The sequence below is a fragment of the Nelusetta ayraudi genome, unplaced genomic scaffold (assembly GCF_046127955.1).
Source record: "Nelusetta ayraudi isolate G7.1 ecotype Tasmania unplaced genomic scaffold, CSIRO-AGI_Nayr_v1 ptg000127l, whole genome shotgun sequence".
Classification (NCBI taxonomy): domain Eukaryota; kingdom Metazoa; phylum Chordata; class Actinopteri; order Tetraodontiformes; family Monacanthidae; genus Nelusetta; species Nelusetta ayraudi.
Genome location: NW_027466177.1, coordinates 2,082,305 through 2,219,887, shown reverse-complemented (window position 1 = coordinate 2,219,887; position 137,583 = coordinate 2,082,305). Strand labels below are relative to the sequence as shown.

Here is a 137,583-nt window from a genome sequence, read left to right as displayed (position 1 = left end):
ATGTTCATGTGAAACAATACCGCGCACCAAGGAAACACAGCCGGCCCTCCGCTACAAAAATCCAAGGTGTTTTGCCAGTTGCTAAGCAGTTCCTAAAAATACACCCGGGGGTTTGAAGTCAGGCTGAGGAACGTCTGACTCAAGCGAGACGCCCACCAGGAACGGAGAAGATAAGAGCCAATTTGTGGGGTTTTATTTCTCCCTCACAGATCCTTGTTTGGCGGAGAAAAGCCCCTAAATTAGAATAAACTGGCCCGTGCAGCCGTACAGAAATATCACCTGTGACAAGACCTGTCAACAGGTCTGCCACTCGTGCGGAAAACTGCGAGAACTATGGAGTGGAAGTGGTTGAGTTGCTCAGTTTTCCCCACTGGCACAGACCTCTGGATCAGGACGCTGATCCAACTGTGCTGCTGAACATGCAAAAAAATTTAAGCACGCCTCTATTCCCCCCCTCCCCCCCGCCCCCCCTCCGACAGACTCTGCACAACACAATCTACTGCGTTGCCATATTCTCAGACGCACAATGGCTGACAGATAAACGGGCCGTTATCGCCGACCCTCCAAAAAAAACAAACTTGCCGTTTGCCGCCACGAGTTCTGTTTGACTCGGCAGGGAACGGCACATTCCGGAACGCCGCAGGAGCGTTGACAGAAGCATGGGGGAAGGAGGTGGGAGACGGGTGGTGGAGGGGGGGGTTAGGAGGAGGCGTGCGTTTGCCGACGGCTGAGTCACAGAGCGGGCGCAGCAGGACGCATCCGCAGCCGTGAGTCGGCAACGTGTCTGCGAGGCGCGGAGGCACGGATGAGTCACGGCGGAGAGACTGAAGGGAGACGGAGATGGAGGGAAGCAGAGGAGGAGGAGGAGGAGGAGGAGGAGGAGGAGTTCTGTCAGACGTGACGTCGGTTTCAGCCAGCGGCGCCACTGCAGGGGTTTCCAGGAGTCGCCGGAACACTGGATTCCCAATAAGGTCCCTGGGCTGAAGGGCTCAGCGCCAGTAGTCAGAAACACAAAGTGATTTGATTCCACCTCCACTCTGTGAGCTCTCACTCCGCTCACACGACAACAAGGTCAGCAGTCACGACAACAACGTGGAGCTTCCAAAATGGGTGAAAGTGCATCAGTTCTTTTCCACGCTCCTCTTTAAATCACAGTGGGCGATGGGAACCCGCCGAATGCGGGAATTGGCACTGACGGCTCTTCTGGGTTCCGTCCGCCCTTCGCTGTAGACGTTTATCAGCAGGAAATGATTTGGATCAAAATACGTAGAAGGTACGAGGAAGTGGAAGTTTGTTTTTGTTTTTTTGCAGGAGGCTGTAAACAGAGGGCTATATACAGTATATAGACGCTGCAGATCCGACTGATAAGATCACTTGCTCTTCTCAGATAGCACGCCGCAGCTTCTGGAATTCTGTGATCCACTCTGAATCCAGTGTCTTCTACATGAACAAGACTTTTTTTTTATTTTTTTGATGACCTCTGGCCGACCTCTGGCCGACCTCTGGCCAACCTCTGTCTGTCTTTCTCTCTGTCTTTCTCTCTGTCTTTCTTTTCTTTTCAGGTCACGAGGCGTCGTGCACAAAACCTTCAATATCTGTCAGTGCCGGGCGATAGTGTGCAACGCCCCGCTGACACAGCGGGTGGACTGGGGGTGGGGGGTGAGGGTGTGGGTGCTGCAGGTGAGGGAGAGGTCGAGGTTGCATCCATCAGCCAGGAGCAGCTGAGCCTTTTGTTCCTCTTTGTAGGTTAAAATGTTCACCTCATGGCCCCGCCTGCTGCTGCTGCTGCTGCTGCTGCTGCTGCTGCTGCTGAGAATGAAAGGGAGCAGGAGACTTTTTATTAATTTAATTTAATTATTATTGTGATGATGATGATGATGATGATGATGATGATGATGACAACCGATGAAGGTGTTTGGATCTTCTTCTCTACGCCCAGTGTTTTAAAATAGAACCCTTTTAAGAAGAACTTCCTCGCTGGATAAATGAATCTCCACAGACCCATTATTATCGTTATTAATACATTTGCACCGGCATTCTTGAAAGGAGCTCTGCAGAATGTAGGTCTGCCTTTGAAAAGAAAAACCTAAACCAAACAATCAGGTGATTTATTGCGGGACTTTATCAGGGAGTCGGACTGATGTTTTGCTTGCGCGCTGAGGTTTCCCATGCTGCCATGGCGATGAGCAGGGAGCCGAGGCAGGACGGGTGGTGGTGGTGGTGGTGGCGTGACATCAAGGGGCAACACGCTGTTTGTTCTGCAGACGCAGCCCCTCAGTTCCCCAGAAGTCCCTGGGTGGCGCCGACGGAGTGGTGTCTCCCCAGAGGAGATATCTCCTTTCAGCGCGGGGAAAAAAAACAAACCAAGCTGACCACTCTCTGGCAACCAGGACGGCACATTGCAAAAAACATTATATACATATATTTTCTTTCTCGCAAACGTGCTCCATCGCTCCGGGGCCTGTTCTTCTTTTTATTTTCCGGCGAGAGCTTTCAGTGGAAGCGGGAGAAAAGCCAAACTACACTGTGAGGAGGAGTTTCTGGGAAATATGATTCCTGCTTCTTGCTCCTGGTGTTGTGGGAACGAGAAGAGCAGGGGGAGGGGGAGGTGGAGGGCGAGGGCAGGGGGGGTGGGGATGGGGGGGGGGGGGGTTGTGGGGGGGTCAGCAGCCATCTGTTTTTTGCGTACTGGAAGCAGACAAAAAATAGAAACGGCAGCACGAACTGGAATAGAGAATTTGAGATTTTTCATTTGTTTCGGAGCTGGTTTCGCATTTTCTCCTCCGTGACGTATTTTCATGTTTGATGAATGCCAATCATCAATAGTGCGCCGGCGATGGGAGACACACTTCTATGAATAGCATCACCCAGTGCAGTGACTCTTTAAATAACAGCGGCTTGGCTTTTTCCTTCTCTTTTTTTAAACCTCTTCTTACTCATCCGTTCCTACACACGGTGCAAGTTCGCACTGTTTACGACCAGAAAAAAAAGAAAAAGGAAAAAAAACGCCCCGGCTCGGACCCTGGAATCGCAGCCAGGATGACGATGAGTAATTCCTGCTGCGGGCTGGGTGACGTCAGGGCTCGATGACTTCACCTCACCGGCAGCGTCGTCTCCCGTGGGCCTCGCTCTGCACTCGCTCGCGTCGCTTCTCCCAAAGGCCGCCCGGAGAGGCTGAACGGGACGTCGGCGGCGCGCGGCTCCCCCTGTGGCCATCGCGCAGACGAGCGGCGAGGGTCTGACAAAGGCCTCGTTCATTCATTGACCGAGGAGGGGAAAAAAAGTGTTTCCTGTTGAGTGTGACTCATGCGCTCATCCACTGTTAGAGAGAGAAGAGAGGAGTCCCTCGTCATCCATCAGCTATTGTCATGGTGATCTCATCCTGAGTCATAATATTAGCTGCCTGGACACGCCGCAGCAGCTCATCCACAGGTGATAAATCCTACGCTCTCCCGCCTCCGCGCTCAGCTCCACAGCGAGCGCTGCGGCGGCGGCCGAGCTCCAGGATCCCTCAGCGCATCATTACATCACCGGCCCTGTTAGCAGTCAAGGTACCTCGCAGGTGCGTCACGGGCTCCACGCCAGACGGATGCACGAGATGAATAAGTGCGACGGACTCGGAAACTGTCAGGAGGGTTCGGATTAAAAGCGTAAAGCCCGGCGTTGATTCGGTCAGGTCGCGACTTCAGTCAAAGCCCGCCCACGTCAGCCGTCAATCAGCTCATTCCTAGCTCATATATGGAAGTGATTGACTTGCAAATTGATCACGCAAATGCTGCTAATATTTGTTTCCTTTGACAAAGTTGACCTGACTTTGAACAAAAAAAGTCAGTACAGAAGAGCTAAGGATGAGCTGAAGTTCACTTAGTCAGTTCACTTAGACTTCAAAGTTAACATCACCAAATTCTTCTTGGTATATGGGCATGTTTTGCACTCACAAAAAAAAAAGCAGCTAAAAATAGGCATCAGATTTCCTCCAGGGTCGCTTGTGCGCTGACGAGATAAGACGGCAGATGACAGGAACCGCCGCCGACTTACGAGAAAGAGGAAGCGAAAGAGAAAAAACTCCTTGGTATTCCAGAGCCAGCCGGTCTGCTGACGGGCCGACCGTCGCGACTGCGACTCGGTCTCGTGACCTCGTGCGTGCACGCACGCCGCTCCGAGTTCCCTCGTTCGGAAGCCGTGCCCGAGCTCCATTCCGACCAAATAAAAACAACTGATCTGGAAAATTGGCGAGCTAATTGGCTTCGTGAGAAAAAAAGGAAATGGAGCAACAACTCACTGGCAAAGTAGCGGTTTCAACCTTTAGACGTGGAAGTCATTAAGTCGCGGGGAAAGGTTAGAGGAGGCTGCTGTAATTGCTTTTTGGGCTCTGTAAAATAAAAATGAGGCCGTCGTGCAATTTAATTAAACGTTGACGCGAGGCGGAGATCAATGTGGCGGCGCGAGTCTTTAGCGGCGCGAGCGTCCTGCTGGCAACACTCGGGGTCGAGCGACGAGCCGCAGGAGTCGGCGTCATCTGACATCCGTCGGCCAAATCGGCTGACGTGATAACACAGAAGCGGCCTCAGCTGACGAGCGGCTTCCCTCCGTTTGACGGGCAGATGAGATTATTACACAACAGAGGTAAATTTGATTTAAACAGATTTGTTCCGCCCGTCCTTCCCTCCTCCTCCTGCAGGGGCACCGCTGGGCTTCAGCTTTCCCACGTCCTCACAGAGACCAATGTATAGATAGGTTGTTTTTTTTCCTTGCGCACAAGGTCACAAGACCACATTAAGCTAATTAAAGAGCTTAAAAATCTAATAGTTACAATATAGTCACTGAAGAAGAGATCAGATGAGTTCAATATAAAAGAAATAGGATACAAATCAGCATACAGGTTGCAACAGGAAAACTCACTTGTTGTTTGTGATTTGAAGTCATTACAAAGCGACTTTTTGCAACTTTAAACCGCTCACAAAAGCATTTCTCCCCTGCTCACGACGCCGCAGCATCTCTACGTCAGTGTGCTTGACACAAAGGAGATTAATAGGAGCGCGCACGGCAGCGATGACAATAAATAAGACTCGTGTATCCTCCAAAGTAGGGGCTTCCCCCCGCGCGGCAACAATGCAGCAGCTCCGGTGGTAAATGGGCTTTGAATGGCGGCGGAGGATAATCCACCGCTGCAAAGGCAAATGATTAGCGCCCCGTGACATTAATCTACTGTAGACGGCCACTGCCAAAACCCTAAGAACTGTGGTAATCTCCGCTGGCCGCAGCGAACTCGGCCAAAAAAAAAAAGAAGCTGCGAGGTGGCGACGGCATTCAGATGTGGCCGGTGGTGGAGCCTGAAGGGGGCGCCGTTCGTTTGGAGCCATCAGTAGTGTGGGAAAATCTTAATCAAAAAGTCAATCTCGCGGGACGAGATTTTACAGAGAATTGCGGCTCATGCGCTTCACACCATCCAATGGAAACACCTGTACTTTGTAGAAATTTTAGAAATATCGCTTTTATTTTGCGAAGAGCTGTCATGGAAACGCAGCTTCTGTCAATTTCTTCATCAAAATAATGTAACTCTGACTTTGATAAAGTAATTAAATTGTAAATTACATTGTTTCCAGCAGCACTCAAAACAGAGAGGGACCATTCAACTGGCAGGCCAGTGGTAGGGGGCGCTGCGATTCCCAAGCTTCACAGGAGAACCGATAAGAAGAATCAGAATAGTATCAAACATTACGTCGGACGTAATTAAAATCATGAATAATTTCACAACATTTTTATTTCCAGTAATGTAACCGATTACAATTATCTCTATGTTTGTCATTGAATGACATCCAACACAACCATCAGAGAGCAGAAACCTCAGGGTCACCGGCGTGACCAACGAGGACTGACTACCTCTCGGCCGCGGGGAGGAGAGGTCACGATCGCGGGCCGTGCCTGCAGCGGTGGTGACCTCTGGGTTTCAACCCTGCCCGGGGCAGAAACAGATACTCTGAAACAGCGAGCACGTGCAAATAACTCCGGGGACAATGGCGGTGTGGTGTGTCGACTCTCGGAGACGGACGGACGGGACAAGCGGCCAATTTAAAGTGGGTCTGGGAGTCTTTTTTGCACATGTAGGCCCCCTGGTTGTCTCTCAGGACTCTCAGGAGGAATGTCAATTCCTCTCTCTCTCTCTTTCTCTCTCTCTCTCTCTCCCTCTCTTATTAACCATTCATAGTTTTGTGCCGTTCCAGCGATTTGTGTCTGACAAGCAGAAATTAGATTATCGCCGAGATACGTCTGGATTTTTTTTTTTGTCTGTGCGTGTTCGTCTCGGCAGACGAATCAGCGGCTGATCTTTTTGTCGCATGAGATAAACCCCTTTTGTCGCGGCTCCCCTCCTGTAAGAGCGTCCAAATGAGCTGATTGCCGCATTCTGCTGATAATAATCAGGGAGAGGGAGACTTTTGTTGGCAACCCTGAAGGGAGCGAAATACTGATGGAGCAGTGGAAGGGTGGGGTGGGGTGGTGTGAGGTGGGAGGGGGGGGTGCTGTTATGCGATGATCTGTCTCGATCTCTTCCCTCGACAAAGATAATCCGTCTAGTTCGCCGTGTTCCGCGCCTGTTCGCCCGCGGAGCCTCTGTCTGCAGGAAAGTAGGTGGAGGACGGCGGAGGAATTGGCGCTCGGCGCCAAGGGCGATCTGCCGACTGGGAAGCCGGCCCAGAATATGTGTACAGACGGCGGAGGGAGCCGAGCGAGGGAATCTTCCCCCCCCCCCCCCCCGCCATGAAGTGAAGCAGGAGCAGCGAGTGCAGTAAATCCAACTGGCGCAACTGTTTTATTCGGGCGACGGACGGAGGGTTTAACCCAGCGCTGGAGGTTCCTCCCGGGTGCACAGGTCACCTGAGGTCATCTGGGTGGAGGCAGCCAGCAGACTAGAGCGACCGACTGCAGAGCGGCGTGAGCTGGGATTATTTCTGACCCCAAAGACAATTAATTAATGCTGCGGCCCAGATGGTGATTTACATCCTACTAAATACACTGAGATGTGCAGTGGAAAATAGCAGATGTAGCACTTTGTTCACAAGGTAGATAAGAAAGAGAACAACATCCTGGCTGGGGGGGGGGCTTTGTGACATCACAAACTGCTGCCTTTCAGAGCCGTGACCCGTTCAGGCACTTTCGGGTCCAATGATGGAGCATGGAGATGGAGATTATCATGGAAACCGCTGCTGAATGGAGATCAGCAGAGGGTTCCACCTCCCATAGATCTCATCGCAAACTGAGCCTGAATGATATTAAACGATCCGGTCCGACTCTGCATTCTGCAAAAGCCAAACAGCCTCAGTTGCCTTTTCACAGTCGCTCATGGCAGTGGTTTAACCCCCCGCCCCCGGCTCCTCCTATTTGGAAGGCGTGCGTGAGATTGTGTGTCACGTCCTGGAGCAGGGCAGCCATCCAGGCTGCCAGTCGATGCTCGTCAGCGCTGGTCTGAGTCGCTGCTGCTGCTGTTGCTGCTGCTGCTGCTGCTGCTGCTGCTGCTGCTGCTGCTGCTGCTTACGCCAAACCCAGGCAGCAAGGGAGTCGAAATCTGTGACTCTGACGTCATGCGCGCAGTCAGCGCTTTTTCTCCCGCTCTACTCCCCCACCCCCCCACCCCCCACCACCTCCCACCCCCCATGCCTCCTCCTCCTGCTGCTGCTGCTGCTGCTGCCTTCACCCTGCAGCTGCACATCACACGCTGACCTCTGGCTCTCCTCCAGCAAAGGTGGGGGGAGGACGAGGAGGAGGAGGAGGAGGGGGGCCAGGTCAGAGGAGACAAAACCAGCACGGGGGTGGAGGTGGGGGGTGGCGGTAGGGGAGGAGTCGGGGTGGGGGTCGGTGGAAATTCTTCCCGGCTGGGTCGGCTAACCTCACGCACGTGCACGTGCACGGGCGCGTCACAGCGGAGAGCATCGGGAGCCTGGTGGTCGGCCTGGGTGTCTCGCAGCGGCATCCGGAGGGGGGGGGGGGGGGGGGGGGTGGTGGTGGTGGTGGGGGAGAGGAGGCGGTAGTGGCAACACAAGAAGGCCTGTCTCACATGCTCCCCCATGTGAGAGCGATGCGAGCAGTGGGGGGGGTGGCGGGGGGAGAGGGGGGGGGGGGCGGCGGGACGGGAGCTGCTTTATGTAAGAGTCTCCCGGCTGCCTGCAGGGCTGGCAGAGACACTCACATGTTTGTGTTGTGCTCGTCCGGCACTGCTGCACCGGAGCACAGCCACTGATTACGTCCCCGCATCCGTCCTCATGTTAGTTACTGTGTGTGTGTGTGTGTGTGTGTGTGTGTGTGTGTGTGTGTCAGTGTGCCTGTGTTCACTTGTTATTCGTTGCGCCGGTCTGTCTGTGTGTGTCCGCTGTCAGTGTTGGCGAGTAATCTATTACTAAGTAATCCACCACTGTAACTAAACTACTTCTTGAGTAATGGAGTAATGTAACTGGATCACTGTGGCAAAACTGCTAATTACATCATAATTACTTTATCAAGAAACGCTTTCGTTACTTTTCAGAAAAATCTTTATGTAGTTGATTACTTATGAAACAAAGTACTTCGTAAAGTAATTAGGTTACTTTATCACGGAGTCAGTAATCAGTAGTTGCATTACTGTTATGGAGTAATCCCAACAACGCTGTCCGCTGTCCACCCTTCCCTTTATCACACTCCTGTCTCCTTCCGCTACTCGCTGGTTCACCAGGGGCTGGGAGAGAGGGAGGGGGTGTGGGGGGGGGGGTTGGGGCAGGAAGAGACGGCGGCCCGGATCAGAAGAAAAGGTGACGCCGGTTTTCCCTGCCGACGTAGCGGCGGACGAGAACCAGGCCACGGCAGACACGAGCGCTTCCTGTTCCTGCGCTGTCACACAGACGTCCACTTCAAAGCCCCACACCACAAAAAAAAACTCCACATCCAGCGACGACTCATCAGCTCCGACTCCATAAATAAAGGTTAGCGGCGCGCAAACATACCGGGGGGGTTGGGGGGGAGGTTCAAGATCCATCTTCGTCCTCTGAGGTGGAGGAAACCACGGTGACTGTTTCAAAGTTGAAACCCAGCAGCAACCTCGCACCATGAATATCATCATGCACTACCGGTCAAAGGAGATAGACACCGAAGGCATCAAATATACAAGCAAGGTATATGGAATAATGCAGCAAAGAAAGACAAACAGAAGTTTGATCAGCACCGGAGGGCACTTGCACCTCTTCAAGTCCTGCTAAAACACTCGGCTGGTGTTGTTGCGCGGCAACACAAAATATCAGCGGTCAACTCGACTGCGATCGCACATAGTTTCGCCCGATCGCCTTCATCCCCCGTCTCCTCTCCAAACGCTTTCCACGGACGGACCAATCCAAAGGATTCTGGAAACGTTCCATCGGCCGTGCCAGCTCACAACTCCGTGAAGCGACTGAAGCTCTGGAATAATAAACCTGGCTCATTGGTGGGGGGGGGGTTGAACTGAGGGGGCGGGCAGGGGATGGGGGTGGGAGGGTGGCCTCGGTCCAGCTGTGGGGTTGTTGTGGTTTTTTCTTAGGGACACGGGGACAACGCAGGACAACGGCGCTGTCTGTTGGGCCCTCTGGGGGATGCAAATGATCAGACGGAGAAACGCTGGGACTACAAAGCATGCGTGTGTTTTAAGCTCAGATTTGCTGCCATGATACAATTTGGCCAGTCTGGTGTATCAGTGTGTGTGTGTGTGTGTGTGTGTGTGTGTGTGTGTGTGTGTGTGTGTGTGTGTAAACATTGCATCCCTTGTCTGAAAAAGCTCCATTTCTGAGTAGATAGAGCAAACACACGCCTTATTGGAAGAGCTGAATTGAAACAAATAGGTCAAAATCACAGTGTTGTAAGGAAAGGCCTTTCAGGGGGCAAAGAAGAAGAAGAAGAAGAAGAAGAAGAAGAAGAAGAAGAAGAAGAAGAAAGTTATGAAAAAAGATACATGAATACCAAAATAAAATAAATAAATACATATTGAAATAGATTTTGAACAATAAACAAAAAAACAAACCAAACACAATACCAAACACAAGCCAAAAAAAACATTCAATCTTTCAGTTTATCAGAAAAAAAGAATTCATTGTTTAAAATAGTGCACAACATGTTTTTGTGGCACCAGATTGCTGAGAAGCTCTCGAGGTCTTTCATCATCATTCTAAAAAAAAAAGTAAAATTCCAACTGGATTCTGCAACGCCACAGAAGAAGAAGAAGACGAAGAAGAAGACGAAGAAGAAGAAGACGAAGACAGAGAAGAAGAAGAAGAAGAAGAAGAAGAAGAAGAAGAAGAAGAAGAAGAAGAAGACGCCCCGGAGAGGTTCCTCAAACCTCCTCCTCTGTTCTCACAATCCGCCCCAGGAGGCTGCTGCAAAGTCTGCCGCTGTCTGGCTGTTCCCATGGCAACCACCAGGTGAGCAGACAGGCTCGGGAAGCACGGCGAGGAACATGTGACTCGCTCCACGCACACGCGCACGCACGGCAGGACACACTGGCTCCCTTTATTCAAACTTGCAGGAACGCAGTGACACACAAAAAAAAGCAACGTTTGGAGGAGAGTCTGAGAGCAGACGAGCAGATGACCAGTCTGCCAGCCCGTCTGTTTGCCACGCTGCGTCTGACACACACACACACACACACACACACACAAGCACAGTGCATGGGGAGGCGCAGAAGAAGAGGGGGAGGCAGCCGCCGGGGGGGGGGGACTGAGCATCACAGTCCAGCTCCACAGTCGCCACAACAAGGTGAAGGAGACGGTGGATCGGGCCGGCGCTGACGAGTGGCAGCGGCGGCAGAACTTTCTGGACAAGCAGGATTGTTGGTGTCAGAGCTACACAAAGACATCCTGACCTCTTTTGACAACAACAGACAAAGGCGTCTGTCTATAACGCGTTTAGTCTGTGACAGGGACACGGTACAGCAGGGAGAAATAAAAGTCTTTTTTTATGAACTCGTCTGAAGCAGCAGCTCGGACGGGGAAAAAAAAAAAAAAAAAAAGTGATGCGTCTCAGGGTTCAAGTGGACTTCCGCTATAAAAGCCTTCAGCCGTGAAGTCACAGGCCACTTTATTAGGAACACCTTGCTCGCTCACCGCGTTAAAAGTTAAAGCAAAAGCACAGGAGTTCTGCCACAAAAACACCTCAATGGTGATTTCACTGCTGGTTGGAAGGATCCTGAAACGGTGGCGAAACTACATATGCTACTGGAATATGATCAGATCTGACACTGTCAAACCGAGTCTCTGTCGCGGTTCTAGAGCGCACCTTTCAGGGGAAAGAACAAAAAAAACAAAACAAAAAAAACAAAAGCAGAAGTGAAAGGCAGCTGTTTCCGTCGAGCGCAACAGTTTTCAGGCCGCGTCTTGCGGCACATTGGAGTCGCTGCCCGAGCCGAGCCGAGGTCAAACCGCCCACCTGGTCCTCCTCCTCTCTCTCGCCAGTGCGTGTGCGTATGTGTGTGTGTGTGTGTGTGTGTGTGTGTGTGTGTGTGTGTGAATCATCTTTAATTCATGTCCGCCTCAAATCTAAATGTGGAATTGATTAAAAGCAGGAGCCCCAGTGCCGACATTCCTGAGAGGTTTCATCACTGTTGTAACATGTTGGCTATGTGTTAGAGTGTGTGTGTGTGTGTGTGTGTGTGTGTGTGTGTGTGTGTGTGTGTGTGTGTGTGAGTCAGAGAGAGAGGCAGGCTGAAAGAGAGGCAGGGAAAAGTGCACACCTGCATGAATATTACATTACTTTATTATTTTTTTTCCCTCCCAGCTCTAACAGCCACATGTGTCTTTTTCATTTGCTACTCATCTCCCTCTGCTGAGAAAACAGCCGCTCAGGCCTCCTCGGTTGAAAGCCGACTTGTGCCGCCGGCCCCTCCGGCTTCGCTGCTCCCCAACACCACCGTTGTGTGGATGGAGGAGCTGCAATCGCTGCTGCTGCTGCTGCTGCTGCTGCTGCTGCTGCCGATTCAGCCCGTCCGCCCTGCAGCGTCTATAAATAGTCCCTGTCAGATATTTTCACTGCTGCGCTGAGCGCGCTCGGTGGCGGAGCGGTGTATTAATATCCACGGCGACCAGAGTCGTGCCTCGGTAGGGAGCGTGTGGTGCACGAGGGGTGTTTACATGACTGTGTGAGCTCACGAGTGTGTGTGTGTGTGTGTGTGTGTGTGTGTGTGTGTGTGTGTGGAGCTCACCGCACAACCACCTCCTGACTGACGCTCTCTTATGACACACAAGACCTCTTTATCCCCCCCCCCCCAGTGGACGCTCTCCGTGCAGCTGACATCAGCGCCAGGATCAAGGCGCGGACGTGATGTCGCTCACGTCACATTTTCAAACCTCTTTCAAGAGATCAGACGCCGATAAACCCCCCCCCCCCTCCCCCACTGTATCACCTTCCCGGGCGAAGGGCAAAACAAAAAGGTCACGCCGCAGCAGGCGTCACGGACGGCAAGCAGCCTGGGCCAATCGGCGGCGCAATGAATCAAGCGGGCGCACAGCTATTCATTATTATCATCGTCATTATCAGCGCATGCAGCACAACACCTACGGTGGGAATAATGCCGCAGTTCATCATCTCACACCCAGCTCATCGGCCGAGCGCAGGTGCGAACCTTTCGCTGCCGACATGCACACACGCACCTGTCAGGTGGTTTTCGCGCCTTGCGTAACAGCGGAGGGGACCCCGGCGCGCTCGGTTAGGGGTGGGAAAAAAAAAAAAAACAACAGCCCAAAAGCAGACATTCAGGCGGGGAGAGAACTTGCAGGGAACCAGCACGACACGGCCAATTATTAAATGATGTTATTTAATCCAATTAACGTGCGTTTATCTCCCACTGTTGCTCTTTTGTGCCATATAACAAGCGGTGTCTGCTCGGCTCTGTCACGCCTGCGGTTACGGTGGCGCACACTGAAGAAAAAAAAGCACCACATATCCACAATTTGAAAAGAAGGGGGAAAAAAAGACCAAGTGATGCAAGAGTGCAACCGGAATTCAACAGAGTTGCATCATGTGTCTGCAGCGGCAGCGGCAGCAGCAGCGGCAGCAGCAGCAGCCTGCCCGGTGTAAACCAGGGCCTGCGCCGAGCACACGACTGCGTAACACTGCCTCCAGTGGACATGGCCAGTATAACCAAAGCAGGGCCTGACGTCAAGGTGGACCTACGTCATCGAGGGGCCAGAGCAGGATGTAACAACGTGTTACTTAAATTGTGAATGTACGTACATGATGCGGAAAGAAAAAAATGCACTCACTGCTCTGTGTGGCAATGACACAAATACATTCTGAAGGGGATTTTAAAGGAATAATCCCACAACGTATTTATACACCTATACGTTTTAAGGCAAAGGCAGCCAAGAGAACCAGATTTCTGTTAAATCCTGATAATAACAGCCGCTGAATATTTCTTTTTTTTTTTTCCTTCCTGAATGATTTGAACTTGGTACACCTGCACGTGCCTTTAAAGCCTATAAAGCCTTTCAAGATAAGGTGTGATGACTATCAGCGAGGACACCATCAAAAGTTTCCCTTTAAAGTCAGAGCAGAAATGCACTTTATTGCACTTATCACCTATAATCCGATGATTCTCGTTGTTGTTTTTGCGGCTTATTAGAATCTATCTATCTGCTGCCCACCTCACTCGAGGTTCTTGCAGTACAAAGTGTCGCTGGCGGAGATAAGAGATCGCACTGGCCTCAGTTTGAGGACATTCCAGGGGCTGCGCCGTGACGTCCAGCCGTGACGACCAGCGGGGGGGGGGAATCACATTTCAGAACGACGCGCCGTGGCCAGAAACCACCGGCCCCTCTTTTCTTTTTTTTTTTTTTTGGAAAAGTTCAGGTTGATAATTAATTCTGAGGAGAAGCAGAAGGAAACAAACACACACGCCCTCGTTTCTTTCTCCCCTCGCCGTTGATTCCAGTATTATGCCTCTGCCCCCCCTGCTCTCATAGATTTACTGATATATTCCTGCAGGCTCGGCTTTGTTCCTTTTGCTCTCCTTCCTTTTCCTCCCACTCCTCCTCCTCCTCCTCCTCCTCGTCCTCCTCCCGCACAGCGCCCTGCCTCTGCTGGCGCCACAGCAGGGTCATCTGGGGTTCCACAGCGCAGCGAGAGAGAGCACAACAGAGGCGGCCAGGACCAAACGAAAGAGAAAAAAAAAAAGAGAGAGGGAGAGAACAAGGGAGCGTCGCAGCTCCAACGCAGAGACCTGAAAATGCTTAATGGCCAATAAAAAAAAATCTATTTCAAAACACGGCGAGGATCCTTCTAAACGCCGCTCCTTTTTGTGCAAACAGCATCTCAAACGCATTAATCCCCAGGCGACCTTTAAACCACTGCACTGAACCGTCCAGCACTCAGTTTGCTGCTGGAACGGTTGATGTTTCCTTAGTGGGCTGCTGCAGCAGCAGCAGCAGCAGCAGCAGCAGCAGTGTCCTGATGCAGTGCTGGTCTGCAGCAGGCTGATAGAGGAGCAACAAAGCAAAAATAAAAGAGCTGCAAGTACAAACTCTGCACAAAGACAGGAAACCTGATATACCAGCTCTCAACATGGACTCAGTCCAGGGGGAGGGTGTGTGTGTGTGTGTGTGTGTGTGTGTGTGTGCATGAGCATGTGCGAACATCAAGTCCTGCAGGACACAGTCTGCACACACAGGTACACGGCCCCCGCATGTGTGCCTGTGTGCTCCCGTTTGTTTATTTTGTGCACCACAATTAATCACCTCCCCCCTCCCCCGACGCCAGCGAGCGTCTCATTCCAACTCGCCTGAAGGTCGAAGGCAAAATTTCCAGCAGAGGGGGAAGCTGTTGTGATTTAAGGCGTCCAGGTGTCAGGCGCTGTTTCAGTCACAAGTCGCAGCAGGCGAAAGAAATGAAGGAAGAATTGGACTTGGGTTCAGCGGCCGGACCTTTCAGCGCTTCACATGACTTGCATCAGCGTTAACAGCATAAGAAAACAAGTTGACAGATGAATTGTTGCCCTCCACCTCCACCTCCACCACCTCCTCCACCCTCTCTCCTCCTCCTTTGTGAGCATGTGCAGTGAGGAGCGCTGGCTCTCTGCGGCCCTGCACCCGGCATTGTTACGTGAAGCCCCTCTGGGCGACCTGCTCCATTGGACCCACACACACACACACACACACACACACACACACACACACACAGACGCACACAGGGCCCCGGCCGAGTGGCGGCTGCCCTCCTAAGCCTCGCAAAGCAGCTTATGAGAGCCGCGGCCGCCTCCGCCGCGGCGGTCACATGTGTGAAACGTGCACTCTGGCCGACACACAAACACATGCGAGGTAGGCAGGCAGTCGGCAGGCAGTCGGCAGGCAGGCGGGCGGGCGGGGTGGGGCCCGGCTCTGCTTCTCATGGACAAAAAGGGGACGGGTTAGGTCATAGTCACTCCCAGTCAGCTGTACCGAAGCACGTTCCCCCTCAGGCTCGGCGCGCGCTCGCAGGGAGACACACACCTGCGGAGCAACACGCACGAGCAGCGGCAGAGGACGGAGAAAGCACGCACTGCACGCACTGCTGCGCTGCTGCTGCTGCTCGTGTTCTTCCCAGGACCGAGGGAGTGTCCTGGCAAATCACAGCCATGTGTCGGGAGGGTTGGGTGGTAGAACACACTTTCCCAGTGACACACACACGCACACAGACACACACACACACACACACATTCTCCGTCTTTTTCAGCCACCGCTGAGAAGAAGAGGAGGCGAGAAACACTCGGGGGTTGAACTCAACTGCAGAAACGGCGGAGAAGCAGGCCGCCGGCCAGGCAGCCGCGCCGTCTCTGACACATATTCCAGGATACGGCAATATAATCACGGGGGTTTGCGTCGCGACTGGGTGGGAATTTTGGACGAGGAGGAGGTTCAGACATTCCTTCCCTCGCGAGGGATTTGTAGTCATTACTCAGTCAAAGGAAACGAGTAGATTTATCTGTGATTCTATCCACACCTTCCACCTCCCCTCCCCTCCTCTCTCCACCTTCTAGGTCCGGGAACAAGTAATAAAAGAGACAACAAGCAGTGGCAGGAGGGAGAAGCTGAGACTCGGAATGATAATTAATATCATTACCGCTCAGCATCGGTGACTTTACTCGATTCATCCTGCATTTAAATCATTCAATAAACAACGAACCGCAGCCAGGGTGGCGTTCAAGATCCGCCGCTGTTTTCCACGTTTTCTTCACGGGCCTCAATTATCGAACAGCCGCTTCAGATCTAAAAGAAGCGACAACTTTGTTTTTTCTCCAAGCGTCAGACGACGAAAAATCGAACAGATTAGCTAAATTACACGTTGAGCAGTATATCGCTGTGTAGATACGCACACACACACACACACACACACATGGCGACAAAGCAGTGATGAGTCACACTGTGTCTGCCCTTTGTGTCACGATGCATGGATATTATCCCCCCCGCGCGCTAACTCATGACTGCTGGCCGTGTGAGAGGCCTGGTATGTGGCCTGTGTGTGTGCGCCTGTGTGTGTGCGCGCGCGCGTGTGTGTGTGTCCCTCACATCTAGCATGCCATCCAGCTGGTATCACACGCTCTGCAGACCTCAGAGCAGCAGCGTCGTGATGCAGACAGGATGTTGCAAAAGAGAAAAGTAAGGGGGGGGGGATCAAAGCAACCAAGCAGCCAGCCGGGGTGATTCGGGGTAAAACGCATCACGATGATTGAACACTTCTCTGCTGCACACACATTGGTTCCTCCATTAATAAACCCTGCTCATCAGGGGCCGGGGAACACATCCAGAAGCTCTGACTTCATCTCCCTGTCTGTCTGTCTGTCTGTCTGTCTGTCTGGCTGGCTGGCTGGCTGGCTGGCTGGCTGCTGCACACAGTGAGATCTTCTGCTGGACTGAAATAACCCACTTCGGCCTTGAATAGCCTCGCTCCAGCGTTCCCGCATAACCCAAATCTTGAGGAAAACGTCACTTTGTTCTGTGGGAGGGGGGTGGAGTTGTCTGGTCTTTACCGCTCCCTGCTGGACTGCTCGTGCAACGCAGCCACAACGACGACGGTCCCTTTTTTTCTTCTTCTTTACAACACCTAAGGCCCCGAGCAGAGTCAGACATGTGTATCTGTCATGTTTTCCTCCCTCTGCAGGCCCCTCAGCAGACAGAGTGTAATCACTGCTATTTAAGTCTCCTTGCGAGCGGCCGCAGATCCGCCCCTCCAAAGCAGCAGGCGGCTGCAAGGCTGCTGCTCTGCCTGGTTTTTCTTTTTTCTTTTTTTTGTGAAAAACACAGACAAGGCCAGTAAACCCCCCCCCCCCCCCCCTTCCCCCACCACCTCTCCCCCACCTCCCCAACAGTACTGCACGGTTCACAGTCAGAGGCGGCGCATTGCACATTCCCTTTCATCTCTCCAGTGCCTCTGAGACAGAGACAGGAGTGGGTTTTTAAAGGAGGGATGAGGGCTGTAGTCAGAGGAGGGGGGAGGCTGTGGGGGGAGGCTGGGCTGGGTGAGCGGAGACAGCCAGGCTGAGCTGAATCTCTCATTTTTTTGCCCCCAGGGGTGTGCTGCTGCTGCTGCTCCTGCTGCTGCTGCTGCTGCTGCTGCTGCTGTTGCTCTTTGTCTGCAGACTGATTAATAGAATGCAAGACCAAAAGGGGAGAATATGAATTCTGTGCACCCACACAATCCTCTCATTGGTGAGAAGCTATGGAAGTCAAACACTAACATCTGATCGCGGAAGGAATTAAATAAAGGCGAGCGTCTGTGTTTTTTTTTTTAATCCTGTAAAATAATATTGAATCATAAGAGCAATTGACATGTCGTGTCACTTGACGTGCTGCTGTTAAGTATTTTTATGCCCTAAACTTCATTTTGAGTTTGAGAATGACATTGGTTACATGTCAGCAACAGTCATACCCCAGTGTAATACAGCACTTTAGCTTTTATAGTATGAGTATGTTCTTCAAGTAGTTTGTCATTGCAATGTTTGGTCTGCTGCCCTCAAGTGGCTAATGTGTATTAATGCAGCTCCCTTTCCGGGGCTCACTGCCGCCTGCTTCTCTGCGGAGGACAGAAATTTACTTAATTATTTACTCATGCATTTCACTTCTTAGACAAATATCTAAAAGCACACAGTTCATATTTGATGCTGTCGTGAATGAATAAAGAGTGTCAAAGTGATTCCTGTTGCTCTGGGAGTAGAACCAGGACCAATGCCAGGAGTAGAACCAAGACCAAGACTAGGGCCACAAGCGGGTGCAAAACCAAGAGCAAGATCAGGAGAAGAACCAGGACCAGCTGCAGAACAAGGACCGAGAACAGGATGCAGCAGGAGCAGAACTAAGAAACTTAACACTTTTTGTTTTTACAAGATCACAATAATCTTCAAATTTAAAATTACATTATAAAAATCAACAAACTAAAATAAAACCCTTTTTTAATTAAATGCTTCTTTTTTCTTCTTCCAAAGCCACAGGGAGCTGCTGCAGAGGGATGAAAGAGCGGCTCTGGAGCCACAGGGTTGCTGGCCTCTGCTCTACCCATGACCCCTGAGGGTCAACAGGTCGAGGGGTTCTTTTTATCTCTTTTGATTAACTTTGCTTTTTGTGACACACTTACAAAAGCATGTTTGCTGCTTTGCACAAATGATGGAATTAAAGCCCTATAAATAAATAAATAGATAACACTAATTTGTTTTTACACCACAAAGCCAATCTGTAACCTGTGTTTTTGTCAACACCAAATATCAGGAAAGCAAGTGTCTCTTTATTACCCAATTTGGCTGCGTATCCTGTTTGCAAGTGTGTTCCACCGCAGGGTCAATAAAGTCTGTGTTATCTGGACGTAGGCTGTGGTCGGTCGCTCAAAGATCACTTAATTACTGCTGTATCTGGAGCGTCCAAAGTCACCAGCCAGCTTCTTCCGTCCTCTACGTCTTTTCTCCCCATTGTATTCACAAACAGGTCACAGCGTTTCAAGAGAGAGAACTTTGCCCAACTAAGGCGTCACTCTTGTGATGGTGCGGAAGTGGCTCATTGCCGCGGCGGACGGACGCTGACGTACTTCTCTCAGGTAACGACTGCGCTCTAAATTCTCTTTATGTTGTCCGGCAACTTCTTCTTAGCTCATACACAGCTGCTATACAACTTTTGGCTATTAGTTGTTGCACTCCTTTGCTTGGCTGTTTCATTGCTGATTCTCTAAATGACTTATTGAAAGTATGCAATTCTTATTTCTGCTATGTTGCTGATTAATGACTGATTAATAACTGATTAATAACTGCTTCAAGGAAGCATTATCCCAATTTTGTTGAAAGCAGAATGTAATGCAAAAAGCAGTGCCTTGACGCAGCATTGATTTGAATGAATGAATGATATTCTCTGCGGGTGACGACACTATAGGTGAGCTGTTAGCGTGACGGGAATGGACTGGAGGAGCAACTTAAAGCGAGCCCAGTCGCTGAGCTTGTCCTCGACAGGTGACCAGGCCGCCTGGACAGAGCCCAAGCTAGAGGAGCGAGCCATATCTGTGTCGCGGCTGGTTGCCAGGTCAGGAAATGAAGGAAAATAAAACACCTCTAACCTTCTGCATACTGCACATGTAATGATTAATATGTTGGCTTGTGTGTTTAACAGGTATCAAATTGCGGAGGGCGAGCCCACACCTGTGCTAAAACCTTTGAACGAGAAGGAGCCAAAGTCAAGAAAGGTAATTAAAGGATACGTTTCTTCCATTATCCCAACTGTGGGAACAATAATGTAAAGCTCCTATTTTTTTAATCTGTCTCTGTCACCATCAGGTATCCCAATCTCGTCCTGAGATTAAACAACCTCAAAAAGAAGCTGTGGCAAGAAGAGACAATAAAGGTCATGCTACAAATAGCAGCAACCTGGTCCACAGCAAGTCAACCAGCAGCCTGCAGACCAGAAGCAAGTCAACCAGCAGCTTGCAGACCAGCGGCAAGACAGCCAGCAACCAACAGCCAAGCAGGAAGTCAACCAGCAGCCTGCAGACCAGCAGCAAGTCAGCCAGCAACCAACAGACCAGCCCGGTCACCATCAAAAGCCTCAGGTCTCTGTTCGAGCCCCAAGAGTTCTCGCAGAATGAGCCAAAGGGCAGTTCAAGGTCGGCAGTCCGCTCGTCTTCCTACAAGGAGACCAGCACCAAGAAGGTGATGAATGGAGATGTGGCGAAGACTCAGAGACCCGCAGAGAAACCGAAGGCCACAGGTCCCGCCGCTCGTCCTGCAAGCAGACTGAAAGATGGCCGCTTATCTGAGAAGGTACTTTTTGTCCTTCATGAAAGGCTAAATTTTTGTTTTGTAATTAAATATGCAAAGCTGCTATACCATAGCCCTGAAAATGGGGACACTTTGAGCCCTTTCAATTATACAAACAATGACATGATTAAAGCTGAAAATGTAAACAAAAAATTGTTGAGAGAAAACATTTGTCTCTCCAGGTGGTGGCTAAGACCAGGACGGAGAGGAGAAAAACCATTGGAGGAATTGATTTTGAGCTACTTGCAGCTTCCCAAGCTGGTGAGTACAAAGTTACCTTCTCTATGAACAAAAAAAAAGTCTAGCATGAGCTCAGGAACCCTGTCTGACAACGAAACACAGAAAAATACATCCTTCAACACAAATAGAGGTCAATTTGATCTGACAGGCCCCCAAAATAAATGTATAAAGTCAATGGAAAATGATGGAGACTGAAATCTACTTTAGTTATCACAAGGAAATTAATTACCCTTGAAATAAAATCTGATCCAAACATACTTAAAAATCCACCCCCCTTCCACACACACTCAGAGTGTGTCTGAACCCTCACGCGGGCCTAAAAGACGCAGGTGTCTGAGGGAAGTGTTTCCCAGAGAGCCTCCGCTGAGCCCCGCAGCCGCTCGGGTCAAACCGCATGAAAGGAAGAAGAGGTGAAACGGAGACGGCGGCAGCCGACCGACCGACCGACCGACCCGGCACGGTGACTGTGCAAGAATGGGGTGATTGACTCAGCCTGGTGCTCGCACAGTGGGCCACTTCTGGGAGCGCAACACAGAAATAGCCAGCGAGCTCTCCAGTAAGTGCAAGAGGGTGAAAGGTTCAGCTGTCGCCAGGGCGGGAACAAGGTAGAGAGAGAGGCACCGAGAATAGCCGAGCGACGTGACGCTGGTGGGCTCACACGCCGGACCTGAAATCAGACCAAACACGTTCACAACACAAAGGCAGGAGCAGGAGGGCATGGAGCAAGCTGAAGCCTGCCCAGTTTCTGTGAGTAGAAATGTATTCCACTGCTTGATAATGTGTTTTTAATAATACAACCCTGGAAACCTGTGGTTACACCTTTTGTTTTTTGACGAAAATGAGTTCTTCATAGTTGGATGAAGGATGAAAATGTTTTAAAGTGAGTTTTATGACAATACCCACCTTTTATATGTAGTATCTGTATTTCTATGTAATATTGAGTCCTTATGTGTTTGCATTCGCTTTTTTATGCCCGGTTGTTTCTCGCTGCTCTCACTCCCCTGCTCGTAACAGTCTCTATCTGTGTCAGTAGAGTAAAGGGTATTTATAACCTCACAACAGAGCAGCTGCTATCTAAAAGCACTAAACCCGCCTGGTTCAGTGGCGACCAAGTCAACACGGACCCACCATTTAATCAGAGTGCGCCACAGAGCTGCAAACAAGCAGTTCAATCATATGATTTTCATCTAAATCACAGGCGCATGAAAACAATCGTGTGTTGCTTCCTCAGATGAAAACCGAAGGCTGCTAGAAGATTTCAGGAGCAGTCTTCTCCTCCAGGACAAGGAGAACCTGACTGTGTCGGTTAAAGCCATATCAGCTCTTTACATGTCAAAGGTGACACCTCAGGAAGCAGCGGACACGAATACCAAAGCGGTAAACACCCGTCTCCCATCGTCTGAATGAGCAACCAGATTTGTTGAGGCCCATCAATAGTGCACGTTCACGTTTGGATGAAAATGTCGTTACAAATGTGAACATCGTGACGATCCAAGAAGGGGGAATGAAGGTATGTTTGTCTTTTCAACCAGGTGCGAGAGCCATCACCTGAACGAAGGAGATCAGTCAAAGCCGCAAAGGTAAAGAAGCACGATAAGTTCTTGACAATGAAGTGTGACACACGCTGGATTTGCACTTGCACTCCAAGTAGAAGAACAGATCACTGTCTTTGTGTGTGGATGTGTTCTTTCTGGATTTTCTTTCATTTTCTTCGATTGGAAGCCCAACTAACCCACTGACACTTAACACGCTGAAAGGAAGATAAATTAACTAAGGATGAAGGTAATGCTGCACAAATGCACTCGCTACTACTGAGCATGACTTTGATCGGCGGGAGGCCCGGACAAAAATCGTTGTCTAACCAGAAAAAACTGATTTGTTCCTCCAAGATGGCTGAGGACTCGGAGCAGGGCAGAGGTGACCTCAAGCCTCCTCCATCAGCCGAAGAGCATGAAGACACCTCTGCGGGGCTTTCCCGGGAAAAACTGTACCAGCGGAGACAAAAATGTGAGCTGAGGAGGCTCCTGAAGCACACCCACCCGGAGCTGAAGAAGTTGGACGACGTCATGAACGAAGAGCTGGCCGAGGTCTTTGGCTCTGAAACCAGAGTGCCAGCTGGTGAAAGCGGATACGAAGGGGAGGTCTTCTCCAGACGCTTGATATTCGAGAGCTGCTCCCCCAGCAACGCAGCATCCCCTTACGCTCCTAAGAGGAACGCAGGAAAGGAAAAGGCGCCGAGAGGCGACAGCACAGCTGCGGTCGAGGAGAGTGTGGAGACGCCCTGTCAGGAAAGTGTTAAACAGGTCAGGCCGGATGACAAAACAGCGGCTCCTGACACGGATTGCGAGGAGGAGGAGGAGGAGGAGAGGATCATTGTGGACGTCAAGGCCACCCGGAGGATCTTTGAGGATCAGTCCAGATTCAATTCAGACAAACTGCAGAGGAATGATAGCGAATTGGGCCACAAGCTGAATAAAAATCTACCAACTGTAAGCAAAAGCAATGCAGTCAACAAAGTGTTTGTTCAATCCAAGAAGGAAGAGCCAAATGCTCAGAACAGCGACCAGGACATTACCAGAGTGGGAGACGGTCCTACCACCGAAACAGTTCCTGAAGATGAAACATCAAGTTTCCCCGATCGAGACATCAAAACCAGCGCCGCCCTTTTCCAAAACAATCCATTTATTTCAGCCAACATGGAGCGAGAGAACTACTCATCCAAGTCCCGGGTCTTGGCGGGTGACGGCGGAGAAGCGCAGGATCATCCAGCGACCAATGTCAAGAGCAGAGCCCACCTGTTTGAATCGATGCCCTTCGACAGGATCCGCCGGCAGAACAAGGACGAGGTGGAGGCCATGGTGGAGAACATCAAGGAGACGCTGGAGTCACTCTATCGCGCCAATGTCATTCACTCCGCAGGCTCCATCGTTGAGGTGAATGAAACCATGATCGCCAAGAGGGCCAAATTCACGCTCTCGGAGCTCGGGCCCGAGCTTGATTATGACGAGGTTGCTGAGGGTGGCGCGCAAAACCTGGTACTGCAGCTGCTGCCGCGTGCGAACCTGAAGCCCGAGATCATGTACCTGAAAGAAGATGGCAGTGGCCGCACGACAGCCACCAAGATCCCAGTGCAGGTGCACCAGCGACAGGATGCAGAGTTCAAAACGGCCAACGTTATCCAGGTGGTGGAGGACATTCTCAATCAGGACAACTCTCTAAGGAAAGGGGTTGTCATCCAGAGGAAGGCAGACACGTGCTCTGAGGTCATCGTCTACTCTCTTTACAAATACTTTAACGAGGACGATGTGAAAAGTTACCGTCCACCACAAACCGTCGAGTGCAACGAGTCAGAGCTGCAGGGAGGCGAAGGGAAGGCCGACACATTGATAAAAAGATGTCCTGAGGATGTTTTGGAAGATCAGACCCGTGGGGGGGCTATGGGAGATCCAGCTAATGTAGAGGTCAAAGGTAACATTAAGCTCTGGAACTTTTGGAACTGCATTGAAAAAGGGGACATGGAGTCTTTGAGAAGTGTTCAAGCTGAGACAAAAATCCTGGAGCAGGAAGCAGGAATGAACCAGTCAGCACCGGAGTGCAGCGTAACCAAGCAGCAGCCAGAGGATCTGTTGATGGAGCGGGAGGGATCGTGCAAACATATCAAAGAGCAACCATACATGCACATGAACACACAGGACAGCGAGGTCCTCAAAGCTGAATTAGTCGAGGTTGTAGATGACGTTGATGAGATCTCCAGCCTCCAGAGTGCAATAGAGACCCTCCAAAGAGCGACGCTCGAGGCCAAAGCTTTGAGCAAAACAGCCAAACAGAGGCAGAAAGTCCATGTTGAAGGACCCGCAAAAGAACCAACTGGATTGATTGTAACAAATAGCATTCATACTCCAAAAACAGATGCAAAACAAGAAAGCGAGGATGGAAAAGCAGATCCAAACAAAACACAGAGGGAGACTGAGTTACCAGCCTCTCAAATCTCTGATCAGAAATTAGACAGACAGCTGGAGGAAACTTGTCATCACGTCAGTCATCCCGAGGAGGCACAAACCGCCGAGACAAGCAGTAAACAGACTCAAAAAGACCCAGAGGTGGCCCAGAAACCCGACACCGAGGCCGAACATAGTACAGACACAGCAGCTGCACAGCAAGAGGGCGAGGAAGTCGTTTTACGGGGGACGTTTGCAGCGGCTCTGAATTCCCTGGAGAGATCCAACATCAACGTGACCAGAGGGGATTTCAGGGCAGCTATGATATACAGAAACTCATCCTATGCGCACAAAGGAAGATCAAAGAATGCGGATGTGCCAGTTCAGGAAGCCAGTAAGAAGGAGCCATGCTCTTTTACTGAACCAGTGGAGAATGGAGAGAAACTGAGTGAGGAGGTCTCCGAAGGGAGTGCAGCTCCTCAAAGTCAAAGTATGACAGTTAAAGTAGATGCTGGCGCAGAGACAGGGAGGAGACGTGTGGGTCCCAAACCAGCAATACCTCCTAAACCCGATCACTTAAAGGCAAAGAAAAGAGATGTTCAGTCAACTGGCAAAAGTTATCCCCAGGCAGCCCAAACTAGTACCAGTAAGCTGGATGACAATAAAGAGCCTGAAACAGATGATCTTAAAACAAGAGAAACGTGTGAAAAACCTGGGCCAGTATCTCCAGAAAAGCATCAGGACCAAAGTTCTGTCGTCTCTTCAGAACGCAAAGACACAGATGAGAATATCAGTTTAGCAACAGTGGAAATAAAACTGCAGGACCTAGTAGGCAATAAACCAGTCGTGGTCTCTCGTCAGGAATGTAAGAGGATCGGAGGCGAGAAACAGTTTTTGCCAAAGACTCCGCCGGTTAAACCGAAAAGAGTCAGAATTGCCCAGACGGACAACCAAAACCCCAAACAGTCCCCAGTTATCGCAGAGGTGGTCGAAGAACCCGCTGGCCCGCCGGGAGCGAGCGAAAGCGGCGACACCAAGGGCAGGAAGGACGAGGGCAGGGTGAAGATGAGGGGGCGGAGCAGGCGGGTGGAGACGGAGGACGAGCGGAGGCAGCGTCTGTCGGTCCACATGGACGAGATCATGAAGGACAACGTGTCGACAGCCATGGAGATCTTCGACAACCTGCGCCGCCAGGAGGAGCTCAAGGGCATCCTGAGCCGCGTGGAGGAGATTGAGCAGGACACGAGCGACGTGGACGTCGGGTCCCTGAAGGGGGCGTTTGAGAACGTAGGATCCAGCGGGGGGGAGCAACGGATGGAGGCGAAGAGGAAAGAGGAGGTGAAGGAGACCGCCGTCAACAAGTCCTCCATGGCGCACGTGTTTGGAGACCTCGAGAGAGCCAGCGAGGAGATCATGAATCTGAAGGAGCAAACTCTGGCCAGACTCCTGGACATAGAGGGCGCCATAAAGAAGGCCCTGTATTCCGTCTCCACTTTGAAATCCGAGTCGGACATAGCTGGTTTGTCGTGCCTGTTCAAGGAGTCAATGGGAGCGGTGGCGACTTCGGCTAACATTAGCAAGATTAGCATCGGCTCCAGTCGATCGCGTGCGCCACAAGTCTCAGGAGCCCAGGGAGCCGCAGTTCCGGCTGCAAACCACCAGGGGATGTCGCCTGCCGCGAAGCAGCGCGGCAGTCCTCCATCCTCGCCGGCCTTCATCTCCATCCAGTCGGCCGCCAAGAAGTGCAGCGGCGCAGAGGGGCCCCCACTAGCGGCCAACTTCTGCACGACGTGCCAGCAGAGCCCCATGACGGAGAAGAAATTCCGCACGTCCAAGACGCTGGCGTGCAACAGTCCCGCGCAGGACAGAAAGAAGGACCCAGGGAAAGGAGGCCAGAAGCAGCCCGCTCACAACAACCACAACAACCCCAAGCGGGAGCTCAGCGTGCTGGAGGTGCAGACGGACGTCGACGGGAACGGCTTCACGGGCGCTAAAACTGTCAGGGAGAACTACGAGAGGACCGACAACCTCGGCAACCGCTTTTACTCCAGCAAAACGGTCATCACCACCCAGGCAGAGACGGCCACGCCCGCGGGTCAGGCGGTAATGAGCGTGGCGCCCTTCCAGGTCACCGAGTACCCGGAAGTCCGACTGCCGATTCATCGGAAGTCATAGAACAGCCAAGAAAGTTAAAGGACCCGTCGTCCACCCGTTTTCCAGTCTTGAGACTCTGGTCTATCTGGTGAAAAGAGATTGTTTTTATCTGACTGTCTTGGCTTAACCTGTAAAACCCTGTTTTTCAGAGACGATGAGTTACAAGTTACTATCCTGTTTGACTTCATATTTGTTTGATGTATTTTTTCAAGTTTTTATTCTGTGATCACTTTTATTTCTCTTTAAATTGAAATGGAAGACGAACTGCAGCCATTTCTTTCTGTCTGTATGTCTGCCAGCAATTCAAGAACAGCATTTACAGTAACCCCCCCTGTCTCATCTGTGTTTGGTTTCATCAGTTTCAACCAGTCCCACAAGAGACGTGCTCTGCATGCTTAACGCCAGTGTTTTTGATGGAAAAAATAACAACAGACGAGCACGTGTTCCACAAGACGTGCTTCTGTTGTAAAAAATGCAAGAAAAAATTAAGGTGAGACTAATATATATACATATATATATATATATATATACATAATTATGTTCAAAGCAGTGACTGAAACACTAATCACCAATTGAAAAAAAAATATTTTTTGCAAATTCTTCAATAAATAAAAATAGAAATATAGTAAAACTTGAAAATGAAATCCCTCCAGATGATTTGCTGCCACCATAAAACACCATATTAAGTTTTTAGACCACAGATCGATCCAGAATCCTGCCAATTGTCCATTCTTCAAATCACTTGAAAGGATTAATCAACACTTCACTCCACAATCAAAACTAATCAAAGCAAACATTTTTCCTCCATCATGCGATGCCCAACTAACGTGAATGTGCTCATTTGTAGCATGTCCAATTATGTACCTATGTACGGGGAGCTGTACTGCACATTCCACTACCAGCAACTGTTCAGACGAAAAGGCAACTACGACGAAGGCTTTGGGCACGTTCAGCACAAGGACCTGTGGCTTCAGAAGAACGACCCGGACACAGACTCCCAGAAGAAGGTTGAAAAACCAGCATGGAAGTGAAGAGCGGCGCTCAAATTACATTCATGCCACGACTTGTTCTGTTATAGCCGCTGACAGCTTCCAATGCTTGGCTTGTTGTTTCTGCAAGTGTGCTTTTGTGTGTGCGCTCATCTGATGGGAGACAGTGACATCATGGAAAAGGCTTTTCAACAACATGGTTGAGTCACCATCCAAGGGCCGACCCGCTGATCAGATCTCACAGTGTGACAAATTGTGATTAATGAATGAGTAACATGCAGCGTACTTTCACTGCAGTATAATCAACCACAGACGGCTTGCTGTGCAAATCTCTTTCACTGAGTCAATGAAATCAACTTGTTTTCCAGCTCCAACTGATTGTCAGAGTATCGTCAGTATCATTTAGTAAAGGCGGCGTTTCCTTATGTACACAGTGATCCGTACTGCAATGCCACCAGTGTCAAAATGTTGTCACTCAGCACATAAAATGCAGAAGCACAGAGCAGTAAGGCGCTGTTCTGAAATAATAAAACGTCGTGAGCAAGGAGCAAATAAACGCATGTAAACTGTTTAACGTGAATATTGTTGACGGCTTCAGTTTAAAAATAAACAAATCTCTTGAAATCATTCCTTGTGCACAACAAAACAAACTTGAGAAGTAAAGAAAAAAAAATACTTACTTTTTCACATTCACACAGACGTTTAATAAATGAGTGGTTCTGACTAAACCTGCTGTTTAAATGTTCTGTTTAATTGCTGGAAAAAGAGGAAAAAACTAAATGTTGTAGCGTTTATTTTGACATTACACCAGTAGAGGGCAGTCACGCAATTGTAGAAAAGGGGCATGTAACGAAACGCTTCCTCGTAGTTTTGCTTGGACATAAAAGAGCACTTTGAGACGTCTTCGGATGCGATTTAGCGCTGTACAAATAAAAGTTTTTTTTAAACATAAAACACGCATTTTGTTCAGTGCTTCATTCAGTGCATTCAATATTACAGCAGACACTCTGAACACTCAGGCTTTCAAGAACTCTTTCTCCTCCCACTCCTTCTCTGCAGGCCCCGGTTTTGGTTTCCTACAAATCAATAGAACAAAGAAGGAGTGTCACATTTTCTCAAAATTTTGGTTATTTATCCTCATGTCTACAGGTTGGGTTTTTTTTTTTTTTTTAAATCTCATCATCATATTCATAAACGTTTATCAATAATGGACTCACTTGACTTCAGCGTGGTCCTGCAGTTCAACGTTGAGCGTTTCAGGCAGCAGCAAACAGAGGCCACCAGCAACAACGGGCATGATGCCGTAGACCAGCAAGGGGATGGCGTGATGGTAGGCGGCCAGCAGTGTGACCAGAGGGGAGAGGATGGCTCCAACACGGCCGCACATGGCCGTTACACCCATTCCATTCTGCCTGCAGGAGGGACGAACGTTGTTCATTTTTATTCCTTTTTTTAAAGTCATGTTGGCAGTTGTCTTTATGTCTTAATTTAAAATGAATTAAACCATGAGTACAAACTTGACATTTACCTCAAACTGGTCGGGTACAATTCAGCAGCGTAAACGTAGATGTTGGTGAAAGAGGCGGAGATGACTAATTTCCCAACGATGGCGACTGCCGTGATGACCATAGGGAGGTCTGATGGGTGAAGCGCGTCAGGTAAACAGGGCCACGTGAAACAATAACTAACGATAAAAAAAAATTCAGGAAATGTATCTCATCAATGCAGTTCTGATCATCTAATTGACCTGGTCAATTCAGACTCATCCCTGACATTTCTGAATGAGTTTAAGCTTCTCAGGTTTGTTTGGGGGATTTTCTACACCCACAGAACTAATAGAGGTTTCGTGCTTTTATTTTGCAGAGGCCGAGGAATGCACACGCTCCATTTATGGTTAGCAGCCAATGCAACCCAATAAACGCAGCAATAAAGCAAACAGCCATTTTCTCCTTGCTGATGTCAAAACGAGACGGCTTAAAATGTCGCTCGGCAGGTCAAAAGCACGAACGCAAAACCACAAACAAGCGCCACCAGCGTACCTCTGGGGATGGCGAGGATCGAGAGGCTGGTGGCGCCGGCGAAGATCAGCGAGCCCGACTGCGTCAGCCTCCTCCCAATGCGCTCGTTGAGAGTGAAACTCAGCAGGCTGCCTGGGACTTCGGCGGCGCCGAACACCACCTGCGTGATGTAGATGTTCATGCCGAAACTGCCGACGTTCAGGCTCAGGCCGTAATAGACGAGACTGGTTGAGATCCTGGAACCAGATGTGGAGAGGCAGCCGAGTCACTTTTCCCAAAATAGTTGTTAGTGGTAGGTCGATAAAGTAAATGTGAGAAAGCGGGACACACCAAATCAGCGACATGAGGATGAGGCGTTTCCTCAAGTACGGGATCCTCAAGACGTCCAGCATGTTGCCCTTCCTGCTGGGCACGTCCATCTCTACCTGCTCACAGCACAAGAGCGCAGGCAAAGGCTCGGACGTGTGGCGCCGCAAAGCCGAGGAGCGGGGAGGTAGGAGCGTGCTCCCTCTGCGCTGACCTTATCCAAGAAGTCGTCCGCCAGCTTCCTCCCGTTCACCTTGGCCGCCCTCCGGAGCTCCTGCTCGGCCTCCTCCCTCCTGCCCTGCGCCAGCAGCCAGCGGGCCGACTCCGGGACGAACCTGCGGGCAACACGCTCCAGAGATGTAACGGCCGGCGAGGGAACGCGGTCGATATTTCCGCGGCTGCTGACCAGTAGAAGAGTCCCCAGACGACGATGAGGGGGCTGAAGAGCACCACCTGGAGCTTCCTCCAGTTGCCCACCAGGTAGGCGAGGCAGGGCAGCAGCATCAGGCCCAACTCATAGACGAGCAGGATGGAAGTGGTGCAGAAGGCCGACTTCGAGGGCGCGTTCCACTCCACCCCTGCCACCGCGACGCGCAGTCCGTCAAATGTATGCAAACACACCAACATTGCCTCATGATGTTAAAAAAAAAAATCCATCGCACAATACTTAGCCCTCTGTTTACAGCCTTCTACAAAAACGCGTTTTTAAAGCGGACAAAAACTAAGTTGTCTCATTGGCTGGAGGTGCGGGCGCCAAGTTTGGGGAAGTAGCCGTGCCCTTTGTGACATCAAAAAGGGGCAATTAACAGGACTTTTGCGTTTCTAGGGGGGGGGGGCTCTCTCTGAGAAGCGGCGCAAACAAATGACGTTCCAGACCAAAACAACCCACCTAACACTGATGTGGTCATCAGCATGGCCCCGCACAGTCCACAGAAGAACTTTACGACCATGAAAAAATAGATGTTTGGTGAGAACGCAGTCGCCCCAGCAGTGACCGGCAGGAGGAAGAGGCAGACGAGGATTGTCTTGCGCCGGCCGAACCTAAAAATAGAAGATTGTATCATCTGTTCGAAGGGAAATAAGAAATTCTAAAGATATACAGAAGTATATTTGCCAATTGATTGATTAATTCATTGAACGTTTTATCTGAGCTTGGCAGACTTCCCATATCATGACATAGCAATTCAAGACTGTCTTGGCCCTCAGCCAAGTTCCTCTTTTTATTATCATCATTATTTAATAAGTGACTCAATCACTTAGTACTCACCTGTCTGATATTGCTCCAAATACTGGAGCTCCAAACAAGAGTCCGACCATGTAAAGGGACTGAGACGCCTCAATCAGGCCACTGTTGCCACAAACCAGGTCCATCTGATGGAAAGAGAAGAAGCAAACTGAGAAATTGCTGAAACACAGAAGGGATTCAAGCCTCAGCGGAAGTTTTTGTTTGTTGTTTGTTTGTTTGGTTGTTTTCTTTGTCGTTACCTCTGTCACAATACTGGACACGCCATCAGGCTTATCGTAGTCCCATCCGTGCAGGCATTCGCTGGTGCTGTTGATCCCGCGGGCCTCGATGGTCTCCAGGTCCCAGTCCACGGGCGTGAACATCCTGCACCTCTCGTGGCCTCCGTCCTCTCCCAGCGGCAGCGTCAGGTTCCTCCGCCTCTCCTCCGTCAGGTTCCCTCGCTCCAGGATCCAGCCGGTGTTGCAGCGGTGCGGGAATCTCTGGCCCGTGAACACCTGGCCGATGGTGTTGAAGGCCGCGAAGATGCTGGGGAGGCACAGGGCGACGAGCAGCCGCTTCTGGAAGGGGCCGAACTCGCCCACCTCCGCCAGGACGTCCCCGAAGCTGCTCATGGCGTCGCGCTGCTGGGTCGGTTCAGCGTCTCGGCGCCAGATAAACAACGTTCCCCGCTTCCGAGTTCTCTGCCACGCACGAGACTCAGGTTTGATATTGCCACTTAATCATTAATGACGTTACGCCCTCGGCGCTCCTCCCCTTTTTTTCTTCTTATTTTTAAAGGTCTGACTGCAACTTTCTCTCTTGTTTTGCTCACCGAGACTCGCACACACTGACAAAAAGACCCGTCATTGTTTTTGTTTTTTATTTCGTTTTCGAACAGTAGCAAACAACGAATCGTGCGGCCTACAAAGGTCTAAATGCGAGCAGTTGTGAAGTCTCCGTCGCCCTTTTGGACTTGGTTGCGTGGGTTCTGTATCCAGGGCAACAATCTATCTGTGGATTTAGCAGCTCGTAGTTTTGGCTTTTCCCCTTTACGCGTCCTCAGCAAATCCTATGTTCAAAGGCGAGGGGGCCCATCTGGCTAGCACTGCAAGGGAAGCTCAGGTTCCCCTAAAATGTCAAAGGTCAAATATGTCGTTTTGTGTTTCCATTCCATCGTCTAGAAATGCGTTAAACTCCGAGACGAGTTGGTTCAAAATCAGAAACTTATCTCCGATCAGATTCCGTGGCGTCCCAGTCCATTGAAGTCGAGCCTCAATGGGCTACAATGGAGCCACGTGGATTTTTTTTTTTCTTTTTTTTTCTTTTTGTTGCCACTCCAGTGAAACTCGACGCTCATAGGGTCGATGCTGCATTTAATCCCGCCCCTCGGACCCTCTGTAGGAATTAATGGATGAGATGGGGGGTGAATCCAGGAGGGGGCGCTGCGATTCCTCTTGATTGACAGTTGGCTATGTCGTCAGACGTGAAAAAATGATGAAGTTGTCAATTGTGAACATTGTTCTGTGAGAAACCCTCCTACAATTAACCCACATGAATGTATATTGCTCCCAACTCCAATTACCAATGTGCAAACAGTGCGTCTTGCAGTTCCTTGTGTAACAGGTTGGGTATCAGAAGGGAACATGAACATGAATGCCGCCATCTAAAATAAAGACTTAGCTCTAGGATTTAATTTGCAACGCTCTTTTCCAACCTCTTATCCTTAAAAATCCAAATTCCATCTTTTAAAAAAATCTTCTCAAAACAAGCTTCTCCTTCTTTTTATTCATATCATTGGAGATCTGAATGCAACAAGGAGTTCTGACAGAACTTCTGAATATTTACGCAAAACTACACTAATGCATGGCTCAGCGCAGAAGATCACCTCAGCTGCGTACCTGCATCTTCAGGAGAAACTCCCCTCCGATGAGGACTCCAGTGCTCACAACCTTCATCATGGAAGAGATGAGGAGGCCAAACGCACCAGTTAGCAGCCACCTGCAAGGCCACACAGCCCAGGTGATTCTAATGAGTCACATGACAGCAGGGGAGCACACATGGGTGTCACGAAACCGCTTCTGATTGATTGATTGGCTGCGTCGACCCTCAGGACCACCTAAAGCACGTTTCTTCAGCTTTGGTTTGATATCGGGGACATCCAGAACCAAATACAGAGCAGAAGAACCAAGAAGCAAGTCCAGTTGGCTGCTAATCAACTCTTTATTAAGACCTGGATGACTGAGAACCTCCATAGAAACAGCAAAAGTACAATAAAAAATTACAAACAAGTACATCAATGCAGTTCAATAAAAAAAACTGAAATATTTGTTCACTTCGCCTCACAGCAAGAAGCTTGCGGGTTCGATCCCGAGGGCCTTTTCTGTGTGGAGATTGCATGTTCTCCCTGTGTCAGCGTGTGTTCTCTCTGGGTTCTCCGGTTTCCTCCCACAGTCCAAAAATATGCACGAGAGGTCAATTGAGAATTCTAAAATTGGAGTGTGTGTGAGTGCTGTAATAGGCTCCAGAAAAAAACCCATTGACCCTGACGGTAGGAGAAAGTGGGCGTCGAAGACGGACAGAGGTCCTGGAGCATTGTGCCTGCACAGCCCCGCAGTCAAAATAAGCTTTTTTCTTTTCTTTTTTTTTTTTAAACAAAAAAACAAAAACATACCCTGATTATAAAAAACCTGTCAACTTGAATCCTGCCAGAATCGCCCGTATCTGCATATTCATTCGGTCAGACACAAAAAATGACGCCATCCTCACTGCGCCCCCTCTATAGATCACCTTCATCATTGGTAACTCAGCACCCGCCCCACAACATTATCACATAATGATTTTGTTCTGCACAGACTTAGTCCCACGTGGGTCCAGCTTCAAGTTTTCTGTAAGCGGAAAAAAATTTGCATTTCAAAATAGCACTTTTTTTTCACTCCATGTCTCGTCCAATCACGGTTCGCAGGGTTCACGGCTGACCTGACTTCGGCGTGGTCCTGCAGTTCAACGTTGAGCGTTTCGGGCAGCAGCAAACAGAAGCCCGCCGCGATGAGGGGCATGACGCCGTAGATCAGCATGGGGATGGCGTGATGGTAGACGGCCAGCAGCGTGACCAGAGGGGAGAGGGTGCCCGCCACGCGGCCGCACACCGAGCTCAGACTCATGCCGTTCTGCCTACAGGGGGGACGGAGGTGGAGAGGTGGAGAGGTAATGACGTCTGGAGCGGCCACGTCGTCGGCATTTGTTTCGTGCCTTACCTCAGAGAGGTGGGGTACAGTTCGGCGGTGTAAACGTAGACGGTGGTCAAAGCGGCGGTGACGGAGTACTTCCCGATCATGGCGATCACTGTGGTCACCACGGGGAGGTCTGGCGAGGTCAAGCACAACGGGCGGACGTTAGCATTGCACAAACAATCACAAATTCATGACGTCTAAAGGAGGAGTTTCAGACACTGGTGCAAATGTTTTGATGTTTTCCACAGCTTGTGCGTTTCTTAACGGGCCGCATGTGCAGTTGCGTAGTTTGCCCGTGCTTGGTCCAGCCTGGCAGTGTCCATAAACCTTCAGTCGTTCCTGCACAATCAACAAATTGTACGAGACGACTCATGTCTGTGAATCAGTCACAGCCACTCCCAGGTTAGTGACTCACTTCTTCTCTCCTCAGATTGGCTGGCAGCTATCTTCATTTTTTGTTCCTTTTAACAGGTGTGGAAGGTCCAACAGAACACCAGCTTTCAGTGGGAGGCACAAACTTGGCCTCCCACTGAAGGCTAAACAATGCCCTTTTCTGGAGAACTATCGAGCTGTTGCTCTGCTCAAGTCTGGGATGATAATGTATGATAAGATTTTTTATTTTGACCTTCATTAATTCAAAGCGTGAACCCGTCAAAGTAAAGCTATAAAAGATTATAATTAAAAATAAAAACAAGCCAACAACTGATTATCTCCATTTCTTCACGCTTGGTGGTGAAAGTACCTTTTGGGACGGCGAGGACCAAAAGGCAGGCGACACCCCCGAACACCATGAATCCTACTTGACTCAGTCTCCTCCCCAGACGCTCGTTCAGCACAAAACCGCTCAAGACGGCGGGAAGTTCCGCGGCGCCAAATATGAACTGCGTGAGGTAGATGTTTAGGCCGAAGCTGCCGACGTTCAGGCTCAGGCCGTAGTACAGCAGGCTGGTGGAGAACCTGCGAGTGAGGGGGAGAGGTTAGGCCAACCGTCAGGTGAGGTGAAGACGGGAAAAGGAATGGGCCAACGGTGAGCGGATCGCACCAGACGGATCCCAAGATGAGGGTGCGCTTTCTCAGGTACGAGATCCGGAAGACGTCCAGAATGTTTTCCTTCTTGGGCGTGAGCCCTGCCTCCATCTGAGAAGGAAAGAAAAATCAGTGGATGCCAAATCAAATTTGGATTTACTGGCCTTCAAAAATGAAACTGTCTCACCTTTTCCAGAAAATTCTCAGGCAACTTCTTCCCATTGACTCTCGCTGCCCTCAACAGCTCCTTCTGAGCTTCCTCCTTCCTGCCCTGGGCCAGGAGCCAGCGAGCCGACTCCGGGAGATACCTGGTACAGACCCTCAAGTTAGTGACACCTCGCATTCACTACCGGCTACATTGACACCTGTGACCACACCTGTAGAGTATTCCCCAAATGATGGCCAGAGGACTGAAGAGCACCAGCAGCAGAATCCTCCAATTAGGGACCAAGTAGGCAACAGCGGGCAGAACCACCAGGCCGGAGGAGGACACCAGCATGATGGCCGTCGTGCACAGTGCGGCCTTGGAGGGAGACGTCCACTCCAAACCTTGAATTGAAGCGTTTTTCAACAAAAGGTCAATTTATAGACTTCGGGGAGGTTGGTCTGGTGGACGAGCTCCGTGGAGCGCCACTCACCCATCACAGTCAAGTTTCCAATGAGGACTGCGGACATCCCGCACAAAAACTTGAAGAACAAGAAGACGTAAATGTTGGGCGAGAAAGCCGTGCCCAGACTGCACACCAGCAGGAGGCCCATGGCGAGCAGCACCGACAGGCGGCGGCCGTACCTGAGGACACAGCAGAGGACGCGGCCTGTTCCAGTCATTCCCATTTGATCATCGATGGAAAGCCACAATCGCAAACATTAAGCAGTCGGTTGCAATGAATGAATGAATGAATGAATGAAAACATTTTTTACACGGGTAGTTAATCTCACTATAACAGTGTAGTGGCGGGAGATAGCAATTCACCTGTAGACACTGTGATGGTCATAACATACCTAGAACAAGTTACTTTTAAACTACTATAGAAATATGACCCATTAGAAGTCAACTTAAAGTCAGAGGATAAATATTTAGGGTGTTTTTACTGTTCTCTAATGTAAAAATGGGTCACATTGGACCCTCAACATCATTTAAGTGTTAAATAATGTGTTCCTTGCACATTTTTCATTGTGAAATTTCGGTTCTCGCCGCTTCTCCATTTAATTGTTGTCGATCGATAAGATCAATCAACTAACGATTAATAAATTAATGAATTGATCATTAGCAATCCTACTGTACACCAATCAGAGAGGATTGATGTACACTGGCACCAGGTATTGGGATGATCCTTGGCCCCTCTTGACCTAACGGTTTTCGGGATGACGTCAATCGGGCGGCAGCCCCCTGGGCAACACTGACCTGTCTGAGATCGTCCCGAAAGCCAGCGTGGAAATGAGAAAGCCCGTCATGTAGAGGGACTGAGACGCCTCAATCAGGCCGCTCTTGCCACAAACCAGATCGAACTGGAAGACAAAGCAGCCGAGGCAGGAGGATCAGATTCAAACCAGCAGCACATGTCACGGCTCATAGAAACAAACGGGCAAAAACGAACGAAGCCCCCCTCGGGCGCATCGCGCAAAGCCGCTTATTTCCCACAAGGGGTCAGAAACTTTGGTTCGCTTTACCTCCGTCATGATGCTGGAGGCGCCTTCGGGCGCGTCGTAGACCCACCCATGCAGGCACGGGCTGGTGCTGTTGATCCCAGTGGCTTGGATCGTCTCCAGGTCCCAGTCCACCGGGGTGAACATCCTGCAGCTGTCGAAGCCTCCGTCCTCCCCCAGCGGCAGCGTCAGGTTCCTCATCCTGTCCCCCGTCAGCTCGGGCTCGCGCTCCAGGATCCAGTCGGTTTTGCAGCGGTGCGGGAAGCTCAGGCCCGTGAACACCTGGCCGATGATGTCGAAGGACTCGAACATGCCCGGCGTGCACAGCGCGGCCACGAGCAGCTTCTGGAAGGGGCCGAACTCGCCGACCTCCCGCAGGACTTCACCGAAAGTCGTCATGTTGTGCGCGCGTGTGTGTGTGTGTGTGTGTGGATTCAGGCGTTTATCAAATCCAGGTGCAGCGCGGGATTCTTGAGCAGCCTCCTTAATTAGTCTTTCACCAAGCGCAACCCATCAGAGGAACACTTGACTGGGTTCATTGTCTGTTAGTGTTGGAAACAAAACAGCAAAGGATCAAAGCGCACGCGCAGAAATGTTTCCAGCCGGTGGAAGAAGTTGCAAAGGCAGCAAGGCTCAATTCCCTCACCTGTGCGGAGCTTCCAGGAGAGTCACGGATGACGTAATGACCGAGCGTTCACCTGTTCACCAGAGCCCCGACGGAGCACACTGTCATCACAAAGTCCCAAATGCTGCATTGGGACCTCTGGCAGGGTGGAGCCGGGGGGGGGGGGGGGGGGAGGGGGGCGGGCGTGTGGGCGGCGCTGAACTTCTCTGAAATCTGATTGCCCATTCCTGGTGGTTGAATTTTCGTTTTTTAATATACCGGGGTTTTTTTTTTATTTGTTGTTGGGTTTTTGGCAGCACAGTACCACCGAGAGGGCACACAGAGGCTTCTGCTTGTGAGGATGAGCCAGAGGAAAGCCGGAGCCTGCACGTCAAAATCCGAGACTTATGGTGTTATTGTTAAAAGAAAGCAATACAAATCCTAGACCAGGGGTCACCAACGTGGTGCCCGCGGACACCAGGTAGCCCCCAAGGACCCCATGAGTAGCCCGCAGACCCGTTCGAAAAATTGCACCGCTCGTTGAGCTGCGTCTAAAATTCAATTTTATCCAACCTTGTTAAGTCACTTTTGGTAATTATTGATAACTCATGAGCTCGATAAGTGTCTTCACATAGATCAAGTATCATTAATAATAATATATAACTCAGAGAGTTTGTTTTTTCAGGAGAATCTAGCAAACTGGTAGCCCTTTATACGGCTCAGGACCCACAAAGTCAAAAAAGTTGGTGACCCGTGTCCTAGACCCTGACATTGACAGCGCTTGTGTCATTAGCATGCACTAAACAATCCAGACAGAGTTCAATTTTGAAAAAGATTAACTGATTGCTTTCTTTCCACCGTGAGCTGCGGGTAAATGACACAGCGATCTGGACCGTTGCGTCACTCTTTATCAGCATTTACGTAAACAAAGGTGACAATAAATGCTCCTGCTGACTGTGAATCTATCACTGATGGGAATCACAGTGAGCGCGGGCGGTCGAGGCTGCGCACAGCAATTGGTTAAAAACAAAGAAAACACACCGACAAAACCTTGTTACCAGGCAGTTGTCAGAGTAAAAAAAATTATCTCAGAATCAAAAGTCACCGCCCTGACGTGATCTGCGAAACTGGTTTCTTCTACTTCAAAAATATAATGTCAACCAGCTGAACGCAGCTTCGCACATCACCGCCTGCTTTCACTTCTTCCAATTCCAAGTCCCACTCATTTCTTAATCCAATACTGTGTTTAGGTGTTTGTTTGTTCTAATATGCAATCACTCTCTACATCAGCCTTCTATTCAGAGCATTACCACCTGGTACAGGTAAGTTGAAGCCCCCGGGTCATATCACATGGCCGTGTCTTGTATTTGTGGGCTGCAACCACGTTGACGGATGTCCAAGGTGACCACATTAACTCCAGAGTAAGCAACTCTCACCACTTACTTAAGGTGTTGTTATTCATTTGCATGAAGCCAAGGGAGTCACGTGCCGCACTAACAAGACCTTTGACTCGGATTCAGAAGCTGCAAAGTCAGGAGAATTTCCACCGTCATTTCACTGGAGGGGACGGCGCAAGTTCACGAACAGCGCTTTACAATAACAGAGACGAGCCAGATCTTTGCCATCTGTTCGAGGAGCAGATGTTCCCTTTATACAAGCAGACAAATGAAAACCGTCTGTGCGCGCGCACACACAAAACAAAGAAAATACAAAATAATCAAGGTTTACAAAATGAGCCAGGTGAGAAATTCAGTGTGGATTATCCAGGTGAAACTGCAGTTTGTGTTCTTGTTCCACTTGCTCCCCTCTGGATGTGCTCTCTGCGGCTCTGTCCTTCGACCTTCTGATTAAAAAAGAGGGGGGGAAAAACAGGAAAGAGTGAAATTCCAAGAGAGACTTTGACACAGATGTTTTTCATTCTCTCGGTGACGCGGCGTCGATCTGCGCTTACACGACTTCGGCGGCGTCGTCCTGCAGTTCGACGTTGAGGGTCTCGGGCAGCAGCAGACACAGCAGCCCGGCGACAATGGGGAACGCGCCGTATATGGCCATCGGGATGGCGTGATGGTAGACCCCCAGCAGAGGTAGCAGAGTGGCCAGGATGCCGCCGACGCGGGCACACGTGGAGCTGAAGCCTATGCCGTTATGCCTGGAAGAACACACAAGGGAGGCGGGATCTACAAAGCTGCTCTTGGTCTTCAAACCGCTGACACAAAAACTTTAAACACAAAAGAATTAGCATTGATATGAGCCAGCAAGCATGTAGACGGAATAAAAGCCATCCAGCTGGAACCAGCTGAAACCAAGCCTTGTCTTTTTTCTTTTTCCCTTGCTAAAGGCGGCGTAGTATGTAACTAATTGTGTGAGACTGCCCCACTGGGGCTCCAGGAGGAAAAATGCAATGCTGGAAATGGGCGTGGGAAATTTAAAATCAGATTAGTAATGCAGGACAGAGAGAGGGAGAAATAGAGAGAGAGAGAGAGGGAGAGAGAGAGAGAGAGAGAGAGAGATGTATAAATGAATATAGGCCCCAATTAAAGTTCAATATTCATGAATTACAAGATTGTTCAGATTCCATATATAATCGGTGTTGAGTCAGTGCATTTAGTGGACATTAATACCTAATTAAAGAAGATGAATGTAAAAATAAATCGCTTATACCAGATTTTAATTTACCAGGTTTTTACCTTAAAGTGGTTGGAAATAGCTCTGCAGTGTAAATGTAGGCTGTGCTGAAAGAGGCAGTGGCTGCAAATTTCCCCAGGACAGCGATGGTCGTCGTTACCTCTGGGAGACCTGGCGGAAGGAAAAGACACCCGTCCTTTGGCTTTTTGTTTAGACTTTTAGGAGGAGAAACCAAGAAAAGAAACTGCCGACGGCTTTGAGCAGACCTGGAGGAACGGCGAGGGTGGCGAGGCAGGACACGCCCCCAAACAGAATGAAACTGCTCTGGCACTTCTTCCTTCCCAGGCGCTGGATCAGGACATAAGCGCCCACATTGGCGGGCACCTCGACGAAACCAAACAGCAGCTGCGTGAGGTAGATGCTCAGGCCGAACGTGCCGACGTTCAGGCTCAGTCCGTAGTATAGCAGACTTGTTGAAAACCTGTCAGGGTGGCCAATTTGGAGCAAGGTGGCACAATGGTGATAAGCATGTTTTTCCAATGAAAGTAGTAGAAAGAACAGATATTTGTGGACAAATGTAGGGAGTAAAAGCAAAAAGTGGTCAGAAATACTCCAGTAAAGTAAAGATACCTGAAAAATCAGGAACAAAGTATTTGTTCTTTGTTACTTCCCACCTATGTGTACACTGGTTTTGAGAGAGACATCATCAGGCGAACACACCAGTTTAATGCCATGACGAGCACGTTTCTTCTCAGGTAGGGTATCCGGAAGATGTCCAACAGGCTCCTCCTCTTCTCCGGGGTCATTTCTAGCTGAAGGAACGCAAATCGCAAAGGTTTAACAGGCGGTCCTACAGAGGAAGGCGTCGGAATTCTTTGCGTGACCCGCAGGAGTCACCTTGTCCAGGGCGTCCGTGGGAAGCGACCTCTTGTTGACCCTGGCCACCCTCTGCAGCTGCTCTCTGGCCTCCTCCTTCCTGCCCTGGGTCAGGAGCCAGCGGGCCGACTCGGGGACGTACCTGTAGACCCGCCGGGTTGGCAACACTTCAGTCCCGCAGTTTGAGGCGTCATTGTACCTGAAATACTCATTGGAAGGTTCTGACGTGACGGGGTTGCTGACCAGTATAGAAACGCCACCAAGAGCACCATCGGACTCATGAGCACCAGCTGCATGACCCTCCACTCGGGTATTAGATACGCGACGCCAGACAGGATCATCAGTCCGAATGAGAAGAAGATGATGATGGTTATCGTAATGAAAGCGGACCTCGACTGATCAGTCGATTCCATTCCTGTGCAAGAAGAAGAAAAGAAGGAGCATAAGCAGAGTTTACATATCACCTTGTTTTTGCCAACGACTGCAGATAAGATCACCCAGCACGGACGAGTTCATCACGGTGACGCCGCAGGCACCCCCCAGGACGAACTTCATGGCAATGAAGACGTAGATGTTTGGCGAGAAGGCAATGCCGATGCCAAACAACACCAGGAGGCTCAGCGAGAGCAGAATGACGAAGCGTCGGCCGAACCTGCGATAAAAAACAAAAAACAGAGCACAAAAAAATTGTTTTGAATTACAGCCTTGAGGCGTCCCATCCCACAATGCATCAGGTCTTTTTGAGCCCTGGGATGTTGCTGCACATGAACTCATAAAAGGAGAGTCAGCGGCGAAACCAGCCGCAGGCAACTTGTGCATAAGACAGAAATCACGGTGTGCTGGGGTCACTGGAAGGTCAAAGACCGCGAGCTGAGGACCCAGTCAGTGAGTCCCGCTCAGGGAACAGTGAACGCTGCCACAATGGAAAGCAGAGTCTTCATCACGGGCTGTCCATCTGACCCACGTGTTGCTATGAAAGAAAATTGTACGTGGGACCTGAAGGAGTGGTCTGGTTTTGCGTCGAACGTACGTACCTGTCCGAAATGCTCCCCATCGTCAGCGCCGAAATCATGTGACCTGCCATGTACAGCGACTGCGACACCGCCACCAAACCCTGCTGCTCACACACCAGGTCGAACTGGGAGAAAGGACGCAGAAAGAAGCTCTAGAGCTGGAACTCTGGGGTATCCCTGTACCGGCGCTCTTAAAGGTTGTCCGCTTTTCTTACCTCCGTCACGATAGTGGAAGCACCTTCGGGCGCATCATGGTCCCATCCGTGAAGGCACGCGCCGGTGCTGTTGAGGCCGTAAGCCTCGATGGCGTCCAGGTCCCAGTCCACGGGCGTGAACATCCGACAGCTCTCGAACTTCCCATCGGCGTTGACGGGCAGGGTGAGGTTCTTCCGATGCCCCTCGGTCAGGTTCCCTCTATCCAGGATCCAGTCGGTGTTGCAGGTGTGAGGGAAACTCATTCCCACAAACACCTGGCCGATGGTCTCGAAGGCGGCGAACAAGGAGGGCAGGCACAGGACGAACAGCAGCCGCTTTTGGAAGGGGCCGAACTCACCGATCTCCCGAATGACGTCCCCGAAAGTTCTCATGCTGACGGCCGGCAGAGGAGTCTGGTCCATGTTGTGTATACAGTTGGGAATGAACCCGTGGTGAGTGGTGCTCATTAGAGCAATAAGTCCCATATCTAGCCTTGCTGTTCAATCATTAACCAGTGATAACACAGCCATTACATCATTAACGAAAAGGAAAATTAAGACTCACACAAAAAAAATCTCGTCTTTTAAAGGAAGAGCGTGCATTGAAGGCCAACTGCATACACCATGAAAAGGTTAATATAGATATATATATATATATATCACAGTGCGCTGTGATATATATATATATATATATATATACATATGTATACATATATATATACATATCTATACATATACATATATATACATATACATATATATATACATATACATTTGTGATTTATTTAATCAATGCTTTGTTAAATGCACGGGGTGTCTTAGATGGGTGGATTGTTGTGGAAGGCATTTTTGTCCAACAGCCTGCTCAGTTATCTCTGTGAGGGTGGACTGCCAGGTGGCCTGCTTGTGGATGTCAGAGATGAAAAGACAGGAGATAAGAAGTTTATAGTAGATTAACCTTTTCATGGTGTATCATGAGGACGCTGATAATGGCTCGGGATGCAGTTCTTCTTTTTACTTTTCGGCAGGTTGGTGTTTTGTTGCAAAGACGTCTGGATTAGCTCCGAGTAAAAACTGTTTTCTTTCATTGGGACCAACAAAAAAAACAAGGGAGGCAATTTGTTTTATTTAGCTACTTAATATATATGTACAAAAAGAAACATTTTGTGCTAAATGCATTTTGATATTTTACCCAAAAAAAAAAATGTTTGACAAAACAAATTAAACAGATGGAGAGAAGCAGTTGGCAGTTTGCTGAGAGAGCACAGTCGGAGCAGCACAAACCGCTGCCATTCAAAATAAATAAGGCTCCAAAAACTCCAGGTCACACACACTGGTGGTGCTGACTGGCACGTTTGTCACAAGGCGACTACGGCATCACAGACAAAGCATTTGTGCAAATCCACAAAACTGGGGAAGAAAAAAAAAATCTCATGGGGGCTAATTGTAACACTGCTACAGTTGGTTTGTTGTTGTCTTTTTTTCAATAACATGCTTGCTGACTTGCAGCTCCTTAAACAGCGGACTATAGAAGAGGAAAGATCATAAAAAACACACACACACACACACAGTTCAACTACAACACGATGCGATTACGTCAAGAAGCTCAGCAAGGCTTTTTGTGTGCGGACGAAGTGAAATCATTGGTGGCGTGGCGCCTAAAAGTCTTCCGATTACAATTTTGTACTCTTGCTGAATTTTTGCGAGGAATCCTCTCCATGCTTCTGAGGCTCTCTGCAATTAAAATAGAAAATGATCAGGTTACGATGACAAACACAAGCACAATATAACTCAAAATAAAATAAAAAATTAACAAAATAAAAAACATATATATATATAAAACAAAATAATGAAGTTATCACAACTAAAATTAAAAAGTCATTTAGAAAGACAATAAAAGTATGAAGAAAAAGTATAGAAATAAAACTATAAAAAATGAAAACAGAAGTTCCATCAACTCACTGGACTTGTGCCACATCCTGGAGCTCCATGTTCAGCGTCTCCGGCAGCAGCACACAGAGCCCTCCGGCCGCCAAGGGGATGACGCCGTAGAGGATCATGGGGATGGAGTGATGGTAGACGGTGAGCAGCCGGATGAGAGGAGCCAGGATGCCAGCCACCCGGGAACACATGGCGTTCAAACCCACGCCATTCTGTCTGCCGACGTGACCGAGGCAGAAAAAGAAACAGCCTCCTGCCAGTCAGTTGCTGCGGTCGTGACCTTCACGTGGCGCCGCGTGACCTACGAGCGTACCTGAGGGCGGTGGGGTAGAGTTCCGCCGTGTAGACGTAGACGGTGGAGAAGCTCGCAGTGGCCGCAAACTTTCCTATCACGGCGATGACCGTGACCATGATGGGAAGATCTGACAGTGAGCAAATAGGCCAAGTTTAATTGCTCGGTTTTTAGTTTTGGCCGTTGTTGTCTGAAGAATTAACATTCTTATTGCATTTGGTCGGTATGTCTCTGTTCGGGAACCCCTTGCTTTCACGTGCAGGAAGCGGAAAATAAATGTCAAATAAAAGCATGAAACATTTGCATAGGAACAAAAAAATGTTAAGACATTTCATCATAGTACCTTCCGGAATTGCGATCAACGCAAGACAAGCGCAGCCTCCAAATATCAGCACAGCCGCTTGTACTTTTTTCCTGCCCAGGCGCTGCAGGAGGGGCAAACTCCCCAACCGCGCCGGGAGCTCGACCACGCCGAAGATGAACTGCGTGAGGTAGATGTCCAGGCCGAAGTTCCCAACGTTGAGACTCAGTCCGTAGTACATCAGGCTGGTCCCAAACCTGTGGAGGTTTGGAGGAGATCATCAGCATCATGCAGGGGCCTCAGCGCCGCTGCTGTGGCCCCGGAGGTGGTGGAACACTCACCACACGTAGCTCATGATGATGGCACGCTTCCTCAGATACGGTATCCTGAAGATGTCCAACATGGTCCCTCGTTTAGATGCAGTTTCAACTTGTATCTAAAGAAGAGTGTAAGAGATTTGGAGTCAGCGTCATTCATTCCTTTGTGTGCTTTTTGCCCAAAAAGCAGAAGCGGTTCAATCACCTTGTCGAGAAACTCCTGAGAGACCTCCCTTCTGTTGACTTTGGCCGCCTTCCGGATCTCCTTAATGGCCCTGTCCCTCCTGCCCTGGGTGATGAGCCACCGGGCTGACTCAGGGAGAAACCTGAATGAAACGCAGCGCCGCAGTCATGCAGTTGAATATGTTTAATAATTTACCCTGTAATAACTAAAAAAAAAAAAAAAAAAGAAAGAGGGCTGACCAGTAAAAGAGAGCCACGACCAGGACCAGAGGGCTGAAGAGCACCAGCTGCAGGTACCGCCAGTTGCGGACAAAGTAGGCGATGCCGGACATGATCATGAGTCCCAGAGGGAAGAAAGTGTGACAGAGGACGGTGCACAAGGCGAACTTGGAGGAGTCGCTCCACTCACCACCTGTGGACACACAACGAGCATCCTATTGGCTCGTTTAAAACAAGGCTTCCTGTTGGTCAGTTGAAAATGATGCTTTTTATCTTTTGCTCCTTTTATTCACAGTGTGTCATTTTTTGTTTTTGTCCGCAATATTGTTGGGAGTATCTCGATGTTGGACGATGCTGAGGCTCAAAGCGAGATCTGCCATACCGATGACAAACGCGTTCCCAACGATGCCGGAGATGCAGAAGCCGCTGCAAAACTTGAGGACCATGTAAACGTAGAAGTTGGGCGAGAAAGCAGCGCCGACGCCAAACAGCAGCAGGAGCAAGTGCGAGAGTAGGACCACCAAGCGGCGACCGAACCTGCGGGGGGGGGATATAAGAAACATACGATCACTTGTTTTGCTTGTTGAGCACTCGCATAATTTTGAGACGGTGAAAACATATGACGTATCCTCAGCTGACCGAGGTCAAGCTGAGCTCTGACAGTGGACAGAGTCAAGGTGGAGGCTGGGCTGAGGCCTACCTGTCAGCCATCTGGCCCCACACTAGCGCCCCCACCAGGAGGCCTGCCATGTAGATGGACTGCGACGCTTCCACCAGGCTGCTTTTGGAGCACACAAGGTTGAACTGGAGGATGGAGACAATGGTGAGGGGAGAAAAACAAAAACACAATGTGGAAAAACTGCTGTTGATGATCTGCGCTGCTGGACCCGTCTTGGCTCGCTGAAGCCAAACAATGACCAGTACTGGCAATGAATTACTCATTCTCGACGGCGCTGGACGATCCCAATTCGGGTCAGGGAGTTTGAGATGGTCGTACAGTTCAGATCAGGGAAATCCTGCTTTGCCATTCCGTCATATAAACTCACCGAGATTCATCCAGACCTGGACCTCATGTAAACATGCCGACACTCAAACCTGTGCTTGACGCTCATACTTCCATTCCATTCCACTGAAGCGGACTGCGAGTCTGTCCCTCATGCAGTTCCATTGCCCCTGTGACGTTTGTTTTGTTTGCGTTTTAAGATGAAAGCGTGTTTTTGACTCATTATCTGCACTCAACCTTTGACCCACCGGTGCAGACGGGTGAACCGTCATCTCTACCTCCATGTGACACAGTAACATGTCCCATCAGCACGCGCTGCTGCTGCTGGTATTAACAGTATATATGCCATATACTGCATGTGCTGCTAAAAGAAATCTGAGGCCGCTGTTCAGAGAATGAGCTCCCGAAACCTTTTCTGAATAAATCATTAAAAATGAGTTTATGGAAAACCTGTGATGAAAGTTGTGGACATTCAGGAATATAGCATATTTGACCTTGAATTTTGCATAGATTTTTATAACTTTAATACGTATTGCCTCACCTCAAGTAGGTGGCCCAGCCCCTCCGCGACAAAAGTTTGGACACCCCAATGGATTTAAGTGTAATTCCATGAAAAATTGCACACTTACCGCTGTCACAATGCTGGAAGCCCCCTGGGGCGCCTCGAAAACGGACCCGTTGATGCACTCAGAAGTGGCGTTGAGCCCGTAGGCCCTAATGTCCCCCAGGTTCCAAGAGACGGGCTTGAACATCAGGCAGCTCTCGTAGGTCCCGTCGTCCCTCACCGGGATGGTCAGGTTCTTCTGCGTCTCCTCCGGCAGCCCGGGATCTAACTCCAGGATCCAGTCTGTGTTGCAGTGGTGCGGGAAGCTCATGCCGGTGAACACCTGGCCGATCACATCGAAGGACACGAAGAGGCTGGGGATGCACAGGATGGCCACCAGCCGCTTCTGGAAGAGGCCGAACTCGCCGATCTCCTTCAGGACGTGGCCGAAGGTGCTCATGGTTGACGCTGCGTGGTCGCCCGGTGCAGCGGCGGCTTGACTGGGGGAGAAGATGAGCCACCGGCAGCAGGAGAAAGTCGCACACACAGGTGACGTATTGACTTTCGTCCAGCTGGTTAATGATTGAGCGGACGAGTACAGTGTTTTTATGACTGCAGGGATTTTTTTTTTTTTTTTTGTTAACCAATTACCGTGTGACTGTTAAAATGTGACATGTCAGAGTGGCGGATGCTGCCGAGATCCTTCTACTGGAATTAGTGGTTCAAATTAGGTAAAATAAAAATAAAAATGAGTGCACTGTTTGGATAAAACTAGGTGCAAAGGCCCTTTAATTCCACACTTTAGCCCTGGGCACCAGACAAGTGGACGTCAAGCAAGGATCCCGGGCACTTGAGGAAAGAGAAATCAAGTCATAAAATACCATATTGCAGGTTTATGCTTTCGCAGCACTTTGTTGTAGGAGGATAAACTGCTCACTGGAACAAGGTGTCCTCACACCGTCAGGTTTGTTTTTCAGCAAAAGACAGAAGCGCCCCACAACACAATAAATAAATAAAAATGGGGAGGTGGTTGTGTGCAGGTTTCTCACTTTGACGCACAACATCCTTTTGCGAGTCGGATCCAATTTCCACTTCTCTCCGCGCGTGTTGTCAACTGCCACACAGCGCCGACTTAAAGCGCAGCCTGGAATTCCGTTTGCTTTAATCTGCTGCGCGTCCCAGAGACGATGTGCACGGCACATCAAAGATGGCAGCGGGACGTGGGCACGTTCGAACCGTCGATCTTTAGGGAAACCCCGACGGTTGAGGTCTTCTTTTTCAGCAGTGAGCGTTGGGGTTGGAGTTGAGGGGAGGGATATACCAGTGCCACTAAGATAAGATTAGAGTGGTGAACCTTGGGGGTAAAAGAGGTGAAGCATATAGTGAGATAGGAAAAGCAGACAGACAAGGGTCACAACAGAAGTGAAGGCAATGCAAGAGATTACTGAACAAACAAAACACAGAAACAGACATTAGGTTGTTATATTATTTTCATTTGTCATCAAATAAGTCTGTAAATGCAGAATAACACACATCAAATATGCTATAAACTTTAAAAGCGAGTAAGTATCTTCCAAGAACAAAATAGCCACAATAAGTTTCAATTGACCCGATAAAAACAGCTGCACCAGAGCGGCTGGTATTTATTTATCTTTTATTTATTGATCAAAGTAATCATGAGGCACATGTCATAAACTCCAAACAAAAGAGGCAACCAGAATAGAGAGAATGAAAGGATGAGATGAGGTGAAAACCAGGTGGGAAATTCAAACGCAGCCTTCACAAGTTGCTGCTCATCTCTTTGTCTGCTTTTTTTTTTTCTCTTCTTTTTGGGGGACTGAGATGTAAACAGGACAGAGGAGACAAAACAAGACAAGGTCAGAGCGGCGTCAAGCCTGCCGGAACACACACAAGCATACACACGCGTGTCACAAGACTCATCCACGTTCGCTCTCTTGACATGAAGATAAAATCAATATCTTGCCAAAAAAAACTAAAAAACTAAAAAGGAGTTGTTCGTCTTTAAGGACCTGGAGCCAAAATACACTTCTCTTTTTTTAATCACAACAAACAGATGTATTCATTTTTCATCTAATATAGCAAGTGGAATCTTTTGGAGTCTGTTTGGTGTCCACCAAATCAAACATTATAAGGCAGAGTGCTAAAGGAATTTGCCAACACCTGCACACATCCATTAAATGTAATTATTCATAAAGAAACAACTAGACAGGAAGTGGAGCAGAGGATTTATTGAACAACATTCTGATGAATTTCTCACTTGTCTACAATCACAGCTGAGCTGCTCTTTTTTTTTTTTTGAAGCAGTTGTGTCATTCGAATGATGGGTTTAGAGAGTCGTGACAAACTTGCTCTAATCCTGCCTATATTTAGGGGAACTTAAGGTGCAGGGCAGGCATGAAATATTAAGCGTTTCTTTTTTTTTTTAAATTAAACTCAAAGGCAACTTGCGAAAGATTAAAGGTTTAATGAGCACAGGGCGTCAAAGATCACACCGAGAAAGTGACAATTGTTTTTTCAAAGCGGAAAGATTTTGACTACAGCGTCGCTGCAAACCCCCAAGTCACATGACACAGCAAGAAAAATCAAGGCCTAAGATCGAGACACCCAGTACAAAACAAACAAAAAAAAAGAATGCCAAATGTCATTATTTACATCTTAAGATAAATCAAGTCATTTGTGTTTCATCCACGACGAAAACAAGAGAGGGAAAAAAATGCACTGAAGCCTCATTTTTCTCCAAAGGGTTTGAGAGAATTGCTTCCGAACAGACGGCAGACTCGAGACGGACGCGTTTCTCACGGCAACACATGTGGTTTCAGCTGCTGGAAAACTCTTGTTTGGTCTAGAATCGCGACGCACAATCAGTCTGAAAGGAACAACTGGGCTGTCAAACGACAGGCCGCTCTCCCATAATAGTTTAAAATCTATAGAGTTCAAAAAAACAAACCCCCGTTTCCAACCTAAAGAAAGACCAATTCAATCTGAAAGATGAATTGGTCATTTAAAAATGACGTTTAATTCAAAGAAAAAGAAAATTCAGAACAATCACCATTAGTATTTCCAGGATCATATGAGAACAATACACTTTTATGCTATGCATTAAGAGGGGAAAATATATCTTTTACTGTCAAAGAACGCCTTTAAAATCCCCAAAACACTGAATTTAACCTAACAAACAGCCAGCGACTGCAACTGCTGTCGATGCAGACTGAGACACTGAACGCCACGCCATCCTAACCGGCAACATTCAGGGTAAAAAAAAAAAGTTTGACCCAAGCAACTGAAACCACATTTGTCCAGCCCCCCCATCGAGGCACATGTTCTTCAGTAGTTTCTGACGGTCAGAAGGCCTCGTTACATTTTTCCTGCCAGGATCTCGAGGGTCATTAGTTCAGATTGTGCAAATGCATCACACGTTAGAGTCGAAAAGGAGGAAAAACAACAAAAAAAAAAAAAACAGAACGAGAACCGTTGGTGTCAGGTATCAGCATCCTTCCGCGCATGCGCTGTAAACTGGTGTTGTGGACCGGCGCTTCAGCCCGCGGGCCACTTGGAAAAGCAGGCGGAGTCCTATGTGTGACATGGTATTGTATTCTTTGGCAGTAGTGGTTTCTTTACAGCCATAGAAAAAAAAATGCATTCATCTAGTTTGTGTTTTTCACATTTTCGAGGCAAGTCTCAGGAGGAGCGACAGCTTAGTTGATGCTCAGCTGAGCGAAGCCCAGCAGCTTGACGTCGTCCGGGATGTCCGAGCCCTCAACGCCAGAAGCCTTTGAAAACAAAAGAGGGGCAAATATTCACCAACATCCATAAATAGCAGGAGACCTACATTCATTTCTAGCTATCAGCCTAACGCTGGGGTGGGCAAATGTTTTGACTGGTGGGGCCACAGTGGGTTCTAAAATTTGTATAAATTGTATATGATAATATAATTTCTGCAAGTTTGGGGGACCGGATTAAAAAGATGAACGGGCCGCATATGGACCTTGGGCCGTAGATTGTCCACCCCTGCCCGAACCCAAACTATTTATGTAAAGGTACATTTGAGGGTATTAAAATTTGCGACCCATAATATCATCAAGACACTCCTGAGAAATCGAAATCCACATGCAAAAAAACCTGCTCATGACTCACCAGCTTAAAAGTGTGATTTTTATTGGCTTGAGGTTCTACTAGTATTTTCTGCAAATTTGCAGCAACTGAAAACAGAGAACAGAAAGGACATTGGTTCAACAAAACACTGCAGGATCGAGGGAAAGGTTTTTAATTGGACGCACTGACCTATTACTAAGTCCTTGCCGTCCACCAGACCTGCTGACACCAGCTCCTGGGAGACGCCCTCTGCCGTGTCTGTGGGAAGAAGAGGAAGGAGAGAAGCTGGAGAGAGGAGCATCTCACGGCGGGAGACAGAACCTGTGTTGTCTCACTGACCTCTGCCTGGCATGAACTCAAAGCGGATGTCATTTAGCTCCTTCTTTGAATTTCTAGAAAAACACAAAGCAAGAGTCGGATTAGTTCTGAGGGTTGAGGAGTCCTGCCGGATCGAAAACCTTAAAAAGCAACAGCATCTAACACGTACCTTAACCTTAATACCAAACTGATGGGAGCCTGGACGTCACCTGTGACAGCAGGAACCTGTTTGCACACATCACATTTTTAGTTGCTGTTTTTCATAGCTAAATAGAAAGATTGATAGATGTTGTGTGACCTGTGTGGGGGCAGCAGCAGGAGCGAGCGGGGTCGGAGATGTCGTTTGGGCGCTTTGGCCTTGAGTGTTGACCGGTGCCGACTGCAGCGGAGCTTGAGGTAGATCTGCCTGGCCTGCAGCCACTGGCTGCGACCGACTGACGGGCTCAGGGGTCTGGAAAACCTGCAAGACCACGGAGATTCCAGCCACTTTTTGTATAAAAAAAAAAAAAGTGCAGACAGCTGATGACTAAGAGGTGTCTTCTGACTCTCACCTCTGAGTTCTGAGACGCTTCCTTCACTCGCGGCGACTGTTCCAAAACACACAGGGAGAGGTGAGACTCAGGGTGGGGAAGATAAAAAATTGGAAGTGTGGCAGTCGAAGCAAAACACAGCTGGTATTAAGGCAGCGGGAGAAGAAACAAACAATAGTAAATTAAAATTATAAAAAACAAAAAAACAACCAGGCTGAGGCTGCTGTTATGTCGTTATCTCACACTGAGCGGGGAACGGATATGAAATGCTGGCAATAACTTGTGGTCGGAGCAACAAATCTTTCCGTTTTAAGGTGGTTGTCATGTCTTCAAATACAGAAATGAGGAGGCCAAATTTGCAGAAGTGTCAGGAAATTACTTGGTGGATGGGACACAGGAGGTGATTTCATTCAGCAAACACGTTGCTCCGTGACGCTGACCTTTACATACTTGAGTCAACATTGATTCTGCAGTGACGCTTCTAGCAATATAGAAATTGTAGGAGCCGAGCGTGAGTGCGAAAAACCGGGGAAAAGTTGAAAGCAGCCGTGAGGAAAGAAGCGGACAGGAAGGAGCGCAAGCGGGCCAAGATGCAGGCAAACTGACTGGACAGCGGGGGGCGCCGAGTGATTTCAGAAAAGCACACGAGGGTCTCACTCTGGCGGCGCTCAGTTTGGCTGCCTCACGACACGGCGAAGTAAAGCAGTGTCAAAGTGGTAAAAGAAGTCGATGGTCACTAGAACTGCAATTAAGATTATTAAAAAAAAAAAATCATCGGCAGCGTCGATCAGTGATTTATTTATTTTTTTGCCGTGTGTTGATCAATAGGGATGATTTGGTCAGTATCATTTTTAAAAACAAATTAATAAAAAAAAATGAGGTATGGAGAGAAATGGAAATACAGATGGCTTCCGGGACAGAGCTCTCTCTTCTGACACAAGCCGCACTTGAATAAGTCATAAAAACTACAAATAAATGAGTGACAAACCAAACCCTAGATTTAAATAGAGACGCAGCAACTTCTCCGCGACCTCTGACCTCATCGGCCCCAGGAAGGGGGTGGGCTCAAGAGCGTCTGGAAAGTTAAATAACCTTTGACTACAACTACGAGTTACGTCACTGCGGCGGCTATCTGGGGCTTATCTTGCTGCACGGCTGTTGCACTTGACTTGTGCAGAGAGAGCAACTTCCTTGTTAGGGGAACGCCATGTGTATCGTCGGAACGTGAGAACAACCCTGGACGAAGGCAGCTCGAGTGGGAGGGAGAAGCGCACATGTCGCCTGGTGGCGCCAGCAGGCTTCACCTGCTGCTCCTTTGTGCCGTCAGACAGAACACACACACACACACACATATATACACACACATGGGAGACTGAGTGGACAAGCATTCGACAGTGTGGACATGAGAACGACAGCTTTTAAACATGTGGAATACAGCTCGCGGCCCCAAAGCAGGGGGGGGTCGATGTCCCTCGGAGGGCCGCGACGCCCCGAGGCCCTCCGGAGTCAGGGGTCGGGGCCCTCGCCTCACCCTCAGGGCGGCTATGGCGGCCCTCCCCTCTTCGCTCTCCTCGTCCAGCCCGTCGTCGCTCCACTCCCACTCGCCGTCCTCCGTTTTGTGCAGCCGACCGCTGGAGCCGGGCACACGGCGCACCTGAACACACACACACACACACACACACACACACACACACACACACACACACAATGACAGACACACACAGGTTGAGCACTGCATGGCAATAAACGATAAGGAGCTAATTGTTTTGTTTTGTTTCGTTTTATGGGCAGCCTTACCCTCCTCGACCTCTCGGATATTGTTGGCGCCCGCAGAAGCAACTTCTCGTTCAAAAGGTCGTGGACCTGTCACAAGAGGGCAAAGTGGTCAGTCACTGCTACTTAAAATGCTTCTTTCTTTAGTTTTATCAGAAAAATGTGCACCAGGGTAAAATAAATAAATAAATACTCTCGTTCTTGTGATAAATTAAAGTGTAAAGCAGGGGTCACCAACCTTTTTGAACCTGAGAGCTACCTCATGGCTAGTGGGTCATATGAAGGGCTACCAGTTTGCTACACTCTCATTAAATAACATGTTTTCTTAGCTTTTAATTAAATATTATTATTAATGACACTCATCTATTTAAAGACACTAATTATGTTAATTTCTCACAATAATTATCTGCAAAGACTTCATATTCATGTTCAAGTTCAAGATATTCAAGTGTGATTACGAAAGATTAGGAACATAATAAAAAAAAAAAAAACATTTTAGATGCAGCTCACTTAAGGGCCATTTGCACGGAAACTTTTTTTTTTTTCCCCAAAACAGCACATTTTCGAAAACGCTCTCGAAAAATGTTTGTACGAAGCCGTCTTCAAAAAATGTCACGTTTACACGGAAATGCTTGAAACGACTGAAAACGGTGTAGTACCAATGCCAGGCCTGGAGTGGCGCCGCGAGTTTACTCCCTTGAAGGCAGAAGAAGAAGAAGAAGAAGAAGAAGAAGAACTGTAGCGCGCCGTGTTTAAGCCAGCAGTAGCTCGCTAACTGAAGTGTGCCTTCAAATCTCACCTCAGGACCGAGAAAAAAATATATTGATGTTGCGTCAAACAATGACAATCTCATTCTCGTATTCTCAAATAACACGCATTCGCTGCGCAGAATCGCCTCCATTTAAAAAAAAAAAATTAAAGTTAAAAAATAAATAAATAAATAAATAATCATAGCAAATGCTGCCCTCTGCTGCACAAGCAGAGCACTGCTGCTGTCCGGGGCCTGGCCAGGAGTCACATCCAGCAGAGTGAGCCAGGTTCAGGCAAGTGCAGCGTGCTGAACCAGCGTGTTTGTTGTGGTGGCTGATGGCGGGCCGCCCTGAGGCTGAAGCCACACTGCTTATCCCTCCCTGCCTTTTGTTCTGAGCAGGTCCGCACGCTCAATAATGAAAGGAATGCTCCACGGCCTTCTCCCGGGTTAGAAATGCTTGTGAGGTTTCGTCCAAAGTTACCTGAGTGCAGGTTAGTTTGTTTTATTTTAGCTTTGGCCTTCGGTGCAACCCATGAGATATTTTGAGCTTTTATAGTGGTTTGTTTGATCAAGGCTGTTGCATTGGCTTGATAAGAGCTTTTTAAAAAAGGGAAACAACTCAAAGGTTAAACCTGGTAAAGCAAATGAATCAGATTATGTGTGCCGGCTCAGATCTTGTTTTAATCAACGCGCTCCAACGGCTCCTTGAACACAGGTCATATTGTGTGAAGTTGTGTAACTGAGGTTTGAGGAGGTCATGACCTACCTTTGCTTTCTGAAAGAATTTATGCTTTAGCAACTCTGAGGACGTTGGCCTGGGGAAAAAATTAAAAAGAAAAAACACGATGAATGGGTTTTGTTCATTTCAGCGACTCAATAGCAGAAAAATTACAACCTGGACCAGGCATGGGCAAACTACGGCCCCGGGGTCATAAATGATATTAATAGTAAGTAAGTGATAAAATAGCTGTATTTCATCCATTTATTCAGTGTTTTAAGAGTCATTTCAATAAAGAGATGAATACAGTTGGGCCTAAAAGACACATATTTTGTCGTAACTTTGCTTTTTTTAATTTTCAATTGACATTAAAGCACATGGTTTCGACACAGCCCATGATATATTTCTCCTATGAGGTGGGTCACCAAAACACTCCATCCATCTGCTCCTGCTCCGGCCCCCCCCTGTCAAATTTTAGACATATTTAAAGTTTGCCCACCCCTGACCAAGACAGATTATTCTTCGCACCTTTTCTCTGGGTCCTTCATTAGACACAGGGAGATCATCTTCCTGAAGGATTTGCCGTATTTTTTCACCATGTCCTTGTCTGCGATGCCGGTCTCCAGGCTGGGGGGGTCATTCTGCAGCGTCAGCATCAAGACCTGGAGACGCAGGAGGAGCTCGTCAGACCGAGTGAAGCCGAGCCAGGATACGTACAGCGCGTCGCTCCGGGGCCTCACCTTCATCGGCGGGTATTTGTGATAGGGCGCGGCACCCGTGGCAAGCTCGATGGCCGTGATCCCAAAGCTCCAGATATCCGCCTTGAAATCGTAGCCTTTCTCCTGCAGCAAGCAGAATGAGGCTCAGGCTGAAAAACACACAGATATCCATCTTCCAGGAAAGATGGATTCACTCTCGGGAAGAAAAGAGAAAGAAAGAAAAAGAATAACATTTTGGGTGGAGAGGCCAATTACGAGCTTAGCATAATCTCCCACTTGAGGGATCCGTCAGCGCCTCGCGGCTCACCTGCTCCATGACCTCGGGAGCCATCCAGCACGGCGTTCCCACGAACGTCTTGCGCACTTTATTCCGGGTGATGTCGCCGCCTGTGGCGAGGAAGGCACTGACGCCAAAGTCTGGGAGAAAAGGTGGGGGGAAACGGGGGGGGGCGGAATTAGCCATAAGGCCACAAGTCATTTTATGTTGGAGCCTCGTCGACGTGAGGTGCCTCCCAGCTGCATACCTGCAATTTGCACTGATCCGTCGTCCCCCAGGAGAATGTTGCCGGCCTTCAGATCTCTGCCAAAACAGTAAAAAAAAGTTAAGTTAAGTTATTTGTTAAGTATTAAGTATTTTGCACTTCACATAAGGACTTCACACGCAGGCCTGACAAAGATGAAGCGGTTAGGTGACTTCTTGAGGAGCAAGTTTTGCGTTGATTTCAGTTGAACAAACGCACTTAAAAGCCCTGCATCGTTCCGCTTGTTTTCCAACAGGATCACCATGCCCCAGCCCTGTGTGACATCACAAAGGGCCCGCTGCCATAGCAAGATATTCACTGTGACTCATGCAAATTCGCTTCACCGGAGTCCAGAACGGAAAATAAAGAACTGGCTGTAATATAACTTTAAAAGTTGTGAATTATTATTATTAGCACATTCAGTGTGTTATCAGCGTGCTCCCCTCTGCTCAGCCTCCCCTGGTGGCGATGAAAGGATTCATCAGGGTAGTGGTGGTGGAGTGGAGAGGGACTGTCTGGCTCCCTGTCTCGTACACTCACACTCTCCTCGCCGAGTTGTCATAGCAACAGACCAGCAGAGATTAAGTGGCGGGGTCAAGAGAGAGGTGAGGAAATATTCTATTATTTATTTATTTATTTTTTACAGTGGCAGAGACACTGGGGACGTTTGAGAGCAACAGACGACCACACTCTGCCGCCGCCCACCACTTTCAACTCATTTGCCCAAATTTCACCATGAATTTGAAAGAGTTTGTTCAACGTTCAGTCCAAACTCAGCTGCAGGAAGCATCACCACCAGGCGGGGGCACTAGAGTAAAAAAGGTTGCATCGGGGTTTTTTTTTCTCTCTCTCTCTCTCTCTCTCTCTCTCTCTCTTTCTGTGCCATTGAGTGATTCGGAGACGCACAAATCGGTCTGAATGAATGTACAAAACAGGGCGACAACCGAGCGTTGACATCAGACACAAAGGGCTGCTGTGTTTGCGGGATATCATTTCATCCGGGGGAGACAGCGAGTGATGAGCGCCGGTGGTGCTGAAAAGCTTCTCGCATCCCCTCCACCGAGGCTCTTTGAAGCTCTCCAAAGGTCCGTTGGGGTCGGGCGGAAAAACAGGTGAAGAAGGTGGAGCTGGCACTCCTCCTCCTCTTCCTCTTCCTCCTCTTCCTCCGTGGTCACACTCAGAATGTGTTTTTGACTCATTGCTGAACGTTTGCGTGCCAATAGGGCCAGCTTAGTGAGGAGATACAACTCAAGAGATCACCTCGACCAATCAGGTAATACTTCCCAAAATGAGGCAGCGGGCCAGTCACGAGATGGGCGAGTTTTTAATCAAATTTATTCTCTATAGCAGCAGACGGAGGAGGTCTGAGTTGGCGGCCTGAGGAGAAAAATCTTTGATATGCGTCGTCGTCAACAAAGGCAACATCAAAATCACTCACGTTCATTCACAATGTGTCATTGTCGCCGTGCAGACACGGTCCTGGCGCACTCATTCAGAAAAACACGAGAGCTGCGATTCAAATGCTGCAGCAGGTTTCAACACACAGGCTGCAGACACAGTCATTTACATTCAGGAGGAAGAGGAGATACAGGAGGAGGGGGAGGAAGAGGCGGGGGAGGATGAGTAGGAGGAAAAGGATAAGGAGGAAGAGGCAGAGGAGGAGGTGGAGGAGGAGCAGTAGGAAGAGGTGGAGGTGGAGGAGGAGGGAGAGGAAGAGGAGGACTAGAAGAATAAGGAGGAGAAGGTGGAGAAGATGACACAAAGCTCCTCAGAAGTTCAAAGAATCACAGAGGGGAGGGGGGGGGGGGGCAGTGGGGGGTGGGAGAGAAGAGAGGAGGAGGAGGCAGCCTGCAGATCCCGCAGCTCCCCTGCGAGTATTTTCAGCTCCTCGCACCGCAGCGACGAAACGCCTCCCGACTCGCCGTCACCGGCAGGCGATCCGGTTCTGGCAGGAAGATGTAAACGCTGAAACGGGCGACGCGTCGAGCCGCCAGAGAGATTTATAGCTTTCATCTGGAGGCACCTCGCATTGACGTCACGTCCTGGCGGCCGGGGAGCAGTGTGCACGGAGCAACAGGGTTTTAAAGAAGCAGAAGAAGAAGAAGATGAGGAAAAAGAAGAAGGGAGGCGGGAGGTTATTCATGAAACGCCTCCTTCCTCCAGCTCCTCTTTAGAAGTGCCCACATTTTTTTCCTCTCAGTCCCTCAGACTCATTTTATCATTTTCACTCCCCCTCTCAGCTAATGGCTCTCGGCTCCCCGAGGCGGCGTAACAACAGCCATTACCTGATAGCAGCAGGTGGAGGAGGAGGAGGAGGAGGAGGAGGAGGAGGAGGAGGAGGAAGAGCAGGTCATTTTCCCAGATTTTTGGAGGCGGCTCTTTAAATCCAGATTTAAGAAAAAGTGCGAGTCTGGAGCACCGCCCTGCTATCTGGTCTCAGAGTTCTTCTCCTGCCGTGAAGTTCTGAGGGCAGGTGGCAGCGTCTGACTCGCCGACTTTCTCGGGGGCCTCTGACCAGCAGTTCGCCGCCCTGGTGGCAAATGTCTCGAGGGTTGAGGACGACGACCCCCCCCCCTCCCCCCGCGGGTGCCACGAGGCTCTAATTGCTTTTTCCCCCAATGCGACGCCAAAGCGAACGTGTCATGTGACGACCTGGAACCCCACCCCCTTTTCGAGCGAGTGTCACGCTTGCGGCCGCACCCACCGGCCCACCTCGGCGATGAACGGACGACCTTTGACCTCCAAACAAGCCTGATGCTGCCGTATGTAGCAAGCTTCTTCTTTACATTTCTAATGAAAATGAGCCGTCTCATTCGCCAATGCAGGCTGGGGTGTAAAAGGGAAAAATGAAAGGGGAAGAAAAGCCCATGCATTATTTAAACATGTGGCCAGCCGCTCGAACCAGCGGGAGAGAAAAGAGGAAGTGTGACAAAGCGAGCGATGAATATTAAAGACAGGCCGGCTGGTGCAGCGACTTCAGGAAGCAGCGCGTTGGGACGTTTTGCTGCACTTGCAGTGGTTTTCATTCTGATTTTTTTTTTTTTTCTCCTGCAGAGGCTTCACCAACTGTTATTTCACAGCACCGTGATGAGGCCGCCGGTATCCCAGTCAAACAGCAGCAACAGTCCAACCCAGCTAGAAAACAAACTGGTGGTGACGATGATGAGAACAATCGCTCTAACCGCCGGGAAATCCTTCATTCAGACTTTTACGATTTTCCACACCGCACCGTCCTAAGTGGGGAAAGCCCCTGCACACCGCTCGGTTTAAGGCTCTGAACACATTCCTCTGACGCACAACCACGCAAAAACTGTCGCACTTTTCTTTTTTTTCCCTTTTCTTGTCAGACCATATTTTCCTAATTTGATTATGGTCCAACATTGTACTGCCTTACGTGAAAAGAAGCCTTGATGTCCAGAAAATAAAGTTTTTTTTATAGCCACGTGTTTACGGCCACATGGTATTTTTGTACCTTCCACTGGTTTGGAATGGGACAAAAACAACGACCAAACCAATCAGCCATCCGGCTGAATATTACATAACACAGGGTGTCCCAAAAGATTTGACATCATTTCACAGGCCAATAACTTTGGAAATTCTTGTTGAAATAATCTCACATGTTTTCACTGTTTTCACAGAATGTACAGAAACAGATCAAGATTTTATCTTTAATGTTTTATTTTTGTTGTGTTTTCAGGTTGAGCCTTTCGTTTTGCATCTTCAATGCAAAGTTTGGAAAAATTTGGCAGTCCCATAATAAACTTATGGTGTTCAACACCGAGAATGTTTAATTTCATTGAGCTAGGCTTAGTAGTTTTCAGCTGCTTTAGAAATGACGTCAACTTTTTTTGGGACACCCTGTACTTCAGCATTTAAACTGCAGAATGACGGTATTCAAATTTTTTCCCCCAAGCTGCTTCTTCCAACACCGCTGCTCCAGCTTGTTTGTAACAGACTGTTGCCCATTAAAAAAAGCCAGCTTTCGCTGCCTCACCCACACTGGGCCCCGTGACGCTCCCCGACCTTTGGGAAGTGATGATGCATTTCCTGGGTACGTTCATCTGTCACTTCCCATCGAGGATACAAATTGCAAGCGCGGCGCGCTGAACTTTGGAATCAATCGCGGCGTAATTCACTTCTGCAAATTTAATCTGGAGCCGTCGTCGCCCGGCAGTCCGACCTCGTCCATCAGGTTTGATGTCAAGTGTGCAAAGTGGTGCAATTCTTTCCAGGCGCTTCCATCTGCAGCTCGGCTCCATGGAGGCGGAGCAGGTGGAGGAGGAAGCCTCCTGGGCTGCAGCTCAGTGGTGAAAGCCCCTGTGTCGGTGTCATTACACAACCTCAGTGGGGGGGCGGGGGTTCGTGTTATACCTGTGGATCTGGCCGTTCTTGTGCAGGTACTCCAGGCCCTCCAGCACGTCTTTGAGCACGGTGGCGATGGTGGCCTCGTCCAGGACGCCGGACTTGTGCTCCCCCCGCGAGATGATGTGCTTGATGACGTCCAGCACGGAGCCTGAAACACCACAGTTGACAAAGGAGACAAAAAGAAACGGTCAAGCCTCCCCTTTTTTCCCCCCTACATTTTCTCTTATTCTGTGAGAAGAGCAGGTCGCTGTCCGGTGGCTGGGGCTCTTCAGCAGCGGCCGGCAGCAAATCAATCTGGACGGCCTCGGCTGATAATCTGCTTCCCGCAACGTCGCCATGGACTGTTTCTGTTTTGTTTTAAACACAATTTCTACAAAACATGCACTTCCTGTACGTTGGCAACCAATCAGTCAGAATCTTTTCTTTTTTTTTGTCTAATATGATTTGGTCGGGATTCATCAGATTGTGGATAGAGAAAACACCCCCCACCAGGATGGATTTTATTGAAGGAAAAAACAGGATTTCTGCTGTGCAAAGAAAAAAAGTCTTTTCACCATAAACACAAAATCACAATGACCTTTCAACATGGCCATGGTAAAACAAAGCTTTACAACTGTGTATAGGTGTGTGTGTGTGTGTGTGTGTGTGTTTGTCACGTAAAGGTGCCACCACATTGAATTTATTCTCCTCCCAAGATGTTTTTTTGGACTTGGAAGGTTGAATTTAAAATAGATGCGACTTTGTTGACGTCAGCATTTTGTTTCTCAGCCGGAAAACAAAACAACGTTGCCGTTTAAAAGTCCCTGCAGAGCAGCAACAGGAGTGAATCAGCTTCTCTTCCACCTTCAAATGAACAAAAAACTGTTCCTATTTTCGGGTCCATTTGCTTTCAAACAATGCTCTCAAGATAAGCGTCTCGGTGAAGCTTTTCGGGGGGGTTAGAAGTCAAAATCTCTGCTTTTGTCTTCAGAGTGGTCGTCCTGCACCCCCCCCCCTCTCTCTCTCTCTGTCTCTCTCTCCTCCCCACCCCCCCACTCCCTCCCTCCATCCCTCCTCAGGCCGACTACACAAAAGGGGAGCGTCGGGGATAAAAGTCACACCGCTGTCAGCGTATGATCTCTTTTGTGCCGCCTTTGCGGGGTAAAAAAAAAAGAAAAAGAAAAAAAAGAAGCGGCTCCCTCTGCAACAGCAGTGGTGCATTTGCATGCGGCGTGACAGAGGAGTGCGCGAGGGACAGAGGCACGCAGGAGGATGCTGCCGCGCGCCCCTCTGTGCCATTGTGGCCGAGCGCCACACATCACTGCCAAGGCACACACCCTCCGTTGCTCTATAAACAGTAACAACTGTGACAAAAGCTGGAAATGACCCCCCACGCCCACCCCCCTCCCACCACCCTCCAGTTTGAGGTTCGCTGCAGCGCTGTCCCAGACACGAGTCCACGTCCAGGCTGTTTGTTTTCAACCTCAGCAAGGCTTCCCGGTGCAAAGATATTGATCCGCTCATCCCCCCAGGATGCCCCCCCTGCCTCGCTTGCAGGCACACGTGGGGGGGGGCACCTGAGATGTGAGGTAAGCGAGAGGTGGATGAGTTGGAGGTGTGCCGAGTTCAGTGGGTTCATCTGACTGGCCTGGAGAAAACGGGAGTCAGCAGCTGCAGCAGCAGTGAGGCGGGGAAGACTGACCAAATCATAAAAAGGGAAAGCCGCAAGGAGAAGGTCGCCGACTTGAGCGTGTGTGTGTTTGTGTGTGTGTGTGTGTGAGTAAGTTAAATAGAGCCATGTCTTTTGACAGCCCTTTGGTCGGTCGGTGCTCATCTTATCGGCTGTAGCAGCTGCAGGGGGCTACGGAAAACAGGTTGTGCTGCCTGGGCAAAGACCAGGAGGATAAGAAGATACAGTGATGGGCTGCTAATTAGCCCACAGGTGAAACAAATAAGGCTGCATTCAGACTGCAGGCGAATCTGATTCAAATCAGATTCCTTCTCAAATCCAAATTTTTAGGGCTGACTTTCCACACTGTTGTAAGCAAAGTGTCCAAATGGGATCTGGCTCTGTTCAGACTGGGCCGCATTATTGACCCATCTGACAGGCTGCTGTAGCAACGACGTCGGATTTCATGTGATTTGTGACTGTTCAGACTACAAAAGAGCTGGATGGACTGAAAATCGGATTTTGTCTGGCAGTCTGAGCAAAGCTAAAGTCACTGGGAGCAACATCTCCTGGAGTGGCTCAGCTGGACCAGGCTTTTTTAAAAAACCATCAGATCAGATCAGAAGAGGAGATGCAGCCGCAGCAGCTTCTCCATGTGAAAGGAATCAGGTCTACATTTGCATCCGAGGCGAAAGAATGTGCTTTAAGGCAATCTGCAGCTTCCAGCTTGGCCGCCGCCGTCGTCTCTTATCTCACACTCGGCTTGAAAGCAGCAGCCGCCGCAGTTCTTTCCCCCCGCTGAAATGTCAAACTTTTCCTCTCGCAGAGCGGCAGGAGGAACTATGGCAAAGGTAAGAGAGGGAAACAGCCCGAGCGCAGATTATTTTAGATCAGGCGCAGGGGCAGCAGCACAATGCGGCCTTTGTGGGCTCATTTTAACGTGATCCTCGTCAGCTTCCCTTCTAACTGGTTTATAGCTCATTAGGACCGGGTCCACGTCCTGGCCGGAGCAGCGGCTTTGAGCGCCGGGGCTTTGAGGGAGGTGTCAACTGAGGCCCGAGTCCAGCAGGGAAAAATGCTGACTAATGTTGGAGGGTCAGATGGAGGGGCGGGGCTGGTGGCGCTTGGTGAAAAGGGCAAACAGACAACTGTTGTCTCAACTTTTAGAAGAAAACTGCTCCTTCAAGACTTGAGGGGAACTGACAGGTTGACTTGTTTGTCTGAAGGTCCTTATCAGCGTCATCACTGCAGCAGCAGCAGCAGCAGCAGCAGCAGCAGCAGCAGCAGCTGACAGCCACATGACCACGGGACCAACTCCCCGTCTTTTAAAGTGATCAAGTCGTTCAGCTGTGAACTGGATTCCACGCCGAGTCGCCTCATTTAGAAACGTGTAGGTTCGTCCCAACGCTGCTCATCCAGTCTGCTGGGAGCCGCATTCCTCTGCCTGCTGTGGCATGACTCACATTTCTGCCCATGTGGTTCGCAGCCGCAGCCGCTCGCAACCCCGCCGACGGCTTAAGGTGCCGCTTCAGCGAAACAGATGTTTCACTCGGAGAACAGGAATTTCCTGAAAAGGCCCCTGCACCGGCGCGCCGCTCAGCCAGGGTTTCTGTTAGCGTGTGAGAGGCAGGCAGGCAGGCAGGCAGGCAGGCAGGCAGCCTGGGCACTGATGCTGACAGCATGGGGTCCCATCTACCCTGTGAGAGGCAGGAAGAGCGCCATCTACTGCGGCGAGTGTTACTGCAATCTATAATGTGACCACTTGATGTCGTTTTTTTTATCGTTATCGGTAGCACCAGCTGACATGATAATGATGAATAGCAAGTGAGAAGATTGATGCATTTGGTGCATTATGAATTGTTGTACAATGTCCAATGCATTCGATTGTCAACTACCACTTGACCTTCACGGTGACCCTTCAAAACAAATGACACATTTATGTAATTTATGGCTGCGAACCGGATGAACACCCCCACTCCCGACGACAACGGCTTTGAAGTTCAGCTAGTGATGGTCTCAGTCCAGTTTAACCTCTAGCCTCTCCGGATCCGACCCAAACACCCAATTAGACGGCGATGCTGCAAATAAAAGCACTCGGAAACGGATGCGGCTGCCGTCGTCGGAGACCTCCCTCCTCCCCGCTCGAACTCCTCTCACTGGTTAATTGCAGGCGCTGTCACACGGGTACAGTGAGGGGGGTGGGGGTCAGGGTGGGGGGTGGGGGTGTTATTACCTCTGCCCTGTCATTAGCTCCGGCGCTTGTGCCGAGTTAAAGACCGGAAAGAGCTGCGGCTCACGCAGGAGACAATGGGGATCAGTGCCGTCACATTCCTCGCAATTACAGTTAACATTACTGCCAGCGAGTGGCCCCGCTACCACCCCTCCTTCCCCTTTTCATACAGAGAGGTCGTGCAAAGCATGCTGGGACACCCCCCGAACCCCCCCCCCCCCCCCGCTCCCAATTATATATCTCCGACGCCAGAGAGGCATACCCCGAAATCAGAATCATCTTCCCCACACCCGTTATTAAATCAGAAATGGAAACACCAAGATTGATGTTTGGGTCTCGCCGTCGACTCACCGCCGCTGAGCAGCTTCATGACCAGCCACAGCTCGTCCTTGACCACGAAGGAGGTGAAGTAGGACACGATGTTGGGGTGGTGGCACTGGCTCAGGGCCTGGATCTCCTTCTGCAAGACACACACAGTACGTTTACATGCAGAGCTTAATCGGACTAAGCTCATAATTCGGTTTTCTAGTCGAATCCGTCTTCTCTCCTGTTCCCATTTGACGTGCTGCGGAGAAAATCGAATTATTGACGGGAACGGGTCCTCCTCCCCCACACTAGGGGGCGATATGAATCTTTTCAGCGTGTTAACCTCTTTCGTCACACAATAGCAAAACTACTGGAGCGCGACGCAACACCGGTGATATATCCGTACTGGTCTTCAATTTACAGACGACGGTAGCGGGACTCAGACCATCGTCATCGATCTTAAAAATTGGCTCAGCAGTTACGTTGTGCTCATTCGGAACCATTGAGATGATGAATCAGGTTTGCATCATGTATATGTGAACAGTAAATTGTCTCCCTCCTTGTTCTAAAAAAAAAAAAAAGAAGAAGAAGAAGAAGAAGAAGAAGAAGAAGAAGAAGAAACAAAAAACAAAACGGGATTCAGCGTCCAGCATAACAATGAACGTCATTATACGTGGAAAAAATAGGTTAGTTCCACGTAATGTTTGTCTGTGCCCGAGCCAGAAGCAGCTCTACCCTTTGATACAGTCGTAAACCTTTTCCGTGTGTGTGTGTGTGCGGGGAGAGCAATAGCGATGAGGTAATGCTGGAACACGAGCGCAATCTCTCGCTTTAGCACCTCCGATGGCTGGAGAGCCGCAGCCAGCTGCAGAACTGGGACCGCCGCTTCCACACCAGCTCTCACTTATACGCACGACAAGTGGCCGACCCAACCTGTTTCTAGGGGCGCTGTGTCGCAGGATGACATCTGTGCGTGGCTGGACACTGAAGTCACAATTATAATGACTCTAAAAAAAAAGTGCAGAACATATGCTTCACATTTAGCTAGCCATTAGCTACTAGTTAAAGCCCAACGTTTGCACTATTAAGAGTCAAAACATGGCCCAAAAGCAATCAAATGTTATTTTTTTTTAGCACTACGCACTTGACCTTGTATTTTCTAGCACTCTAGGATAGAGTAGTAGTGTATGAATGGTTGTTGTCTGTGCTTTAAATGTGATGATGTCTGTAACTTTTGTTATCTCTGAGATGACATCTTACATGTGCCCCCTGTCTGTTTGTATTTGTGTCAACGCTAACATGGTATCCCTGCGATGACATATTGCATGTCCTTGTTGTTTTGTGATGTCTAAATATGACTGAATGTTTAATTTTATCATTATTTATTGGGGACAACGGACTGAATTTAGTGGCAAGCTAACGCCTGTATATTTACATGTTTAGAGTACTCTGTATTGTCAACCTGTCCGTGAATTCACTCTGTCCCGTCTAAATAAACTGACTAAACTGAGTCGGCTAATTATACTTTTTTCTGTATAATGTATTTATTTATATGGCTATATTTTGAATAAAAATGTGATCAGAAATGCCATTGAAATCAAAAGACATCAACACACGGATGTCACACACCCGCTTCGTAGCAGGCGAACACCATTTCTAAAGCTGATTTATGTCCAAAAAGAACAAAAAAAAATGTAAGACTCAAAGTCTGACATCCAACAAGGCGCGGACGCCATGTAAATCAGTAGCACACACAAAATACACACACGCCCATCATGTTCGGAGCGTGGTGACTCATAATAAGGGCGAGGTGACGACTGGGGTTGTGACAGGTAGTGATATGTTTAGACACATACACACATGCACACACACACACACACACACACACACACACACACACACACACACACACACACACACACACACACACACACACACTGCCGGAGACCAATGAGGAGACACACGGCGCAGCAGGTGTGTCCCACTGGTCTGAAATGCGCAACAATCGCTTTATCAGTGGAGACGCTGGAGTCTGACAGAGAGAGGAGGAGAAACCAGAGCGGCTGGCTCCGCCCCTTCCTGCGCCCTCCTCACGGCGGTGGAAGCGGCAGGTCATCCCGCAGGCTCGGCAGGCCAGGGTAACCCCAGAGAAGAAAAACAAAGGGATGGCCGGGAGGATATCGAGCTCCGGCAAAGCTGGCAGGTGTGTGTGTGTGTGCGTGTGTGTGAATCGCGCTGATCGGGTCAGTGTGAATCTGCGCCGGGGCAAGGACAGTGAGCCCTGGCTTTAATAACATCTGGTCGGGGGCAAACTGGGGAAAATATTTCGACAGGAAATATCTGAAAGAGAGATGTGTTGTTTTTTTTTCCCCCAGCATTCATCCATACACACATTGCAATTCATTTTTATATGACTAGTGCATAAACTATTTGTTTGACTATTTATATATCCTATTTATTTTGAAAACTGGGGGTTTTTTTTAGACATTGCAACAAAAATTTGGTTCTGTGTGCAAATCTGTCTAATCGAACCAAATCTTTTTGAAATGAATCTTTTTTTAAACACGTACAGCTCGAACAGCAGCAGGAAAAGTGTTTTTTCCAGGAAGCTCGGTGTGTGCTGCTGCAGGCTGTTCCAATGACCTCATCTTCAATCACGGGGATTTCATTATCACCGTGTTATCCAAAGCCCGCAAATCAAACGCGCCGCCGCGTTTACAGACTGTGGAGAGAAGCTGTAAACTAATTTGCTCTCTGGTCCCAGCGCTGTAGCGGAGCAAACCATCTCCCACACACAGCGACTTCCTGTCGCGTTGACGCACTTTCCATCCGCAAAGAGCCGTATTAATTCATTTTCACGGCAAAAATGAGGCGGAAGCCGCACCGACAAATTGCCATTATGGGTCGGGCCGGGTCAAAAGGTCAGAGGGTTTTTTTTTTTCTTTTTCAGAGGCCAATTGGCACCATGGACCGAGGGAGCTTCATCATGGAGGTGCAAAACCTCAAGCTGCGTTTCCGTTACAGTTTATCGCAAAATAAAAGTGATAGTTGTAAAATCTTGACAAATTACAATTTACGATTTGCAGGCGTGAAGCGCTTAAGTCCTAATTTTCGTAAAAAATTTCACACCATTCAATGGAAACGCCTGCAAATCGCGATTGTACTTTGTCGAAATTGTAGAAATATTTACTATATTTATTTTGCGAAAAACTGTCATGAAAACGCAGCTTGTGAGGCACATAGCTTCTCAATGTCCCGGGAACCTCTCCTGCGCACAGTCTGGAAGATTTCTTAGCATCTGACGCTAAGAAAGACGGAGATTCCAGCTGCCTGGTGAAGCTGCACTGTCACGCAAATAAAAACCAAAAGAACACACACCAACAACAACAACTGGTGGGCAGTGACAGATTTCACGGAGCAGACGTGCAGCAGCGCACACATTCACTTCAAACTGGACCTCACACAGCGTGCGAGCCGCTCGACCGTATCTTCTCTTCCTCTGGGAACAGGGAAGTGACACACGCGCCTGCACGCTGCCCACTGGTTGCATCAGTCAGCGATGGCAAAAACAAAGTGTCCGGCAGCCGCCGGTCATGAGCACCTCTGCAATGCCGCTTGCGACTTCTTAACTTACAAATATCACTGTGACATTAAGTGTGGCCGCGCGCTCCCAGCAGTTTGAGAACAGCTGTTTGACATTATTAATAGCCGACTGCCCATCTCTTCCCCACTGGGGCACCGAGTTTGTTTCGAAAAAGGAAGTAACCTTTGACCCACATCTCCACAAAGACGGTTCCCTCAAACTTCTGTTTTCACTGAGGGCAAGAACAAGCTGGTCTTTGACCATTTTACACAAGCAGCAAATCCGAAACAGGCCTTCCGGGTGTTCCCCCGGATCTTGGTTGATGCTCGGCGGAGTCCGGGGCGAAACCCCACGCCTTCTTCCAGAATCAACCCCAAAAAACCAAGAGGAAATATCCACAAGCTCCGTCGGTTGATTTGTGTAATTATTTATTCATTCTTTTAAGAGAAGCAGGCATTATAGTGGGAGCGAGTGACGCGGCAGAGGACCTTGAAACTGGCACTATTGTCACAGCACCGCGAGGCAGCACAGAGGAGCCACTATAGGAGGCGCGTTACGTCACCTCGGCCCAACACACGCTCGCTATGAGCTCACACACACACACACACACACACACACACACACACACACACACACACACACACACACACACACACAGTAACGGACGGGCATGGAACAGAGACCCTGCGGACTGAGGAAACACACGGCTGAAATCTGATCTTGTTGCTAGAAGCCTCTCGTCTCAATCTGCAATTTTTTTTGTTGCAACCCTTTAATTCTAACACATACTCTTGTTGTTACTGCTGCCGCACAAAAAAGGCACTCTCGACAAACGAAAGACTCCCCGCCGAGTCGTGAGCCGAGCGACTCGCACCCACAGATATGGAAATGTGGCGGGGGGGGGATATTATATATATATTTGAACGGTGATCGCGGTAAACAAACCCCCTCCTCGTCTTGATCAGCGAGCTTGTTTGCTCGAAAGCGCCCGTCTGTCAAGCGGCGGTGCCAGGAATAACTGCGACGCGGCGCAGCCAGTGAGGCACGACTGACAGGTTTCCGCTGGAAATTAAAAAGTGAAGTGAACAAACTCGATAAATAAAAATAAATTGTCCTTTTTATAGGCTTTTTTTTTTTTTTTTGAATTTGAAGGAAAGCATCCGCGTTAATGTAACATTTCCATGCGGTTTAAGCAAAGCAGGCTGCGGGACTGGGGGGGTACGGGAGGGGGGTGCGGGAGCAAGAAGAGGGTGGAGGGGGACCATGGCCAGGAAATCCGACCTTGCACACTTCCATGTGACCGCCTGCTCCCAGAATCCAGGAGCGACATTCCCCTGATTCATCCTCCAGGAACTGGGGGAGGTGGTCGGAGTGTGGGTGGAGGGTGGGGGGGTGATGACGCGGGCTCCCAATAGGATCGGTGTCGCCAGAGCGAGGGGTGTGGGGGAGGGGGGAGGAGGGGGCGTAATCGGCAGTTTCTTTCCCATCCAGGCCACCGGTCGTTTTCACATACGTAGCGCATTAGAACAAAAGGGAGAACGCTGGAGAGGTCGGTTGTCGCTGCCCCGGTCTGTGTTAGCAACCCACAAAGACAGAACCCGATCACCGCTATTTAACATCCAACCACCGCTCCCACCTCAAAAACCACCAAATGCACTGAAAGAATCAACTAAGACGTCGACTGGTGGTCCATAAAGCTTCCTGGCTGATCACGTGACAACGTGATACTGAGCCCTGCTTTTTGTTCTAGGGTGGCAGCAATGCGCTTCCGTACAGGAGCCACTTGGGCAGGGAGAAAAAAATAAATAAAAACAAGGGCAATGAAAAGCCAAACTGGTTCCCATCTCATTGATATAATAAAGATGGTGCGACGTGAGGCTCACCAGGAGTTCGTCCATGTTCATCTGGCACTTCTCCAGGTTGATGCGCTTGATGGCCACCTTCTCCTTGCGCGGTATGCAGTAGGCTGCCTGGACCACGGCCGTCGCCCCGCTCCCTGAAATGAAAAGAAAACAAAACAAAAAAATTAAAAATAGAAAATTAAAAAAATCTAATAGACTTTCCAACCTTCGCCTGAACGATTGGCCCCGTCGCTGAACCTCGTCTAGACTGATGGCGGCAAGATAACCAAACTTTTACTCCAAATCCCCTCGAGTTCAAACAAGGTTTAAACTTCAGTGTTTCATCCGATTTCACTTTGGCAACAGCTCAGCGATCCGTTCATCAATTATGAATCCGCTTTCCCAAATCCTGCTCGATGACGCGAGTCTGATTCCGCTGACTCTGCTGCACCTCAGTTTAAAGAGGTTAATGCCCGGCAGGGCGGAAGTTTAGTACTTATACAGATTAGAAATATAAGATTAAAAACAGATTTTTTTTTTGGGCAGGAGACTTTTTTTCAAAGACTTTTGATTCAGGCTGGAGTTGAAAGAGTGCAAAGACAGTCTGTCAATATGTAGCAAACGGAATAATAATTTCTCATTCTCCATAACGACCAGAAGTCCTCGCCTGCAGGTTGCCAGGTCCTGCATTACAGCGGCTTGTTTAATTGACCTTTCTGTGTTCCGAGCTAATAAAACACGAGCGTGCAGACTTATTTTCCCAGAGAACTCGTCACGCCCGGCGACACAAGGAGCCGAGTCTCCTCAACCAAGCGGGCTTTTCTTCACGAGAGTGAGGTGAGTCGGTTCAGTAATCTTTTCCTAACGTCCCTCATCTCGGGTTATGAGCAAATATTAACAAAGTGCTCATTGTTTGGAGGTCTATTTTTTTTTTTTTTTTTGACGCAGCCAGACGCACATGGAGCCCTAATGAGGGACGACATTCAGAAGAGAGGGAGAGAGAGGGAGAGAGGGAGAGAGAGAGAGAGAGAGAGAGAGAGAGAGAGAGAGAAACGGGGGAAAAATCATTTCCTGACTCAAAATTAAAGCGTGGCGTTGTCCCCGGAGACACGACTGCTTCTCATTTGACCGTCTTCACCCGAGTCGACACAGGGGAAACATTAATCCGCCGCCTCCATATTGCTCAAATGAAATGTTTTCCGAGATAATCTGATCGAGATTGAGACCAGATCTAGACATTTGGGGTTCGAGACCAAGACAAGACCAAGACTTTATATATCAAAGAAAAATAACAACCAAACAGAAAAAATAAAGATAAAAAAGGCCTCAGAGTCCAAGACGAGACCAAGGCCCTAAAAAAGTGCTCTCCAGACTGATCTTGAGATCAAGACCAGTCTCGAGTACTACAACACGAAGACAGACGCTAGCCTAGCCTCGCTGGCTTTGTTCTTTAAATACATCCCCGAGCATCACCTGCAGTTTGGCCTGCCTGCCTGCCCGTCTGCCTGCGACCCCCAAACAAACCTCTGGAGAGCAGCCAGCCAGCGACGGGCAGCTCAGGCCGGACCTGACCGGAGGAAGCCCGCTTTTCGCTCCGAACACAGCACAGTGTAAATCCCTCTAAACAAACAAGCGGGCCAGCCATCAGTGGGGGTCCGAAGGATGTGGACGACGGGGGTGGGAGTTGGGAGAGGTTGTTGGGTTTGGAGCGGGACGGGTCAAGAGGCCTCCGAGGCTCCACAAGCTCCTCAGACTGAAAAATAAAGAGCCTCAACCCTGCCTGGCTGCCTCCACCATCCTATACGATGACGATGAAGACCAACCAAGACCAAGACATTATCGAGACTAGAGAGTATCGAGAGATCGAGACAAGACCAAGACATGTGGGTAAATTCAATAAAGCGCTCTTGAGACCAAGACTGATCTCGAGCACTGCAAAACTACCCTCGTCATCATATTCCAAGAACAAAAATGTAGACGACGGCCCGGCAAATTCATTCGGGAGGACAGATCTTACGACACGGACACCAATTAGACAGAAATCTGCTTTCACACGTCGTGGAGATGCCACACAGACTCTGCGCTCTCCTACAAAAGCAGGAGTCCTCACAAAGCCAAGAGAGGCAGCGACTGGAGCTTTTTTTTTTCCACCGAGTCAGGCCGGCATCTAATCTGCTAAACAGTCTGGCACAAACACAAAAGGCTGCCAACAACAAGGCAGGATCGTCTTCTTTTTTTTCCCTCTCCCCCTTTTGAAAAATAAATGAATTGAGGAGCCATCGACGGCGACGCGCCAAGGACGGCAGAGATGCAAGTGGGACTTCAAAGTTTCGGCAGGGGCGGGGGGGCATGGGTGGGGCGTCTGCAGTCTCTCTCCTCCACCATCTATAAAAGGGGGCTGACAACAAGATCCCACAGTGTTTTGGAAATTCAATCTATTCATTAAGTTGCTGAGGACAAATCCAACCGCCGGTTCCAACCGTTTCGCTCATTGCATTTACTGTCAGCCACTGTCATTTACTGCCATCCCCCTTTTTTTTCTCTCTCTATCACTGCTTCTCTAGTATGCATCAACTATGCCCAGGGTTTGCAAACCCACCTTCTGTCTCCAGCTGAAGGCGGGATCACACCCTGGACATCCTCTTTACCTGCATCCATCACTCGTCTCTTCCAAGACGATTAAAGGTCTACTCCAGATGCTTTAAAAAAAGCGATGCTTTGGACACAAGAACGTTGACAAAACACTCATGATCTTTATGAAGAGACAGTCGGTGTTTTCTGTAAGCATGTTTTCCTGAAAACAATCGAGACACGGAGGGCTTCATGATCGTGACACATAAACCCGGGGCAACACGGGTTCCCTGGAGTCTGAAGAGCCAGACGGCGTGTCTCACCGGTGGCCCTCAAGAGAGCAAAAAGGTTTTCACTCGCGGGTCTTTACGACCGCTTGTGATTAAACAAAATCAAAAGGTTCATACAGGCTGCGCAGCCGTAGCTTACTTGTGTTTTTTTCCATCCGGTTCATTCATTCTAATAAAACACTCTTGCGGCAGGTAGCAGAGCTCCGCACACAGACTCAAACCGCCGAGGCCAAATCCTCGCTGCGTCTGCTGCAGCTAATGGCTGAAGCAGCGCCACAGCAGAAGGAACGTTTTTTTTTTGTTTTTTTTAAAAGATAGAAGTTGAGGCGCTGGGTGCGACATCATGTAAAGGAGAGCGACTTGAAAGGAGCGGCTCCTGGCCTCACTGCTTTGGCATCTCATGACAGCAGTTCCCTCCGCATACCTGGCCCACATTCCTCATACCATTCAAAACGCTTCACGTGACGAGGAATCACAGCGGCGATCTCGTCCTTCTGGGCCCCATTACTTTGATCCGACAGGCAGATAAGCCGCGTGGGACGTTCCTCAAATTCTTTGCATTTTATCTAAATTTCCATTGAATGATGAGATAAGACAGCGAACTGACGACGATGACAATAACAAAAAAGACGAGGCAGGGCAGCAGGAAAGCAAAAGGCTTCCTGAATGGTGTGTCACTGTGCTTGGTGGCCAATGAACTCTGACGAGGCTTCCTGAATGGTGTGTCACTGTGCTTGGTGGCCAATAAACTCTGACTAATACAGAAGGAGAAGTTGTCCAGTTCTGATGACGCCGCAAATGGTGCAGCATCGCAACCAAACGCTCCCTGCCTGGAGGATCCCGCCCCTTTCATCCCAGAAGGATGCCGAGCGGAGCCCCGGACACTTGAGACTGGCTGAAAAAAGATTTCTAAGATAGATTGTGAGATGGCGAGAGTTGAGTTGATCAATAAATCCTGGAGAAAAGTTGGGTTTTTGGGGGGACGATTTTCCCTGGATGGGAAAAATGTGCGAATGCCGGGAGTGACGAATTTCCAGCCCGGATTCATCAGCACCGGCGATCGGGCGTCCGATACCCAAAGAGAGGCGGCGAGCAGCACTGTTTTCTTTCTTTCTGTCTTTTTTTTTTCCTCCACTGGACCCCATCCAGCGTGATCCAATGCTCAGTGGGCTGAAAAGAGTGGGTGTGAACTATGTAATAACAGCTCCTCTCTCCCTGGGTGAGTTACCAAAACAATAGCTCTGCTGGCTGTGCACGCAGGGCCATCCTCTCCACGCCAATCTGGGCACCAGAGAGCTGTGGGCAACATCTGGAGTCATAGCCGAGCCGTCCAATCAGCTCGCCTTGCGCTCGTTCAGCAGCGCACACGCACAGGCTGCAGGTACATTCTACCCAGAATGCATTACCAACAGACTTACATGCTCATTCCCCCCCTCCCACTGCTGCCGCTGTCTGCCGAACCGTTAACCGTGTTTGTATTATTGTATGTTGTGCTGTTGAGTGACCGCTACAGCTGCACAGTAAATTGCTCCACAGGGACAATAAAGACTCCTTGATCTTTGAACTTTTGATTTTTTTTTCCCAAACTCATCCCAAAAGCCATCTAAATAAAGCTTAACTGCAAAGAACTAATTTGGAGGGAATTGCCCTGTGTGGTTTTTAACTTCGAAGCAAAGCTGACTTTCAATTTTTGTTGACTTTTTTTTTTTTATTCATCCTGATTACAAAAAAATTATAACAACACAGCTCTGATTCTGGGCCCTCCATATTCCATAGCATGATAAAAGCAGCAGCTGTCGAGTTCATTCTCTCACTATCCTCACAGCTAATGCAACAAGGACAATGCAGCAATTCTGACCTTATGCTCGACTTTCTGAAGGCTGCGCTGGTCAAAAAGCAATCATCAAAGATTTGCTGAGAGTGTGGAGAAAAAGAGAGAGGCCCCCACTGGACTCTTGGCGAGGAGGGCTTAATGTGAACAGAAGCAGATGCCAATGTTGAGGTTATTTCTTGTTTTGCCACATGTTCACAATGAACCTGGGAAACAGCGCTGTGTGAGTGCAGCTAATTGAGTTCCATAAAAAGTGCAGCAACTCGCTGAGATTTAAGGGAAGAGTGTATAAGCAGCTTCCAGTTCCTTTATTAAAACCAGGCGAGCAAAATCGGTTAAAGGCGTTATTAATTTCCAAAACAACAACAAAAAAAAAAACTGTTGTTCATCATGATCTTTGGGCCAAACCCCGAGTAAACACGCCGCAGACCAACCCTGAAATAGCCCTACCAGTTTTAAAACGTGTGCAGGCAATCCGTGTGACAGCAAAATGCCACAGAACTGGTTCCTGCACAAGAGGGGCTTTTTCTCTGAGCGCACTCTAAATGGCAAGACAGCAGATTGTGGGGTGCGCCTGCCTGGATCAAAAACTTTTTTCCAAGAAAATTGGTGAACAGAAGTGGCTTGGATTTACATCCAAGTCGTAGGAAAATACACAAAAAGGTCAATTTCGGTTGCGCAGAATGGAGCCTCTGTAAACAAAGATTCCCTGCGGAGGAAGCTCACACTGCCGGGGTAAAAGTAAACCAGAGGCACAAACTAAGTGATTTGGGGGAGGACAATACTTTACTTATACGCTTAAAACACTCCCTCGTATTCTCAACCCCGTCCGAGCGAGACCAGGGAAAGCAGGTCAGCTATTTGTGGGGTGGGACATTTCAGAGCTTTGCGAGTAAAATCTGTCATTCCTCAGGCTGCACAACATGGGAGCGAGTAACAGGGCTCACCTCAGTGTAATTCCAAAGGAACTTCATGCCTTCCAACAAGGAAGGGTTTAACATGACATAAATAAATTAGCATTTAGGGAGAAGAAAATCAAGTACAACATCATTGGGGGGGGGGGGGGGGGGTGTTGTTGCTGAGTAAATAAGCAAAGAGCTTTTCCATTATTTGAGAAGAACGTGGTTTGAAGCTTTACAACTCTAATTAATTCTGTCCAAATGGGTTCACGCATAACTGGATTAATGCGGCCAGTCAATTGCCTGTACAAATAACCCTCCTCCAAGAGCGAGCACGAGTTATTCGCTGTCAGCAGACCGCAACAGGTTCTGGGGGTTGCGTGAGGAAAAAAGTTCAATGCGTGAATATTCAATGTGGTTAATTGTGAAATACATGGGCCCTGGGAATAAACGCACAATTGCATATTTATAACGTTTAATTAGGTATGCAACCTTATTTACTTGACTAAACATTACGGCCAAGCACCTGCACGTTACATGATCCTTTACGATGCCATAGCGCACATGAGAATCTTTAAAAGGCATTTAATAATAATAATAATAAAAATAAAAAATAAAATAAAAAGTCAAGGCAAGCATTTTTAGACATGTCACGAATATTGATTTTTAAGGAGAAAATATAGCTACTATAGTCTTCACATACTGGTCTTTGTATCTAAAACAATACACTCTTAATTGAAATAGCGTTTGACAAGATTCTTAATGGAAAAATAGCTCATTTTCCAGCGCAGACCGATGGGGCAGTAAAGTCGCGCTCTTGTCGCTCGTTTACCACCACGGCACAGCCCCGGCGGACGGGTAGCCACTAGCGCCTTGACGTATTCCTCTGACTTCGGAGTCACAGCGCCGCCCGGCTCGGACCGCCGAGTTGATTCAAACGCAATGAACTCAGCGGCGAGGCTGCCTACCGGCGGCCGACCGGCGGCCGACCGGGGAAGGATGCCTTCAGCCCGGCCGACACACCGCCTACCCCCCTCCGAAAAACGATGACAACCGTTGGTGTTTGGCGAGCGAACACTTGTGTGAAGCTAGCGAGCCAAATGTCACTCACCAATGACTTCGTGAAGCTCATAGTCGTCTCTGTTGATGGACCAGGTTTGGGAGCTCGGGTCCTCCGACATGACTGGAGGTGAGGGGGTAGTGCGGTCGTCCTCACGCCGAACTACGGGGCTGAGTGAGTCCACAGACAGTGCGTGAAAAAAAAGAAGTCCGAGTAATCCAAACAGGAACGAGCAGGGCGACACTTCCCCTTCTTTGCGGATCCCGCAAGCGCTCCTGTCATTCCCAAAGTTTGACACCAGCCTAGCAGCCCCGCCTACCGCATTCCTACTGAGCAAATGTGGTCCTTCCCGGCGGACATATTGGGTGTGGGGACGTCAGAGCGCATTGCACCGAGGCATGAACCCGTACAAAGGCGCCGGTTAGCGCGGATATAGGCTGAGCTACAGGGTGTTCAGGGACCACCTGTACAAGACAAGACAACCAATATGTTTTTATTATGATACGTGTTCACACACTGGGTATGTTTCAGAGCTTCTTGGCACAGTGGAAACACCGCTCAGTGTTACAACATTAGCCAAAACATGAATCAAGTCGCTCACTTCCGCCAACACTTTCGACAATGGCGACAGCTGTGTCAGAAGGCAAATATTCCCCGAGCTTATCCTCAAAGGCGGTCGATTTATTTTCCCTCTGACACTCCACAGAAATGTCTTGTTATATGTCACATACAGAATTAAAGTTGCTGCCCTTTAAACCTGAGACGTTTCGATTGCCGAGGCGTGTTTTACCGTCAAAAAGGGGCTGCGCAGAGTTACCTTAAAGACAGAACTCGGGGTTTTATTATATAAATTAAAGAGCCCATGAGAGGAGGCGTGTCCCTAAGCAACCACGCTGTTTCTTGATTGGACAATGTCGCGCATGCTGCTCTGTTACCGAATGCCCATATGGTTGCAATGTTCTGTGCCACAGCGTGTTATGCAGCAGTTACGAAATCACGACACCTGCTGGCCAATTACAGAAATGACCATGCTTTCACGATAGTCCCTTATGTTATCTAATATAGTTAGATAGTTACTGTAAATTTAAAAGGCAGGCAATCAGAAGTGTGAAATTTTTTATGAAAATTATATGCAGACATTTTGTAAAGGCAAGAATAAAATCCACTGTAATAGAAATGTCATATAAAAAATTTAAAAAAATCTTGAATGATACTGAAATAAAAACTGCTCATCCTCTCGAGATGGAATGGGTCTAAAATACATCCAGTACAACAATGCTAATACAAAAGTACTTTTTTTTTTTTTGCCCTCCCTGACCCACTTTGGAAATGTTCAAATTTATTCACAACACAAATAAGCACATTCTTCATAACTCATTGTCAGAGTGGCACAGCGGCACTAATGAGAATGAACTTTGCTGATAGCTGCAGTCATAGTGGATGAAAAGTGTCATTATGACACTAGGAAAAAATGTAGTCAGCATATAACCAGTGTTGCAGCATTATAGTACATGCATATCATGAATGCCAAGTAGACTTTGCCAGTGGCGCATTTGTAGCAGGCAGCTGTCCAGTGATCCTCTTGATGGAGTAAAAAGGCCTCTTTCAACATGATTGGGTCTCTTGATCAGGGCTTCAACAGAGCTTTGGCTAGCCGGACCCAGAACCACGATTGTGTGCAAGGCCGGGTGTAATCGCACAAGGTGAGGAAGCGGAGGATGGTGGGGAACTTCTTTTTCATGGGCTTGTACTTGACTGGAATGAGCCGTTTATCCCGAGCACCTGAATTGGCAGGAACACAGTGAACAGGCTCAATGCAAAATCGTACGTGGATACAATGGGAAATTAAGGACATATTGAACGGGGGAATAAAAATACGTACCAGGTGAGAGGCTGAGTGCAAACTTTGTCTGAAAGTCACAGGCGTCGCTGTCGAGGTATTCGTCAGAGATCACCACCACCATCTTCTTGCATCTGCACAAAGTGTCTTGCATCAACGTTGTGTTGATTTAAAGACCGTGGCTAGCTGTGTTCACACAAGTCTGCGAGTCTTTTCGGTTTTTAAGCTTGAAAATTAAAGATGACGTACCTCTTCTCAATGAGTTCGCTGGTGATGCTCCACACGCAGGAGCCTGGGAGAACATCCCTGTCAAACACGCACAGCTTCAGCTTGTACTCAGTCTGCTCCAGCTGCCGGATCATCTCGTGGACGAACTTCAAGTCACTCGGGCAGTAGCAGATGAAGGCATCAAACAGCTCAGGGGTCCCTGGAAAAAATATGGCGTGTAAAATAAAATCAGCCAGACTCCGACACAGCGCTGTTGTTGTTATTACGGCAAAGTATAGCGCTGCCCATTGCAGCGCAGCACATCTTTTACCAAAAGCGGAACAAATTGCATTACACAGAAAAGGAGATTAATTACCAAGGAATGTAATACAGACTCAGTGGGTGGGAGACAAGAGCAAAGTTAAAAAGGAAGTGAAACGCAACAGTTGTGGTGTGTGCATGTGATAAGTATCAGATCGCTTATCTGATTCGATATCATAGGGGCCTCACCGAAGGAAGCTATGCTTGTGTCAAGTGCTGCAGGTTGCAGTACCAGCCACCGAAAAATTGTTAAAGCAATCGCTGTGATATTTGAAGCAACATTTAAAAACATTGAATGAATGTCGGTGGGCAAGGTGTGTTGTTTTGTTTATTTTGATCGTGTCATCCAACTCCCATTTATGCAGGAATTTGTGAAGAAATTTTACACTGACTGCCCGTCTTGTGAAGGTGATGCAAGATGGATAGCAAGCCATTAAGTTCTGCGATTTATTCATTTATTAAAATAAAAAACTGAAGCAGGAAGCACAGACCATCGGGGTCATCCTCCAGGGTGAGGCCGACCCTCTGGGTCGTCCGGGGGAGACAGCTGTCAACCTCGTCGACCTGCACAGGCGGCTCTGCCTCCTTCTTCTGCCTCTCCTTGTACTTCTTCACATCCTCATCTGGTGTCAGACAGAAGCAATGCGCAACCGTGTAAATTACCAAGCAGGATCGGAGATGATTACACAAAATGCCTTATACTTCCACACGAGCCTTAAGTCATATCGTTGGTGGACATACAGTATCTTTCTTTCTTTTCTTTTCTTTTCTTACAATACATTTCTGACTTGATGATCAGCCTGGACTCTGTTCTTAGGTAAACAAGTACTCGAAAAAATGAATTCGATATAACCCTGACCCTTGGACAGTAGGAACAAACTAGTAGGATCACTGATCTCACCCTGGTCATCCAAGGGACAATTTTCAGATCATACCAAATTCAACATCGAACTGAGGAAGGTAGACAGAAAATATTGTCAAAGCTTTCTAGTTGCGTAAACAAACCACTTCCTGTTCGGGAAATGACTGGAGCGTAACACCGCGATGAACCGTCATCAGGCTTGAACTGCTTGAAATGCTGTGTGCGTGACCCAATGACACCCCGAGTCGCACCTATCAAAGGCCGGAGATCCTCCACGATGTCGTTCCGCTCCACCTCGGCCAGGATGGACAGCAGCTTCCCCACCGAGGCGTCGGAGCAGCGGGCCTGCCACTCCTCCAGCACCGTCGCCGTGGGGTTCCTGGCCGCCTCGTAGTTCTTGATCTCCAGGTAGGTGAAGTCCATGGCCTCGGCCACCACCGACCAGTCCGCCGCCACGGCTGTCCTGGGATTGAGGTAGAGACCCAACTTCTTCCGGCAGCTCACGTTGAGCGCGACGAGCGGAACCGACCACAGCGGACGGTCCTCCGAGCCGCAGTCTGCCATGGCTGGAGGTTTCTTCCCCGACACCAGCGGCCACTCACTGACTCAGCGGGACGACATGGTGAACGAGAGAAGCGAAGAAGAGAGGACGTCGCGACGGGTATCTAACTAACTAACTAACTAACTAACTGGGTTGAGAAAGTCAACTTACTTCGCCAGGTGGAATTTAGAGGAAGTGACGCTAACTGGCGGGCGGGCACTTGGGGGCGGAGTCGCACTTTCCAAACAGGAAAAAAAAAAAAAGTGCACTTCCTCCAGTGCACTTTTTTTTTATTTTTAACCTTGTTTTATTACAGATAAGCGACTAAGAAAATAACAAACAAAAAAAGTGAAAATAAATAGCAAACAAATACATTGAACGATGTGTTGAATGTTGCTTTTTGGTAAGTGACACTTTCTTGTTGCCAAACGCAACTGTCTAAATATTGACTGCGTCAAAAGTATAATTTTGACGGAGGTATTTGTTAATTTCCCAGTTGAATCGGCCCCCTGACCGGATGTGACTAATCTAGTCTCTAAAGATTTTATCAAAACATCCCTATACTGTTTTGCACGTGATGGGTCATTGTTATTTGTTTTGTTTTGCTTTAACATTGAGATTGTGAGTGCCGTTAATACAGAAAAAGTAGGAAGAAGGAAGGACAAAAACTGGTCACCAAAGTGTAATTTAACTCTTTTATTTTGTAACAGTCTCTATAAATTAAGAGCACAGGCTGTGATCGCTTCACCGCACAAAACCATGACTGACTTTCACCATTGCGCAACAGGAAGAGTCAAAACCTCCAGCAGTGTTGCACAGAAAGTCAATAGTCTCTGAGCTCCAGATGGGTCACGTATTTCTTTGCAGCGCACCAGTCACTGCGTGTCACACGTTTTCCCGCAACAGTCTGCAGTTGCACTGCGCACTCCGAGCATCCATCACCACTCTGCGTTTTTGCAGACTACAGGTTTTTGCTTCTGGAGAAGTAAAAGTCGATTCCCCTGTCGCGATGCTGTTTGGGAGTCTGCGAGGGGCCCTTCTTTCCTCTCGGCGAAGGTCCTGCGCCACCCTGCAAGGATGAAAAATTAAAATGATGTTCATCCTTGATAGTGATATTCATCCCTCATGTTATTGCCCAGTTTGGGTTGAAAACAAAGTTTGCGACGTCAAGACATCTCAAAAGACGAGACAATCTCCTGCATTTAAAAAAAAAAGTGGTTTGAAGTGAAGCTACTTGAGTAAATGTGTTTCTTCCCAACTGTGTCTGTTGCTTAACGCAGCACAGTCGAGTCCCCCACTTCCCCTTTCTCAAACACACACACCGGTTTCTTGCCCACGTGTCTGCTCCATTCAGGCGCGATGACGATGGGGGTTGGGTACGTCTCACCGAGGGACACGTCGGCGTGCGACAGCGCGGCCGAGCTGAGGGTCCAAGGCGTGTGCACGTCGGCGCCCTTGATGCCCTGCAGCTCTGGGACCCACCGGCGTACGTAGTCACCCTGAAGGAACCAGGCAAAGGAACGCTGATTATTCCGTTTTCGCTGTTTCGCCCCCACACCTGCTGCCGCAGACCGCATCTTACGTTGCTGTCGTAGTCGAGGCCCTGCTTTATCATGTTGAACTTCCTGTTTTCTCTGGGGTCATTGCCTATGCCAGCGCTGTACAACCAGTTGCCGTAGTTGCTGCAGACGTCATGGTCAATCTGTTTCGACAAATAACCAAACAACAATAACAGTATGTGAAACCGAGACATTTTTTTTTTCCCTCTCTACTTCAGATCTTAAATCAAAATCAAAACTAGCAGCGGCTGCTCACCAGAAGGTATTCAAACCACTCGGCTCCCATCCTCCAGTCCAGACCCAGGTCTTTGGTGAGGAAGCTGGCAACGTTTTGCCGCCCCCTGTTGGACATGAAGCCCGTCATGGCCAACTCTCTCATGTTGGCATCCACAAACGGCACCCCTGTTCGGCCCTCTGCGGTCACAAATGGCACAAGATTTGAACCGCTGATTTAGGCGCTGGTAGAGACGGCAGGAAATAACAAGCGGAAAGGAGCTGAAAGTTACCAAAAAGGCACAAACCTTTCCACGCATCGAAGAGCTTCATGTCCGTTTTCCATGCCACAGATTTGTCTTGTAGTCCTAAGATAAAAAAGGAAGTATTAGTTTCAGATTCATTTTCTGCATGACGCTGATTGAATTCACAGGTAAAGCGATTGTACCTTCCACTCGAAACAGTCTGTTCCCGTACTTGACGGCCACAAACTTGAAGTAGTCCCTCCACAGAAGCTCAAAAATGACCCTGTACGAAGGCAACATGAGCAGTCAGAAAAAGATAAGTAATATATTCTCATGCTTTCTACCTGTCGACTCACCAGTAGGTGCTCTGATTGGCCGTTCGCTCCTTCTCGTATTGCTGGATCTGATGATAAATATACCTTGGAGAAATGCAGCCCAACGCTAACCTGCCAACAAAAAAAAAAAACAACGTAACTTTGCATTGAGTAATATTCTGAATGATGTAGCTTCTGAAAGACTCATTCACTTACCATGGTGCAAATTTAGTCGAATAATCTACGCCAATCAAGCCGTTACGAGTCTCCTTGTAAGATGCGACCGCATTCTGTTGAGCAGAAAATGCACTCATTAAATAACAAAATGGCACAGCTGGTGATGTAACAGAGGTGTGATGGAAGACAGACTCACAGTGTCCCAGAAATAGTGTTTGAGTCGGGCCAGAGCCTGACTTTCACCACCGCTGCAGGGGAAGGCCGAGCGAGGATCAGCGGGAGACTCTGTCATTCATCAAACGGAAAGGAAAGGGGGGGGGGGAGAAGAGAGTGAGACACAACAGGATAGCTCACATGTAAGGTGAGAAGTGTTCTGAAGTACCATGTAGTTACTTTATAAAAAAAATAATAATAAGAGGGCAGGGTTGTCCATGGGGACGTCTATGCACAGCGCCTTGCCCTTTTTTTTTTTTTTTTTTTTTTTATTTTGAAAGAGCTAAAGCACCAAGAAGATTCACCTGTGCCCTGCAGTTCCTCTGCTGTGGGAATGGCTCCTTCTTCCAGCCCTTGGGGGAGAGGCTTCAAGCTCCCAGGACTTGGGAACACAGGCCTCACCCTGCTCTGGCTCTCCACCGCCTTTCTGAACTGAGTGTACACATCCGGCAACCTGTAAATACACACACACACGCACACACAAGGAAGGATTTAGGTTTTGATGCAAGACTTGAATGTCTATGTGTAAATGCATCCGCTCTAACCTGGCTATGTGATTGAATGGGAGATCATCTCTGTGGTACAGCGTAGATCCCCAGCAGGTGTGAACTCGGACCTTCATCCGCGCGCACACATCTCTCACTCGCTTCTCCACGTTCAGTTCTTCCGACGTCACCTGCGCATTGGAAACGTGACGGCAACGATGTAACCATGGTGGAACCGACGGAGCGATGGGCATGCGGCCGTGGCGGCGTCACCCTACCTCTTCGTGAAGGGCCACGGTGCTGACAGAGCCCAGGTGCTTGATGAGATCAGCAACAACCTCCTCCGGCTTTCCCCGCCTCACCACAAGGTTACTGTCAGACGTGCAAAAACAACGAGTAGGCGCACACTGACGTCAGACTGTGCCAGGAGGGCAGCAAAGTGCCCCTTCCATGGAAAATAAATTTGGCACAGCAGTGAGTGCAGCACTTGGTGTGATCACGACTTTAAAATCGATGCAGGTGTTTCCTGATTATGTCACAACCGCTACAAGTTTTTGAAACATTGTGCATAATAATTGTTGCATGTAGATATCGAGTGGTTCCTCCATAATGTGGGTAAAGTGAGCACAACATGCGTACTAATATACATACAAAACTGTAAGCGATCAACTGTCGTTACCTGCCCTTGTTGAGTAATGTGTCTCTGAGATCTCTGACACTCTCAAGTAGGAAGCGCAGGCGGAAAGGCCCAGTCTTTGGTAGGTTGTAGTTGTATGTTCCCACATAGTGCCTCGGGTCGAAGCAGTACAGTGGCACAATGTGCTCGGCATTTCTCTGGGCCCAGTGGAAGAGCTGTGTGAAAAGAGTAGAGGCATGTTTGCTGACACCATCTTCTCTTGTAGTGGTAGACTTATGGGAAAAGGGCAACTTCGTGAGTAGAATTCAAAGAATACTACAGTGCAAAACTGCATCGGGGAAAAATAAAATGTTTTTGAGTCTATTCAAACTCTTACACAAATGTATTAAATATAAATATAGCTGCAGTTCGAGCAACTGCATCGTTGCAACATACCGTGTCAATGAGGGCAAGGTAAACACAAGCAAAGTTCAGATTTTTAGATAATTATATACTCTCTTTTTTTATTATTAGACTCTGTTACTCAAATTATGCAGTTCTGCTTGATGAATTTAGTTTTTCCACAATTATCTTATTTTGAAAATCTGCCAGAAGTCACAAGTCTTTAAAAATACAAACGGCATTTCACGGTTAAATTATTGAAAGCGGAAGATAACATTTTCATAGATATTTTCATGTTGTAACTGTGCATTTCAAGAAGTCCGTTTTCTTTGAGACGTTCAGAGTATTTTGCCACGGAATCAAACCGGAAGTGTTGCTGCTGTTATTGTTGTTGCTGCCGCAGCTGCTGCTAGCGTGCCCTAAGTAGCCTCGTGCTAGCGGTAACTTACACAATAATACGTTCAAATCGTCATTCTCGTGCGATCGTAAAGGCAAACGACACTTCCCATACAGAAAACGAAGAAAACATCCACTGCCACAACAACACGTTTCGCTTTCCGCTCCTGTCAAACAGCAAACAGCGCGTTCCGTAATCACGTCTTCGCGCAAGCAACTATTGTCTCACCTCGTTGTCACAGAGCCGCAAGTCGTTTCTCAGCAAACATATGACTGTGCGCGGCGTAGCCATTCTTTCTGCGTTAATACAGAAACAAAAATAGCTGTTTGGGAAGCGCCGAACTCGTTGTTCCGTCGAGAACGTGAACCCAGTGAGCGTCGACGAGCTAGTGGCGTTCCTGCTGCTGCAGCCCTGCTCACGTTTCCAGACACGGAGTTACAAAACATGAGCTTTTGTAAGGCGGTTGTCTAACAGCCCAGTCAGTGTCTGACAACAGGGACAACTTTCAGCACATTAGTGCTATATGAGATGTGCCCGTGCGATTTGTCACTATTTAAAGTAATAATCGTGTTGCTATTCACGAACTGTCCCAATTTATTGAAATCCATAAATGTGATATGAAATAAAGTCAATGGCGTTGGATAAGAATCAAACGGAAATCAAGTTGTACATTTCGGAAGGGCAATGGCATCATTTCTAATCCCATTTCATAACCAAGCAGGGAAATATACAATGACTACACGAAAAAGGGTCTTGGACTTTGGTTTTTATTAAGTTAAATGTACAAAAGTGTCCTGTTTTATGTCATGTCTCAAGGCTTTGTCATTGAGACAACACAAACGCTGTCCCCATCAAAAGCCTCACCTTGTCATAGGGCCCTCTGCTGTCAAGGGCATTTCACTGCACAACCAGCATGAGCATGTGACAAATTCTAGTTCTTTAACAATCATACAATCTCCTGTCCTGAACACAGCGCAGTCTATTGTCTAACATGACTCGTTCAGACAGATGTGTATATTGTGCAGAGAAATTAAAAGAAGAAGTGCAGAACCACTTGTATTTACAGTATAATCCTTTATTTCCTGTATAAAAGAACAGCAAATCTTGTGTGTGCTCTCTGGCGAACAGCTGTTCACGAAAGCTTTTCACTTTGGCAGTGAACATTTGTGTTTACAAGCAGGTTCGGTTAAGGCACTGACGAGAGTTTGTAAAAAAAAAAGAAAAAAAAAAGAAAAGAAAAAAATAATAATAATAATTTGATCATTCCATAAGTGCCACTGCGTGCCGCCACACCTCCAACACACTTCGCTTTGCCCCCCTCGTCGAACGAACCACGTTCGAGAGCACGCCGTCCGGCTCACACTTTACAACTTTACCATTTTTCCTGCCACGTCAGACTTCATCTCACGCCATCATGCGCACAGGTACACGACTGATGAAGACTTCAGTCTGTTGTTCGTTGCAAAAAAACATTACACAATGAGACGCCGATGCATCAGATTTGGTCCTGTGCCGTCCATAGTGCACAAAGCTGCCATACTTTAGTAAAGGCTACAGGGCTCCGAGGTGATAAAGAAACAATCCAGCGTGGCTAATACTGCAACTCTACGTTGGCCCTTTTTTTTTTTTTTTTTTTTTGCGCCGCCGGGGGTTTCTGTCGTCAACTTTTCTTTGGCCACTTTATTTTTTCCGAGGACCCCCACGGCCTGCGGAATGGGAAGCTGGAATGGATGTCACAGACTCCAACGGTAGTGTTGGTATTGCTTAATTTAAGACATTGCACAATGCAATGCACAGGTTTTGGTTCTTGTTTCTCACATTTTACATCAGAAACAAACGACACGATTTTGCGTATGAAATCATACAAAAACAAACAAAGAAAAACGCATCTAATAGAAAAATATCTCCTCCGTTGATTATCCTGCATGATGGAAAAGCTTCAATGCATGATATCAAAAGTGCAACGTTGACAATGTTTTTTGTTTTTTTTTTTCAAATGGGCTTGTGGGCGCTGTGAGAAAAAGGTGACGCAACCTTCTACTGCAGTTTCTTTTGTACAAATAAAGTCATTCTGACTTACAAATTCTTATTGTAAGGCGTTGGCAAAATAAAACAACAAGAAAAAAAACATACATTTACAATTTTCTTTTTACGGTGACAGTAGAAAACCCATTATAAGGTTAAGTTTCTATGCGTTACTGTCTGTCATATAAAAATATTATAGCGTCCTAATTTTCGCCTACAGCTAACGTCGCCTGAACGGTGATCACAGTCACAATTACGCAGCGTCCGGCTCGACTCGGGACGCTGGTTCCGCGACAGTAAAGGAGTGTTTGGACCCAGGAGACTCGAGACGCAGAGCGCTCTCCCATTTGGGTCACGTTTCCTGCTCTTGTTTAAAGGACAGCAGTCTTGGTTTTCCCTCTTCGCAGGTCGAATAGGAACAACCTGGCATCCCTCTTGGCAAGGCAAACACTGGTTATAGACGGCATGGCAGGAAGTTGAGGTGACGCTGAGCCCTGGAGAACAACGGTGGCGGCTGCGGCGGCGGCGGCGGAGGTGGTGGAGGCGGGGCTTCCAGGGGGCGGGGCGGGCCAGAGAGGATAAGGGGAGAGGAAGGAGGGGGAGGGGCTCCGCGGGGACTTCAGAAGCTGCCCTGCACGAAGGGGTGGCACAGCAGGGCGTCCGCCGTCGGCCGCCACTTCTCCTCCACGAACACCTGCCGCAGGAAGTCCCTGCAGGAGTCGGACACGCCCTCGGGCAGCGTGGGCTTGGTGGGCTGCGTGGCGATCTTGAAAATGGCTGCCATGGCTTCGTACTCGGCCCACGGAGGCTTCTGGGTCAGCATCTCCACGACAGTGCAGGCCACACTCCTGAGGACACAGGAGGCAGTCGTGAGGATTTAATGTCCACGTTTTAAGTTTGTAAGTAACTTTTATAACAACTTGCAGCGTCGACGTCTAATATCCCTTATGTGTGTGAAAGTGAAGGAAACAGGTGGTCCAGACAGAAGATAATGATTTACCAACCCGATTACAAGCTCAATCCTACTGTGCATGTTAATTCATTCCATCTGCTATGAGGTTACAACATGCTCAGAGTTGCAGAGCATCAGATTCCTCTACTTCTTTTATTACTTTATCTTCACACACTAATAAAATAAAAATCATTGTAAAATGTATAAACTATGGTCATAAAGTCTGGTTATCTAAGCATCATTATCTGATCTTATCTTTTCCCTTACCAAACATCAGCTTTGCGTCCGTAGCCCTCCCCGTTAATCACTTCGGGGCTCATCCAGTAGGGGGTGCCAGTGACAGACTTGATGCCCGTGCCGGACATGCAGATGGTCTGGATGCGTTTGCTGGCGCCGAAGTCGCCCAGCTTTACGTTCCCTGATGAGTCTCTCAGGATGTTAGCACCTGATGGGGCCAAAAAAAAAAAAAAAAAGAAATTAGCTCAGGTGTCACTGAAGAGACAACAAACTTTGACTGAGGGAACAAATGAGAGGAAAATGGACATTTTTGCTTGTAGAGGCCATGATGAAACGCTGGCATTATGACTGAATGACGCTCTAATTCTTGCAGCTATAATATGAATATTAAAACCAACGCGAGTGCGTCACACATCCAAAAATAAAATCCCCAACTGGCACCACGCTGACCAAAACTCCACACTCTTTCCTCCTCCTTCAGTAATTTTCCAACTCTGGTGGCGGTGTCTCTCCCACTTCCTTCAGCTTTCATGGGCTTGATGGGTGACTAATGTGCACCGCCACACTGGGCTCGACAGACAGGGGGGGTGGGGGGGGTGGTGGGCTGGCTGAAGGGAAGAGGTTGAGAGAGAGTGACCCTCCAAACTTCCCACATCTTCGGCCCGTTTTCCACCTCTGCAGCCTCCCCGTAAATTGACTCAACGCCTCCGACTCCTTGGAATGCCCGACATACGGAAACGGTCGAGTCCAATGTCACCGACGCGATGCCAAGTTCCGTCCCAGAAAGGCATGTGCTGACGCCGTCGTTTCTTCAACCGCGCACAGAGGAGCTCTTGTGCGGCGGGGATGAGCACGCCGGCTGCCGTCTATTACACACCCAGAGCGTTTCTGAGTGGGAAAAAAAAAAAATCCCACCCACTTTTCCTGTGAGACCGACTATCTATTTTTCTCCCCCCCACCAGACAGCACATTTTCCCCTCTTTTCTTGGCCGCAACTGCTGCGACTTGCAAAAGCTGCTGCCGGCCAAACTAAAGCGTCTCCATCCGGTGCCGGACATTTTTAGCTCGGCTGATTCCGTCTCATTTATCTCAAATAGGAACTTCGGAACAGCGCTTTTCTCTTTTTTTCCTTTTTCCGGTCCTCCTGTGGATGATGAATCAACCGCACAAGGGCTTTGGAATAAACGACTCTTCAGAGTTAATGGCAACAGACGCTACCGTGTGAGCTTGTTTGCTCGCCAGTTACGGGCCCAGTATTTGACATCTTCCTTCTTCTTACCTTTGATGTCTCTGTGCACAATCATGTTGCTGTGCAGGTAGGAGACTCCCTGCAGGATCTGCCGGCTGTATCTCCTGGTCACCTTCTCCGTAAGGGCCCCGTAGGCCTTCAGCTGGTCCTTTATCGACCCCTGAGAGTAAAAAACAAAATGCAATACGTAAGACAAAGGCAGGCAGTTAGTGAAACTTGTCATTTTCGTATTGACTCCACACTTGTACTGACTGACTGGGCTGTGTGTGTATATCAGGGATGTTAACAATTCATTGATTATCGATTAATTGTTGATTAAGAATGTAATCGATTAAATTCAATTATTTGCAACTAATTGAAAATTTTTTACACAGGTAGTTAGTATCATTAGAACAGTGTAGTGGCAGGAATGAGCAATTCACCTGTAGATACTGCGATGGTCATAATACACCTAGAACAAGTTACTTTCAAACAACTTTTTGTTGAAAAAAAAGTTGAAATGTGAGCAATTAGAAGTTAAAGTCAGAGGATAAATGTTGGGGGTGTTCTTACTGTTCGCTAATAAAAAATGGGTCATATTGGACCCTCAACACTATTTAAGGGTTAAATAATGTGTTCCTTACACAGTTTTCATTGTGAAATTTAGGTTCTCAGGAAAAATTGCTGCTTATCAATTAATCGTTAATCGATCGATAAGTTCAATCAACTAACGGTTCATGAATTAATCGATCATTTGCATCCCTAGAGTGTACGGATAGAAATCGTTTTGAGGGTCTGATGAAATGACAAAGCAAAACGAAACCTGGCCCGAACTTTCACAAACACAGAGTGCAGGAGTAGCGGCTGTGAAAACATGGCATTTTGCAGTGCTCAAATGAAGGGAAAAAGACCAAATATGGAACCAATGAGAGCGTTGACGCTTGACGCCGGAACATAATTTTTAGACAAACCATTTTCACTTCCCGCTTTCAGTTCCAGGAGCGACGCAGCTTCTTGAACTTCTCATGTCACTTTATGCATTCACATGCATGTGAGAAGAACGACACCTCAAAACCAACACGCGCGCAACACAAACAATAACACTTGCTATCGGCCAGCCGCAGCGTCGCAGCAGCTCTGCCGCAGGGCCGATGCGCTCTCGACTTGGCACCGTCCGCCCGAGAGCTCAGGCGAAACGTAAACAATTCCATGCTGCAGACAATGTGCGAGCAACAGGTTCAAAGCCACCGGGAGGGGAGGGAGCGGCGGGGAGATGAATAGGGAAGAAAAAAAACAAAAAAACAATCTCGTAAACTGAGGCCGTCCGCTGACATCATCGGCCGCCAAGGACTTTTTTTTTTTTTTATCACTTTTTTCTGGCAGGTGTGACTGGTAGGTGTGACAGGTATGCGGCTCGCTGCCACGGAAAACTCACCCCGGGCATGAATTCCACGAAAATGGTGAGCTTCCTCTGCTCCAGGTCCCGGAGGCAGCCGTAATACTGAACGATGCGCTCGTGACGCAGGTTCTTCAGCAGCTGGATCTCGCACTCCAAAGCATTCACTTCCTGGGCAGGCGGAGATACGGGAAGGCGTTAACGTCTCTCAACTTCCCTTCACGGCTCGAAAACAAAAGATCTGAAAGTTGCAATTCGCCCGCGAGGGTGCCGCCACTCACCTTGCTGGTTTCTTGGCAGTCGGGGTCAAAGGGCACCTGCTTGGCGGCCAGCTCGCGGCCCGTGTCGGCGTCGTAGCAGAGGTACACCTCGCCGAAGGCCCCCCGGCCCAGGAGCTTCCCCTGCCGCCAGTTGACTGGTGCCCGCGGAGCTGCGGGGAGACGACGGCGCGTCGTTAAAAAAAGAACAATAAAGAAGCCAAAAATAAACCTCCCCGGTCGATTTGTTTTCTTTTTTCCAACCAGGTCCCGGAGGACTCGAGCGCGCGTCCAATTCCAGAAGCGAGTCGCGCGATCGCTCGGCCGACGCCAGACGTCAGAATCCACCACAGACTTGTTAAATAACTCTCGCCGCAGACTCTCTCGGATGGCGGGCGGGGTGGGGTGGGGGTGGGAGGGGGATCGCAATATCAGAGATTCAAACCAACACTCAGCCAACACAAAGTCGTCAACACAGGGGGAAAAAAAAAAAAAAAGCAAAACTGAGGCAGGCGTAAACCATCGAGGCCCAGACTGTGAGGCTTTGTTTCGCTGTTAACGAGAATCTGTGCGGTCGGGGCAGACAGCTCAGCCTTGTGTGGGTGAGGGAGGACGGCGGAGGGCTGAGGCGCCGACCGCAGGGCTGCTGAGTGAGCGCAGCGTTCGCCTCCACGACAGAGACAGTTTGGGTCTGTGTAAACAAAGAGAGACGGGGAGGGGATTTCGGTGGCGCACTATCAGGCTTGGGGCTCTCCCTCGGCCGGGATGAGAGAAAACAGGAGAAAAAAAAACCAGCTCGAAGGGCATGTTTGGCAGCCTCGGAGGAGAAGACGTAGGTGGAAAACACACTGTTGTTGCTTCGATTAAGAAGAAGGAGAGAAGCTCTGGCACTGATTTTTATTTTTTTTAAAAAAGGGCCTATGTGTGATGTTAGGGTTGTGCACCGAAACAAATTGCATTGCACAAACATGCGTCAACGCCGTGCTGTAGTTGGACAGCTGGCAAACAAGAGGCAGGACAGCACGCAGAGGGAATGATGTCATTAGACGAACGACGCAAAAATCCTTGGTTCCCAGCAGAACGACACACGGAGCTGCTCAACAGACTTGGCGTCTCGACCGACTTGGACTCATCTTCGCATTTGTTTTCAATTTTTGCAAAATTCTCCACAAATCTCCGTCAGGACTCTGGGTTACTTTGCACCTGGGACATGAATGTTATTGAGTGACTCAGAAGATGAGGACCAAAGAGGAGCAGTGTGGAGGAAACCTTCACGTGCATGGTGGCGGGAGGTCCGAGGGTCTAAAATCACTGCTTACACTTTGCAGAGCTGCGCTGGCAGCTCTTGTCGGCGCTGCGGCCCAGCGAGCGCAGGTCGCTGTACTGCAGCGTGCTGTCGCCGTTGTAGCTGCGCGTGCGACTGGACGGGACCAGCTGGAACAGGTTCTCCTGCGGCATGAAGCTGCGCGGAAGCGTCCTGCGACCTGAAAACACATTGCAGGAGGAGGGGAGGGGGCAAAAAAGAAAAAAGAAATAAATTAAACACTTTTACGACTGAATCTTTTGTTTTTCTTTTGTTTTCGCTGTGTGTGGATTTCACGGCGTTACCGCGCGCGCACACACACACACACACACATGCACGCAGATGTGCAGAAGAGTGAGCTCCTGGCCAAGACTTGGTGTCGGGCCGGAGCAGAGTGCCTCTCGCCACCCGCTCCCCCACTTCCCCTCAGACAGGAAGCAGGGCCCTGTGTTTTTATACAAGTTCGGGTTCACCACAGGGAAACGTAAATCACGGCTAGCCAAGGTTAGCCTCTGAGTAAGCAATTACTAGCAGCTGCCCGGGGAAGGCGAAGCCAGCACTCTGTGTACTGAGAAAGTAGATTCAGAAAGCGGTGGGCGCCGCTTCTCTGAAACGTTTTATCTGGAGGAAAAAATAAAATAAATAAAAAGGTGGCAGGAATGTGAGGAGGCTGCGCTGGAGAATGTGTGGAAGTTGCGAGTGCGTCTGCGAGCTGCTCCCTTACGGTCGCCGTAGTCCTTGCTCCGATTGGGCAGCTGGAACTGGCGGGGGAACGTCCCCCCTTTCCCGTGGCGACCTGCCGAGGGAGACGGAGGAGAGACAGAGCTGTCAGTCAGGAAGGCGGCGGCGCGAGACGCGTCAGAGCTGTTCGACGTGATAGCGGCGCAGGGAACTGCTCGTCGCCTCCAAGCCGGCCCGATTTTTTTTTTTCTTCCCACAATTTGTTTGTTGACTGTTTCATTTTTTTTTAAAACGCACATTCATACACTCAAAGAAAAGGAGGAAAAGAGGAAGAGGAAAAGGCCTTTGATGAAGACGGCAGAGTTTCGGATCGGTGCAGATCGCATCTGACCGGCGCTGCAGTGCCCCCCCCTCTCCAGTCTCTCCCCCATCCTCCTACTCTCATGCAGCTGAGAGAGCAGCTCGTGGCTGCTAATGCAGCCCGGGCTGTGAACCCAGCGGAGCTGTAACCAAAGGCAGGTGGGGAGCTCTGCTGACGCAGGCCCACGTCCACCACCCCACACACACACACACACACACACACACACACACACACACACACACACACACACACACACACACACACACACACACTGAACCAAGGGTCCGGGCGCAATTGAAAGCAGCTGTTTTTCGCCAGATGACGGCCTCCCCTCGCGCTGTTTTTGTTGCCGTCGCCCGGGGAGACGGGAGTTATTTTTTGTGCTTGGCAGCTCAGGGGAGAAGCGAGAGGAAAAATCTACTCACATGGAATGGTAAACAAACAGCGAAGGCCCTTTTAGCAGGAAGGGCCACACAGCTTTCAACAAGGGAGAAGGAGGAGGGAGGGAGGGAGGGAGGGGCGGTTGGGAAGCGTGCATGGGCGTGTGTGCGCGCAGGCACGTGCATGTGTGCGTGTCTAAGTTTTTCAGCGCGGCCATGTGGAGGCCGCCTGCAGAAACGTGCAGGAAGCCCCCTCTGGCTGCGGGTTGTGTCGCAGGACGGCGGCGGTGCAGCAGGGAAGAAGAAAAAAAAGAAGAAGAGAAGAAGCCAGATTGAGGAGTCGCTGCCGTTCGCAGGGATTAGCGCGGCGCTATCTGTCATCCTGGGCCACTGGGATCCAGGAGGGAGAGAGCGAGCCGAGTGACAGACCGGGGCTGGATGAGCGTGGAAAAGTTGCGGCGTGTGTCAGTGAGTCAGTGAGTCAGTGAGTGTGAGGCACTGAGAGGCGCTGAGAGGCGAGGGCACAGAAAGGGGAAGTGACCAAGACAGGAAAATGTTGTTGAAAAAAAAACTGCGAAAGAGAAGAGAGACAAAGGAGGAGAAGAGAAAAGGGAGTCCGGACACAGAGGGACGGCTTGCGATTATAATCTGTTCTTTGCAGCGCGGGTTGCGTGTCAAAGAGGGAGCAACACGCGGAAGCGCAAATGAGTCTTTTCAGTCCCAACTGCAGAGTTGCAAATGCAATAAAGCTTTCCGAATCTACATCTAACCAAATAATAACACAGAATCTGAACGGGACTGCGGATGGAGGCGAACGGCACTTCAGTCGCTGCTGAAGCATTTAGAAAAAAAAAATCCCCGGCTCGTCTCGGGGGAGCCGCTTTCAAGAGGTAAAACTCTCCGGCAATCAGAAGCTACAGGAACAACTTGAGTTCCCTTTTTTTCGCCCCCCCCCCCGGCTTGTGAGGCTGCAATCACACGAGGCTTGGCAGCGATGAACAGGCTCCGAGTGCTTATCTCAGCGTTTGAGCCCAGAGTTTAGAAAGAGTCGCTTTTAACCCCTCCCACTCCCCCACCCCCCACTTTCTTTTTTCTTTTTTTGCAGAAACGCTGCAGATTTTTTCCACACCCCCCCCCCCGTCTCTTACCTTTGTATTCGTAGTTGAGGTTCAGGTAATTATTGTCGCGGTTGTTCTGCGAGTAAGGAGGGCTGAAACGACAAGGGAAGAGGAGAAGAGGAGGTTTTTTTTTATATCGCCACTGCACTCAGTCACTGCTTATCTTCACACAGAGTCTGGCAGCAGCCCTGACGGAAAACGCCTCAAACGCCTCCCGCATTCAAACTAAAGGGGCTCCGCTTTAGAGGTGTGACTGAACTGAACGAATCGCCTCAAAACCCGGGAATCGTTTTTTTCCCGACTCGCAAATTCCTTTGGATGCTGTTTCAACCGCGTGCGTGTAAATATAGTCGTGCCAAACGGTCGTGTTCCTGTGAGCCGTGAATGGAATAACGGACAAACGAGTCACTTGGTGGCTCACCGTGGTGCCGGGCCCCACGCACAAAACAAACATTTCCATCAGTTGTCTGGGAGAGAGTGGAGCCGGTGCGCGAGTCCCACACACTCTGGCCGACTGATTCAGTGAGTCAGAAGACTCTTAAACCTGATTCTGACTCTTAAACCTGATTCTGTTCAAAATAAATGCGAGTGGGTAAAATGAAATCACAGTTTCGTATCTCTGCTGCCGAGTCTGCGTGTGCTTCAGCTTTCTGCATGTGCGACCCTCCCACTCCTCCTCCACCCCCATCGGTGGAGGGGGGGAAGCGGGGTGGGGGGGGGCGCAGACGGGCCCCGGCGGCCAGTGACGTCTCTGCTGACCGCAGGGCTGTGCGAGGCCACGAGACCCTGGATAAGGGCACGCATGCCCGCTTGCAGGGAAGAAAAAAAGAAAAGAAAAAGTTCCATGCGCTCGTTTCCTGCCATTGTTCTGCAGCCTGGAGCCCAGATAAGCCTCGTGCAGGTAGAGCTGTTTCCTCTCTCTCTCTCTCTCTCTCTCTCTCTCTCTCTCTCTCTCTCTCTCTCTCTCTCTCTCTCTCTCTCTCCCTCTCAACTTTACACTTGATCCTTTTTTTTCTTTTGCTTGGATTCAGTCTTTTTCACTCTTCATTTTCCCCTCCAGCCTTTTTATATTTTCCCTTCCTCCCTCTCATGTCGCCTCGTGTGTTTCGGCCGCCCCCCTCAGCCCGATGCCGTCTCTTCCTTTCTCCCGTCGCGATAACAGAAGAATCCCGACGTCCAGATAAGAGTTTTGTTCCTCATGGCAACAGCAAAGTGAGACGATTATTTATTTATTTCCCCCGACAATGGCAGCTCAGGCAGGGTCAGGGAGCTCGGCTGCACCAGTGACTACTTAAAGGCTTCCTGTTGCTTCTGCTGCAAAGTCTTCTGCGACTGATCGGGAAAGAAAATGAGCATTTGAGTACAAATTCTACGTAAGAGGATTAGGGTCTCAAGAACAGACGAACAAATTGGATTTTTTTTTTAACAAGTTTCCAGACTTCGAGAATAAAGTCAAAATCTAGAGAATAAAGTTGACGTAAAAAAGATGAAAATTCAGGAAAATTCATAAAATTGAAATTTTGCAATTAATGTCAACGTGAAGTAAGTCAAAATTCCGAGAATTAAGGCGAAAGGCTCTTTTCACTTTATCTGCGTCAACTTTATTCATAGAATTTCCACCTTAATCACAAAATTTCCTCTTTTTATGTCGACTTCATTCGTGAAATTTCAACTTAAAACTCAAAATGAAAACTTTAATTAAAATCTCCTTCCTGCAATATTTTCTCCGTCATAATCCTCTTTCGTAAAATTCCCACCAGTGACCCGTTGGACGACAACTCACCTGTCCAGCGCCTGATCTATAGACTGGCAGCTGCTCGAGTGCGAGTTGTCGGCACTCCCGAAGGGATCCAGCATCTGGCGGGGAGAAGTGCACACGGTGGAGATGGGGTCACATGGCGGTGGAATACAGCAGCCACACAACATTTAACAGATCGGCCGACAAAGTGGAGACAGAGGCATTAAAAAAAAAAAAAAAGCTCCAATAAATAACAGAGTGGAAAATATGTTAAGCCTCATCTTACACTGGGAAATAAAATAGCTTATGTAAAGCCAAACCCTCAAAACAATAAAAAGAAAGTTGCTGCTTTTTTTTTCCCTTCACTGAATTACCGTCAGGCAAGGCTTATATAAGCTGCCGTTCTGCAAAACACTACACAAAGCACGAGTTGAGGGGTAAAGAGGAGCAGAAGCGAAGACCTCGAGGCTCCAGGGTTCTCGTGTTCTTCACCACAACTCACACCTCATTATGTTGTGCTGGGGGGAAAAAACTCTGCCCACAACTATCCTGACTCTCCGGTGACCCCGCAGTTAGAAACAATGTCACTCAAGGGGATTCCAGGCAGAGTTCTTCCACGAGAACTGTCACCGCGTGTTAGTTCGTCCACACTTTGCCCAACATCCCAATCCCAGAACTCTCCCAACACAGCGGCTGGCTGTTTTCATCTCCAGTGGGTGATACGGGTCTTACGTTCTCCGGGATGAACTCCCCTTCGCTGTGGATGCTGGTGTAGGAGCCCTGGCGGGCGATCTGCTGCTGCTCCTCGGGGACGCTGCCAGGGGGCGGGGACGTCCGGCCCGTGTGCAGCGAGCCTGCGGAGGAAATGGGATGTGGAGCCATGAAGGTGAAGAGGAGAGGTGAGGAAGACGGAGAGATGGAATTAAAGGGGGGGGGGGGGGGGGGGACGAAAACAAAGTCGCGGTTTTATTCGTGGCGGCGAGTTCAACGGGACGGCGGGGAAATGATTTACTGGAGCAAACTGCCGCCACCTCCAACCTCAATTACTTTGACAAACGCCGCGACGCACGTCGGCGCCGCGGCGGGAAGCGAGCGCTCCGTCCTTGACACGGCCAGAGAGAAGAAGACTGACTGGAAGTCCGACTGACGGGGAATACTGATGGCCCGGAGGAAAGCCAAAGGTCTGTCTGTCTTTGTCCGTTTGTCTGTCCCTCTACCTATCTGTCTGTCTGTCTGTCTGTCACTCTATGTGTCTGTCTGTCCGTCAATCCCCCTGTCCGTCTGTCCCTCTATCAGTCCGTCTGTCTGTCTGTCCCTCTATCCATCTGTCTGTCTGTCCCTCTATCTGTCTCTGTGTGTCACATCCCAGCTGGTGTCACATCCCCACTCAACCATCCACTGCAGAGTCCCTCCCGTCACCTCTCATCCCGGCCTCGCCGACCCCGAGGCTGATGGGAAAATGGAGACGGTTGGCAAAGTAATTTTATACTGTTTGTGTGCGTCTGGAGATGGCGACTGCACGAGGCGATGTGTTTATAGCGGCGTGAGTGAGACTGGCGCCGACAGAGATCATCAAAACGTTCTGGGGGTTTTTTTTGGGCCGCGATGCACCAAAGAGGAAATGAAATTGCAGGTGAGAGGTGTAAGAGTGCTAGACAACTGTCCTTAAATGGACATGGAGTTAAAAAAAAATATATAATCTATTTGACTTCTGTGGTTTTTTTTTTCCTGAAAACTGCAACTACCACAAAACAAACCATTTCTGCTCTCGAGTGGTAGACAGCGATGAGCTCACCGTCATGACTGATTGCTTCCTCAATAAAAAGGGCACCGACTCGAAAAACACTCTGACGCTGTGGCTTTTAAACGCGGAAGAACGCAATCCGGCACTTGGTGAATTTCAGACGCTGCGCCCTCCGCTGCAAGGTGACAATGAGGGAACGAGGGCGACGGCGGAAGCTGAGCTATGAGCAGGAAGCCGTCCTTGCTTTAATAGGCGGCCGGTTACAGCCGTCGCTTTAACCTCCAATTAGCATTTCCCTCGCTCTGACGAGGCGCGCCCTCCGTTAACGTTCCCGCCCACCGCCTGTAAAAAGGTGACTTTGTGACAGGTGACATTGGCTGGCGGGCAGCGGACTCACCTGTGGAGTGCTTCCGCACCCTCTCGGAGCCCTTGAGCAGGGAGCCCTTCAGGTCCCCCAGCGACCGCGACGACCTCATCTCGCTCTGCTTGTCCCTGCTGTTCACCTGCAGGTACTGCGCAGGTGGCGTAGATGGCCCGGGGGGGGGGAGGAAGCAGAGAAAGTGCAGAGAGGGAACAGAGGAGGAGGTGAAGGCGGCATTACATCATTTTCTCCGCTGCTCGTATTGTTGACCTTATGCAGGGCTTGTAAAAAGACAATGGCTCTGTGCAGCAGCGCCGCTGCAGTCGGGCAGCTGACGAATACCTGCAACGCTTGTCGGGCTATTGCTTACATTATTCTATAGATCTTGCAGGCCGTTATCCCTACTGGCTGCATGAATTGGTGCAAACTGGCTCTTTCTACACCCTGCAGCAACTCACATGGTTGTTCTTGGGGGTCTTCAGGAGGATCCTGAGCAGCGCGTTGGGCCCCGAGCTGGAGCTGGTCGTCAACACTGCCTGATCCAGGTCTTCCTGGGTCTTCAGGGGCAGCACCATCTGAAAAAGTTGCAACAGCATTTATCATTTAGAATAAATCTTGCAGCCGGTACAAAGTTTTTCAAAGACCTACATTTAGTCTACCTATCTATCTATCTATCTATCGATACATGGATCAATCCATCTGTCTTTCACTCTATCCATCCGTCTCAGCTGCTTTGACGGTCGCTCTACCTCTTTCTCCGTGAAGAACATGTCCATCTGCTGGCCAAAGGCCTCGGTCACTTTCTGCAGCATCTCCTTGATCTTCAGCGGCCTCTGGAACGGGATGATCCTGACGAAAAATGAAAGAAAGGAAAAAAAGTCAACGGGGGCCAGAGGGGTCGGAGAGGGGGGGAAGCCGCCACTTTGTCTACCGAACTGGCAGAGTCACAACAGACCTGCAGCCGCGGCGGCGGCGGCGGCAGCTCATAGTTCTCCTCCATTGTGACAAAAATGTCGAGTGTCATCGTTTACGGCGACGGCGTTGAATTAATCATCCCAATGAAAACAGGCCGCGCCGGCGTTTAGCCCCACCCCCGCCACTGACGTACACGCCTTTATCTACCGCGTGTGCGAGCGAGAGTTAAGAGGGAGAAGAAGAAGAAGAAGAAAAAAAGAAGGCAAAAGCCTTCATGTGTGAGCGCGCCTCCCCAATCAGCGTGCGCATCGGCCGCTGTTTCAACACCGCCGGGCCTCTCCACTAAGCCAGCACAAAGGCAGATGGGAAACTTCCTGAGAGGAAAAAGAGGGGGGGGGGGGGGGGGGGGCGGTGGGAGAGAGAAAAAACTGGAGCGGCCAGCAACACACACACACACACAAAAAAAAAAAAAAAAGCAGCAGCAGCAGCAGCAGCAGGATGTGTGACTCCCCTCGCGCTGCCTTTAAAGAGCCACAGAGCGAGAGACAGCGAGACGGCTCGGCACTGTGGGAAGCGGAGGAATGGAAAAAATGAAAGGGCCAGCCAACAACGCCAGACCCCTCTATCCATCCATCCATCCATCCATCCATCTCATCCTGATTTTTTTTTTTTTTTTTTTTTTTTTGCCCTCTCGGCGTTTCAATCCCACAATTTCCTCATCAGGGGCCGAAATCTTAATGGCTGCTCGTCGGCTCCCTCTAATTCGAGGAGAGGAGGAATCCTGGAATGGGGAAGCGCCGCACATCAGAAGGGCCACGCAGGCAGCGCCGGCTAAACAATCGCAATCTCTGTTTATGCTTCTCGCCTGAAGATGAGTCCGATAAAGAGCTGAGGGGGACGTGGAGTGGGGGGGGGGTGGGAGGATGCCGCGAAAGATACGGCTTTCCTTCCTCCCTGCGTACACGGGCGACGCGCAGCTTTTCAAGAGGGGAGAGAGAGAGAGAGAAAAAAAAAGTCTCTCGCTCGTTTTGTCCCTTTTCCTTTTTCCCCTCTGTCGTGGACACAATCACATTGCGCACTATAAAAAAAAAAAGGAGGGGGGATTTTGGAGCGTCCCTCGCTCTCTCTCTGTGTGTGCAGGCAGGAGACCCTGAGGCAGAGCCAGAGGGAAGAGAAGACGCGGTCTCCTATTTCCTGCCCCCAAAAACCTTCAGCGCTTGCCAATGAAAAGAGAAAGCGTCCAATTAGATTCCACAGTGGACAGCAGCAACACGGCCGTCCTGACTCAGTGCCGCAGACGACGCTCCGCAGGGAGGAAGAGGGAAAAAAAGAATGTGCAGAAATGCTGCTTTCGCCTTATTTTTGCTTTAAAAGAAACAAAAAAAACAACTAAACCCAGCAGGATATTATCTCTCATTTTAAAACTGTAATTGCATTTTTCTCCAGGTTCAGAGGGTTCTTAAACGGCGCTGGAAGTAATTAAGGTTTTTAATTGCACACTTTTCTTTTTTGTACTCTGATTCTCAAAGCTGCCAGTTAAAAGCTGCCCAACTTCATTCAAAGTATGTGGTGCCGTCTGCATGTGCAGTTTGAGAAATTCTCCTGATGCATTTTCCCTTTGAAAGGGCCCGGAACATATTGGTTCTATCAGGAGAAATTGAATCTTTTCTTTCTTCTGCAAAAGAACATTGAACATTCGGTCCGCATGGAGAACTCTGGATTTTATTTCTTTACTTCTGCTTAAAAGACGCTGACATTGTATTCCAGGTGGAGAGGTTTGCACCTCTTGTGACTGTATGGTGGAACCCTCCCTTCTGGGAGGAATTTGTGTTACTATGGACCAAAAAGGAGGACGGTGGCACCTCTAAGGGCGGCTGCTGAGAGCATGCAGATCTCTCCTACACACGCATTTGTCAGCCTGCACTGGACATGCTAACCGACTGTCTCCCGATCCATGAAAACAGCCACATTAGCTTCCATTCGCATTCGCCCCCTTTGTTCAGTTCACACGGCCCCAGCAGACACTTTGCAGGGAGAAACACGAGAAAAAAAACGCAACGCAAGTTGTGAAGTGAGGTGTAAAGTGAAGTGAACGCGAAGCACTGCGGCGCTGTGGAGTCTTTGTCGCTCTCCAAGCATAACAACTGGGCTTTTCTGTTGATGCAGAAAATGCTGCTCAGCTGCTTTTGAATAAATAAATATGTTAGTCATGCTAATGCTACAATGTGATATTATTATTTTTACGCCCGGAGGTAACAAACTCAGGATATCCTACTGCTTTTCCAAAACAGGCTCGGGAAACAAAGTGAAAGCGAACAGAGAGAGAACAAGCGCAACACGGAAAAGGAGCGGGAGCAGCGTGGAAACAGAGGAGGGAGTTGAAAAAGAAAGAAAAACTGTTTAACATGCGAGCCTTCCAGTACAAAAGAGCTGACGCAAATAACATAGAAATTGGCGACTAGACTGGATGGAGGTGGATGGCAGAAAACAGGTGTATCCCACAGAGTTCACCCACAGTCATCAGGAAACTGGCGAAAAAGGAAGCCCTCCGCTAGACTTGCGTGCAGAAACCTTCGACTTTATTCCCGACATTTTGACTGACTTCACGCTGACATTAATTGCAAAATTTCAATTTCATTCACGAAATCTTCGTCTTTTTTATGTCAACATTGTTCTCGGAATTTCAACTTTATTCTCGATTTGGAAACTTAAAAAAAATAAATTCTTTCTTAATTTTTTTCTCTTCTTCTGGCCGTCATCCTCTTTCTGACTTCCAGGGAAGCGGCGCACAGCGAGAAAAGAAAGTGGGAGACGTGGCGACGACGTGGCGACGACGTGGCGACGACGTGGCGACGCGAGAAACTCGTCAGGTCCAATTAAGGTTGTGAAACGGCGCCGGTTCTACTGGAGAAGCCTTTCAATTCTCCTTCTCCGCTTTTTGACCTCACGGCCGTCCCGCTTCCTCTGATCCCCTTCCTGCTCGAGCGAAAGTTCGAGTAGATTCCGTTTGGTCGCCACCGAGACGCCTCAAACAGCCCCGCCCCCCCGCACAACCTCGCTCCGGGGCACCGAACTGACAGCGACACTCGTGTAGTTGTGTTTCTTTTCCTTCCCTCTCCTCCTTTTTTTTCCATCTCTCCCAGCCAGAAACACAAAGCTAAATGTCAAAGCAGGATTCAGCCCCCTCCCCTTCCCCCCTCCCCCCTCCACTTTCTTTCTCCCTCCACTGCACTGGCATGCAACCGACTGGGATACTGGATCCCAGGCACGGCGAAAGCATAACAAAAAGGATCTGCAGTGCAGGCGAGTTGGATGGAGGAGCAGAGAAGGGGGAAAAAAAAGAAAAAAAAAAGCGGAGATTCCAACGTACCGTTTTTCTCTCTCATGCTCCAGCTTGACTCTTAAATCCTGTCGAGAGGGAAAAGACAACAACAGAGGGGAGTTACAGGGGTGGAAAGTTGAGGACGACTGTGTGTGTGTGTGTGTGTGAATGATGAGACGGGTGAATTATTTATCAGAACGAATCGCCGTGGTGCACGTTTCCTGCGACGACACACAAAAAAAAAAAAAGCGCTGGTTTTTCTTTAAGCCTGATCAATGGCGAAACATGACAGGCCGAACACGAGACAGGAATGCAGAGGAGCCTGCAAGTCTGCATCGTGAGGTCATGGCGATAAACGCAGGCCGACGGCATATCAGCACCAGCAAGTGGCTGCAAGAAAAGAAAAGAAAAGAAAAAAAAAAAAGAAGAAAGGAAGAAGGAAGGACCGGGGGTTTACCCCCGAGCTGCTGACGGGCATTCGGAGAGGAAACTGTCTCCAGAAGTAAAGAGAGAGAAAAAAAAAATAAGGTGCTGGCTGATTATCTTTCTACCCAGCAGAGATCACGGTACTGAAGAAAGGTGCAGCCTCGAATGTGTGAACCGAATTAAATGAGCCACTGGAATAAAATGGACATTCGAAGGTCTTCTTTTTTTCTTTTTTTTTTTGCCTTACGTGGCCAAAGGAAAAGATTTTGCGAAGCGAATTTTGCACCAGGTGGGACATTCGAATCGAAATTTGAGAATTCCTTCGACCGCATTGTTTAGCAGATGCAGCGTGAGGTCACACACTGCTCTGCTCTCCGCTCAGTCCCGACGCAGCCGCCGTCGGTGCTGAGTGAGAACGGAAAAAATGAAAATCGACGAGGAAATGTCGGAGAGGTTTCTGTGCCTTTTTTCTCTCACACAGGTTGACGGCAGAGGTGAAAGAAAACTGTCTGTGTTTGAACAGCGTAATCCAGCAGCTTTGATTTGACATTCAAACATAAAAACCTCACGCTGGGCAGGGTCTTAAAAACGATAAAGGCTGCCAGAAGTTTATGTTTTGGTCGTGGAGACCTGCGGAGGAAACACTGAGGCAACACAATCCATTGCTTTCATGTCTTTTTCTTTCTTTTTGTTCCAGTCTCCCACCACTTCAGATAATACAGCCAAAGAGTTCTGTGTACTTTCTGTCACACATCTGGGAAGCTTCTGTTTTATTATCAAGGATAAAAGAAATCTGAAAGCTGTGCCGCAGTTTCTCATGTACCTGTTTGTAGGACAAGGTCCTGGTCTTGGGCTTGTGGGCCGTGGCGTAGCAGCGACCCAGCGCCGCCAGGTCCTTCATGATGGAGTTCAGCGCCTCCTCCTCGACTGCAGGGCGGAAAATAAAGAAAAAGTCATGTCGAGAAAATAACTTGCAGGAAAATTCTGGAAAAAGACTCAAAGATGTTTGGCTATCCTTGAAAAGCAGAAAGGGCAGAAAAGGTGCTCAATAATGCAGCAGGGCGTGTCGAGGAGTCGGGAGGAACACCGTGGGTGCGAGTGTAAAGCTCGGAGGCCCCTTTCTGAATATTTCATTCCGAGCCCGAGCTAACCTGCTGTGGAGAAAACGGAATTAGCTTAGCACGACGACGGCGGGGAAACTCGGTGCGCCTCCTGAATTTAAAGGAGCAGCGAGCCCACAGTGTCTGCGCTGAGATTCACTTCGTAAGCCTGCGGGCACTCCAGCATCTGAGGTCGATGACCTCCGCCCTGAGCGCTTTCGCCACGGGGGAACCCGGTGGCCGGGGTTGTGACGACATCGACAGCACCTGCAAGTCGGGCCGCATTCCTCAGCAGCACAAGGGCCGCCTTTGTCTGGGTGCGCAGTCACGTTAGCAAGGGACGCTACAGAGTCCCACGTGTGACATCTGATATCCCTTCTGCTGCGCCGCTCAACCTGGTAGGGGCTAATTATAACGGACGAGTCCCCCGGGATCAAAACAAAAGACTTGCACGTCCGTTGAAAACGACTCCTTCTCCCGTGATATCAGATGTGCTCTAGATGCCCTCTGGGTCGACCTCTCGCACTGGCAAACCCAGGGTTGGCATTCCTGATACGCCTGGCGGGGGCGGGAAGAGCAAGAACCCGTCCACGTGGACGAGAGCCCTTTGCAGCCAGAAGGGACCAACCAGCGGCTTCTTGTCAGGAGCGGCCGGGTGACTAATGGTCTGGGGCCCGGCCGGCCTGGACCAATCAGCCAAACCAAACCAAACAGGAAGGAAGTGACTCAGCCTCTGGTGTTTCCGACGGCGGCGGCGGCTACTGCAACCACACCGGGAGACTTGACCACCACTCGGCTGAATCACTCATAAGTGAAGCTAAAGGTCGAAGCAACCGCAGCGGGGGCGAAGCTAAAAGTGTCTGCAGCCACGGTTTCACCAATGAGAGAATCCCAACCTGTCCTAATTAGATTCTCATTTGAGCATGGATTTCATTTCAAACCCCCGGAGTTTGTTGTCCCCTCGGTTGCCGCCTCTCCATGGCGACGAGTTGTGTTGCTGGGTTTGCCTCTGCAACACAACACAGTAGTGTCGTGGTACTGGAGATTGGTCGCCAGACTGCTTTTTAAGGCTGTCAGAGGCAGTTTTACTCGGTCTTGTCTCAGTCTGGGACTGGGCGGACTCAGGATTTTTGATCAAGACCAGTCAAGACATTGACACGATAATAATGGAAAAGAATCCAGCGGCTGCCGTTTTACGCTCTGTTTGTGACACCCAGACTGACACCCCACTTATTCCCAGTTAATTTTTTTTTTTAATTTTATCAAGCAAAATAGTTTATTTGAAAATGGTTCAAAACAGTTGGCAAAGCAGCAAAATGTTAAAGAAAATTATTAAACGACGCCTTGCTGAAAAGAGATGCTGCTGTTTGACTTAGAAGCAAACTTGAATTGAAAAAAGATCTTTTTTTTCGGTTTTCCTGTTATTTTTCTTTAACATATAAAGCCTTGGTCTTGTCTCGACCTCGATACTCTCCAGTCTTGATAATATCTTGGTCTCGGTTGGCGCGGTCTTGACTACAACACTAGGGTGGGTGGGCGGGGGGGCACCCACGCTGCCGGCAGCCTAGGATACGAAACAAAAAAAAACAAAACAGGGGACCCGCACGTGTGCACGCACGACTGCGCGTTTTTTTTTATTTTTCTTCCTTGGGTCTGGGACTGATGGGCGAGCGGCGGGGGAGGGAAGTAGGGAGGGAGGGGGGAGTGTGAGAAACGGCGCGGTGTTGCAGACGGCTGCCCTATAAATAAGTGGTGACGTCACGAGGCCTGGACGGACGGCTGGTGCTGCCAAGGCGAGGCGGGGGCGAGCCGAGCGGCACACACCTTGTACCTGCCGCTTGTTTCCGAAATGTGACCATCATAAAAAGAGGGGGGGGGGGGGGGGGAGTGGGTGGAGGGACAAGGGGGCGGATCAGGGGGGAATTCCAGGAAGCCCTGCGGAGCGAGCAGCGTTACACAATGACGACTGATTGCCGGCCGTTGCATCATCGCCGTCACTCTGCATGCATTTTTTTTTTCTTCTTCTTCTCCTTCTTCTTCTTTTTCTTCGCCCCCTCCCCCGCTCTCTCCCTCAACCCCGGGCCGAAGCTGAGAAAAGGTGAAAAAGTTGGCCGTGGCTGAAATGAAGCCGAGATTCTCGTGGCCGGTCGGGGGAAAAGCGATCCTGGACGTTAATAATATGATAATAACAGAAAGAAATACGGTGATAAGGAGTTAATGGCGGTGAGGACTTGGGCTCCGAGAATCAACTCCAGCAGCAGAATGAGCGTAGGAGCCGGCGGGGCAGCGACCGACTTGTGCGCGCGCACGTGTGTGTGTGTGTGCGTGCGTGTGTGCTCTAGAAGCAGGCCGCCTCAATGAAGACATTGAGGGGATTTCCTGGTGCCGAGAGACACATCATGGCAAAGGCATCCGGCTGGATTAGCAGCCAGAGCCAACTGTGTCCTCGACGCGCTGCAGCGAGCAGAGCACAACTCTCTCTCACACACACACACACACACACACACACACACACACACACACACACACACACACACACACACACACACACACACACACACACACTCTCTCTCTTCCCCAACACACCTCGCTGCTGGTCGAAACTGCATATGTATGTGCGTTACGCCCAAAGTAATCATTCACAAAAGAATAGAGGCGGTGACGCAACGACGTGCGAGATAACAAAGTGAGAGCTGCACTTTGCTGCTGCTGCTGCTGCTGCTGTTGTTGTTTCTCTTCCGTTCGCCTCCGCTCGTCTTTTCCTCCCTGCACTTCCGCAGACGCCGAGGTGAATCCCGTTTGCGCACGTGCGTTTCCAGCGAGGGCCGTAATGGAAACGGCTCAAAGGGAGACCTTGTGAGGTCGACGCCGAACTTCGGGCGTAGAAACGCTCTGACATTTCGGTTAATTTTCCCACGCCGCCTCCTGCCAGCGGCGACTTCGTGTGCCAGGAGGCGATCAGCGTGGCAGGAAGGCGGACAAGCGAGCAGAGCGACCGCCCACGTGCAGCTAGTTTTTTTTTTTTTTTTTCCCCATTCTATACAAATTATAATGTTCATCCTTAATTGGATCTTGCATAACTTTCAAACGGTTTAAAAAACATCTTTAAAAAGTGGAATTTTTCCTTGGCGTTGTTGTATTCTGAGGGCGTTGTAGGAACGTTTGAGCAACCGCATTTCTACCATGAACAGAACTTTTGAGACAGTCGGCGTACCTTGTAAGTTCCTGTGTTGTCCCGGTCCATTTTGGAGACCGTCATCTGTGGGAAGAGAAGAGACACAGTTTTGGATCACCAACAACACAAATCACTTGAAAAGTTCACGATAGTTGGATTCAAACCCAAGCCATCTCATGATTTTGCATTACATATAAAGTGAACTACCACTAAAAGACTTTTTTTTTTTTTAGATTGATACATTCTGCATGTGTTTGAAGAGAATCCATCTTGGTGAGAAGGCACAAACATACGTGGGCTGTATCGACCTTCACACCAGGGGTCAACAGCACGACTCAGGACTCGAGAAGAAAATATTTATTTCAAAAAGTGAAAAAAAAAAAGAAATAGAAAATTACTCATCGAGGATGAAAGCACCGACAAAAAAAAAAGAAATGAATTCCAAAAAATGAAATCCCTCTCAAGGGAGGGAAACACTCAAAACGCGAAAGGCTCACAAGGAGGATCAAAAGAGGAAACACAAAAACACTCTCATGGAGGAAAAATCTCGGCAACGCTCAGACACAGACGGCCACGGCCGACGTGACTTGGCAGGACATAACAAGACGGAGGGAAACGCAGACTACACACACACGCACGCACACACGCACACATACACACACGCACACACGCACACACACACACACACACACACACACACACACACACACACACAGTCATGGGTAACAGGTGGGGACGTTCAGGCGACTGATTCGACAGGTGTGCACGCTGAAGGGAAGTCAGGGCAGTCAGACGCAGGAAGAGGAGGAGGAAAGTGAATCCAAAATAAAACAGGAAGTGAAGACGAGACAAAAACATGGGCAGCACGCACGCGCTGCTGGGCTGCTGGGGTCAGCGAGCGGGTAGCAGCACGTCGAGCCAGGAGCTCTTCACATGATGTGCTCGTGCATATGTGCGTACTCAGTGGTGTAGTCTAGGTGGTATACAGGTATACACTGTATAACCAGGTTAAGAATTACCGTACTACCACTAAAAAAATTGAGTTTGTTTCATGTTTTTTGTTTTTTTTTAACACGTTCACTTTCCTTTATGTTCTGATCTGTTTGAGGGTCGTTTACACGGAGACAGATTTTTTTTTTGGAAACCGCCCATATTCGAAAACACTCAAACACAAAAAAAACGCGTTTACATGACGCCGTATTCAAAGAAAATGTCATATATACATATACATACACGTTGCTCAGAGCTGCAGTGTAAGCGTGCAAACCCAGCAATACTGAGCAGTGTGTGGGTGTTTTGCAGGAGTGCATGCGTTTTCGCAGGCACCCATACACACCCATAGACAAATAAATAAATTAATGATTAGGAGAATATTTCGTTTCAGTAAAAAAGACAAAAAAAAAAGAGAAAAGAAAAATGCGCTTTGCAACGCTCTAAAGCTCCATCTGGAGCCGTTTAACAAGCTCCTCGCTCGGCTTTGCTTGCAAAACCTCCTCCGTGTTATTTTTTCGGGCTCTCTGTTCCGGCCAGAGGATGTGTGAAAGTTCGGGGAGGGGGAGGGGAGAGGGGAGACGGGGGGGGGGGGGGGGGGGGGGGGTTGGTGCACGCTGGAATCACGCGAGATCCCACCGAGTGGCTACTCACCCATGTTTACTGTCATCATCAGGAAGTGGCCCCGTTGAACTGGAGCGCAGAGCTCAACTTCTGGTGGCGCGCGAGGACCTCATCCTGAGAGCACGGAGGAAAAAAAACAAATGCTGTTCAGAAAAACACAGAGGCCAGAGAAGCGAGAGTGCCGCTCTGCCGCGGCTTCACACGCATTTCTGTGATTTCAACCCCCCCACCCCCAAAAAAAAACCACGACAAAACAGGACGCAGGTGGCAGTTTGGACACAACAGAGTTATTTTTACCCCCCCCCCCCCCCCCCCCTAAACCTCCTCCACCCCCACCTCCACCGCCGCCGCCGTGTTACCACGCTTGCTATTTGTTTAATCTCAAACTAAGCACCGCGGTCTCCCGAGGTGGACGTATCCTTTTCTGAGAACTCCTGGCAGACAAACAGCGGCCCGGAGCTGGAAACCCGAGCCCTGCCAGTGCCCTCGCATCTCTTTACTGCCTCTTTCTGAGGGATCCTTGGCCGTCTGAAGACCAGAGGGGCCCCCGGAGATTCCATGAAGCGGCAAAACACCAAAAGAGCAGACGTGGGCGCTTTTTTTTCTTCCCCTCCTTCTTTTCTGCCTCCTGCTCAAACTGGCTGCCTCAGGTGAAGACTGTGAGCGCCGCCTCCTCTTTATGCATTATATCCCGTCGAGCAAAGAGCAGAAAAGTGTCTGTCGCATCTCACTGTGATGTTAAGGAGGTTCTTTTTTTCTATCCTTTGCATCTGGCGGCAGCGCGATAAGAAATCCCCCCCCCCCGACCGATGGAAAACGAATGGGGCCGTTGAAGGCATAGTTCAGCCAAATTTGAAGTTTTACCCATATTTTCTTTGAAGGAGGAGGCTCCACGAGCGACAGTTCGGCATTTCTGAGAACCGGGCAACAGATGTCAATGTTGAAAGAATGAGGAACAACTGAGGATGATGCGGCGTGACAGACATTCGCACGTCAGAAGATCTTGAATCACCTCGTGCAGAAGGTTTGCAATGTGACCGTTCCCTTGTAAATGAACAGTCGGTGAGTTTGGACTCACCGACTTATTATTGTTAGAGGCCCTGTCAATACGTGGCTCATCTGTACATATAGATGATATATGAAAATAATATCAAAAAAAGCCTCAAGAGGGTTGCACAGCAGCACTCCTAAAACTAGCTGCTTTCTTCCTCGTCCTCCGAGTTTGTCCTGCAGGGTCCACAGTGTCCACAGCGTCCGTGCTGCGCGCGCTCTCCAGCTTTTCGAGCACTGTGTATAACTCGGTCCCAAACAGCTTGTACAGACTAACGCGGCTGTCTCTCCGGGGCGGTGCGGGGGCAGCCGAAAGAAGAAGAAGAAAAATGTTCCTAGAAGCAGTAAGTAAAAGCCACTGGAGGGTGTTTACTGCTTGAAGGGGGAAGAGGGGAGGGTCGGTTCCCCTGGCGCAAATAGAAAGAGACGGTGGAATTGCAAAAGAGATGAAAAGACAGCAGACTAAAAGCCACCGCATGGGTAAAACTTTGAACGGTGGCAGCAGGGGAGCGACGCGAGGACAAGTAAGGAGGTTCCCAGGCAAGCCTGCCGCCGACGAACAAGAAAGAGACGAGGAGCGGCCACGAGGACAGGTGGTCTCCGAACGCCACGCGGCCCAGTCTGTTGATGTTGCGCACACACAGACTCTCATGCAGACACACACCGGGGAACAGAAGAGCCCCTCTCTGGTGCCAGCGCGTCACCAGATGGCCCATCTGTTTGGCCCTGCTGCCCAGCGGGACGCCCGGCTAGCGGTGCCCACAGATCGCAGGCCCAGTTCTCCACAAGTTCCCTGGCAGGCGGGCGGACAGGCGGGCGCATCTCCTCGCCGCAGATCAAACTCGCACTCGTCTCGCTGCACCGCCGTCCAAAAAAGAAAAAGCCCCCCCCGTCAATCCAACAGATCAAGAGCTGAGCCGACCGCTACGGCGCTTCAAAGACGGTGACGCGCTTTGCCGTCGAATCCCCGCCGTCTCCGCTGGCGAGGCGCCTCTCTTTTGTAGCAGCAAGAGGGCCAGGGGTCTCTGCAAGACGGGGGTAGGAGCAGACGGTTTTATTTACAATGGATCGACTGGAGGAGCAAGAGCAGCCAAGACTCTGCAGACAGGCACGTATACGCAAGGAGAGATGATCCACTGCAGTCTTCGGGGCTGCGTTACATCACGACCCCGACTGAGAAAACAACACAGTGTCGGCCGTTGGGCCACCCGAGGAAATTCCCCCAGTTTTCTGTGACTCGGGGGTGGGGAAGGTGGAAGGTCTCTGGCTGCTTGCTGGTCCTGAGAAGCAGCAGCAGCGGCATGACTTCACGTCTGACATCATTTCAGCAAAGTCCCGAGGAAATGGGCAGTTTCAGAAGGTCAACTTTGTATCCCACTTCCTAGTGGGGCGACCGCGGTGTGGTCGCCCTTATTAGACGGTCCATAAAAGGAGAGACATAGAACAGGAGAAGACCACCGTGGAGAGCTCCTCCACGACCCTCAACAACACTCAGAGGTTTGAATTTCCAGCCACGTCCTCCATTCCACATGTTGCTCAGGTCGTTCAGCACCAACACTCATCGCAATTTGCAATGACAGAATCAAACAATGTAAAATAATCGACTTGTAAGTTTGAAGCTCGGGGTGCCTTTCAAACAGCGCGACCAACTGTAGCGTCCGAGTTTCTTGTCTTTTTTATTAATCCATACAAACATTTGCAAATCAAAAAGGGGAAAAACATGAAGCCTATTGCCATTTGTTTGAATTCAAGTCTAGTTATGTAATAAATCTTAAGAAAAACAATTATTAGAGACTGGTTTCCAAAACGGATATGTGACAAATCAGCAGAATGAGCTGAAACCTTGCCCGTCGGCCAGCTACAACTTTGTAATGGATGAGATCAGAGGGCCCAATAAAAGTAGGCTCTTGTGTATTGAAATGAAATTAAAATAAAACACGGCTCGCAGGACGACACGCTGCAACGTCAATCTGATGTCATGCTACAGGCTCAGCTCATTAACGTGCTCCCTCGCCATTTGGATTTCTGTATCGTTGACATGGTGACGCAATTTTGGTTTCGCACCGTTTCCAAAATAATAACAATGAAATTAATGAGGAACGGTCACTGCCGATGACACTGATAATGCAACGCAGACCTGATCTCACTGGGACTGCCCCAAAGCCTCCGGTCGACTGTCTGAGTAACAACATGCTCAGGAAGTGAAGGGTGACTGGCCAGCCGGAGTTACTGGGGTGACTTGTTCTTTTAGAAAAGGTCAACGGTGGTGGTGGTGGGGGGGGGGGTGGGGGGGTTGTCCTACGTGCTGAACGCTGGCCAAAAACGTCGCTGCAGCCAAATGATTCAGAGGTAATTGTGTTTGGGCTCCATTCTGGGAAGTAGCCGCACACAGCGAGCCAGAAGGCTTCGCTGCACCAGGAAGCACTTGAGGATATCTCGCCGTCACCAGCCGTGTGTGCGTGCGTGGGCGGGCTGAGCGTCGCAATTCAGCCGCCGCCCATTCACCACGAGCTCGGGCTCCTCACGTGCTCGTTTGCCGAGCGGTGATCCAAGATTTCTCGATGGGGAAACAAGGCTGAAAAATCCCTGACGACGATGCGACAAGAGGGCTCTTCCCGTCAGCCGGCACTCCAGTCTGTCTTTCTTCCAATGGAGCGATTTCTCTTTTTGAATTAATCACAGGGTGACACGGCCGTTAGCGCTGCCGCCTCGCAGCAAGAAGGTTGTGGGTTTCCGGGCCTGGGACCTTTCTGTGTGGAGTTTGCGTGTCCTCCCAGTGTCTGCGTGGGTTCTCCCCAGGTTCTCCAGCTTCCTCCCACAGTCCAAACACATGCATATGGTGCGTGTGTGAGTGTGAATGGTGGTCTGTCTCCACGTGGCCCTGCGATGAACTGGAGACTTGTCCAGGGTGCCACCCTGCCTTTGCCCTTTGACAGCTGGGAGAGGCTCCAGCAGACCCCCGTGACCCTGAGCTCAGGAAGAAGCTGGTATTGCAAATGGATGGATGGAACTTATCACATCATTTGCGTCCATTTGGCGTCTCTAACATGCATCTGAGGGAACACATGGAGTGGCTAAGCATCGTTCCCCGATAGGGTCCGACAAAGGACTGATTTACGGTTGTCTCTTGGCTCTATGCAGAACACAAACTGTGCCAGGCAAAGGACAAAGGGGAACTGCACGCCGCAACAGGCTTCCATGGAGCGCAGCGTCATTTAAGGCCTGTGATGTTTCACGAGTAGATTCTTTCAGAATGTTTGCATTTCCAGCTATTACCCAGAAGTCGGCCGACCCCTTCCCGGATCCCCCTAAGGTACGCCCACGGAGCCAGGAAAGTGTCTTGAGCGAGTGGACGAACCCCAGCCGTCGCAGTCCACCTTCGCTTTTTGGCGAAGAGAGGTCAGCGTGGGTTCAGCGCAGAGGCGGCGATGCATCACGCTGGCACCCTGCGTAGCGTGCAGATGAGAGAGACGGACGCTCGGCAACAACTCAATCCCGTGCCGCCACTCCTGCTCCAGAGGAGGGAGGATCCTGCTCGGTGACAGTGACGGATCTATTACCTCTGGGAAAAGTGGATCTGTCTCGCTGCTATCATCAACCGCGCAACAACCGGCTAAAAATAGCCACGTGACGAAGCGGCCGCCCTCTCACGCCGGCCGCAATAAATCCACTCCCAGGGCCGCTCGGAGCCGCGCTCGCTACGATCGTCGGGAGAGAAAATCCCAGTGCAAAGCGGAGAGTAAGCCGTCTTTGCCATTGTGCCGTGACATGCTATTACAAGCGCGTTCGCTCATTGTGTTTCTCCCTCCGCAGTGCGGCCAAGCGAGACGTGCGGCTCGCAGACTGAAACCCACAGTCGGCGAGGCCAAAATGTCAAACAGCTGCGGTTCAGGAAGGAAGTCTCTCTCGCTTCTTCGCCACCAAAGTGGTTTTAGCCGCGGAGACAATCTCCCAATACCTTCAGATTCATAGCGTGCCGCTGTGACGAGACGAAAACCATGAAAAAAAAACAAAAAAAATCACACAAAAAACAATTTCATGATTTAATTCCGTGCACAACCCCCTCTCCGCCCCACCCACCCAGTACTATTTCATCCCTCAGTGAGAGAGCCGTAGCCCTGCAGAATACTTAAAACAAAACTCATTCACAGCGTCGCCTGCTTGCGTGCTGTTGTTGCCTATCGGACTGTCCTTGCAGGCTGCTGCTGCCGATGATGATGGAATTGTCCTTCCAGTCGGGGCAGGCCGTGCAGACAAAGCACAATCAGGATGACTTCCTCTCAGCTCGTGGGGAAGGGGGCTGGACTTGGGCACAATCACAGATAAAGAAAAATGGGCCCAGGGCCTGGCTGCAGAGAGGCAATCGCCCCGGGCCTTCGCCGCCAGTTTTAAATTGACCCCACCCCCACCCCCCCCCACCCCGGCCGCCACGCTTAATGATTGCACGCGGAAGCAACAGTCGTCAGGAGATAGATGGATTACCTCACCTCTGGGTGTGCCGCGGCCGCCGCACCTGTATTTGTGCAATAGTCGCCGCTTGACGAGTGCCTGACAGTCTGTCAAAGAAGAGATTTCTCAGAGGACTTTCACGGGGGGAAAACTGAGAGCGGTAGACGGGAGTGGATCTGCTTTTGACTGATCTCGGGTTCAATGGCTTCCCTCTCCTGGAAAACGCAACTATCTACCGCCACCGTAGTAACAGTATCATCCATTCCACTTTCATATCCAGACTTTGGCAGATAGACGGTCTGGCAATGGAGCAGAGGGCCACAACTTTTTCTTTGTATTATTTTTTTTTGGTCTTGTCAGACTAGACAATCTTTTTCCCTTTTCATGCTCTGGGTGGCCTGCGCGCCATCTGGACGAGGCTTTTCCTTTCGGCGCTTCGCAGACGAGGAGCTCCCTTCGTGCGTTTTATCCGCCCACACAGCTCGACATGATGCAGCGGGATCATGCGGGGTCGTTGGCTTTTCCTTCTGGAATAGAGCGCTTTGAAAAAAAAAGCCACAGTGGCAGTGACCGACATCTCCAATTATGCATTTTCACAAATTGTACCGTTTCTTTCTCTTCCCCGTCGCTGGCTTTTTTTTTTTTTAATTCAAAGCCGTCAAGAAGCTCGGCACATTGCATTTCAGCAATGACAATCTTGGAATACCCTATTTAGGTTTCCTCAAAACGAAACAATTAGCTTATATTATGACCACAGAACACATTTTGGTTCATGAAGTAGTCTAAATAAAAGCTGACGCATCTCTAAAAATGCAGCCAGTTGCATTTTTTTTTCTCAACACTTCTGACCTCTCCTCCCACATCTCACCAGTGGGTGAATTCCCAAAACTCATCAGAGCAAGATTTCTTCACGAGACAAGTCAGCTGAAAAGGTACACCTTCTCTAAACTTGTTTGGCTTCCTACCGTTGCCGGGCAACGTCTATAAACGGGGCCCTGGAGGGAGGGTGATAAGCCTCCTCGTGAGTCACGGTGACCTTTAACCTCCAGGCCCCCCTCCCCCTCGCCCGTGGGCGTCTGGCGAGAGAGAGGTCAGCGCTCTACGAGGCTCGAGCATAACATCACACTCTTTATTGGAGGGAGTAGGTCAGCAAGAGAATAAAAAATGAACCCTACCAGTCAAAAGTTTGGACACGTTATCTGATGCAATGTTTTCTCTTTATCTTTAGTACTTTCTTCATTGCACATTACACGCACTGAAGACATCACAAACGTGAGTAGTGTATGTGTAATTGTGCAGCAAAGAAAAACAAATACGCTTTTTAGGAAAGGTGGCTATTTTGAAGAATTTAAAGATAAAATGTGACTTATTTTACACTTTGATTGTTTCCTCCATAATTCCATTGTGTGTTCATACGTAGTTTTGATGCCTTCAGTGAGAAACTGCAATGCCAATAGTCATGAGAATGAAAGAAAAGACATTAAATTCATAAGGGTGTGTCCAAACTTGACTGGCAAGTGTATATGAAATGCAATAATAATGAAAAAATGTAATAACAATAATAATGTAAACATTAATCTCTCTCTGGCAACAGAACTTCCCACAATTAAAAAACAAGTCCATAATTATTTTTGTTACGTTCCTTGCTCCACTTTTTTTGGAAAGACCTGCTCTTAACACACAGTTCAGGGGGACAGCTAATTGTGATGTCAAAAAGGGCAGGCTAATTACATAACCCTCCCAGCCAGGTGTTCATTCTGCCCTCTGATGACCCTTCTCTCCACCCAGGGAAAAACATTGAGAAGATCCAACCAACTGCAACCACCAGTTAGGGCCGACGGTTAAAACCAAAAAAGAGAGCTAAATATATTGACATCTGGAGTCTCCCCTCTGCAAGGCTGCTCCACTCTGGATTTAAAAATAAAGGCAGAACTCTTTGGAACTTGGTTGAGAATGCAGGCCCTTGAAAGTTTTCCATGGGTTTCGGCTTCGGCCCTGTCCTTTGTGTTTTCAGCCTCGCAGTCTCTGGCTGCCATCTCGACTGTGGGATCCAGGCTCTGTTATCAGCCGAGTGGATTGTTTTGCTTGAGGCACACCAGCCGTGCCAGTGGGCGGCTTCCATTTGACAGTTTGACTCTCACTTTTGAGGCTCTTTTGGAGCCCCAAAGGGCCACGGCGACGTGCAGGGGAAACTCGTCAAGTCGCTCCCACGAGCGCAGCTCACGCGGCTTTGATTTGGTTAAACACAAGCGGCTCCGTTAAAATCTCATTTGGTCGGTCGCGATGGTCTGCTGTGACAGGAGCCCGAAGCTCTTCCTGTAGCCAAACCAGCGTCGTTCCCACTACTTGCGATCCCTCCAGTGCAGTTTGACGCGTCTTCAACGTGGATCCAAAAGCATACTTTCAAATGCACGGACAGAAAAACAGACAGGAAGGTGGAATGCAGTGCAAAATGTCAACAACTTTTCCGAAAAATAAAGATGAGGAATTCTGCAGCGAAAGATGCACGCAGAACAAAGGGCCACGGTAAAAGTCCAACACTTGCACCGTGTGTAAGGTGCCAGAAATCAATCACAGATCAAGTTGTGGAATGTAGGCTTCGCTACAAGTACGGCACAAAAAAAAGGAAGGAGAAAAAAAACACATCAAAACTGCCTTCTTGTCAAACTACTGCATCTCCAAATTATTTAATAAAAAACAGTTAGGGTTAGTCTGCGTTTACTCTTTACTCATATAGTCAGTCGCCCAATAGGTCGTAGTTCTGCTCTATCGAAACTTGAACTTTCAGAGGGGGGAAAGCAGCAATTAAGCAGTTGTTGTCGCAAGGCTGCTCCATGTCCTGGCGTTTCACTTGTGATAAACAGGAAATAACAGTCTAAACGCAGTGACCTCAGTTAAGTGGCGCATAGCAAAAAACAAAAAGAGCGGGGGGAATAATCTTGAACCTGGACTCTTTACCTTGTTATCTGCGTGTCTCCATGTTCGAGTGGCGGCGTAGTCTTAAAAAACAACCGAAGTAGTCAACGGGCACCAGTTCTGTCGGATAAAGGCAAAGGCAGAGCGAAGAAATCCCAACTGTGCAAAAAAAAAAAAAAAATCTCCCCAAAACAGTAGAGACGATATCCGGAAACCGCTCCGAGGACCGAGTCAGTCTTTTATTTCTTTCTCACGGCGACAGACTCCCTTCGTTAGCAAGATGCTTAAATCCACAGCCGCGTTCACGCGCTAAACTGACTCAACTGCCGTTTCTCGTCAAAGTTTCTCTCTGTCGCTCGCCCTCTATCTGCCTTGCCTGCTCTTTGGTGGTCTCCACGCACACACACTCGTACACTCACAGACTGCAGCCGACTTTACCTCTGGAGAGGCGCCTCTGATGTCAGCAGCGACGTGAGCTCCAGGAAGTGGTGACGCTCTCCGCTGGTGCGTCTCCAAGGCAGCGGCGGCAAAAACTGTGGGGGAAGCAGTGCCCTCGTGTGGACAAAGAGAGTAAGTGCAACGCCAGTGTCCCCCTTTATTTCATACCTTTTAGTAATTTTTTTCTCCCCAATTAAACTAATGAGAGCTGGGATACTGCGATATTCATTTTGGAATTTTACCACTTATACAGGGTTTTTGCATACCAGGAGCACAGGATCCCATTTTTTGAAAGCCCCAAGTGTGACATTTAGAAACAGCAAATGCTGAAAGCTCATTGCAGACAATGTCAATTTTTAATGTTACTTCATATCATGTCAATCATTCCCTTTGAAGGTTTTTCAAGGTACAAGTGTGTAAATTAGAACGCTCTCTACAGATTAACCACACTAGACAGACATTCCTGATAGTGCTACATCTCATTACCTTGCCTGCTGGGCAGAAAACAGCATTGCACTCACTCTGACCTGTGACTTCACATCTCTGGCATTTTTATGATCTTGCGAGTTTCTTATTATGTTTTCCCTTCACACAACTGACGCCATAGCTCGAGTCGAGAATAAATCACTAACCCGGGTAATTGACATCTCTTAATGCCATTACCTAAAAAATAAGTCAGACAGGGCTCTTGTTTTGTATAATGCCTGGCTCTGGCACCTCACTAACACTCAGGCACAGCGACTGTGATGAATGCCACGATGCTGATGTCATGCCGTTTGTGCACATTCTGTTATTGATCTCATGTGGCACACATTTCGAATACTAATCAGTCGGCTCTACTTCTTGATGTTGGGTAGTCATCACCGTTGTGTATTTCAATCTTAAGGCTATGTATTTAAGGTTGCAGAGACGACAGCCAATCGCTGTTTGTGTGTTTGAAGTATCTGTGCTCTATTTTGTGCTCTTTTTGCAGACGCTTTCTATTTTTTATTCAACAAATGTAAATGTAAATTCAAACACCCCCCCCCCCTCAGTCAATGAAATGAATTATGCACTATACTTGCAACAAGAGGACGGAGGTGGAAACCACAGCCGCGGGCTACATTGCGAAACGCGAGCACCAGACCGGTTAAGAGTGAGTGGCACCGTGAAGCAGACCGTTAAAAAAAAAAAGAAGAAGAAAAAAAAAGAGCAGTTCACATGTGACTGAACATATTCAACAGCAGATATTTCCTCCTGTTGGATGAACCGCTGCTCCGCTGCCGCTGCTTTTCAATTTGTTCCACAAAATGATTTGCGGGCTGGGAAGTTGTGTCCCTCACTTTGGCAAGAGTGGAACACGGGAATGACAAACATTCCTCCGACCTTGGTACCGCCGTCCCTCTCTTCAGGTTCGTTCCACCAGGCTGCTGCTCCCATTGTGAGCAGTCATGCCTTTGCTCTGCAATAAGGCTGCGTTGCTTTGCAATGAATACCAATTGGACATTTGCATCCCTCTGTGGGTTTGCTTTGCCCGCAGACATCTAAGCGGCTAAACAGTGCAGCGGGATGAACACCACAAGCGCGTCCTATGAACAAAGACTCAGTGTCTCTTTGAATGAATGCGCTTCCCGTAGCATTATTTTCAACACTTGGGTTACATTTTTACAAAAGCGACCATGAAGAAATAACACGATGCCTGTCTTGTCATCAGGTCGCTGAGTTTGACCTGTACAGCTCATCGAACGATCCCTTTCCCAGGAGCTGCAGGGTGAAGGTGGTCCTCACCAGCGGGGACTTGATCAGCGCCACAGCCCTGAACTCTCCGTCCACACTGCAACGTGAAAAATTACAAGAAAAACATGCAAAAATAAAAATCTATGCTCCGAGTTTGTAAAACACGTTCACACGCCCGTTGGATTCGGATATTTTGCACTTTCTCAAACTGGAGAAGCTCAGACTTGTGTTGCAGGGATCCTCTAACAAATTTAGATAAATGTGGGGCCCATTTTTTCAATTTGCTAAAAATACAAGCATCCCATTTGCCTCCGGCTGAAATGGCAGTTGGTTTCTTGGGGTTACTCTCCTGAGCTGGTCATGGCATAGGGTGTTTCCTTAAGTATTGACTGTGACTGCTTTTCTTCCTCTTTTTTTTTTTTTAACAATCTTATTTGTTAGCTGACTGAAGTTGTTGTTTTTTTTCTTTTTAATTTTTCTTTTTTTTTTTATTATTTAATTCATTTATTTTGTGTGTTTTTTTTCCTCTCGTGTGTTGGTTCAGGTTAAGTTTCCTGTGTAACTGTTTTCAGGTTTTTCATATATCTATTTATATGTATATATTTTTAACTTTATGCTATGTACTCTTCTGGAAAACCCCAATAAAGTTTTTGAAAAACAAAACAAAAAACACGTTCATCACCTGGGAGTGAAGCTGATCCAAAGTGTCTGGTTCCAGCTGGTCGACTGAGGGTTTTTAAACTTCATGAATCCGAATTCTGGAGTCACTCGGAACACACAGGGCTCGGCTGCATCTGCTTCAATGCGCACAGTAAAACACACAGAGTCAAATTCAATGGTATCACGTAATAAGCATCTTTTTTGGATGTCTGCACTGAATGTACAGTGGCCTGAACCTATGATTGAGGTCCAGGAAGTATAGGTTCCCTGGCTGTGGAGGTCCACTTCAACCGTCTTGGTCTTGCCCACGTAGCAGGAGCCAAAGTCGATGCTGTCAGTGGACAGACTGATTGTAGGAAGATCCAAACAGGCCTGGAGAGGCACAGTCTGCACACACAGGGGGAAACAATCTCAATTCGGAACTTCATCACCCGCACACCTGATTCAGATTCTCTGCCTCTCACACCTGAAAGGTGTTGTTGCTGTAGTGGATCAGGAGGTCCTGCTGGAACTGCAGCGTCCTCTGGCTTCTCTTGGACTGAATGAGCGTCACGCTGTCAGGGACTTCCTCCTCTGCCTGGTCTGCGTGATCCAGGAGGGCCGGAGTGCAGCAGAAGGCCACTTTCACCTGTTGGCAGGAGTACATGTAGGAAAACAAGACAGCAGCATCTGTGGATGAAAACTGAAGGTCATGCTGATCCTGAATCTTTAACATTTTTTGTTTAGAGATGGCATTAAACTACAGTGTTTGCTTTGAAACACGAACGAGTCAATTTTTGCCACTCACAGTATTTTTTTTTTTTTACTTTTAACACAATGGGAAAGAGTTTTAACATAAAATATGAGCAGAATGGCCATAAGTCTCACCAGCGTGCGTTGCTGCGGCTGCAGCGACAAATACGGGCCGTCCTCAGCGTGCGGGGTGCAGGAGCTCCGGGTGCAGGGTCGAGGACTCGCAGGCTTGAGGACCACAAACGGCAGGCAAGTCTCCAGTTTGAAGTGAAGCGGCAGCTTCAAGTTGTTTCTCAGCTCAAAGGTCTGGATGATGTCAAAGTCCCGCAGCGCCATCTTGCAGAGCAGGAGCAGAATGAGGATGGAGGAAGGACAAAACTTACCCAGAGACTTCCCTGTGGCCGTACCTCCGTGTCTGGCTCCTCCCTCTGCAGATCGCCGGCTGAGGCGTAAAACTCCAGCACCTGCTCGTCCTCCTCCATCTGCACGCACAGCCTGCAGAGACAGGAAGCCACCGTTTCAGACCGCTCTATACCTCCTTCTGCCGCTTTCCTCGCACGTAATTTAAATTTCAGGAAAACCCTAATGGCTTACGCTGCAGGCTTTACAGCCGCCAGAAGATCAACTCTGATAGGCTCCAGATCCAAACCGTGAGCTCTCACGACTTTTTCCGGAACACAGGCAACCGTCTGTAATACAGCACAAAAATCATATCAAAGACTTCCGCTACCAGTCAAAAGTTTGGACACAACCTATGCATTTAATGTCTTTTCTTTCATTCTCATAGACATCAGTTTCTCACTGAAGGCATCAAAACTAGGTATGAACACACATGGAATTATGTAGGGCACAATGAAAGTGTCAAATAACTAAACACGTTTCATACTTAAATTCTTCAAAATAGCCACCTTTCATAAAAAGCATATTTAGAGTTATTTAACGTGTTTTTCTTTTCTGCATAATTGCATATATCTTACTCATATATTTGATGTCTTCAGTATCTATGTGCAGTGTAGAAAGTTGTAAAGACATACAAAAAAAATGTATGAGAAGGTGTGTCCAAAGTTTTGACTGGTAGTTGACTGGAAGTTTATTACGGTCAGATTGGAAGGTTTCCTAAAGCTAGCCTGACCTTGGCCTTGTGCTATGAAGCCGCTCGTTACCTCAGTGAGCCTCACGAAGCCCAGGGCCACACCCACACATCTGTCCTCGCCGACCGCCTCGGGCAGCGTCAAAGGAGTGAAAGAGACATGCACCGTGCTGCTTCCTCTGGCTGGGATCACCTTTGAGGTTGATAACAGACATTACACACCTCAGATGTGAGCTCAGAGTCGAATCTGAGGCCGAATTCTGGCCTGCGTACCATTTGCTGAGGCGTGACGCAGTAGGGGTAGTCGGAGAGGATGCCCACAGGGGGTGCGATGTCCACAGAGGACGGGGGGTCGTCTTTCTTACTCATATCCTCGGATACGCTCCCTTCTTCTTCCATGGACTGAATTGGATTAAAAATAATAAGCCAAAAATAAAGGGGCAACATTTGAACAGGTTGTGCCGCCGTGTGATGATCAGCACTTACAATGATGCTCTGAGGGGAGCCACTTGATTCCTTAGAGTCGGGGGATTCACTTATTGCCTTCTTCTCCAAGGATGTGTCCTCAGCACTCGCTAGAACACTCTCGGAAGGGTCGCTTGTGTCTCTGCCATCCGCCGTCTCATTTTTTTCCTCACTGTTTAAAGACGTGTCCTGAATCCATTTTTTTTGTGTTTTTTTTAGAAAATGTATTCATTAAAATACCAAAAAAGAACATGCACGTTATGTTCTATCCTCGCCCCAGTGCTGTCGGATGACGCCCTTACTTCTTTTGAGTCCGGCGTCTCATTTTCAGCCTTCTTATCAGGGGGTGTTCCCTGAATTAACAGGAAAGGCAATATAGAGGTCAAAAGGTCAAAAATTCTTACTCGTGTTTGTGGCACATTAGTCCGATTATCAGCACTCACAACAATGCTTTCAGATGAGGTGCTTGCTCCTCTGGAATCTGGGGTCCCATTTTTCAACTTTTTGTCCTGAATCAACATGGAGAAAAAAAGGAAAACATTAGAAAAAGGCTTAATATTAATTTAGTTTACAGATTTGGGTTATTATGGCCACTCACCACAGCGCTTTTGGAGGAGGTGCCAGACTTCTTAGAGTCTTGGGTCCCGTTTTTTGCCTTCTTATTTGAGGATGCATCCTGAATCAACATTAATTTAAAAGAAAGGAAGAGTTAAAAATTGATAAAACCTCAGCATGTTAATAGTGTTGGCAGACTTAGTCAGTGCTCACCACGGTGCTCTTGGAGGAGGAACCTGATTTCTTGTCTGTTGTCTGATTTTTCATCTTCTTTGTGGAAGGCGTGTCCTGAATCAATTGGTCAAAAATAACTCAATGAATAAACAGTCATATTATACATACTGCTGGATTGTACGTGTCGTGAACAGCACTCACGCCAGTGCTCTCAGAGGAGGAGCTCGCTCCTTTAGAGTCTGGGGAGGCCGCTTTAGTCTTCTTGTTAGAGGGCGTTCCCTGAGTCATTGTAAAAAAAGAAATTACCGAAATGAAATGGCTGGTTCCTAATAGCGCTGGTGGATCTGTAATATCATCAGTGCTCACCACAGTGCCTCTTGAGGAGGCGCTCGATTTCCTCGAGTCTGGGGTCCCACTTTTTGCCTTCTTGCTGGAAGGTGTGTCCTGAATCGACATGAAGAAACCCATATCAATATCTTCTTTTCAAAATGAAAGCACAACGGCAAAATTGCGTTAACAGGTTAGTGTTATTATTGGTGCTCACAGCAGTGTTTGATTCCTTCGTGTCCGCATTCTCATTTTTTGTAGCCATATCTGCAGGCATGTCCTGCATGGAGAACAAAAATCCAAATCATTTGCATCTTAACTATGTAGGTGAATCACTATTATTATCATCAGCACTCACAGCGATACTTTGAGAGGAGTCGCTCATCTCCTTCGCTTCTGCCGCCTCATTTTTTTCCTCATCATTTGGAGACGTCGCCTGGATATGAAAATATATCTCCATGTCAAAATAATGAGGACAAAGTGTGTGAGAGTTTGTGTTGTGGCCATTGCTCACCTCAACGCTTTCAGATGAGCTTTCTGGGGTCTCATTTTCACGCTTCTTATCCGACAGCGAGTCCTGAATCAACGCGTAAGGAAACAGAATCAAGACAAACGTGAAACACAGTAACAGCGATATTCCAAATTAATCGGAATGAACTTACAACAGGGCTTCCAGAGAATTCACTCGATTCCTTCGAGTCAGGGGTCTCCCTCCTTTTCTTCCTCTTCGAAGACTCTTTCGGCTTTGTCTTTCCATCAGCTTCTCTCTCTGCATCGGATGCCGGCAGATCTCCAAAGGACACGTCGGTGTCTGCCGGCTGACTTTCATCCAGGTCGACGTTATACGTCTCCCAGTCCATGCAAATTTCTGATAGCGTCGAAAAGAGTTGGGTTGGGTGAATTCAAAGAGGTCAAAGGAGTCTGTTTTCTGCCGAGTGGCTCTTTCAGTTTCCCAGCTGGACTGCAATTATTTGCAACCTATTACATCTAAATTTTTATTTCTACAATCTATTTTATTGGTTCCGCTTACCCATAAAGGTGGGATTATTGATGCGGATAGCGCGGGACACAGTGTCACCTCCGGATACCTGAGTGCCAAACCTGCGGAGCCAAACAGGAAATGTCTCACACACATCAAAAAACACAGAGCGATGTGAGGATTTTCACTGCCGTGAAACCGACTGTATGTTGAGCGTCTGGGTCTGGCCGTCTGAACTGGGGCCCAACATCTGGAAGTAGAGCGGGCAGCCCGTCACCGACATCCGCATGGGGATGGACATAACGTCGAGGTCCCCCACCTGGAAGATTGAACCAGAAATTGAAGAAGTTGCTTCAGAGATGGAGACACCGTGTACTGTGTCATACCTTGCACAGGAGGTTGTCTGTGTATTTGCCCCACATCTCCATGTAGGCGGTGACGTTCACAGTCAGCGTCTCCAGAGGCCCCAGAGTGCCAGCGTGCGGCGTCACGAGGAACACTGCGCCCTTCCCGTTGGCCAGCAGCCGGCTCATCAAGTCTGACAAAGAAACACAGAAACGGCTGAGGGCCGTGCTCGTGACTTTGCTAAAAAACACACAAAAACACAAAAAGACATGGATGTGGTGCATACCCTCGTTCTTTTTTTCTTCCAGTTTCTTTGCATGCATCGAGTGAACGGGCCTTGCAGCGTACGCATATCTGCCATACGGAAAGCAGCAACTTATTATGTTTTTTCTTGGCCATTACAGGCTACAGGTGAGTGGGAGGGGAGGGAGAGGAACAGTACCTTTGCTCTGGGCTGCGTGAATCCGTGTCGCGGCAGCTGAAATACTCTGGCTCGATGGTGAAAGCAGCAGCGATGGCCGTCTGGTTCGCCAGCAGCAGCTGCCTGCTGACGGTCCTCTTCACGATGATGTCGTCTCCGAAGTCCAGCAGCAGCGTCGAGGGGTCCTCGTCATCAGAAGCGGGGCTAACACCAAAGGCCGTATTTTTTTTGCATTTCTTTTTCCCCCATTTAACAGTAATGCAATGGTGCTACAAAGCAGCTTTGGAATGACTGAAATCAAGATTCCTACCAGCTGTCAGGGAGAGAGTAAGACACACTGAGGGACCTGGCTTTGGGAGCCACGATGCTGAGTACGAGAGGCGAGTCCATCCCCTGAACCTCGCAGAGGGCGATGACGTCGGTGGCCTCCGTCTGGACAAACAGGCAAGCACTTTATCAATGTGAAATACATCCATCCTTCACAGCATCGCCTGCACTCAGGTTCGAGCTGGCGAAGGCAGTGACACACTCAAGCATTTCTCTGGGCTGTGGGAGGAAAGCTGGAGACAAAGAAAAACATTGGTGAACATATATAAACAGGCACTTACAAAGTGAGTGATGAAGGTCACAGTGATCTTCATTTGGACGTTGGGGCCCAGAGTGCTGCAGACGGGTTCGAAGGTGGCCGAGCACCGTTCGGCCTGCGTGCCCTGAAGCTTCGGCTGAAGGTGGAAAATAAAAAATCGTCACAAAGTTTGGATTCTTCACAGCTGCCAAGCTGTGAATCGAGCGCTACCTTCCACTTGAACTGCGTGGGCAGCATGGTCTGATTGAAGATGGTGACGGTTCCCTGGACAGGAAGTCCGACGTAGATGTCTGGCAGGAGCATCTTGCAGTTGAGCAGACAGGCCAGTGGGGACTGCACGTCTCCTCGCACCAGGAGGTGACTGTCACAGTGTTGGATGAGGGCAGGACGGGTGAGCGAGTTTTTAGTCAATTCAAAGTTGAACTTGAATGAAATAATGGGCTTGCACACTATCTGCAATGGCCAATTGGCCATTTATTTGCTCTTGTCCTAAATATCCAAACTGAACAAACAAATTAAATTAATCAAAATCAAATCCAACGGCCACTAAGGCACCAAAGGAGAGAATTTTCACAGCGCTGCCCCCTATGCTTGGTAGACCCATATATAGAACACCTAGTGTTCCAGAGCTATAAAATACCTTAAAAATATAAGAATTAGTAAGCATTCACATTAACTCAAATAATGCTAACAATATTATGATCAATCAAAAATGACAAATAGCTCCAACACTATCTTACCACCCTGTTCCGTTCTCCACTGACAGCTGCAGCTCCGTCTGGAACTGCTGGCAGGAGCGAGGCCAGAACTGCACAGTGACGCTGCAGGATGCCGAGGGCAGCAGCACACCTCTGCTCGGCTCGATGGAGATCTGAGCAACATCGATTCAGAGGCACATGCGCACATTCAGTCACATCTACACACGCTGCGCTCTAATGACTGAACTCAGTACCTGTGAGTCCTCGACATCTTGGCTCTCCTCCAGAGTCCAGGAAGCTTCGAGCTGGGTGATGTTGGTGAGGAGCAGCGAGGTCCGTTTCCGCGTTCCCAGCTTCATTAGCCCAAAGTCCACGCTGGGGACGTTGAGGGTCACTGTGGGGCCCTTCACAAAAATCCCGAGACGGGCAAATCACATTGAAACACGTCTGCAGCGTTAATCACGCAGACGTGCAGTTATGATTTCACCTTCTTCCTACCTTGAAGGTGACCTCTACGGCCACAGTGATGGGCTCAGGATGGTACTCTATGCGGCAAACAAGGCTGGTCACAAGTCTCTCCGGTTTGGTTCCGTTCACAAGGAGGTTGATGTCAAAGCACTCGTTTTCCTCTACATCCAAAAACAAGCAGCAATGGAGAAAAGCCCTGTCAAAGGTTGTTATACGGTTGTAGAGCATGTTAAATGTATGTTTCAGTGTGCAACAGACCTATTCTACCACTAGAGGGCTCTACTTCTATCCAGTGCCAGTCACTGTTATTTTCCTCCCATTGAAAGTTGATGAAGGTTCTGCTGTGGTTCCACATCTGACAAAACACACAGAGACGGCAGGAAAAACTGTCGCTGTGATGCAAAATTTCAATGAGACCAAAGACGTGGGGGTGAAAAAAAGAGCGTCATCAACCTTAAACTGTCTTCGCACGGTGGTTTGAATGTAGACCTCCCCGGGGATGACCACGGCGTAGGGCTCCAGCAGGATCTGGTACGGCTCCATCGGGCCCTTCAGCTCGATCTCCATGACGATGACGTCGCTCATCCTGGAGCCGGTGTGCAGCGGCGGCAGGACGCTAGAAGAATCCCACAGACACTATATGCAAACTGGCTGTGGTGATGTTCTGTTTGCAGTGCACACACGCACACACACACACGCACACGCACACACACACACACACACACACACACACACACTAAGGTTGTGGAGACTCACTGTTCGGCAGGAGCAGTTGGTGGTGGCGGCGGCTGTGGGACGTCGCTCAGGACCAAGTGGCACACACAGTGGTGATTCTTTAACTTGGGAAGACAAAAATAGAAGTGTGTTCATCTTCAATCAATAGTGGAACCTCGCAGCAATCTTTGTTTTGAAGTTGCATCTGTTTCTCCTTAAAGGTTTAGCTATAAGCAACTTTATTTTTTTTAATTCATATAATGCTTCCTTCTCTTTGTACTCTGTTTTGTTTTTTAATTTTGCTAATTTCCCCAATGTGGCATCAATAAAGGTGTTCTATTCTATTCTATTCTATTCTATTGGGTAAAAAATTAGCCCTAAAACCCTCACCTATAAAGTCACCTTTTTCTAAGTTCTTTGAAACCTGTCCAACCCTTCTGTTACCTCTTTGGGGCGGAAGGTGAGCCGGAACTCCTCGTCCTTGTAAGGGGCCAGGACACCGGTGAAGGGGCTGATCTGGAAGGCGCCGTCTGTCTCCGGGCGGAACTGGATCTGGGACGGCGCCGGTGTCTCGATGGGAGGCATGGGCCGCAGGTTGGGCTTCATGATCTGCCAGTGGAACGGCAGCTCCACATGACTTTAGTCCCAGGCAGGGCCAAAGAGGGCGACAGAAAAAATATATATCGTTGGCAATTTTTTTTTCCTTCTTTTCCTACTTTCTTGAGGTTCCAGCGAGGCTCACGTGTTGTTTCGAATGACCATTTTCTTCTCCTTGCCAGAGTGAGGGTTACTGGGGCTAAAGCGGATGGAGTGCTCGGCCGTGAGGTCACACGCCTCCCCAGCCATGGGGTGCTCCTGCTTCCCCGACACGGACACCAGCTCCAGCGCCACCTCCTGGCCCTCACCTGGTACATAGGAGGCATTTCTCAATGACGGAAAAAACGTTTTTTTTCCCCCTTCAATTACCTTTTTGAATTGTTTTTTTTGTTTTTACCTTGAACGCTCACGTGTTTCACTTGGCAGTTGTCGCACACGATGGTGAAATCCTGGCTGAGCTTCTCAGCCGTGGAGGGAAAGAAGGCCACCTGCAAACACGCAAGCGCACATTAAAATAAACAAATAAATAAAAATAAAACATTTAAACTCACCTCTACCACAACTGTTTCTCCAGGCTGGAGCACAAACAGAGACGGGCTGACTGCAAAGGGCGGCTTCTCAGAAAAGTAGGTTTTTGCCAAAGACTGCACAGGGGAAACAAAAAAGTGTTTGTTTTTTTTCTCCTCTTTGTGACAGAATCATTATCATTCCAAGGACTTGCAGAGAGTTTTTCACCCTGATGTTCCAAGCCGGCCACTGGTCTTTGGGGAGGATGCAGAACTTGCCGGCACTGAGGCCGACGTTTTGGCACATGAACTCCACAAACTTTATCCCTCCGATCAGACAGTAGCCGCACTCCATCACCCTCGGCACTGTCCAAGCAGGGGTTAAATGTCTGGTCAGGTGAGGGGATTTCAATGTTGAACGTTGGGGTTGCAGCGTCAAAACAATCCTTGCTACACAATCATTGTGACTCAAAGTTCCTGGGAGTGCGAGCGTGACTCACACGTGACCACCGGAGGGTGTCGCTCAGCTCTGATGGGCACGACGAGCACGTCCTCCCCCTGTGTTTCCACGGTGATGAAGTCCTCGTAGCCGCCCAGGGACTCCGGGGCGAAGTGCACCATGTACTTGCAGCTCATCCCGGGCGCCACAATGCCGCTGTCGCCAGGAAACCTCCCTGCCAATTCACGTATGACAAATCTTTTTACGCACACTAGGTGGTGCTGTAAGGTTTCAAATCCCATATTTCCCACATTCCAGAGATGCATGACTACATTTCTGAAAAATATCAGCATTCCTTTTCTATCAGTTGACGTGGACGGAGGCTTAGGGAGCCAATCAGAAACGAGGGAAGAGCTCAGCTCACCCAAGCCAATGGCGAAGTAGGTCGTTGTGGGAGGGATCACTCGGACATGGCGGCTGGCGGAGGTGAGGTTTTTCAGCTCCAGCGTCGTCTAGGCGGCAACAGGACGGAACAAGTCAGAACAACCGCGAGATCCGTTAGTCAACATTTGTACTTTCGACATCAGTTCCCAAGGAAGCGCACCTCGTAAACTTGTCCCACTGAGTACTCGGTGAACAGCACCACCGAGGGCTTGGCCAGGAAGACCGGCACGCAGGATGCAGTGGAGCTGTCAGGGGGAAAGGCATGAAAGCTTGAAAGGAACACATGCTTTTTCCATCTGTTAAGACACCTTGGTAGGAAGTGGCACCTGAGGGATATGTCTAGTCGGATTGTAGAGCTCAGTTAAAGTCTTGCTTGGTTGCCGAAGAAGAATTAGGCTTTTCAAAGTAGCTGTGAGGGTCCCAGAAAATCAGCTTTGCACAGTTATTCATCTAATACTCGATTCCTTCACAGCATAGGATGAAGGGATAGATGCACTTTACTGTTAACAAAGTGAATTTAGCATCATAAGGGACCTTGAAAACAAAATCTTGCCCCAACTGCGATGTAACACTGTCAATCCTCTTTATATCTGTTCCACTAGGACAAGCTAATCTCCTGCAGCACCACCATACTCCAACATTATCCTCTACCTTTGCTCCACAGTGCCTATCCTGCCACTCTCAGCCTTCCCTGCTTTGGTTTTGGACTGGATGAGGGACGCACCACCCTGATGCGCGGCTGGAGGAAGGAAGCGAGGGTTGCGCAGAAAGTCGCTGCGATCTTTCAGCTTCTGGAGTTTGTCCAGTCCCTCCAGCTGATCCAGTGTGTTGGGCTTGTTCGCCTTCAGCTTTGGCTTGGGTTTGCTCTGGTCTGCTTTCTTAAATAAAAAATAAAACACGACAAAACAAACATCAGATCCTAATGATCCCTGTCAGATAATAAAGACCATCCAGCAATTCCCTGATCATCCACTTCCAATGTATTAGAGAAATAAACTCAGAGCAGAAGTACCCTGTGTCCCCTCACCTGCTTGGGACTTTTCATCCTCTTGGGAACATCTGAGCTGGATTCAAGAGTGAGGCTCTTCTCTGACAGACTCCTCTCTGGCACCTTACTCTCTTGAGCAGGAAGCACGGTGTAACCATCATCCTGAGGCTCCCTGGACACGTGCATGTTGAAGGAGATGGTGGGTTTGGCGTAGTGAAACTTAACTGCACAAGAGAAAAAAAAGAGTGCTGTGATGAAACGTCATCCGAAAAACTCATTGATCATTTAGGGGGCACCGCAGAGAGAGCTGTGTACTTTCTGCTGGTGCATTCACTTGAGGTTTCTGTATTGGTAAGTAGTCCAGGGGGGATATCAGGTCGCACTGAGCCAGAAGATCACTGTCCACACACTGGGAGAAGGCCGACTGGACTGAGAGGAGACATTGTACATGAATCTACTGATACAAATAACATTTATTGGTAGTTTCACATTTTCTTTTTGCCCCGTTCACCTGTAAAAAGGCCCTGGTGATCCTGAACATCTCCGATCTCCTCTTCGATTTTCCCATAGGCCTCCTTCTCTGTGGCTGCAGCCCGGGCCCTGGCCTTGATCAGATGTCTCTCCAGCTCGTCCGCTTGTTTTATACTCTCGCTGTACTCAGAGTGGACCTACGGCGGCAGGTCAGGCAGCGCTAAAGAATAACACAACAAATCTGAATGTAAAGGGCCAAGTGGCAAACGTACCTGCTGAAGCTCCTCCACGTATCTTTCATGGTGGCTGCTGCTCTGTCCCCTCTTTGACTTGACCAGGTTGGACAAGGTGTCTCTCCTGATGATGTCCTTGGTGTAAACGTCCTTAAAAATGCTTGCCAGCATGTGAGAAATGTCCTGATATACAAGTAAGAAAAGGTTTAGAGATCTGTCCATTTTCAATACCCGCTTCTTCCTGAGCTCAGAGTCACGGGAGTCAATGGGAGCCTATACCAGCTGTCATAGCTGGACAAGAAGCCAGTTCATTGCAGGGCCACATAGAGACAAACAACTATTTGCACTCACATACACACCTACGGACAATTTAGAGTTTCCAATTCAACTTACATTTATGTTTTTGGGCTGTGGGAGGAAGCCGGAGAACCCGGAGAGAACACAAGCAGACACGGGGATAACATGCAAACCTCACGCAGAACGGTCTCAGGCCCGGAATCGAACCCACAACCTTGCTGTGAGTACCAACCACTGCGGTACCATCTCGCCCAGGTGATTTATACCTTGTGAATTTTTTAAAATTTGAATTTTATTTTTTTGCATCCATACCTGTGTTTTCACGGATGCCGGTCTGTGACTGTTGACAGATGGGTCCAACCTGGACGTTTTCTGCTCCTCTGGTTCTCCTAGAGCGGTGAAAAACAAATTTGTCAGCTAGCTTGACTTTACCTAGCCCCCTCGTCTCCTGATGAATGTAATTCACTTGACAAAGTTTCCACAGTTTGTCTTTCCCTCAGGCCACACTATGGTCAGCACCTTCATTGCTATCTACTACTACCTTCTTTAGTGAACTCCACTCTGCTGTGGCCACATTCAGAGTTGCTCCTGGCCATGTTGACGTTGCCACCGCGGAGGGAGGCTCTGCTGTCGACAATGTGCGGCTCCTTCGCTTCTTTTCTCATCTCATTATTGTTATTTGGGTTTTTATTTTTTCGTTTTCCTCCGACTTTAATCTTAGAATTCGCGCGAGGAGTTCTGCTCGCGCTTCCCGCCGTTTTTTGTTTTTTTTTTATTTAAAGTGCGTCGCCAAACCGTGAGTCTCGAGGACACCTGCTCTCGGCGTCTCCTCCGCCGTGCTCGTGCAGGCACGGTTTCCATGGCGAAGAACGCGGACACATCAACTCGCGCGCGCACCAGAGGCAAACGACGCTTCCTTCAAAAGAAAAGAAAAGATTATATATATATTTATTTTGGTTGGGCGATTGGCGATACGATCTCAATACGATTAAAAAAAAAACACACAAAAAAAAAAACACAAAAAAACCCCACAAAAAAACAGTACTATAAAGTGCTACCTGCGTCAATAAAACACTACAAACATAGCTTACACAGTAAATATGAGACGAAATAAAAGTTATTTCCATTCAAGAGTGACCCACTTAATTATTAATAATGGCTCTTTTGTTAGAACTGACTTGGCCCCATCTGTCTCTTAAGTTAGTGGGGAAGTAGGGAATAACTCTTTTTGGTCTAAAAATAAAAATAATTTTGAAAAGACTCAACAGTTACTGTATTATAAGGAAGACGTGCATGAAAAGATAGGCATATTCATTAATAGTTCCGTCTTTTTCAGCATGTCCTTTTACCCACAAGTAAGGACAGATGCATTGCTTTCATGAAGCAATCACAGCGGCGTATTATGCTGTCTCACATGAGGTGTGTCAGCTGTTATTCTTCCTCATGAAGCCGTCCAGCAAAGGAAAAAAACAGCTTTGTTTGATGGCAGAAGAACAAACAGAGGTTGTCAGACCACAGGTAAGAAGGGGTGGGACCTGTTGCGTCATGTAAAAAATCTTGGTCTGGTCTGTATAATAAGCCACTCTTTCTGTTAGGTTTGTGGAGTGCAATCAAAGGAGCTGGTGAGTGTTGATATCACTTCAGTGTCTCATGGCCTGAGAGACAACTCTTTTTTAGCCCCTCTCACAAGACTGCTCCCTTCTTGAGACTTCATTAGACACAACTGACTGGTATGTTTATAACAGAAGGGGCACAAAGGGAGCTCTGTCTTTGACCTCACGTTATTACATCCCAACGACGGGCAGCAACTTGCACACACGCGTCCTGTGCACAAACAGGAATCCCACTGATTCACAATGGCATAAAACAAACAATTAATTCCACGGTCCCTTTTGGAACACACAACACAACGCAACACAGGTGCTCCTCCAGCTTTCAGCGGCTGTTTTGGCCTGGATCCAAGTCCACTGCTGACCTTTAAAAAACCAACACCTAGTGTGTGGATGCAGGTGGTGTAATGTGCAGTAATCATACTCCCAACATGCACTTAGCTGTGGTGGAGGGCAGGGGCATGTGCAACACCTCAGACTATAAATGGCAGGTCTGTGTCAGCAGACATGGGGGCAGGCAACACTCTGAGCAAATCAAATCACACAGATTTGCCCATGCAGTCACAAAAATCCCAACAGCGTGGTACACTATCATAACAACATACATGATCATTTCCAGCCTGAGCTGGGAGAAATATTCCCAGAGGTGCAGCTGCCAGCTTGCCACTGAATCACAGTGAGGTACTTGTCAGACCGGTGTTGCGGTGGGTGTGGACTGAGGGCGCATAACACCCTGCTGCTCTGGCGTAAAGTGCGCATTTGTGCTGCTCGGCTCAAAGGGGCGAGCATAGATTGGACTTTTCCCCCTGAACTGCTGACAACAGGACCGACAGAAAGGCTTCTTTTTTTTTTTTTTTTAAATACATTTTCTTGGCGCGACTCGTCTGGAGCGAGATCACGATGGAGCAAAATGGCACATCTGGGAAACACGGTGAGTTTGGCATAAGGCGCACTTTTTTCTTTTTTCTTTTTTTTTTCTTTTTTTTACCACTGACCCGATGAAGTGATCGTCCATGTGAGATGGAGTCAAGAGTAATCGGTCATCATTTGATTAGAGTCCCCTAAGTGCTGGTATTAAATCTCTGTAAGTATGTTTGTAGCGATGCCATTCATTGCCATTGTCCACTATTTCCTGTTTTGTTTGTTTGTTTGTTTGTTTGTTTGTTTGTTTGTTTGTTTGTTTTTACAAAATAAATGAATAATTATTTACATTCATGATGAAATTAATGATGATGATTTCTCCGAATTAATTTCGGTGCTGTTCTGTTCTCTTAATGCGCCCAAATGTGCCTCTTGAGGAAAAAGAAATTGCAAATATCATGTCCTCTCCATCAAGTTTAGACCGTTTAGTTTGCTGACCAATTTATTTTTCTGATGGGGGAAAAGTTGCCGAGTAAAAAAAGTAAAGTTACCCTACATATTTTTCACGAGTTTGACAAATATATATAATTTTAAAGTCTCGAAACTGAAATGCATAAGAAGTTCCAACCTAGCGCGATTATTTTATATTGCAACATACCGCCCACAGGGCGGCGCTATTTCACCTGCCTTTGATGATCGAACGACGTGACAAATGTCAGAGAAATGTAGACTTTGACTCGAATTAAAAAAGCGTTTTAAAAATAATTATAGCGGTTTTTAAGTTTAGTCTCGTTTCCTCTCGGTCACAACAGCTGTCTGGTGCGTTCAACGTTCAGCGTTGCGTTTAGTGGCTTCGACCTGGGGGAAAATAGAAATAATAACGAATTGAAACATGCCGAATTTATTGGAAGCATTTTCAGTTTTAAGGAGGGTCGTAAACGACGGGCGTGATTTTGGGAGTTTCTAGTTCGAGACGCTTCACCTTGTGAAGGATCGCCACAGCGCGCACGGCTGTCACGGCTCCGGGGTCTGGCGTTTAGACCCGCCCCTAGAGAGAAAAGAAGGGAGGGTCGCCGCGTCTGCTCCCGCCGAAGTCGGTGCAACAAAAAAAAAAATGAAGATTTTTTGAAGGAACAGGTAACTTAAGACGCAATCATGTCTTGTTGGCGCAAGCGTCGGAAACGCACCGTAGAACAGGAGCGGGCTTTTCAGGAGCAGGCCAGGAAAGTTGCGCTGGAGAATGGAAAGCGACTAGGTGAGTCCCCCCCACACCCCCCCCCTTCTTCGCTGTTTCCCACCAACCCACCCACCCATCCAAAATAATAGGTGCGAGTGTGCACGCTCGACGGGAATGTGTTGTTTTGATCTCGTGTAGTTGAGGCAAGATAAGGTGATCTCGTCTCCCAGTCTTGGGGATGGTGAATGAAAAGGAAGTGCAGTGCAGAAAAAGCTTGTTGCCTGGAGGGGGTGGATTTTCTTTCTTCTTTTTAACCCCCCCTCCTCTGCAAAAGGTGACAATGCAGAGGAGTCCTTTAGACATTGATACGTCTCATGAGAATGGAGTCGAATAACCGGAACAACTAAGCAAGCAAACAAAACAAAGCGAGAAAAAAATAAAAATAGTGAGACATACAGGAAATTGTGGTACCCTGACTCAGAGTGGTTTCCTTCATTGACAGTTAGTTTGCCTACACAGGGAAGCAAACTGCAGAAAGCAAACTCACACAACTCGACTAGAATAGAGAGAAAACCCCGAGTTTAGTTTCCTTAGAATTTAAACAGTCGTTTAACAACGCAATGTGTCATGACACGTAACCTATATAATAACATAGACCTTCAGAAAACTGCATATTTATCTATCAGTCTACATCCTTCCACAAAACCCCTGACCTTTTAGCTTACTGTTATAACTAGAGCATTAGTGGATGGCCTCAAAAACGAGACGGTAACTAACAGAGGTGTTAGTGTTGTGTTGTGACATCACAAAGGGATGATCTCCAACTCCGTTTGCGAAAGCTGGAGCAAAGCAACAGAAGTAAATCATGGATTTTTCTGCTTGTGCTGGAGGTCGCTGATCAGCTGGAGACTCCCAGTAAACATTAGTGCCGTTGCCGTGGCAGTTGTGGGATTTATTTCTTTTAGCCAAGTGGTTTTTTGGTTGCTGCTAGAGAAGCAGCAGGCTTGAATCCCTATGGTTACCTGGCTCCCCGGAGCCTTCGCTCCCTGCCATTTCTTCCTGACGTGCTCTTGCCTGAGCACGTCTGACCTTCTCCTCTGATTTGCTTCCTGCCTGGTATGTCATTCTGATCGCTGTGCAAAAGGGCAAGAAAAGCCCTCACAAACACTTCCCCGATGGTCGGCACGAAGCCACTCCTTGTGGTTTTAAGGAAGTATTTGACATTTCTCTTCTCTTTTCGCAACATGGAGTGGTC

At 48.8% G+C, this 137,583-nt stretch overlaps 10 protein-coding genes across 22 annotated transcripts in view; 2 read left to right on the top strand and 8 right to left on the bottom strand.

Annotated features, from left to right (window-relative positions):
* The first annotated feature begins 18,676 nt into the window (after positions 1–18,676).
* Positions 18,677–26,786, top strand: LOC142904327 (xin actin-binding repeat-containing protein 1). 2 transcript variants are annotated; one of them, XM_076050353.1, is made up of 8 exons: positions 18,677–19,038; positions 19,368–19,514; positions 19,602–19,674; positions 19,766–20,248; positions 20,428–20,506; positions 21,717–21,862; positions 22,018–22,065; positions 22,375–26,786. In XM_076050353.1, the coding sequence occupies exons 2-8, from the start codon at positions 19,390–19,392 to the stop codon at positions 26,596–26,598; spliced, it is 5,178 nt and encodes a 1,725-aa protein (XP_075906468.1). In that variant the 5' UTR covers positions 18,677–19,038; positions 19,368–19,389; the 3' UTR covers positions 26,599–26,786. The 2 variants fall into 2 exon arrangements, with proteins under 2 accessions (XP_075906468.1, XP_075906469.1); XM_076050354.1 differs by lacking the exons at positions 18,677–19,038; positions 19,368–19,514; positions 19,602–19,674; positions 19,766–20,248; positions 20,428–20,506 and adding an exon at positions 20,520–21,232.
* Positions 26,787–28,342: 1,556 nt separating this feature from the next.
* Positions 28,343–32,651, bottom strand: LOC142904328 (solute carrier family 22 member 13-like). 2 transcript variants are annotated; one of them, XM_076050355.1, is made up of 10 exons: positions 31,376–32,499; positions 31,158–31,261; positions 30,780–30,931; positions 30,297–30,468; positions 30,105–30,225; positions 29,915–30,009; positions 29,606–29,820; positions 29,095–29,203; positions 28,784–28,978; positions 28,343–28,642 (listed from the first exon to the last, which is right to left on the bottom strand). In XM_076050355.1, exons 1-10 carry the CDS (start codon positions 31,745–31,747, stop codon positions 28,582–28,584), a joined length of 1,596 nt encoding a protein of 531 aa, XP_075906470.1. In that variant the 5' UTR covers positions 31,748–32,499; the 3' UTR covers positions 28,343–28,581. The 2 variants fall into 2 exon arrangements, 1 of the variants encoding a protein (XP_075906470.1); XR_012929379.1 differs by lacking the exon at positions 28,343–28,642 and having other exon boundaries at positions 28,839–28,978; positions 29,095–29,250; positions 31,376–32,651.
* Positions 32,652–33,831: 1,180 nt separating this feature from the next.
* LOC142904400 (solute carrier family 22 member 13-like) lies at positions 33,832–37,425 on the bottom strand. Its single transcript, XM_076050474.1, has 10 exons — positions 37,043–37,425; positions 36,777–36,880; positions 36,010–36,161; positions 35,749–35,920; positions 35,559–35,679; positions 35,388–35,482; positions 35,088–35,302; positions 34,370–34,478; positions 34,092–34,286; positions 33,832–34,000 (listed from the first exon to the last, which is right to left on the bottom strand). Exons 1-10 carry the CDS (start codon positions 37,415–37,417, stop codon positions 33,970–33,972), a joined length of 1,569 nt encoding a protein of 522 aa, XP_075906589.1. The 5' UTR covers positions 37,418–37,425; the 3' UTR covers positions 33,832–33,969.
* Positions 37,426–39,236: 1,811 nt separating this feature from the next.
* On the bottom strand, positions 39,237–48,230 carry LOC142904311 (uncharacterized). Its single transcript, XM_076050316.1, is given in 19 exon segments — positions 39,237–39,465; positions 39,574–39,771; positions 40,310–40,466; positions 40,469–40,728; positions 40,968–41,059; positions 41,145–41,265; positions 41,367–41,538; positions 41,621–41,775; positions 42,158–42,261; positions 42,352–42,832; positions 44,293–44,487; positions 44,585–44,693; positions 44,907–45,121; positions 45,206–45,300; positions 45,387–45,507; positions 45,605–45,776; positions 45,966–46,120; positions 46,284–46,387; positions 47,216–48,230. Coding segments are annotated over 19 exon segments (3,375 nt in total). The 5' UTR covers positions 47,591–48,230; the 3' UTR covers positions 39,237–39,371.
* A 537-nt stretch (positions 48,231–48,767) lies between these two features.
* Positions 48,768–77,998, bottom strand: oxsr1b (oxidative stress responsive kinase 1b). 3 transcript variants are annotated; one of them, XM_076050521.1, is made up of 20 exons: positions 77,799–77,998; positions 77,249–77,661; positions 70,589–70,701; positions 65,168–65,276; positions 60,945–61,086; positions 56,577–56,632; positions 56,360–56,469; positions 56,074–56,175; positions 55,862–55,995; positions 55,382–55,430; positions 53,889–53,954; positions 53,623–53,745; positions 53,327–53,404; positions 52,113–52,148; positions 51,860–52,021; positions 51,731–51,786; positions 51,583–51,635; positions 51,433–51,501; positions 51,286–51,350; positions 48,768–50,921 (listed from the first exon to the last, which is right to left on the bottom strand). In XM_076050521.1, the coding sequence occupies exons 2-20, from the start codon at positions 77,316–77,318 to the stop codon at positions 50,847–50,849; spliced, it is 1,668 nt and encodes a 555-aa protein (XP_075906636.1). In that variant the 5' UTR covers positions 77,319–77,661; positions 77,799–77,998; the 3' UTR covers positions 48,768–50,846. The 3 variants fall into 3 exon arrangements, with proteins under 3 accessions (XP_075906636.1, XP_075906638.1, XP_075906637.1); XM_076050523.1 differs by lacking the exons at positions 77,249–77,661; positions 77,799–77,998 and adding an exon at positions 73,146–73,499; XM_076050522.1 differs by lacking the exon at positions 53,327–53,404 and having other exon boundaries at positions 77,249–77,990.
* A 367-nt stretch (positions 77,999–78,365) lies between these two features.
* On the bottom strand, positions 78,366–81,168 carry myd88 (MYD88 innate immune signal transduction adaptor). Its single transcript, XM_076050524.1, has 5 exons — positions 80,679–81,168; positions 80,057–80,188; positions 79,287–79,464; positions 79,080–79,171; positions 78,366–78,979 (listed from the first exon to the last, which is right to left on the bottom strand). Exons 1-5 carry the CDS (start codon positions 80,989–80,991, stop codon positions 78,825–78,827), a joined length of 870 nt encoding a protein of 289 aa, XP_075906639.1. The 5' UTR covers positions 80,992–81,168; the 3' UTR covers positions 78,366–78,824.
* A 481-nt stretch (positions 81,169–81,649) lies between these two features.
* Positions 81,650–86,033, bottom strand: cry-dash (cryptochrome DASH). The gene is made up of 14 exons (XM_076050520.1): positions 85,818–86,033; positions 84,854–85,026; positions 84,453–84,546; positions 84,235–84,365; positions 83,995–84,143; positions 83,673–83,761; positions 83,516–83,589; positions 83,342–83,431; positions 83,189–83,268; positions 83,049–83,108; positions 82,784–82,941; positions 82,551–82,670; positions 82,291–82,467; positions 81,650–82,037 (listed from the first exon to the last, which is right to left on the bottom strand). Exons 1-14 carry the CDS (start codon positions 85,878–85,880, stop codon positions 81,930–81,932), a joined length of 1,566 nt encoding a protein of 521 aa, XP_075906635.1. The 5' UTR covers positions 85,881–86,033; the 3' UTR covers positions 81,650–81,929.
* Positions 86,034–86,340: 307 nt separating this feature from the next.
* On the bottom strand, positions 86,341–118,769 carry map3k22 (mitogen-activated protein kinase kinase kinase 22). Its single transcript, XM_076050519.1, has 18 exons — positions 118,380–118,769; positions 109,953–110,036; positions 108,348–108,392; positions 104,857–104,960; positions 103,656–103,693; positions 100,120–100,219; positions 99,829–99,945; positions 99,407–99,521; positions 97,998–98,119; positions 97,311–97,384; positions 95,558–95,619; positions 93,712–93,783; positions 93,004–93,168; positions 91,709–91,857; positions 91,467–91,598; positions 90,083–90,212; positions 88,834–89,011; positions 86,341–88,462 (listed from the first exon to the last, which is right to left on the bottom strand). The coding sequence occupies exons 2-18, from the start codon at positions 109,969–109,971 to the stop codon at positions 88,234–88,236; spliced, it is 1,851 nt and encodes a 616-aa protein (XP_075906634.1). The 5' UTR covers positions 109,972–110,036; positions 118,380–118,769; the 3' UTR covers positions 86,341–88,233.
* A 162-nt stretch (positions 118,770–118,931) lies between these two features.
* Positions 118,932–133,521, bottom strand: dlec1 (DLEC1 cilia and flagella associated protein). Of its 7 annotated transcripts, none has more exons than XM_076050513.1 (49): positions 133,219–133,521; positions 132,993–133,069; positions 132,423–132,566; positions 132,191–132,347; positions 131,995–132,108; positions 131,704–131,903; positions 131,343–131,569; positions 130,852–130,936; positions 130,672–130,759; positions 130,309–130,482; positions 130,038–130,174; positions 129,854–129,946; positions 129,700–129,790; positions 129,448–129,610; positions 129,150–129,342; positions 128,748–128,830; positions 128,445–128,607; positions 128,250–128,346; positions 128,022–128,152; positions 127,778–127,927; positions 127,566–127,696; positions 127,036–127,186; positions 126,848–126,961; positions 126,550–126,671; positions 126,261–126,443; positions 126,105–126,172; positions 125,860–126,011; positions 125,677–125,792; positions 125,525–125,595; positions 125,157–125,362; positions 125,009–125,071; positions 124,853–124,930; positions 124,712–124,774; positions 124,534–124,611; positions 124,369–124,446; positions 124,207–124,281; positions 124,037–124,114; positions 123,882–123,947; positions 123,741–123,791; positions 123,460–123,633; positions 123,247–123,375; positions 123,047–123,166; positions 122,478–122,572; positions 122,291–122,378; positions 122,019–122,219; positions 121,618–121,779; positions 121,388–121,538; positions 121,174–121,285; positions 118,932–120,588 (listed from the first exon to the last, which is right to left on the bottom strand). In XM_076050513.1, the coding sequence occupies exons 1-49, from the start codon at positions 133,343–133,345 to the stop codon at positions 120,465–120,467; spliced, it is 5,994 nt and encodes a 1,997-aa protein (XP_075906628.1). In that variant the 5' UTR covers positions 133,346–133,521; the 3' UTR covers positions 118,932–120,464. The 7 variants fall into 7 exon arrangements, with proteins under 7 accessions (XP_075906628.1, XP_075906626.1, XP_075906630.1 ...); XM_076050511.1 differs by having other exon boundaries at positions 121,174–121,288; positions 133,219–133,520; XM_076050515.1 differs by having other exon boundaries at positions 121,174–121,288; positions 123,460–123,627; positions 133,219–133,520.
* A 1,510-nt stretch (positions 133,522–135,031) lies between these two features.
* The window catches only part of plcd1a (phospholipase C, delta 1a), a 46,695-nt gene continuing 44,143 nt past the window's right edge, over positions 135,032–137,583 (top strand). For 2 of the 3 annotated variants that reach the window (XR_012929397.1, XM_076050508.1), the window contains exon 1: positions 136,253–136,406. Coding sequence is in view for 2 of the 3 variants with exons in the window: in XM_076050508.1 (XP_075906623.1) it covers positions 136,307–136,406 (100 nt within the window). In the remaining variant the exon portion in view is untranslated. Of the gene's footprint in view, positions 135,222–136,252; positions 136,407–137,583 lie in introns of those variants that run through there. The other variant, XM_076050509.1, reaches the window with a different exon arrangement.

Excerpts from the sequence above, each read along its gene's own strand:
- LOC142904327 (XM_076050353.1), top strand. The coding sequence starts at position 19,390 with ATGGACTGGAGGAGCAACTTAAAGCGAGCCCAGTCGCTGAGCTTGTCC. Across the intron at positions 20,249-20,427 it reads ATGGCCGCTTATCTGAGAAG|GTGGTGGCTAAGACCAGGAC; the intron begins GTACTTTTTGTC and ends TTGTCTCTCCAG. Across the intron at positions 20,507-21,716 it reads ACTTGCAGCTTCCCAAGCTG|ATGAAAACCGAAGGCTGCTA; the intron begins GTGAGTACAAAG and ends TTGCTTCCTCAG.
- LOC142904328 (XM_076050355.1), bottom strand. The coding sequence starts at position 31,747 with ATGAGCAGCTTCGGGGACGTCCTGGCGGAGGTGGGCGAGTTCGGCCCC. Across the intron at positions 29,204-29,605 it reads GATCCTCGCCATCCCCAGAG|ACCTCCCTATGGTCATCACG; the intron begins GTACGCTGGTGG and ends TTCACCCATCAG. Across the intron at positions 28,979-29,094 it reads TTGTACCCGACCAGTTTGAG|GCAGAATGGAATGGGTGTAA; the intron begins GTAAATGTCAAG and ends TCCCTCCTGCAG.
- LOC142904400 (XM_076050474.1), bottom strand. The coding sequence starts at position 37,417 with ATGACGACTTTCGGTGAAGTCCTGCGGGAGGTCGGCGAGTTCGGCCCC. Across the intron at positions 36,881-37,042 it reads CCTCCAGCATCATGACGGAG|TTCGATCTGGTTTGTGGCAA; the intron begins GTAAAGCGAACC and ends TTTGTCTTCCAG. Across the intron at positions 34,001-34,091 it reads CAGGACCACGCCGAAGTCAG|AAAACTTGAAGCTGGACCCA; the intron begins GTCAGCCGTGAA and ends TTCCGCTTACAG.
- oxsr1b (XM_076050521.1), bottom strand. The coding sequence starts at position 77,318 with ATGTCGGAGGACCCGAGCTCCCAAACCTGGTCCATCAACAGAGACGAC. Across the intron at positions 53,955-55,381 it reads AATTCTTTCAGAAAGCAAAG|GTCCACGACCTTTTGAACGA; the intron begins GTAGGTCATGAC and ends CTCTTGTGACAG. Across the intron at positions 53,746-53,888 it reads TATCCGAGAGGTCGAGGAGG|GTGCGCCGTGTGCCCGGCTC; the intron begins GTAAGGCTGCCC and ends GTGTGTGTTCAG.
- myd88 (XM_076050524.1), bottom strand. The coding sequence starts at position 80,991 with ATGGCAGACTGCGGCTCGGAGGACCGTCCGCTGTGGTCGGTTCCGCTC. Across the intron at positions 80,189-80,678 it reads GGATCTCCGGCCTTTGATAG|ATGAGGATGTGAAGAAGTAC; the intron begins GTGCGACTCGGG and ends GTCTGACACCAG. Across the intron at positions 79,465-80,056 it reads CCTGGAGGATGACCCCGATG|GGACCCCTGAGCTGTTTGAT; the intron begins GTCTGTGCTTCC and ends TATTTTTTCCAG.
- cry-dash (XM_076050520.1), bottom strand. The coding sequence starts at position 85,880 with ATGGCTACGCCGCGCACAGTCATATGTTTGCTGAGAAACGACTTGCGG. Across the intron at positions 85,027-85,817 it reads TGCGGCTCTGTGACAACGAG|CTCTTCCACTGGGCCCAGAG; the intron begins GTGAGACAATAG and ends CTTTTCACACAG. Across the intron at positions 82,671-82,783 it reads AGTGGTTTGAATACCTTCTG|ATTGACCATGACGTCTGCAG; the intron begins GTGAGCAGCCGC and ends TTGTCGAAACAG.
- map3k22 (XM_076050519.1), bottom strand. Across the intron at positions 104,961-108,347 it reads ACAACACAGGAACTTACAAG|TCGAGGAGGAGGCGCTGAAC; the intron begins GTACGCCGACTG and ends TCCGCCCTGCAG. Across the intron at positions 97,385-97,997 it reads GGGAGTTCATCCCGGAGAAC|ATGCTGGATCCCTTCGGGAG; the intron begins GTAAGACCCGTA and ends TCTCCCCGCCAG.
- dlec1 (XM_076050511.1), bottom strand. The coding sequence starts at position 133,345 with ATGAGAAAAGAAGCGAAGGAGCCGCACATTGTCGACAGCAGAGCCTCC. Across the intron at positions 132,567-132,992 it reads CGGCATCCGTGAAAACACAG|GACATTTCTCACATGCTGGC; the intron begins GTATGGATGCAA and ends CTTGTATATCAG. Across the intron at positions 121,780-122,018 it reads AGCCGCAGCAACGCACGCTG|GTGAAAGTGGCCTTCTGCTG; the intron begins GTGAGACTTATG and ends TCCTGCCAACAG.